Genomic DNA, 140223 nt, shown 5'->3' on the forward strand with positions numbered 1-140223 from the left:
CACACTCACAAAGTATATAGATCGTTGTTCCCCCCAGGGACAGATTGGTTCCCTGAGTGTGTGTTATGGGGGAAGGGCCCTTCTCCAAGATCTCGTGTATTGGCTTGGTTAATTTTGCATGACAGAGTTCAGACTCATAGTTATTTAAAGAAGTTGGGCTTTCAGTTTCCAAGCTGGTGTGTGCTTTGTCAAGCTGCTGAAGAAACTACTTCTCATTTATTTTGGTCATGCCCAATCCTTGTGGCCCTATTTAATAGGACGTGGAGATCCCAAGATGTAATTGTCAAAGAAGAGTCTTTTGCAATTGATCTTGTAAAACACGTGAAATTTATGAAATTCTAAATGAATAAAAGTGAGGCATTTATGTGAAATAATCAGATTTTAAGTTAGGCAGTACAATTTTTATGACTTGAGGTTTCTAGAATGAAACCGATAACAAACTCTCACAAGTGGTATTTGGATCCGGATCTTGGCAAGATCTGATGATATGACCCTACTCACAGGGCCCAATGGTAAATTCAATGGTTTCGGGATAATAGCGTGAGATCCGAAACACATTTAAGGTAAGAGAGGGAAAGCTTAGAACCAATGGGTGAAAATTCCATTGGAAAATTGAAGAAATCCACCAACAAGGAAAAATGTTCAAATATGACATAAATAGAATTTTTTTGCAAAAGTAAACACCAAGTGATGGTGTGGTGTAGTGGTAGGACGCACGGTTGTATGGAGCCACAACCCAAGTTCAAAACCTTGGAGCACCCATATAGAAATTATATATATATATATATATATATATATATATATATATATATATTGTTTTTTCATGAAATCCGGAACGAAACTGAAAGGGTTAAATATAATTTAATTCACACACCTTGCAACGAAAAGCAATGTAGCACAATTGGTGGGGCTCGTTACTCCTTATGTTGAAAACCCTAGTTCAAAACCCCATGTGCACACATTTCTCTATTTCAAAAAGAAAAATCTGTGCACATGGGGTTTTGAACTAGGGTTTTCAACATAAGGGGTAACGGGCCACACCAATTGTGCTACATTGTTTTTCGTTGTAAAGTGTGTGGATTAAATTGTATTTAACCTTTTCAGTTTTGTTCTGGATTTCATGAAAAAACAATATATATATTTTTTTTATTTTTATGTGGGCGCTCTGGAATTTTGAACTTGGGTTGTGGCCCCACACAACCATGCGTCCTACCACTACACCACACCATCACTTGGTGTTTACTTTTGCAAGAAAATTCTATTTATGTCATATTTGAACGTTTTTCCTTGTTGGTGGATTTCTTCCATTTTCCAGTGGATTTTTCACCCGTTGGTTTTAAACTTGCCCTCTCTTACCTTAAATGTGTTTCGGATCTCACGCTAATATCTCGAAACCATTAAATTTACCATTGAGCCCTGCGAGTAGGGTCGGATCAAAGTCGACAAAAAAGCTATGTGGATCAACAACGCAGAGAGCTTAGTTTCGAAGTGGGAGATGCAGTGTTTGTCAAAGTATCGCCGACCAAGAGCGTTTTCAGATTCGGAAAGAAGGGAAAGTTGAGTCCTAGATACGTCGGACCGTTCCCAATATTGGAGCGGATCAGTGAAACGGCTTATCGAGTTGAGCTACTATCTCAACTTGCCAAGATTCATAATGTATTTCACGTATCGATGTTGAGAAAATAAATTTAAGATCCGTCACACGTGATTCAGTTTGAGGACATCAGTGTGCAAGAAGATCTAACCGTAGAAGAGAGACCGATTGAAATTGTAGATCGCAGTGAGTGGGTGATACGAAATAAGATCATCCCATTTGTCAAAGTGAGATGGAGACATCATGGCTTAGAAGAATGCACGTGGGAACCGGAAGCAGCAATGAAGGACAAGTACCCTCAATTGTTTGATTGATATGTATTACAAATTTCGCGGACGAAATTTTTTTTTAAAGGGGAAGGATGTACAACCCGTGAAATTTATGAAATTCTAAATGAATAAAAGTGGGGCATTTATGTGAAATAATCATATTTTAAGTTAGGCAGTACAATTTTTATGACTTGAGCTTTCTAGAACGAAATCGATAACAAACTCTCACAAGTGGTATTTGGATCCGGATCTTGGCAAGATCTAATGAATCGACCCTACTCACAGGGCCCAATGGTAAATTCAATGGTTTCGGGATAATAGCGTGAGATCTGAAACACATTTAAGGTAAGAGACGGCAAGTTTAGAACCAACGAGTGAAAAATCCACTGAAAAATGGAAGAAATCCATCAACAAGGAAAAACGTCCAAATATGACATAAATAGAATTTTCTTGCAAAAGTAAACACCAAGTGATAGTGTGGTGTAGTGGTAGGACGCACGGTTGTGTGGAGCCACAACCCAAGTTCAAAACCCTGGAGCGCCCACATAGAAATAATATATATATATATATATATATATATATATATATATATATATATATATATATATATATATATATATATATATATATATATATTGTTTTTTCATGAAATCCGAAACGAAACTGAAAGGGTTAAATACAATTTAATTCACATACTTTGCAACGAAAAGCAATGTAGTAAATTGGTGGGGCTTGTTACCCCTTATTTTGAAAACCCTATGTGCACATATTTTTTTTTACACACCCCTAATTAAGAGGAGTTAAAGGAGGGGCTCAAGGGAAACCATGTAACTCTCTCTCTCTCTCTCTCTCTCTCTCTCTCTCTCTCTCTCTCTCTCTCTCTCTCTCTCTCTCTCTCTCTCTCTCTCTCTCTCACCGTGAGTGTAGACTCCATTGCGCGAAGAAGAAGCGTCGCCTTGTTCGCTTGAAGCTCCAACAAGAGGTAAGGAATATTTTAATTTGTATGTGCGTGCTCGATGCCCTGCAGCACAAATATGATTGTAGTGCCATCGACTTGAGTATGGATGGCACTAAATTGGGTGTGTGTCGAACTCTCTGTTCACTCACATGACGACCTAAGGAAGTTCTGCCAACAGCCTGGTTGTGGCGGCCGCAGGGGTCGTGTGATACTGTTACAAGTGTGCACACGATTTGGTATGTCGCTACAACAAAGAAAAAGCAATATATATATATAGTAACCCATTATTAAGGGGTATTGAGAAAGTAAACGTTTTATTTTGGTTGATGCTTTGAGATACAAACATATCCGGGAAGTATGGATGGTTTTATTCACTGATTTTTTTTTCTTTTGATGATGGCTTGCTTGAAAACTTGATTTCTGGGGGCAAGATGGCATACGTTATGTTGTATGGTCTGTGTATGTATGTATGTTTCTATCTATGACCTTGTGGACATTATTTCGTTTTAGCTTTCAGATTCATGTATTATGGGCATTGTTCTATTTTAGTTTTCAAAGTCATGTATATGTTATATGTATGTGTGTACGTGAAGTGTGTTTGTGCACACATGTGTATGGCATTATATTTGATTTACACTTGACAAAGAATCAGATTATCTAGTCATGAAAAGGAGAAGATTAGGACACTTATGAATTTTATACGTGCATGTTCTTATGCATATGATATGTGACAAGGGGGCTTCTTAGTATTTCTCTGGTTTTGATGAGAAGAAAGTGTTTACATGTTTGCCTTGATTAATTTTCATCAAATGAATAAGTTGAAGGTGAAAATATTTGTGTTTTAAGAAACTATAGAAAATGCATTGCTATAAGGTAATGAAAATAGGTAAGTGCATTATTATAATTGTGTTTTCTTTTAATGGAAGTTGAAAATCTGGAGTCCTTGGCTGCACATTTCTCATGAAGATAAATGAGTTAAAAAAAACGTTGCTTTGAGTTACAAAACAACTTCCAACAAATCTTCTCAAACTAGGTAGGTGGTTCCAGCAACCATGGTAAAAGAGTTTTACTAGGAAAAATTAGAAAAGGCATTTCGTATACATTTTAACCATGCAATAAATGTTGCCTCTCCTTTTTGGGTGTTTTTGAATTATTCAAATCCATCCCCACAATTGTCGTAGATCTAATGTAACAAATTTTTGGATTGGGATGTTCTTGGCAAGGAAAAAGATCTGCAATAAATAAGATGTTTCAGTGAATAATCTCAATTCTCAAGAAAGCATTCACATATATAAAATTCAAAATATATGCAGATATAAAGAGCATAAAAAAAAGAGAGAAACGTCAACAGGGGTCAATTGACCATTGCCTCACTTGGTTACCTAGGACAGTGGGTCGACCGACTCATTCGGTCAACCTGTTTCTGTCCTGCATCGGTGTGGCTCGATGCAGGATGGCCACACCAACCGGTGTTGGTATTGCTGGGTAACCCAACATTCTGTTGGGGGGCTGAGTCGATTCCAGCAGCGACTGAGATGTTGCGGACTGACAGAACCGGACCCGGATGAAACCGTCGTGAGCCACTGGGTTCGGTCAGAGTTGCAACCCTTCCGGTTGGGCGGCAGGTATCATTATGCTGCTAGATATGCTGGACCTTGGACAGTTACTATTGTAACTATAGTACAATGAGGAAGCATACCGGAGTTAGCACATTTCGTCTGGTACCGTGGGTTCCCACCAAACCAGATATGGATTTCCTTGCCACTTGCGACGACAACCTATTGTTGGGCTGACCGGGGGTACCAACACCAACGTGTGGGTTAAGCACGCTGGCCTATACCCAGTGTGAGTTGAGGAAGCTGGCGCTGCCAGCGTTTTATTGGTGCAGCAAGCAGGCTGTTGTTGTTATCGGTAGAACATCGATATTTTAAGGTTGCAAACTTGTGTGGGTTTGTCGTAGCTGTATAACCCCACGCATGGGTTCGGGCAAGAGTCGGATTGACGCCATCCTCATTCCAGTCACACCCATGACCGTGAACTGGTCACCTGTGGGTCGACCTCCTTCAGAACTGCCTTATATTTTATCATAACACCCCAGTTGAACCACGCCAATTGAGCAGCGTGTCGCAGGCTAGGAATGGCGTCACCCGGTAGTGGCAGTCACACGACCATGCCCAATGTAAAGGAGGGAGTCCATGTGACTCCCGTATGAGCACATTATATATATATATACAATTAAGGTAAGCAAAACATGACACGTGGATGGCATGGCTCGCAAAATGCAGGTACATCCACCCTCACACAAGACTTAAATATGAGTGCAGGCTCCGAGTCAAGCCATGTTCTGAGAAATGCTACCTTGATGGTGCTTACGGCACCCTGACAAAAAAAAATATACTATGTGTGTGAACCCCAAGTCAGTTTCGGGATTTTGAGAATCCTCTGTGATGCGATGACTCGCACAGGAAAATAATTGAGAAATCAAATATAGATTTATGAGACTTTGGGTATACCAGAAAGAAGGTATATGTTACCGGACCCCTAGTAGAGCGATAGCTCGCACTTGGTTATGAAGAAAATGTAAAATGAAATATAAAACCTTTGAGACTTTGGGTATACCTGAAAGACGGTATATGTTATTGGATTCTCCGGACTCTGGGTACACCTGAAAGATGGTGTATGTTGCTGAACTCATGGTCTACCTTAGAGAGGGTAGGTGGTACAAGCTTCGTGGACATTCTTGCTTTCATGAGAGCTAGGCGTCTCACCAGGTCCCCAGTCCACGAAGTTAGGGGACTAGGACTACCAGTGCATCCTAGGTGGTAGATCCAAGTCTTCTGCAGAAGTACAGGGTGCATCCTAATACTTGTTCTAGCCACTGGAGAGTTCTCTCTCGGTCACAGACATTTCCCTTTGGATATCCGTACGGCCAGTCATACGGGTTATTAAATAATAGACCATCGTATGGTCTCGGTCCGCTATGAGGTCTATGATTGTGCGTACCCACAGGGTAAGAGTAAGCTAAACATTAAATAAATTAAGTTAAATGAAATACTCATTCTTGAAGAATCATGAACTGTTGATATGACTTTCGTAAAACTTGTAGAATCTACAGCTTATGCTAATATGAATAAATGTATCATTAGTTCAACTATCTTTTGCACTGTATCATGAATTAGAAAGCATAATCTTTTTCTTAGAATGATATAAATTTCTACGCTAGATATATCTGCAATTGTTGCACATATTTGTACACAGGACACTAAGCACCACATATAAATATAATGCTTCTTACGCAGACAGGGGAGTCAGACCCTTCTGCTTTAAATTTTTTTTAGGAAGCAACTAAATCGGAACATCGTGGGCGTCGCGTATGGAAGTAGTCAAGAGATCTCAGTTTTTCAGTGTTTTTTGTTTGAACTCTTACTAGTAGATTTACATTTTTGTTATGGGATATAATTAATGACATTGATGCTTTAATTAATGAATGTTATGCTTTTAGTACTTCTCTGTTTTACCCTGTAATGCACCCGACTTGTGTTTTTCGCACTTTCGTTATTTAAAAAAAAATTTACTCCAAAATTTTTACTATAAAAAGTTGGGGCGTTACAGATCTGCTCCTGGGTCCTATTGGAATTAGACGATGCAAGCGATGGAGACTGATCTGGAAGACGTGGTTGCTTACTACTTGGTGGTTTGTTTGGATGGCTCGCAATGATGCTACTTTTCATCAAATTTCGGTCATCCTTAATAATTTGGTCCATAAAATCCCGATTGATGTATATGCGATTCTACGTCTGCATCTTAGAAACCTCGTATTCCCTCTGAACAACGTTCACTCATCGGTGGTTTCTTCTAATCCAACGGATCCTGGTTGAGCTTGGCTTTGTTGTCTGTTGTTAACTGTTTGTAGTTCCTTTTCTTTAGCTTTTTATTTTTCTATATTTTAGTTTTGGTTTCCATATTGTTTAGTTCATGGGTTCAACATTTTGTTGATCTTCATGAGTGGTAACGTTGATCTTCTTTCGTCTCTCTCTCTCTCTCTCTCTCTCTCTCTCTCTCTCTACATTTTACATATGATCCCAAGAGTTACACGTTTTTGGGGTTTCTCCAATCATAAGGAAACCCAACTACAATCAAACTCCTTATGATTACAAACATATTCAGAAACACTCTCATTTGAAGTCTTCGGCTTGGATGAAGAGTTCTTTTCTTCAGTTGCCTTGTGAGAAAGGAGCCATTGTTCAGTATAGTCACCAAGGTAGAAGTTTTAATTGGGACTTATATTTCCAACATGAGGATTCATCTCAACGTGTGGACCTGTTTGGTGAAGATCCATTTCAACATGTTCTGGATCTGGATTTTCCTTTGCACGCCCCTCAATCTAATCTCTCTAAGATTCAGCTTCTCTCTAAAATATTGAAATTTTGGCCCAGGTCGTGCCTTAGTGAAAAAGTCGACTATCTGATTTTGGGACGGTACGAAGTGGACTTCAATATCACCACGTGCAACTTTTCTCTAACAAATTGATAGTCAATCTCTATGTGTTTTCTTCCGGCATGAAACACAGGATTTCGGATGACCAAGGATCTACCTTTAATTTATTTTACTGTCAACAATATTTATTCTGAAGGTAATATCCCAAACCTCCATATTCCTATATTAGTCAGATACTGCCACCTCGGTTCTCACAGTAGAGGTAATATTAGAAACGCACTCTCAACTAGTGGACATTATTAGTCTATTGGTCTGTCAATGACAATACTGGATCCATCACCTAGTTTCAGAGCTATTCTATATTCAAATTTGTCTAAAACTTCCAACAAGCAAACCCAACCCACATCCCGGGGGAGGCTGCCCCGCTGCCAGATCAAGATCTCCATGCTGAATTTGGCTTCCAGATACATGACAGGCCTTCAATAGCATATTGTCTCTGAGCAAAAGTACCCATTATTTATCTCCTTGAACAGTTAACATCACCATTTAATCAACAAAATGTAATCCATACACACCTGAGAAGCTTTTCAAGGAATATGGAAAACATCTGAGCCAGACGCTACTCCACCCTTTCTGGTTTTGAAACTGTGAATGTAAACAGAAAGGAAAACCTGACGGGACATGTTTTATTAGAAAAAATCTGCCGGCAAGAGAAAAAATTACATTGCAAACCATGACTGGATCTTCCTACATGCTCAATCTTCCATCACCGACCAGTATAATGCCCCTGACACCCCTATATGTAGTGGCACACTCACTTTCATTGAAATACTCATCAAAGTGCATCACATAAGAAAATGTATAGGCATGCACGAAATAGAAGAATGAAAACATAGAGAGTCCAGAAAAAACATGTGTGTGTGTGTGTGTGTGAGAGAGAGAGAGAGAGAGTGGGGGGCGCACACTCGAACTGCATCTTTATAAGTATAGCTACCTAGAAACTGGTTTATAATGGCAAAAAACCATTCTATACAACTCTTTCCATCAAGCCTATTCCCAATGGCTAACTCGTTCCTGTCATTTCAATATTTTAGATGTCCTTATAACAACTTAAACAAGGCAGGATGTGCTAAATTGTAGCCAATTTGCTCGCAACTTCTTGCATCATGTGCAATACATTGTCATCGACATCATGAGGGATACTCCCCGTGGCATGCAAACCATGTTTACCACTTTAACATAGTAAGGGATTTAGGCCTCAGCTTAGAGTTGAACTATCAACAGATTGCAACTGCTTAGCAGAAATTTGTTGCCTTTTCCCAAAGAAAACTGAATCCCCCATAATTGTGGGAGCATCACTTTCCAGATATTATTTTCTACACTTCTGAAAATAATGAGAACCTTGATATGTAAGCCGGGCAAAACTTGATTCTCTAAATCGTTGAAACATGGTTCTAAAATTTTGGCTAGTGTTTTCCTTGACTTTTCCATTATTATCCCTTCAGTTATATGCTACATCATATAATGGAACATTATTATCAAAGAAACACACCATAAGTACCCTAAAGCATATGAAATTTATTTCTAGTATATAAGGTTGAATGCCGAAAAAAAAGGCATTGGTTTTGCTTACAGATTAAGAAGTACATCTCGATCTCGTTGAAGAAAAATGTTCTATTCACATCCACATGAAAATTGTCATAGCTAACAAAGAATTACTATATAGATTATACAAGCCTTAGCGAAGAGCTAAACTCGAATGGGTAGCAATCAAGAACACCAAAACGAAGTTCATCTCATTCAGGTTCATGTGGGGAAAGAGAAAAGATCCCGAATAGTTTAGAATTACCATACAGAAGCTAAAACAAGAGCTAAAATAAAGAGGGCATGAGCAAATTCGCCATGCAACAGGAATAGAAAAAAAAAAAAGCATGGTATTGTACCAGAGACTCTCATTCTGCTCTACAACGATTGGAGAACCCGTGAAATAGGGAACATCAGCACAAAACCCACCAACCATAAAAACCGAAATCGAAGAACCCAAAAAAGATCCAATTGGCATATAAGTGAAAACGACCACAGATTCAAAGAAGCGACAGCATACATTACATGACAAGAGGCGAATGCAACACCCATTAGGCTCTTGTTCGACCCGGACCAGCAGAACAGGGCTCACTTCGAAATTGAAGAACTTGAATCTGTAGCCGCAGCACAGGAACGTGTTGTCGTCGACGCTCTTGATGCGTTCGGCGTCCAAAACCGAGTACTGGCTAGCGGGCAACCTCATCTAATCATCTACACAAGAATTGGGTGGTGGATTCTTACGCTGAAAAACAACGAAAAAACCAAATAGAAGAGAATGGGGGCAAGCGGGTATTGCTCATACCGGGTGGGCATTGGAAGTTCTGGACGACGGTGGCCAATTCTGTGCGTCTGGCGACGAGCCGAGCATGGGGAGGAGAAGACGCTCGGATGAGAGGGTCTAGAGCAGCCTGAGCAAAGCCCACTCTTTGCTTGAAGTTTCTGTGTGAGATTTTGGTGGGGGAAGTAGGAGTTGAGAGGGGAGAGTTCGCGTATCATGGATGAGGATGAGGACATTGATGATGAGGGGGGTCATCATCACACCCATCATCTTCTTCTTTTCCCAACTACTCGTACGGGAAAAAAAATTGTTTCGGGATGCTTAGTTTCATCGTGCTGTGTCAGTTTATTTGTTTATAGATAAAGGCAACAAGTGAATTTTTTTTTCTCTCACACACACACACAACCTGGACCGTAAGTTCTACAACCATGGGGCCAATTTAAGAGAGGGTGGTGTATGTTCCCCCGATGATTCACTGAATTCCACTGTCTGTGTTCGGGGCTTTGAATGAGCACCACGTATACAAGCTCATGGAGCTCTCGTGTATATTGACATCACTAAGCATTGGAGTCTGGTGTGATTTCAAAGACTTCAGTACCCTTTCTTGTTATTCTTCTCATAAAGTGGTGGTTTGAGATAATGACAAAAATGCCCTTCATTCAAAAAAGAAAAAACAAACAGTTCAAAAAAAAGATAAACATGTCTTCCATCCAGAAAGTCGATGATGATGTTGACTCTTCAAAGTCTTCTTCTTCTTTCTCCGTAAAACATTGTAAAACTCTCTCTCTCTTTAGAGAAGAAATCAAGGGAGGCAAAGAGTTCTCCCTGGAGAAGGCCATGAACATCAACCCTCTCACTCTCTCTCTCTTTTCTCTGTACTTCTGTGCACATCCAACAGACGATCCTACATTCCTCCATCAAACACTGACTGACCTGCACACTGACTGTAGCATCGTTCAACTTGATGAGTTGTGGAGCTTGATTCATAGTTTTTGTCCTTACAAGAGGGGGTTTGGGGGCTCCTCCTAGCGTGGGTAACATCATTCAACTTGATGAGTTGTGGAGCCTGATTTAGAGTTTTTGCTCTTACAGGAGGGGGGTCCGGGGGCTCCCCTCCGGACAAAATTTTTTTGGGACCTTCCAACAGCGATTTGTAGTATTATCGGGCTTTCCTACAGCGATTTGTAGTATTTTCGGGTCTCCAACGAGCCTCACAACGATTTAAGTGTTATCCAGCTTTTCAACAGCGATTTGTTATGTCTTCCGCAAATTGCTATAGTGATTTATAGTGTTTTTAGATCTTACTATAGCGATTTGTAATGTCTTCCGCAAATCGCTATAGCGATTTATAATATTTTTGGATCTCACTATAGCGATTTGTAGTGTCTCCCACAAATCGCTATAGCGATTTATAGTGTTTTTGTATCTCACTATAGCGATTTGTACTGTCTTCCACAAATCGCTATAGCGATTTATAGTGTTTTTGAATCTCGCTTGACATTCACATCTTTATTCTGGCATGCTCCTGGTTGGATTTTTCATTGATTTCTTCCAACCTTGCTTGGAACAAACATATATCTTTCTCACCACGACACTTTGTGCATTTTTTAACCACGACACCCGGGACCCGTGCCGGGGGGAGCCCCCGAACCCCTCTCTTGTAAGGGCAAAAACTCTAAATCATGTTCCACAACGAATCAAGTTGAACGATGCTACCCACGCTGGGAGGAGCCCCCAAACCCTTCTCCTATAAGAGCAAAAACTCTGAATCAGGCTCCATAACGAATCAAGTTGAACGATGCTACCCACGCTGGATGGAGCCCCCAAACCCTTCTCTTGTAATGGCAAAAACTCTGAATCAGGCTCCACAACGAATCAAGTTGAACGATGTTACCCACGCTGAGAGGAGCCCTCAAACCCTTCTCCTATAAGGGCAAAAACTCTGAATCAGGCTCCACAACGAATCAAATTGAACGATGCTACTCACGCTGGGATGAGCCCTCAAACCCTTCTCCTGTAAGAGCAAAAACTCTAAATCAAGCTCCACAACTCATCAAGTTGAATGATGCTACTCACGCTGGGAGGAGCCCTCAGACCCCTCTTTCTGTAAGGGTAAAAACTTTGAATCAGACTCCACAACTCATCAAGTTGAATGATGTTACCCACGCTGGGAGGAGCCCCCAGCCCTCTCTCCTGTAAGGGTAAAAACTCTGAATCAAGATCTACAAGTCATTTAGTTGAATGATACTACCCACGCTGGGATGAGCCCTCAAACCCTCCTCCTGTAAGGGTAAAAACTTTGAATCAGGCTCCATAACAGTCAATGTGCAGGTCAGTCGGTGCTTGATGGAGCAATGTAGGATCTTTTGATGGATGTGCACAAAAGCAGAAATAGAAGGGAGAGAGAGTGTGAGAGGGTTGATGTTCATGGCCGCCTGTAGGGGAGATTTCTTTCTCGGATAATCATGTAGTGCAGAGACTGGGTCTTAAATAATCATCTTCGGGGCACTTAAGTATTTACAACTACTCATTTTCAAGAGTCGTCATTTTTTTTTGGCACCAATGGAGGAGATGGTACTTATGTCTTTGCAATCGCATCAAACTCCAACACTAATTAATGCTGCCAAACATGGGGATACGAGACGCACATGCTTACATATGTGGTGTTCTTTGAGACCCCCGAACATGAGATGTAGCTAACTCCTTTGTTCGGGGGGGGGGACATATAACCTGCTTCAACAATTTAAACCCAGCAGAGTGGGAGGTCAAAGGAGGGACCAAGTCACATCCAATCCAAGTTCGAGCATTTGGTGTACATGTTTTTTTTGGTAACAGGAAAACCACCCTTAGATGAGAGACCTAGTTGTGCTGGTTAAGCCTGCCCCTTAGATGAGAGACCTAGTCATGCTGGTTAAGCCTGGCATACTTACAGTCACTTTTCCGGTAGTGTAAACCCTTGGCGCACCCTTGACCTCAGCGAATCGATTGCTTCCGCACGAGCAACGGGCACAATGCCCTTGCCGTTCTTATATGCATGGAACTGACGCTGATGAAAATGGATCGCTTTGGTGTACGTTTGTCTCACACAAACGAGAGATGATTTTAACGTGTCTCCAATTACTCGCTTCTTAGCAAACGTAGAAATGAGAATAATTCTCATTTGTTTTGTAAATGAAAGCCCATGTTCCATTTGCAACCAGAATTGGAATCACATCTGAATTCTTATCATTGTGATTCACACAATTACAAAACACATTTGATTCCAAATCAAACGTAGGGAGCGAAACAAACGTGAGGTTCTGGAAGGATGGATGAACAAAAAGGTATGGCATCAAGTCTTTTGTCTAGAATTATGAAGTGATATGAGCTTCAATGTTTGAACAAAGTCATGGTTATGTGGTTGGAGTAATCAACTTCTTGATTCTATATGGTTTTTCAACAAGTTACCGTTGTGATGATGATTGGTTAAAACCAAATGATTGAGCCTGTACAAATATGGAATATCTACTCAGGTAGGATTTTTCCTTAGCTGTTGGAGAAAAATAAGGCAAATCCAATTAAACCATGGATACCTGCAAAAAGATACCAAGTGTTTCTCTATAATGCAAATTCATACGCAATAAATTAAATAAATCAAAAGCATACCAGCTTTTACGTATGGTTACTAACGATTAACCAAGATAATTTGAGGTAATGTTAAGGTCAAGTATGACAGCTAGGTTTACCTTCAATTTACTATTCTTTGTCTTCCCTTCCATATAGATTTTCATGTACTTAATACAAATACACGCTTGAGAGAGAAAGAGAGAGGTTGACCCGCAGTATTCAAGCAGTTTTTGTGGTTAATCCCTTTACTCTCTTCAACCTCAAAAAATCCAAAAAATAAGTAAATAAAGTTCAAAAAGATCGGAGCCGAGTGAAGCCGTTTCCCATGCAAACCCATATGGTGTTTGGGACAAAAGCTGAAAACCTGAACTACGTCTACAACCAGAAGAAACGCCAATTAGCATATATATATATATATATATATATATATATATATATATATATATATATATATATATATATATATATATATATATATATAGAGAGAGAGAGAGAGAGAGAGAGAGAGAGACTAAAGTCAACAAGATTCATTTAAACGCTATATGAACAGTTTCATTCATTCACACGGACCCCAATTCGCTATTCATCCCCAAAAGCCCAAAAGGCCACACTTCACCAATATCACCACCCAGAAAAAGAGGAAGCAGGAAACCAAAACCCCAAAAAAAAAGAAAAAAGATCGGTCCCCAGCTATTATGAAGAGCTGGTGAACTTGGTTACGGCCTTGGTGCCTTCCGATACGGCGTGCTTGGCGAGCTCACCGGGAAGAACGAGGCGGACGGAGGTCTGGATCTCGCGCGAGGTGATGGTAGGCCTCCGGTTGTAGCGGGCGAGGCGGGAGGCTTCATGCGCAAGCTTCTCGAAGATGTCGTTGATGAAGGAGTTCATGATGCTCATGGCCTTGCTGGATATCCCGATGTCGGGGTGAACCTGCTTCAGCACCCTGAATATGTATATCTTGTACGTCTCAATGCTCTTCTTCTTCATCTTCTTCTTCTTTTCCGACGACCGCTCCTTGCCGGGCAGCCTCTTCTCCGCCTTCGGTTTTTTCTCGGCCGCCGGAGCCTTCTCCGCCACCGGCTTCTTCTCCGCGGGCTTCTTTTCCCCCTTGGGCGCCATCGTGTTGCTACAGAGAGAAAGAGAGGGAGAGAGAGAGAGGGAAGTTTTTGAAAGACGACGGAGGGAAAGGAGGGAGGGAAGGGTATATATAGGGACCTGAATCTGCGTTCTGATTGGATGGCTCTCGGAGATACGGATCGAGACGGAGGGCCGTTGATTGTCGTGGTCGTTTGACGGTAGAGATTCCTTTCTCCTCCCGGTTTCTGTGGGGTCCTTATCAGGTCTTGGCCCGTAACTCGTAAGGATGCAGTTGGTTCGGAGATCCTACCCGGTTAAGAATTATATCCGACTCATATTTCTGGATCCGGATAATATATCCAAATCGGAGTGAAATTTAGACTGGTGTTTGGTCAGATCCGGTTCAGAATCAGGTATGTAAATATGTTTAGAATTGGGCCGTATATCGGTTCTAATCCACTCCCTTTTGCCTTTTTCTACATGAAGGTCAATATCTTTGATATGTTTTCAAAGGACCCAGTACCGCAAATCCAGACCTGAAAGTATTTCGGTTCCTGAAAGTGCTGTGACATAGGGGTGCCAACTGGTCGGACCCCGCTAACATGGCTGGGTCCAAACCCGGATCACACTATGTGATGCGGGTATCAGATCCGGATTCAAATCTGATTGTATTTTTCATAAAAACCATACCCGGATCCGATAAGAATTACGCAAACCAAACTTAGTCCACACCCATTAAAATAATATTTAAGTTTTTTACAAAAAAATTACAAATCTTAAATGAAACTCAGTTTGGACCCAGGCTTGGTATAAAATTTCATAAATCATACCTGATCCATTTAATGACTAACCACATGGGTCCATCCCAGGTAGTTAATCGGATCCCCTCCTTGTAAAGAAACCCTCACCCTATAGGACAGGTCGGGATCAGGTCATACCCCCGTTGACACCCCTACCCTGACCCCTTAATGGCCCACTATTTGAAATTTGGATCTAGTATCAGGACATCATGAACCAACCTCTATCTGACCCGTTTGCACACCTAGTGACTAGTGTATTGGGTCGCGCACTTGTTTGGGGTTGTGGTTTTAGATTGAGAAAGGTTCATGGGGAGCACGTGGGGCCAGGGATGGCAGTGGACCGGGGGAAAGTGGGGCCCCGCCTCACCCCGTTTGGACCGGGGATGGAGGCGGGGACGAAGGTTAAAATCCATCCCCGTCCGGGGGTGGAGGCGGGGATGGACGTGCACTTTTCCCCGCCCTGCCCCGTCCCCGCCCCGACCACTTTTCCCCGCAATATCCCAGCCCCGCCCCGCCTCATCCCCATTTGAACCGGGGATCGAGGACATGAAACGGGGATGGAGGATAAAATCCATTCCCCGCCGGGGATGGAGGCGGGGGTGGAGGATAAAATCTTGAGGCGGGGAGGGGGTGGAGACCTTGTCCCCCGCCCCTCCCCGCCCCACTGCCATCCCTACGTGGGGCGGTCAATGGATCAGGTACCCATCCCATTAGAGTACATCTGAACCCACCAAAATATCAAATCACCCAGTTCGAGTTCGAGTTCAGGTATTGTTAGGTCACCAAAATAAATCCCAAACCTGGACCCACATAATTTTAAAATTTTATTTTTTAGTAAAAATGGATATAAAATACTCGGATGGGTCAGGCACCAGAAAAAAATCATAACCCACACACAACCCACATATTGCTCGGTACGGATCAGGTTGACCCGAAAATTATTCGGGTTGGCATTTTCTTGCCCATACCTGGGAATTGGGATTCTAGTTGGATTGAGTACCCAATACTAACCTAACCCATTGACAGCCCTAGGCGCATGACACTTTGGGTTCTATTGATCTATGCGTAGACACAGGCAAGTGTTACCCGGACCCAGTACCAAGGAGTCCCATTTCTTTTCCAGAGCTAGAACTCTAACATGAGATACAAATGGATCTGGATCTAAAATGAGACTCACTCTTCAAAATATAGATCCAATGTCAAATTGAGTCGAGCCTGACCCGGCCAACTATCAATCAAGCATGGACCATTTGCAATTGCAGAGCTAAGGGTGTGTTTGATTTGAATACTGCAGTTCTGAAAACTAGTATACGTTTCGAAACCAAATATCCTTGATCTCTAGAAAAAGACATGAATGTATGTATGATCAGGTTCAAGTTCAAAATACAGTCTAATCCACCAGAACTTTTTTCACTTGAAAATCAGTAAGAGCATGTTTGGAAGTGAGAAAATGGTAGGAAAAATGCAAGTATGAAAGAAAAATGACAACTTTTTCATCCAATTTAGAAAGGAAAGTTTTTATAAAAAATGTAATTTTTTATAGAAAAAATTCCTCCACTTGAGGGGTGAAGAATTTTTTCTATCAAAATTTTCTTTTTTATTAAGGCTATCATTATCTCACAACAAATCTTACTCACCTTATTATTGTATGAGCTGCCACAAAAAAAGCTTCTTTCATCTTCCGCACACCCACCACCATTTGCATCTCTCTCTCTCTCTCTCTCTCTCTCTCTCTCTCTCTCTCTCTCTCTCTCTCTCTCTCTTTGAGATTCTTGGAGGCCACAAGCATCAAATGAAAAAAAATAAATATATAACCCTTATATTTCACATGTTGAGGGCCTCTAATGAAAAAAAAAACATAAAGAAATAAGAATATGCTTAGGGCCTCAACTTCTCTTGAGCCGCCCCAGCTCTCTCTCGAAAGCAGATACATATGAGTGTTTTTGCTCATGCCGACATCGTGGCCATTTGTTTGCATTTTGGATGAATGCCACGTGGTTTTGTTGACTTTTGAGCTTTTTAAAATGCAAATCGGATGGCCACGATGTTGGCATGAGCAAAAACGCTCATGTTCAGCATGACCTGATCTGCTTCTCTCTCTTTGTATCGCACACACATTTTTTTCATTTTTTTTTCGCATGTCATACAAATAAGAGAAAAAAAATCATTTAGAAAAGTTATAATATAAAACTCATAAACAAATTTTATTTTCTTGTGAGAATTTTTCTTTCTTTCAAATGTGTCGTAGAATCTACTCATTTTCAGTGGATCCAATGCCCCAGATTCTTATATCTTAATAGGATCTAGAAACCCACAAGATCCAATTCAATGTTGGGGTTTTCCGATTCCGGTGGTGGATTTCCGACGAAGCCTCAATCGGCACCCCTGAGCAGCGGTGGCCCTGCGTAAAAACAGAAATAACACAGAGCACGCGTACCTGATGTCGTCATTGGTGGAGCTGTTGTGCTCGTCAAAGATGGTCGTCGGAGTTTCTTTGCTCAGCCGGACTGCTGCCCTCCACGAGCCCAGGTTTTCGAATGCAGTCGGTGAGTAGACCTTCTTTTTCAATTCTGTTACTTTTTATATCAGGGTCGCTCATGATACCATGTTTATATAAGTATAGGGTGGGAACGGTTTGCGTAATCGTTCCCTCTTATCTTATGTTGATTTATCGGCAGGATCATCCCTTATCGGGGATGTATCCACATTGTGGATAACCACCACGTTAATTGTGGTGGTTAATCCAACATTCTCCCACTTGATCTGACGATAAATTTTTTTAACCAGAAAACCTTATGGAAATAACTTGATGAATAGATTGGCCTTTATAATCTATTTTAACAACAACCATAATGAGAATCAAAAACTGAAAGTGATCACTTTATTTATGTGCATATGTCAAAAAAAATTTAACAATCTCATCCTCATTACATGTTCGAAATATAATCTCGGTGCTAGCCCTTTAGTAAGAGGACCAACGATCATCTCTTTTGTACCAATATTAACAATATGCACTAAATGATTCTATGTCCTTTCTTTAACAACAAAATACTTCAATTCCATATGCTTGCATGACGTAGTACTTTTGTTGTTGTTCGAAAAGGATACTGCAGCTTCATTATCACAGTAGACCTTCAGTGGGTTCCTAATGGAATCGACCACCTTTAACTGTGATATGAAGTTCTTTGACCATATAGCCTGCGAAGTAGTCTTGTACAATGCTATGAATTTTGCTTTCATGGTGTAGGCAGCAGTGGTCGTCTGCTTTCCACTCCTCCAAGAGATTGCGCCCCCAGCAAGTAAGAAGACGTACCCAGTAATAGACTTTATACAATCAAGGCATCCTCATAAATCCGCATCTGAGTAGCCAATGACCTCGAGGTGGTCAACTTTATGATACGTTAACATATAGTCTTTTGTCCCTTGCAAGTACTGCAAGACTTTTTTGGCAGCCTTCCAATGGGGTAAACCTGCGTTAGACTGAAATTTGCCAAGCACCCCTACTGCAAAAGAAATATCTGGTCGAGAACATGTCTGCGCGTAGTACAAGCTGCCAACAACTGATGCATATGGATAAGCATTCATCTGTGCTTTGTCAATATCGTTCTGTGGACAATCCTTTAGGCTCAACTTGTCACCCTTTGATATGGGTGTAGAACTAGGAGAACAACTCTCCATCCCATGTCGCTTTAATACCTTGTCTATATAGGATCTCTGGGGGAGGCCTAGAACACCTTTTGCTCTGTCTCGACGAATCTCAATGCCAAGAACATAAGCAGCCTCACCCATATCTTTCATATCAAAATGTGATGCAAGAAACTGTTTTGTCTTTGAAAGCAACTTTATATCGTTGGTTTCAAGTAAGATATCATCCACATACAACATCAATATAATGAACTTACTCTCACTTTTCTTAAGGTATATACATTGATCAATAATGTTTTCTGTAAACCCGAAAGTCACAATGACTTGGGAAAATTTAATATACCACTGACGGGAGGCCAGTTTAACTCCATATATTGATTTGTTAAGCTTGCAAACCAAATGATCATTTTCAGAGAAACCAAAAGGTTGTACCATGTATACCTCTTCATTCAAATCCCCGTTGAGGAACGCTGTTTTCACATCCATCTTATTTAGCTCTAAGTCATAATGAGCTACGAGGGCCAAAATTATCCTCATTGACTCCTTAGTTGAGACAGGAGAAAATGTCTCATTATAATCAATGCCCTCCATCTGGGTGAATCCTTTAACAACCAATCTTGTTTTATGTCTCTCTATGTTACCTTTGGAGTTCTTCTTGGTCTTAAAGACTCATTTATACCCTACGGGCTTTACTCCTTTAGGTAACGTGACAAGATCTCATACTTGATTTTTAACCATAGAGTCTAACTCTCCTTTCATTGCTTCTATCCAGTGCAAAGATTGTTTGCTTTCAACAGCTTACATAAAAGTCAACGAGTCATCATTCATATCTATGAAATCACTTGGCTCCAGAAGGTACACCACATAATCAGGATGTATGGCAGATCTCCTAATCCTTGTGGATCTCCAAACAGGTCGTTCCTCAGGCTCAGATTGAACCGGATCATCATGTTTGTGCTCTTCCGCATTGTCCACAATAGGTTCACTTTGGATTTGTGCATTAACAATCGAATGATCAACCACATCATCATTATGATTAACAATGTGGTATCTTTCGATGTTTTCCTTAACAAGTGATGAAACTGGATCCTGTATTTCCTCAAAACCAATGCTTTGAAGTGCACTCAATCCTACTGAACCATCTTCTAGGAATTTAGTCTTATCCGTTTCAACAATCTGTGGTGAGTGAGATGGGCAATAAAACCTGTACCCTTTTGATCTTTCTGGATAACCAATGAAATATCCTTATTCAAAATATGCACAGTTGTCCTTAAGGCTTCACCCCATAACTTTATGGGAAGTGTTGAATAATTCAACATGGCCCTGACCATTTTCTTAAGCGTACGATTTCTCCTTTCAGCTACACCATTCTGATAGGCACTACCAGGCATGGTATATTGAGGCACAATGCCTTTCTCTTTGAGAAATCGCGCTAATGGTCCTTCCTTTTGCTCCATCTCAGTAAATCTATCATAATATTTGCCTCCTCTATCAGACCTGACTATCTTAATAACCTTATTGGTTTGTTTCTTTACTTCTTTCTTAAATTCCTTAAACATCTAAAAAAACATCAGATTTTTCAAAGATCAAGTAGAGATACATATACCGAGAATAGTCATCAATAAAGGTGACAAAATATTTTTTGCCTGTGTAATAAGGGGAAAACGGTCTACATACATATATATATGAACTATCTGTAATATCTCACTACTGCGTTTGACACCCTCTTTATATGTGTTTGTATGCTTAGCCTTTATGCAATCAACACATGGGTCATTGTCGGTAAAATCTAGAGATTTCAAGATCCCTTTATTTACGAGTCCCTTTATTCTCTTTTTAAAGATATGACACAACCTTCGATGCCAAAGCATGTAAGATTTATCATTTATCAAGCTACGTTTATTTCCAACCAATGTGTATTCAGAAGTCAGAGACTCCTGAGTTTGGATCTTCACATTCAATCTATATAAACCATCATAAACTGATGCAGAACCAATTTCAATTGAATTGCTGAATATGAATAATTTAGAATTTTCAAACTTAAAACAATATCCAAATTTATCTAACTTTGAAATTGAAATTAAATTTCTACTATACAATGAAATATAAAAAACATCATGAAGATCTAAAATTACGCCTATTTCCAGAGTAATTCTGCAGGTTCCAACACCCTTCACATGTGAACGCATCTTGTTTCCCGAATAGATGCTCTTCTCATGCATTGTTGGTTCCCTTCTGCTCAAAAACAGTTGTAGACAGTTGAAAATATGAACAGTAGCACCAGAATCAATCCACCAGTTGTTTTCAGAAATTTGTAATAAATTACATTCATGAGAAACAAATGACAAATTACCTCTCTTTTCCAACCACTTCTTATACTTTATGCAATATGCCTTTATGTGTCCCTTCTTCTTGCAAAAGAAGCACTTTATGGGAGCAGAGTTGGATTGATTGTCTTGTGATGACTTATCCTCAGTTGGTTTCTTTCTAGAATTTCTCTTAAATGCATTTTTCCTTGGTCCTACCTTGGATGTATAAGAAGTCATATGTGCACTCTGCACCTTCTCCCCTTTCAACCTCTCTTCTTCTTCAACACACTTGGACATAAGTTCATTGAACGTTCATTTATCATTATGTGTGTTGTAAGACATTTTGAAAGGTGTGTATTCCAAAGGTAAGGACGTTAGAAGTAAATGCACTAGGAAAGAATCAGAGATGGTGAGCCTCATGTCATTTAGCTGAGACGCTATATTCCTTATCTCCAAAATATGTTGGCGAATGTTTCTCCCTCCAGTATATTTCATAGATATGAGTTTAGACTTCAGGGTACTGACTCTGGCCTTGTTTGAACTCACAAATTGTGCATCAATGGCATTCATGAATTCTCTCATTGTTCTACATTGTGGGATAACACTGCGAATATTCTTAGCTACTTTAGATTGCAGAAGCAACAAGCTAAGCCTATTCGAGCGCTCCCACTTCTCAAAAGCAATCTTTTGATCAACAGTTCTCTGATCAGTGAGGGCAGTGGGCTCGTCTATCCTTAAGGTCAGATCTAAATCCATATACCCTAACGCAAAAAGAACAATTTCTTTTCAATCACTAAAATTAGATCCATCAAGAAAATGTATAGAGCTTGAGCCATCTAAAATCACAAAACTAGAAATTGCATGACAAAAGAAACATATCAAGAAGCATTCGTACGAGACTAAAACTTTAGTGGAAAAAGCAAAAGAATAAAGACCCTTAATATGCTTATTTCTAGGCGAGTGAAAGGGGTCATCGGAGTCCTACTTTGGTAAGAGCTCTGACACGCGAAACTACTTTGTCTACCGATCTTATTCGGTAAAACTAAGGTTCTTGTGAAGTAAACCATCAACACAATGTACCTTTGGATACACATGTGTGATGTATCTCAACACATTTACCTTATTCTACCCTACTTAAATTCCAAACACGATAAAACTACTTTTGGGTCGTTTATCGTTTCATGAATATAAGTACAACAGTAATATTGGCTAAAATATATGATAGTATAATATTTTGACAACATACGTGTATTCAATCAGTTTGGTGACATGAATACACTAAGTTATCTAACTATCCTTGATGCCAATATTATATACACATTTATACATGCATACTTACAAATAAATGCATGAGCAATAACCCAAGCCAAACTTAAATGGGTAAAACCTTGGGTCCTCTAGCAAGAACCAGTTTGAAAGCACTCTGAACCGGTCTGAAACAACCCCGAACCGGTCATGAACCGGTTCTGAACCGGGTCAAGTATGAACAAAAGTTCATAAAAACCCTATAACAGTATGCCAAAATCCCTGTATTTTATTATATTTAAGAAAACAAAGTCTTAGCATCTCGGAACCGGTGAGAACTGGAAGGAACCGGTCAAAAATGGCTCTAAATCGGTCTCGGAAAGGGGTCGAATCAGTCCCTGATCCGGTTCAGGCCAAATAGTGCCTGGACCCTACTGGATCCGGGTCAGACCCAACTGTGACCAGATCCGGGTCAGACCCAGAATCATCTGGATCTGGGTTGGACCCGGTACTAACAGGATCTGGGTCATACCCGGTAAGAACCGGATCCGATCTAGTTCCACCCGTTAAAAACACGTAATGGGCAGAAACAGAAAACCCGATTTTTTTAAAAGAGGGTTTTTTTTTCCTCTTGCAGTCGGCGACCGATGTCGCCCGTCAGCGACCAACGTCGTCTGCCGGCGACCCACGCAGAAGCCCTGACGGAGATGTACACCGGAGCTCCACCGGCGATGTACCACTGACAAAAATTGCCGCCCAACACAACTTGTTGCCCTGAAATAGGACGCTAGAGTGCCCCAGATGTCGTACATCGCTCGATTCGTCTTTGGCGCCGGTGATACATCCGTCAAAAAAGCTCTAGTTTCCCGGCGATACAACAACCTTATGGCCTCAGGTAAAGAAAAAAAAACCCGAAACCCTTATTTTTTTTTTGTTGTCTGTCGCCCGACGGCGACAGTCGCCAGAAAAGGGGTATGTCGCCCCATGGCGATTGTGGCTAGAAAACATTGTCGCCCAATGGCGACAGTTGCCGAAAACCTCACAGCGGAAGCGTGGTGGGCCCATAACCTATTGTTGGGGGTTTTCGATTCCGGTGGTGGATTTCTGGCGAAGCCTCAATCGGCACCCCTGAGCAGCGGTGGCCCGACGTAAAAACAGAAATAACACAGAGCACACGTACCTGATGCCACCATTGGTGGAGCTGTTGTGCTCGTCGGAGATGGTCTCCAGAGTTTCTCTGCTCAGCCGGACTGCTGCCCTCCACGAGCCGAGGCTTCCGAATGCAGTCGATGAGTAGACCTTCTTTTTCACTTCTGTTACTTTCCGTATCAGGGTCGCTCATGATACCCTGTTTATATAAGCATAGGGTGAGAACGGTTTGCGTAACTGTTCTCCCTTATCTTATGCTGATTTATCGAAAGGATAATCCCTTATTGGGGATGTATCCACATTGTGGATAACCACCACGTTAATTGTGGTGGTTAATCAAACATTCAAATCTTAGTTTGTTGGTGGAAGCTGCTCCCACCATTTAGGAACTGATTCAGATTCAGCGTAAGCCTTACAAGACTGTTATCCAACCCATTTACACTCCTACCATCTTTGCAAGGACCACAAGGTGAGGACTTTGGATTTCAACCTCAAAAAGTTTGGGCTTTTCTTGAAAACACGTAATTTTTTATACATTTTCAAAGATCCCACCGCTGCAACGCAAACACGAGGAGATCTTTTCTCACAAAAAAGAGACCCCCAAAACACTGCTAGACCCCCACTTTCCACAGTAATGGTTCTCGTGGAGGGGTCGGACTCATCTTCCACGGAAGATAGTTACATGGTAAAAGCTACCGTGGAGCTCTTTTCTGTGACACAAACACCCCTTAAAACAAGGAACCTGAAACTTGGACGAGGGAAAAGCAAATTCCAGAACCTGAGCAGACCCAAACATGGATTTTCAAGTTGGTTTTGAAACTGGGGTTCCTAACTTCTTACCAGCCCAACCTCATTTCCCCATTGGGTGAACTTGGCCCGATCAATCTTTAAAGCAACATTTGGGTTGGGTCAGGTTTGGATCAGACCCGACCCACTGAAGACCCCATTGAGCACTCGGTGCTTCCAGTTTCCAGGTGTTGATTTGACGTGGTTCACTGGAGGTGGGGCCCCGCTCTTCCCGCCAACTCTCTCCCGAAGGAAAACCTTGAGGGAAACACACCAAGAGGATTTGAATTTCGAGTATTAAAAATGTTTTAAAGTCGCTTCCATCTTTCTTATTTCCCTGCAAACAAGCTTCCGTCGAGATTCGAACTCGGGTTTTGGGGGAAAGACGCAATCAGGGTGTGCAGTTAATTTGATGACCAAAACTTAACAACGATGTGAAAGTAAAGGCGGTTCAGACGCAGTTTGTTTGATCGGCAACTGGTAAGCGATAAACGCCTCTAAATTTGGACCCTAGATCCCGCCAACTGCAACTCTGTATCAACTTATACAATCCTGTCAGTGGATCGGATTCATTTATTATTCACTTTCAAAGACATTGAGCCTTTTGATACAACCAAGCAAGCAGGGGCATAAACTTTTATCGGTGTGTGTGCCTAAACATAAAAAAGAAATGTATAGTATCAAGATAGGAGAGTCAAATCATGAATAAGAAATATATTGAATTGAAGATTAAATTAATATTTTCATGCTAACAAAATATTAAAAAAAATGGCAAAAACTAATTGTATTTTAATATTTCATGTTTCAACTCAATCAGTCAATGAAATGGAACTCGACACTCTTTAGTATCCTAAAAATATTTTATAATTGAATTTGTATTAAATTTAGTTGCAATTTTTCTTTCAATATATAACATCAAAGCATCTGTAAAAAAAAACTCAATTTCAATTTTTTTTTCGAAACCTAATTTTGATAATATTCATAACTAAAAATGATTGTTATGTAGTTGCAGTAGAAACAAGATGAGTAAGCACAAGTGCAATCACCAGAAAAACAAGTTGATAAATTCTTGATTTGTTGGTACTAACTAACCATTGACACAAATCAGAAAAATTTGACAATTTCTAAAATTTTAAATCTTAAAGTACATTACTTTGATAAAGGTGAAGTTCTTTCATTTTCAAAATCTATAAAATCTTATGGATAAAACTCTTTTACTTGCCGATAGATATCATCGGTTCTAAAATAGTTGTGTGCAACTCGCGAATCAAGACTCAAGATGAAAAATAACTACTTCATTCTATGCTCACCAAACCATAGATTTAATTTCCGCAATTGTGAATCTATTGCGGCACAAAAAATATTCACTTGATAATGATGGTCGATTGTAAAATTGGATTGTTGATGGCGAGCTCGACTTAGCTAGTTAATATAATGAGCATTCATACTCCGTACATCTATGTTGTATTCCTTACAAAATAACTTCATCGTGGCAAGTAATGCATCATATTTATAGTCTCTAAATTGCTAGATACCTGCTTTAGCAGATAAAACAAGATGCATGACATTTAAAATATCATGATATTTGACTTGCAATTCTTGACATATGTGATCAGTAATCTGCATAGTTTATTTCATGAGATGTAAGATGAATACAAATTCAAACAATATCATTGTCTAATAAATTAAGTTTGCTTATGCTCGTTGGGAAGAAGCAATTTCATCGTCAATGATTCTAAGAAAAACTTCACAAATTTGACTGAATAATTTAATTAAGGTAGAAAATGATCTTAATTGAGAACTTCGAGTATCTCTAGGCCGTTGTAAAGTACCAATCTGATTAAGCCATCTTCCAGTTTCAATCTCATTACTTTCAATCAAAAAAATATCTAAAAAAGCTTGATGAACTCGCAATTGCTTATAACAACTGGATGAAGTACAAATAAAATTGACATTAGACATCAATTTAATAAAAAATTGATGAACAAGAATAACCTCTTTCGATGTTGCCACTAATGGCAATTACAAACGATGTGTAAAACAATGAACATAGTAGGATAAATCTTTTGATGTTGCCACTAATGTCAATTGCAAATGATGTGCAAAATAATGAGCATAGTAGGCATATGAACAATCTTTTGAAATCAATACTTGCAACCCATTCAATCCTCCTCGCATGTTACTTGCACCATCATATCCTTGCCCTTGAATGTTTTGTATATTTAGATTATGATGAGATAATACAGAATATATCTCATTTTTTGAGGTTAATGTCATAGTATAAAAAAAATGAACAAGCCCAAAAAACCGCTATCACACAAAGCCATCTTTGTCGACAAACCTTAAAACTATAGTCATTTGCTTCTTTATTGACTCATCATGAGCTTCATCAACTTGAATGCAAAACTTTGCTCACAAATTTCTTTCTTCACTTTGGTTGAAAAGATATAAAAAAAAAATCTTTTTGTATCTTTGGGGATGTATAAGAGGCTTTTTTTTTTAGCTTTAGCAATCACTTGGGCAACCTTTTCATTATATGAAGTGACCAAAACCAATATTTCAAGAAATTTTCCTCAATGTGTTGACTCACCACTTTCATCCCGACCTCTAAAAGCAACACCTTGAAATGCAAGTAATCGAACAACATCAAATTGCCGCCAATTGTTCAAATTTGTTCATAAGTGAAATTGTTAAACACCTTCTATAAGTGTTGATATTGATTCATTAAATCTTAACAAGACTTCTCGACAATTTTGTGAAGTGAATTAGGGTCATGGTTTTAGGGGTGGATATTGTGGATCCGCCTATGGTCGCTAATAAACGGGTTGGGGCAGGGTTATTGAATTCGTTTAGATTTGAGAAACTGACTCCTCTAGCAGGTCGGACTGGACTCCTTGTGGTCCTATCCGTGGATAAATCGAAACGACTTGAAAAGTTTTTTGGGGAGATACCCTTGTTACGTTTTTAGGTTTTTTTGTTATTTTATATTTTAGAGATGTCCTGGATCCAGATGACTGATTATTGGTGAGCAGTAGCTTGGACCAGCTGGTCAAGAAAGCCTCTCGATGTGCTTTACCTGGTTTGCTTAGTCAAAAACAAACTTTGGATGTGTAATAAAGATATCTGCGAAGGGCAGATCAGGTCCAATCACATTGGGCGCATTTGTGTGTCATGAAAAGTGGGTTGTTTTCGCGAAAACGCATTGACCGGCCTGCATTTTTGCGGGGCTCACAGTGACAACACAAACACTGAAAATGTGTGTTTCTGCATAAAACCCTCGACGGGCATGCCATTTTAGACACTAGAGATGGATTTTTCACGGAAAATGGTTCTCGTCGGAGGTCTGATTCCATTTCTGAGGCAGTGAAATCCACGAAAAAGGGTGCAGCAACGCCCCATTCAGTGACATGCAAATGTCCCCTAAAAACGTGCCACTGCAGCTGGCTGCCCTCTATCTCTGGGATGCAATCTATCGGAAGCAGATCAGGTCATGCTGAACATGAGCGTTTTTGCTCATGTCGACATCGTGGCCATCCGATTTGCATTTTAAAAAGCTCAAAAGTCAACAAAACCACATGGCATTTATCCAAAATGCAAACAGACGGTCACGAAGTCGGCATGAGCAAAAACGCTCATATTCAGCATGACCTGATCTGCTTCCCAATCCATCAATAAGGGCCGCCACACTTTTTGTGTGCGACGAGATCGCACCTAATCCACTCTCATTTCCAGGGGAATTCTACAAAACACTGTATGTGTCACGGGCTCATTTTCGCTCAATAAGCCCATGCGGCGCAACGGTTCTCCTTACCGCCACAAGCCTTCTAATCGCTATCTCATAGCCACTTTTGCCACGGGCATAGAATAGCTCGCAACCTGTAACACGATAGACTAGCCAATATGGCCAGACTAACGACCACAAGCCACTCACCAACACTTTCAATGTGCTGAATCAGAATATTGGCCCTGTGCGCTACCCCGCGCACAGCTGCCTAGCGGAAGCTCTTCAAGCGCATCTTCAAATGCGTTCTATGTTATCAATGCCACTTTGTGCATAGTCGTCCCATACCAACTAAGCACTTCCGAGAAGGGCACCAACCTGCCTTAGCTTGGAATGCCATGGAGCACATCGCAGCTCCATGTGCAAGCCAGTTGAAACCTCGCCACTGAAGGATCCAAGTCTTTCGACCCCCAGTCCGAAGACCAGTTGATGATTTCATGCCATAGCGAAGAGCACCACCCAAACTCATTCGTTGGCGCATAGGCTCTCTCTTGCCTAGCCCCGAGTACCTTTACTCGGTTGGAATCACCTAGTGTGACTCCTGGGGGAATTACTCCTAACCCACACGCACCCCCGTGCGTCCAATCGCCTCGCGTGGGACTTTCGCAAGTTGAGAGGTTCTTAAGCACTCTCCAAAGGCAACACCCTCTGGTCTGCTGGCACTGCTTAGCCAAACAACGCTCCACGTCTGTGCCGCCATACAATGATGCACTAACGACGATATCGTTGCCTATCGCATGCCATGCTACCACCGCACATCACCGATCAAGCTGACGCATACCGCGCGTTCTTACGATTGATGCATTTTCCACTCAGTAGAGGTTCGCACTGCTCATGCCCCATTCCAAACTCGGCCCGGGACATGCTCCCCCACCCAAGCCATTATACGTCCTCGATAATGTTGGTGTAGGTAAGAACGCAATTAGCTTGATCTGCCAGTTTCCTTTTTGTGTTAACTTTTGACTAACTTCTTTTTCTTCCAGCTCAACTTGTTCTGGTGTCCATCCACTATCTCCACAATCTTCAATATGCCAAGTCTCATACCTTAGCGTATCTCTGATCGCTTAGACAACAGTCTTCCGCTTTCTCGCAACGAGCATTCCATGCTCGTGGAACCCCAGTGTAGTTCCAACTCAAGCAGGGCATCCTTGCCTGCACGACAAGATTGTCGTCATGAAGCTCATGGCTGGGTTGCCTTCCAACCTCAGCAAGGGCACTTTGAGCCCTTCGTGATCCTCTCAGAGAAAGATGACCAGCAATGTTTCCCGCAGAGATCTCTATCCCTTTAGGACAACATTTACGGTTTTTCAATGATCCATCTGAGTCCTCAAGTGGGGAATGCTTTGCTGGAGCATTAACCCAATGTGATCCTTCAGAGTGTCTTCGTGGCACTCGTCCTCCTCACATAGGCACCTTCGGCCCAATGCTGTTGCGTCCTCCTCACATAGGCACCTTCGGCCCAATGTTGTTGCTCCCCTCCCGAAGCCCGCATGCTGCAACTCCCTTCTAGAGTCAGCAGAGAATTTTCGCAGGGATCAACGATCCAAAAACAACAACTCTTTCCGCACACACACTTCTCAGAGAACTTTCAATTTAAGGGATCAAACCGACGAGCATCTTTGCTCAACGTGGGCACTCCGCTAACCCACAAACTTGGGAGAGAGCATAAGTTTTATCAAGTCTCCCCGACCCAAATGTGCAAATCCTTCCAGCCGAATCCAACGTGCATTCTCCGCATGCATAAGGCAAACGCTACGCTCCACTTGTGAGCCTAACGCACAACTGGTGAGAATCTTTTTTATTTATTTGCGTTCCCTTAGCCAGCAACTGAACAACAACCTTACGTTTCAGAATATCATGGTAAAGATGTCCCATACCATCCAACCACTACTTTGCTTCAACGATTCGATTCACCAATCTTCAGTTGCGCAATTTTGCATCGCAAGAATAAACCATCTTTGTTCCTTTCAGTGTCGCACATGATTAACAAGGTCTCCGTGAACCTTTTCTTTTTGAGTGTATCTTGCTCAAGATATCGATTTGCTCTGATGCCAATTGTCACGGGCTAATTTTCGCTCAATAAGCCCATGCGGCGCAACGGTTCTCCTTACCGCCACAAGCCTTCTAATTGCTATCTCATAGCCACTTTTGCCACGGGCATAGAATAACTCGCAACCTGTAACACGATAGACTAGCCAATATGGCCAGACTAACGACCACAAGTCACTCACCAACACTTTCAATGTGCTGAATCATAATATTGGCCCTGTGCGCTACCCCGTGCACAGCTGCCTAGCGGAAGCTCTTCAAGCGCATCTTCAAATGCGTTCTATGTTATCAATGCCACTTTGTGCATAGTCGTCCCATACCAACTAAGCACTTCCGAGAAGGGCACCAACCTGCCTTAGCTTGGAGTGCCATGGAGCACATCGCAGCTCCATGCGCAAGCCAGTTGAAACCTCGCCACTGAAGGATCCAAGTCTTTCGACCCCCAGTCCGAAGACCAGTTGATGATTTCATGCCATAGCGAAGAGCACCACCCAAACTCATTCGCTGGTGCATAGGCTCTCTCTTGCCTAGCCCCGAGTACCTTTACTCGGTTGGAATCACCTAGTGTGACTCCTGGGGGAATTACTCCTAACCCACACGCACCCCCGTGCGTCCAATCGCCTCGCGTGGGACTTCCGCAAGTTGAGAGGTTCTTAAGCACTCTCCAAAGGCAACACCCTCTGGTCCGCTGGCACTGCTTAGCCAAACAACGCTCCACGTCTGTGCCGCCATACAACGATGCACTAAAGACGATATCGTTGCCTATCGCATGCCATGCTACCACCGCACGTCACCGATCAAGCTGACGCATACCGCGCGTTCTTACGATCGATGCATTTTCCACTCAGTAGAGCTTCGCACTGCTCATGCCCCATTCCAAACTCGGCCCGGGACAGTATGAGGCATAATCTTTAAGAAACCAACAATTGTGATGCTACTAGTCGCTAGGGCTGGCAAACGAGTCGAACAAACAGAGCTTGAGTTGTTTAGGCTTGGCTAGTTAAGGGTGCACCCCTACTAGGGCTCTACTTGTGAGATCATCACAAGCCGAGTCGAGCCCAAGCTCGTTACAAGACAATCACGAGCTGGCTCATTTTTTAAGTACTTTTTATGGCTTGATCATTTATAAAATATATATAATACATGTGTAAAACATATATAATATTCTTGTTATGTATATAATATATGTAATTTTCATGTATAAAATATAAAATATATAAACATATAATATGTAAAACGTACAAGTCAAACCGAACTCAACGCGTCATGTTCATGCCCGGCTCATTTACCTAGATGAGGTGGCTCGTTGCTCAGCTCATTTACCTAAACGAGATGGCTCATAGCTAGGTTTGTCGAGCTGAGCCGAGCCAAGCCGAGCTTCTCACAAGTCAAACGGCAAAGCTGCTCATCTCATTCCCTAGCCCTACTAATCGCATGTGAGAATCACATATATTGTAATTGTTCATCAATTTTGGGACAGTGAAGAAAATTCTTAATTGCCATTGACCAACCATTGTAGTAAGAGAATACCAACTGTAATTTAATTGTATATTCAATGGAACTGTGGAAGTTCAACCACATGGTGAGTAGGGATGTCAATGGGATTCAAACTCAAATCTGACTTTGAGAAGTGTGGGTACCGGGTCTGATCGGATCCACCATGAGAAAAACCATACTCTGGTCCTATAAAGATTACATTAACCAAACCCAGTTCATACCTTATAAAATAATATTTTAATCTCCTTTACATTGAAAAATCACAGATCTTAATTGAAACTTGGGTCGGACCTAGGTCTGGTATGAAATTTCGCAAACCATATTTAACTCCATATATTAATCGAACCCTTCGGGTCTATCCCAGGTTCTAATTGGACCTTCTTATTTATCACCAAACCCTGACCCTATAGGGTTTGGTAAGAGTTGGGTCCAGGTCAAACCTGACCCGTTGTCACCCCTAATGGTGTGAGTCCACATAGTATCTCACAATATTTGTAATATAAAAATAATGTCTTACCTGTGATTGACCTTTGGATCGCTATATATTATATCATATAAATAAAAAAGTTAATGGAGAGGTAGGCTTGATAATTCAGTTTTGCCTTTAAAACGAGGAACCTGGATTAAGATATCATGGGAACCACTTAAGTCAACGTATATTATCATACAAAATATTGCAGCGATCAAAAGCTGACAAATTACAGCGTATACAGATTCAAGATTAGGGCTGTCAACGGGTCCAATTTGTACAGGATGCCTGACCTAATCCAAACCCAAATTCTCAATTATGAGCATGAAAAATGCCGACCCGAATAATGTTCGGGTCGATCCGAACCCAACTAAAAAATTTGTTGTCATAGTCGGTGACGAGGGGTTTTTAGTTTGCCTGGATAAAAAAATGGAACATGCATTAACATGCCTAAAATAATATTGATAGGAAATGCATACGATTAAACTGTTTTGTATATGCTGGACAGTTGAACTCGAATATTAAGGCAAGTGGTGCATGCAAAGCGCTCAAACTTAGCCCAATATTTTATGTCGAGTGATATGAGTACATGACATGTGAAGTGCTACCAAACATGTTCTTATTGAAACTACACTTTTCATGTAGGGATGGCAGTGGATCGGGAAAAGCGGAGATCCGCCCTAACCCGCTGCGTTTGGGGTAGGGATGGAGGACATGAAATGGGGATTAGACTAGGAATGGAGGTGAAAATAAAAACCCATGCGAGGATAGAGAGGTGGGGATGGACTTACACTTCTTCTCCCACCCCGATCCCCGCTAGTAAATTAACTGAAATACTCTTAGTTATTTAATAAAATTACATATAACTCACATCTATCTATCTATCTCTCTCTCTCTCTCTCTCTATATATATATATATATATATATATATATATATATACATTCCTAATACTAAATTTATAACCCTAAAGCCGAAAATGACCCTTTCGTTTTCTTCACTTATCCTTCCTCTCCATCTGCTAGTCACCGTGATTGACCTTTTCAGCTTCCTCTCAAGGCTCCACATGACAACTTGACCCTCTTGGTGGCTTGGCTTCTCTTTCTCCTCCTCCTAACCAACAGAGTTGTAGGAGATAAGGATGGTAAATTTGGTGAGATGCGAAAATGAGAACAGAACAGGGACGGACAGGGCGGGGATGTCGACCTTGGCCCCCTCACCCATCTCAAAATAGTTCAACAAATGCACTTGAGTAGAAAACTTGTGTTTTATACCAACAGGGGCTCAGCTTGTCCGGTAGAGTAGGAGCAGCTAGTGCAGGTCAACTTGTATTGGGACGTTGCAGGTTCAAAACCCAATGGTATTGTTGTATAAGTGGTAGGGGTCTGCCTAACCCCAGTTTGTCTTTCAAAAGAAAAGAAAACTTGTGTTTTATATGTTGAGAAAACATTAGCTACACTAGAGTACCATACTTTTTAGTTGAAACCCATAGGTGCAACATGGTTTTGTCAAATGTGAATTTTTAACACATTGTGAATTACTGAAATTTGAAGCATTTAAAATATCTGCTTATATAACATGATCAGATGATCTAAAACTTGTTTTTTTGCTACACAAACCATATAGACCATATCCATACGGCGTGATCCACAACGAAAATTGCAAAATTGTGAAGAAAACCTGTTGTTTCTATTAAAGGGTACGGTAGAGCCTATGGTACCTAATATTATCACTCACATGTTTTCCTATGTAATAGATTGCCGGTTCTTATGTGCTTTTCCTAACGCTTTCACACTTGAGCTTATTTGTTTGATATAATTTTCACAAGAAAGTTCTAGACCGGCATCCCTTTCCTTCCATTTATCACATAATTGAAAGAAACATCCAATCGTTATGGTGAGTAATTGACATGCTAGGACAAGTGAGATCAGCTTGCCCCAAGGGGGGTTGGGTCCGGGACCTTGGCTTCTAAACGGGCAGTCAAGGTTTGATTCTAATGGGTGTCACCTCTATGTGGAAGCCAACAAGTAACATAGGCCTAGGGGAAAGGGGGTATGACAGGCTAAGACATCATGAGGTCTTTGTGGCAGGTGTAGTTTCTTCATGTTATAAATCCAAAAAAAAAGTGAGATCTTATTTTTTAACATCAACTTCTTATTTTCATGTGACCTTCCCTTATATGAATGAACTTTAATGAGAAAGTTGAACTGGAAAGAGATTTTAGAAATTCACCTTGTCCCATGAAAAAAGCTTACTTGTCATGGGAATGAAACAAGCAAGACCTTAAGTTTTGTATGTACACACATTTTCTATTGTTGTTTGAGATAAAAATTATTTGCTTTTAAACCAAGCATGTTGGCCAAAAACCCATATGATTTTTGAGAAAGAGTTTTTTGAGAGAAATATTCACCTTATGGAATTTCTTTATTCTCGCATTGATCATTTTTTTTGGATTTATCTTGACTCGGTTCGATCTCGATCTTGGTTTTGACTTTGACTATTCTTTTTATAACTCTATCTTTTGGATTTTTTTGTACTTACGAAATAGAGTTTTTAAAAAACTCCTTAAAAGAGTTTAAATACCAAATTGATTTGAGAGTTTTACCATTAGCCAAGGGTTATGTTAGACTCAGGTTAAGTGTGCCACCTAGCCTAATATATAGCCAAGCGTTCTAGACAATAGTGGGTGCTTGCAGAGCTTTCTAAGAGTCATTATAGGTGCATACGGTTCTTTAAGAACCATTATGAGTGCATGCAAAATGTTGTGGTCAATAGACATTTGAGAGCCTTTTGACTAGGTCTATATACACCCTAGTCTACCTATGGTTTATACACTCTCTCTTGCACTGGCGGAGCCAGGGGTGGGCATGAGTGGGCCGTCGCCCACCCCAGAATTAGAAACCAGAAAAAAAAAATCTTTTGACGATGTTAAAAAAATATTATGCGTCCACGTGTGTTTTCTTCTGACGATGGTAGTGCTAATCTTTTCCCTTAATTTTTTTCACCTTATTGAATTGTGTAAAAACCGTAGAAGAGACGGGTTATTAGTTTGTGGGAGTTGGAGTTCTCCCTTGTGAACATTCAACGAAGATCTGTGTGTTTTTTCCCATCTTCTTTTGTCATTTGTTCTTTGTGAAACCGTGTAACCTACGTTTATGGGGAACCCGACTCCACTCATCCCTGTATCATCTTTTGTGGTCATAACTCCCTCTGGGATCTCATTGGTACTAAGTTGTTTTGATCAATCTGGCCCTATCGATGGGTTCAACATAGTTGATTTAATAGAAATCAATCTTTTGATCTTTAAAAAAAAAAACATGTTTTTCAATTTATTTTGTCAGTGTTCTTTAACAAAAAAAACCATGTTTTTATTAATGGTTATTGATTTTTGAATAAGCAAAAAGTCCTGCACATAAGTCGGATTTTGTCTATTCAAATACTGATCTTCACTAAATGGATGATGTAGATCACATACACAGGGTCCAATTTGATAAAAACAACAGGCATCGGTGAGGTCCTAATGACAGGAATGGTGATATGGATGACTGTAACCTAAATGTGGTTATGGGTTCCATACCAAACACTATGCTTGCTTCACTCAATGGAGGAAAAGAGGGATTGAAAGTGTGTTGTAGCCTGGCCACGGGCAGGCCGATGCCATGAAGGCTCTCAAAATGATGAAACCAGATGGTACCATCAACTTGATGGCCATTGCCTTCTCCGGTCAGGGAGGCCGCTTCTAGAAGAGCATGTCAGATCTATCACGCACAACCAAAATTTCTTTTGATGATGGGTGGGCAAAAAAATTCTGGCTCCGCCACTGGTCCGAATAAATGGATCGTCCTTCAAAACCATAGCATTGTCCCCGAGACCCGAAGTCTGCCCACCCAACGAAAAACTTCTGGCTCCGCCACTGCTCTCTTGGCTTTTGCAAATTCTCTTCTATCTCTCTCCCTTATTTGTTTTTGAAACCATTTTCTTCTTCTCTTAGAGGTTGGGTAAGTATTTGTTTCGTGGTGGGCGATTATCTTAGTGCAAAGGATGGTGAATAATACATGAGTAGGTGCAAGCTTAGTTGTATCTCAAAAGTAAAGTTGTACTTCACCTTTTAGTACCTGAGTTCTTGCTTACAAAGGCAACTATCACTTTTAAGAGAGTATCATTGTTGCACTTCTCCAAGCTATATTGGATCCAGTCATCATCAAGATTGTCATCTGGATTATGCAAAATTTCTAACAATTTAAAAGCGACATATTTGCTTGATGGTGATCACATTAAGAAGTGGTGGATTAAATGAGTTACTGAGAAGTCATGAAGAATCCTATCATAAAAAAATAAATTGATGTAAGGTACACTGAATTCCATATTTTTGTTTCATTCATTTGGCTAGACACCATTGTCTATACCTTGCAGATCGGGTGGCTGAATGTCAATGCACTCTTTAGCCTATCTATAGGAGTTCGATGGGGATTTGTTTGTCTTTTCCCTAATTTCATGAAACTCTTATTATATATATGTTTTTCATTATTAGAATGAAAATATTGATATATACTTGTTCCTTTGACTAAACCTTATTTTAGATCCGAATTTGAACATTTGGATCTTATTATAAATCTAGATTCATATATCTATCCACCTTAGTATTTTTTTACAAGATTTATATTAGTGCTCGTTTATTCACTTTTAATACCATGTGAGATGAATTTTATTTGCAGTGTTCAGGTGTGGTCATTATTAATTTTTCACATTGGGTCTATTTTACAAGTGGCATGATTGTTATGTTTTTGGATTTGGGTCCATATATATTAAAGTCATCCCTCTAGGTTGTATTGTGGTTGAGGTTTATATTGCAATTTTTCGTATTGGATTCACTTGAGGTCCTAGTGACATTTGCATTGGGTTTATTTTACTTTTGTTATGCTCTTATGTATTCATTTGTATAGATCTTATTGTTGTTGGTGTTCTTAGATTGACATATGCATATGGTATTATATTTATGTTTTTTGATGTGGTTTAGGCCCTATATAGACCATTTTTGTTTGAAACCCATTTTAGATGTTTTTGGATTTTAATCCATATTCAAAATTTGTGTTACTTAGATCCCAATATGGTTCTATATCTAAATTTGTAAATTAGATCAACCAGCTGATTTGTCATGATAATTTTTCATAATTACATAAGATGTATATTCTTTGGTCTTGATAAATGAATATCTTGTGAGACGTAGGCTATGATTCATTTGGATGTGGATATATGATTGTTTTCTTCTTTATTATGTAAAGATAGTACTTATATTATGAGTTGAATTATTTAGATGTCAAGAGTTTTTTTATGAGAATATCCGAAACCACTCTCCAGTAATGTGGAGGTTTCTTCTTGGATCCACTATGATGAATCTTATGAACTATTGTGCACTTATAAAAGAAACACTTTTGTGTTATTTTTTATGCCATGTTTGAAATCTATTATGTGATTGAATTTAATGTTTAAATTTGTATCTAAATCATGGAGACATTTTTCAAAAATAAATTATGAGTTATGAAAAAACTAAGTCAAAATTTTCATTAATTTTACTATATTTGGAGAAAGACTTTATTCTTTAAATATTCACTATGTCCATATAATGGTGAATTTGGATGTGGTTCCTACTAAGAAGTTTTTATGCCATTTTTAGAAATGAGATTTGAACAAACTCAATATATTATAAGCTTTTTGGTCTTGTAACTTTTCTAAGGTCATGTTTTGGGTAATTTGATAAAGATATATCTTGCAAATATGTGAGTGATATATTGGTCATAAAGAAGAATGTTGGTTGCAAAATCCTTTTTCACTAAATACGACTAAAAATATGGATTGTTTGTTTTTAATGTGTCATTGGATGAATTATATTTTCTATTACATTGAAAAGATTTTGGTAAAATTTGACATTTTTTTAATATGTCAAGTTCTCGTTATAAATTAAATATCCATGCATATGTATGATTATCATTGACACACTTATCTTTGCTATGATTTGCATCAAGGCAATCACAACCAAAAGCAAAATGAGGTAATGGATTGTTAATCCAGGGCAAAAAAATAAAAAATAAATGTTTTATGTTATTCTGTCCCAAAGAATTTCAAAAAGTCAAGATCATGAGATTTGTCGTAAAAGTACAATGATATGAATGAAATTTCTAACTTTAATAATGTTAAATAGATGAGTTGATGAATTTTACTCTAGTATGTTTGAAAATTCAAGATTATTTGGGCATCCAAACAAACTATGATAATCCACTCAATTATATGAATATAGTTGATGACACTACTAACTTTGGCTACTATGAAAGCCACTTGTTATATATAAGCTTGAGATAAGTTAAGCAATTGTATAAGAACGAATAATATTATCTTATACCTTTGAAATAAATATAGACCTTTAAAGTCTAAAGCATAACTATGTGAACCATTACTCAAGCAAAAAGTAATTTCAGTTGATTATAAGAGATATGCTCAGATTTGGCAAATCCATGTATGAAAGGTCTTTCTTGAAAAAATATGTTCAAAGTACATATAAGAGGATGAAATTAAAACCTATTAAAGAAATTGCCCATGATGGTAATCCAACCAAGTGACTCGAGACACTTGAGTTCTTGATTCAATAAAAAAAATAAGTCACTGGAGTAATTGGATTAACATTATAATATATATGAAGATAAAGAGTATCTTTATGTCTCATCCTAATGTAAGTGCTTGAAAACCTGTGATATAATGATGACTTTCAAGACTCTTAATAAGATCTATAAGCAAATTTTCTAACATTTTCTGCACGACTCACACAAATTAACTTTTTACATAACCATGATATGAACTAGAAACCAAATATTTTATCAGCATACTAGTATTTATATAATTAAGATAAGATGAATAAGAAAATGAGATCTTTATCATTAGTACGAAGAAACTTGCAACCAAAATAAGTTACAGTTACTAAATACAAATCATATTATAATTATAGGAAAAGGTAGGCGAATATACCCAACCAAGGGTAAATATTCGCTACAGTCGTCAATGTGTACTATCCGATAGAAAACTTCATGTTATATATATATATATATATAGAGAGAGAGAGAGAGAGAGAGATAGAGATAGAGATAGAGAGAGATAGAGATAGATAGATAGATAGATATATATAGAGAGTGAGAGAGAGAGGCACATAATGATATGAAACTATTGAGCTGAAAAACATCGGGTTTAGATTCCTTTTATAGATTAACTCCTATGGATGTGATCTGCAAATTTTGTTTAGTGGAAAATGAGTTTTGAATCATATGATTGTGACACATAAGCAGAATTTTTAATTGTACAATGCACTAAAATTTCATGACTCAAAAAAACATTTAAGATTTGATCCCATAATGAAGACATCTACATGGTCAATTTGAGTAGATTAAGTGTGAACCCATGATTTCTACCTCAATAGTTTCATATAATTTTGTGCTTTCAATAACACCAAATATTAACCATATAAACAATATATATATATATAAGGTAATACATCCATGCTAATTAGGCACAATGCTAAATGAAACATGCTATTAGATTTTCAAGGTTTTCTCTAAAGGAGCGTTTGCTTGTCACGAAAAATCAAGGTTTATGCAAAAAATGCATCAACATGCGTGTGTTTCCACATAGCCCACAATGCCAAAACAAACGTGGCATCGTGAAAATGCCTTGACAGGTGTGCTATTTTACATGCTGGACCCCCTTTTTCACGAAAACAGTTCTTGTGGAGGGGAGGGGGGGTTCAATTCAATTTCCGCGCAGAGGAATTCACATAAAGGATGTTGCGGCACCCAATTCCGTGACAAGCAAACACACCCTAAATTCTAACAGTATAAATGTGACCTATATGCATGTTTTTATTGGAATCAATTCTTGCAACATTTGATTCCAATGCATGGTTAGGTTTTTATAAAGTTTAAAAAATCAACACCCTACCATTTTCATAAATTTTTAAAAATCTAAAGACTATTTTTTTCATCCAAAATGCATGATCTATGTATCAATTTCTAGTAAATTACACATCTATGGGGTTGAAATTGCGAAAAGAGTATAAAAAATCAAATAGCATGTTTCATTTAGCACCGTGCCTATTATATATATATATATCAAACAAACCATGACGGACACATCTATGTGTTATTTGAGTGCACCTGTGATTTGTAGATCTTTAGTTCCTTACCTTTATTAGTAGCACATATTTTTCTTATATATATTACTTTAAAGATGTGATCTACCTGGTTTGTTATGTGGATAACATATTTTGGATCATGCAATTACATCATGTAATTGTGGCGGGTAAAAAATGAACGGCTCATAATGTGCTGAAATTTCCCGGACTCAACAAAACATGTTTTTCCCTCAAAATGAACGGCTCATAATGTGCTGAAATTTCCCGGACTCAACAAAACATGTTTTTCCCTCAAAATGAACGGCTCATAATGTGCTAAAATTTCTCGTCACAACACATGCTTTTACGTCAAAATGATACACTTCAGGACGCAGTTCCTAACAAATAAACTATATCGAATGTATCTATGTGGTGAGATTGGTCAGCCGTGAGGGGTGGCAATCGGGTCGGGTTGACCCGGTGGGTTGGCGGGTCAGCATACCTCAACCCAAATCCGATCCGTTTAATAAACTGGTCGGCTGTGGCAAACACGAACCCGACCCATTTATTAAACGGGTAATCCGACAGGACCCGCCAACCCGTTTAATAAACGGGTTGGGTCGGATAAACGGGTTGACGGGTCAGGTTTGGGTAAACGGGTTGACGGGTCGGGTTTGGGTAAACGGGTTGACCCACCCGCCTAACCCGTTTATTAAACCGGTCAGCAGGGTTGGCATACTCCTAACACAAACCCGACTCGTTTAATAAACGAGTTAGGCGGGTCGACCCGTTTATTAAACGGGTTAGTTTAAGCCAAACCCGCCTAAGAGGCGGGTTGGCGGGTCGTGTCAGGTTTTGCCACACCCCCGTGATTTCTAATTAGATATTACGGTACAGTGGATAGTAGAAGGTACATATATCCTCGGCAGAAGATAGTTTTACAAGAAAAAGGACCAAACGAAAATTTTGGGGCCCAAGGATCCCAGTTCAATAGTTAGAAAAGGAAGAGGAAGAAGCGCGTGAGATGGTGTTGGAGGTTGGTGCTGTGGGAATGGAGTCCCCGGACTCGTACATCTTATCGTCCCCCGAAGTCACCAACAAGAGATCACCAATCCCCCCAAACAGTACCAACCAAGGTGAGCCCTCTTTTTCATCCTCTCCCCTTTCGTATCTCACTCGTTTTCTTTGTTTTGGCACGAGGGGACCTCTTCGTTTCACTAGATCTTGTGCTCTTGATATGTATGTACATATATTTCTCTTCATCTCTCCGGGAAGAAGAAAGAAACCGGAAAATTGGGTCGTTCTTGTTTGCCTCTCTTTATTGGTCGGTGCCGTCGTGGAGAGGGCGGCGCGTTTTGTCACAATGGTGGTGATTCTGATGATTGGATGTGAACAATGGGGTGTATTACTGAAATTGGTATTGGGCGGAGTTGGATTTTGGTGAGTTGGGTTGGTGTTGCTTAGCTACGATGTGGGTTTTGTTTGCTGTTGCTCGGCTTATGGGATTTGATTGGATGTGTGTATGCGTAATGAACGATTTAAGACCTTGCCATTGTTGGTAATTGAGTAAAGATATGTATAAAATCTCCATGATCCCGATTTTCGAGTATCGGACAGAATCTCATAGAACATCAAGAAGTTGGGAAGTTGGGTTTTGCCAGATCGGTTTGAACTTGGTGTTTTTTCTGTTGTTGTGATATGCACTGATCCGTGATGGACTTGTTAAAAAATGTTGGGTTTTAACGACTTTAGTTGGTAAATCAGAATGTTATTTTTGTTGGCAAATTCGCTAGTTCTTGTTGATGCTAAGTTACTAATAATAGCTATGATGGCCTTATTGTTCAGACGGTGCGGAATATGTAAATAAACATATGTAAATCCGGACAGATCCGGACAGGAACTGTTCGTAATTATTTTGCAAAATGAAGTAATTGGTGGAACATAGAGGAAGGAGTGGGATATGGAAACAACATGGTTCATGAGTCTCATGCACTAGTTAGCATGGATATCAGGTGCCAAACTACTTAGCTCATGCATAAATTACGCTCTTGATATTTTGATTCACCCTTGTTGTGTTGGGTTTGGTTGTACTTGAATCTGAACATGGGCGGAGTTTGTCATAATTTAGTTTATGTTGCAGGAATGAAAAATCAAAAGGACCATTCCAGTGCAAAATAATTTAAGTAGGCTAAATATGAATCTGGGCCTGGTTGATCTTGTTAAAATATATGTATACCATATATATATATATATTATCACTTTTTTATCTTTTGTCTTTTGTAATGCCCATTAGGGGCAATTTAGTTTTTTCCTTCACTGTCAAATACGCATGCGCATTAGGCATTAGGATTATTTTTTTAGTTTCTTTTTTATTTTTCTGATTTTAGTTTTTTACTTTTTAGTTAATCATTGTAAGGGGCCCACATTAGAGATACCCCCCAACGACTCTATGGGAGCCACCCTAGGGTCCCATTCTTTATATAAAAAGGGATAAGTGCCCCCTTTCATTCTCAATGCTTTTTCAAGCATATTACAATACATTGTGACTTATATTTTAAGTTCTCTCTTCTCACTTTGTGTGTTTGGTATTTGCCCACATTTTATTTGGTCCATTAGTGACATCTTGCTTATGCATTTGTGCCTCCTTGTAGTCACTTTGTGATATTGGTTTTGACACTTGTATTTCATTACATGATATCAAAGCTCTTAGGTGTTTCAACACTTTTGAGATCTCTTTTTTTTTAGTGTGATTAAGCTTCACACTAGTGTTCTTCAACTCTTCCGCAATGGCCGACAAAGATGCAAAGATTGACTTCTCTTTCAAATTGAATGTGACAAACTATAGAATGTGGATGGCCATTATGGAAAACAACCTCAAAGGCAAGAAACTTTGGGGATATGTATATGGCACCGTTCTGGAACCACAATTAAAGCTCACCAAGACGGAAGAAAATGAAGAAAAAGCTTTGGGTGATGAAAAAAATGTCACAAAATGCTAATGAAGAGAAATAATGTCTCAAAGAGACTAGCAAATGCACACACAAACAAATAGCCAATAATAGACAAAATTACAACAAACCACAAAGTGGTAAATGAGCAAAAAGAGAGAAGAGCTAAAAAAGCATAGCATTCACTTAAGAATAGCTTCAAAGAAGCTTGAGAAATACATGTGGCTTTGCCCCTTATTTATACACAAATGGGGCCCAAGGAGGGGCTCCCATAGAGTCGTTGGAGGGGTCCAATGACTATGTGTGGACCCCTCTCAATGGAATGAAAAGAAAAAAAAAGTAAAAAGAAAAATACAAAAAGAAAAAGAAAAAGGAAAAAAGATGAATATGTGTGAATACAATAAAATGACTATTTTACCCCTAGTGGGTATTACGAAAATAATATATATATCTAAGTATATTTAGGTAGACACATAGACATATATATATATATGTATATGTGTCTCAATCTAAATATATGTGGATATATGTAATTTAGATGATATAATTTAACACCCCTCTCAAACACACGATGAGATCATCGAGAGTTTGCTAAGGAGAAAGTAGAAGCAAGGCGATGGCAAGGCTTTGGTGAAGAAGTCTGCTAGCTGATACTCAGAGGCAACATAGGGTAGTTGAATGGTACCCCGTAAGAATTCATCATGAACATAGTGGCAATCCATCTCTATATGCTTTGTTCGCTCATGCAAAGTGTGGTTGCTAGCAATGTAAATAACACTCTTGTTGTCACAACACAACTTCGAAGGAGTGGAGAAGAGGATGCCCAGATCTTTGAGTAAGCTTCTCAACCAGACAAGTTCAGTGGTGGTGGTAGCCATCACTCGATACTCAGCCTCTGTGGAAGAAAGAGAAACTTTTTGTTGCTTCTTACATCTCCAAGAAATTAGTGACTCTCCAAGAAACACACAATAACTTGTTGTAGAAATACGATCATCGGGGTTGCCCCCCCCAATCAGAGTCAGTGTAAGCAATGAAATTAAGAGATGAAGAGGAAGATAAGAATAATCCCTTACATCTCCAAGAAATTAGTGACTCTCCAAGAAACACACAATAACCTGTTGTAGAAATACGATCATCGGGGTTACCCCTCAATCAGAGTCAGTATAAGCAAGTAAATTAAGAGATGAAGAGGAGGATAAGAATAATCTTTTTGTTATGATGCCCTTTAAATATCAAATAATTCTCATAACTGCTGCCATGTGAATTGAAGTAGGAGAGGTCTGAAATTGACTTGCAATGTGCACAACATGAGTAATATCTGGCCTGATGATAGATAAATAAGTTAGTGAACCAATCAACTGACGATAAGGAGTGAGATTTGTTAAAGGGTTTCTATCATTGGCTCTCATCTTGGCGTTGATAACTTCTGGAGTCTTCATTTTCTTGTCATCAATTAACCCATACCAAGCAATAATGTTTGATGCAAGCTTCATCTTAGATAGAACATACCTCCTAGGAGAGTATGCAACTTCAATCCCTAAAAAATACCTTAGAAAACCAAGGTCATGTTAGAAAAAGGAGATCTCTACGTTCACCTGTGTAGGAAAGAGGGAACGAAATATTGAGAGAAGAGGCTGTAGGGAAAACTCGTTAAAGGGAAATCAACGTATCTTCATTTGTATTAGGTTTTGAGTATATAACTAATACACAGTTTTAGGGTACAAAAATGCCCTCTAACAACAAACTTAATTACAACACTTATATCATTTGGATCCAGACCCGATCCAGTACAGAAGTCTGTTCTGGTCCTGCACAGACCCAACTTGGGTCCAAGACCCAATAACGATATCTTTTCAGCCTCCCTCAAGTTGTGCATGGTCGTGGACCATGTACAATTTGCCTTTCAGAAACCAAAATCTGTCCTTTGTCAGCCCTTTGGTGAAAATATCCGCAACTTGCTCTTCAGTTCGCACAAACATAGGCTCAATCTCCTTTTCTTCAACCTTTTTTCTCACAAAATGTTGATCTATCTCAATATGCTTTGCTCGACTATGGTGGATGGGATTAAAAGACATATTGGTGGCACTTTGATTATCACACAACAGAAGTGATCGAGTAATCGGTTCTCCCATCTCTGTTAGGAGATGTCTTATCCATGTAGCCTCGGCAGTGGCAACAACTATCGATCTGTATTTAGCCTTAGTACTCGACCTAGCAACCGCCTTTTGCTTTCTACTACTCCAAGACACCATGCTCGATCCAATGAAGCTACAATAACCAGATACTGATCGTCGTTCATCTGGGTCACCCGCCCAATCAACATCAGCATAAATAATGATTTCATTGCCACTTGGATTTAATTCACTTTTCCTGTACATCAGCCCATCACCAACTGTACATAACGAAGTATTCGCTTAACTGCCTCCATGTGCAGTGTATGAGGTTAATGCATAAATTGAGATACCTGATTAACCGAATACACTATGTCGGGTCTAGTAAAGGTCAGGTATTGCAGCATGCCAACTATGCTGCGATACCTAGTGGGATCTCCATATAAATCCTCTTATTTAGAACTCAATTTCAGATGGATGATACTTGGAGTTGCCAATGACTTACAATCTTTCATGCCTGCCCTACTAAGAATATCCATCGTGTATTTGTGTTGAGTAAGAGTAAGTGTATCACATGTCTTATCAACTTCCACCCCAAGAAAGTATCGCAGCTCTCCCAGATCTTTTATTTTGAATCTCTGATTTAATAACTTCTTTACTTCCTCAATATGATTTCTACAGTTCCCTGTGATAATGATATCATCTACGTATATCAATAGAAGAGTGGTGACCTCTCGTTCATTGTGGATGAATAATGAGTGATCTAGAAGAGATCGAGAGAAACCGTGCTTCTGTATTTCTAACGAAAAACTCTCGAACTAGGACCGAGAAGCTTGTTTCAATTCATAGAGTGCTCTTTTCAGCTTGCATACATACTGATTGACATCTTGTTCTGCATACCCAATGGGTTGTTCCATATAGTCCCCATGTAAAAGGGCATTTTTTATATCTAACTGACTCAATGTCCATCCATGTTCAATGGCTAGACTCAACACAATACGAATGGTTCCCATCTTAACAACAGGATTGAAAGTTTAATCAAAGTCCTATCCTTGTTCTTGTGTGAATCCTTTTGCTACAAGTCTAGCTTTATACCTTTCAATGCTCCCATCTGGTTTATATTTTATCTTGTACACCCACTTTGACCCAACCACATTTCTATTTAGTGGTCTAGGCACAACCTCCCATGTACCACATTCATGTAAGGCTTCAATTTCTTCATTCATTGCTTCGACCCATCTTCTAGAACTTGCGTTAGAGGTTCATCCTCTTTATTTATGGACGTTAGGAACAGTTGAAAATCATAGCTTACCCACCTGTCAAGCGGATGTCGGGTCCGGGATGATCTTCTGATGTCCAACATCTGTGGAGCGGGAGTAGAAGGACCCGTATCTGCGCAAGGAATAGATGAGGGCTCTTTCTCTCGCCGGGTGTATACAACACCCTTATACCTTACTGGTTCCAAGTTTTGTGTGGTAACCTCTTCTGGTTGGGATATATTTGCTGATTCCTCACATATCTCCGTTTGACTGCAATCTGTAGGACAATCTTCCCTAGCATTGGAGAAGAGTTCAGAATTTAACCATGGATAGTACACCTCAACAATGGGACTTGAGTCAGCAACATGAAGGCTTGAGTTAGCAGGCTGATTGTCAAAATTCATTTCGTCAAAAATGACATTCCTTGATATTTTGATACGTTTGCTCAATGGATCATAGCACCTATACCCCTTATAGTCTTCAGCATATCCCACAAACCTGCACTTTAAGGCTTTGTCTTGAAACTTGTGTCTCAATGAGCTGTCAACGTGAACATAGCAAACAGATCCAAACACACATAATTCATGATAATCGGATTGTATGCCAAATAGAGAGAAAAATGGTGACTTATTTTCTAAAATGGTCATGGGCAATCAATTTTTCACATGGACTGTAGAGTGAAAAGCTTCTGTCTATAGGGTAATAGGGAGATTACTCCCGTGCATCATGCTCATCGCACTTTCAACAATATGTCGATGCTTCCTCTCAGCAATCCTATTTTGTTGAGGTGTATGTGGGCAAGACACTCTTCTCTTTATCCCATTATGTTGAAGAAAACCAACAAAATCACTAGAAGAAAATTCACCCCCTCCATCACATTGGAAATTGAGAATGCTGGTAGAGAAATGATTTCGGACAAAAGAATGCAAATTTTGAAACAATCCAAAAACTTCTGATTTGTGCTTCATGAAAAATATCCAAGTATAGCGTGAATAACTATCAACGAAGATAAGGTAATATTTACTACCAGAAACAGAAGCAATTGGGGCAGGACCCCAGACATCAGAACATATGACCTCAAAGGGCCTTGAAGCTCTCTTATTAATTGAATTGAAGGGCAAAACACGACTCTTACATAAATGACAACTAGGACACTTTATATCACTGGCTTCTGAACTCAGACTGGACTTGGGAATAAAATTATTCAAGACAAGTTTTTCAATAAAATGACGACCACAATGACCCAAATGACTATGCCAAAGAGTTGGCTTATTACATTCGGAGATGGCAAACACATATTCGGAAGAAACAAAAGATGGATGCTGATGAGGCTTCAAGGATGAATAGGCAGAATGAACAGAGGAGGGATCTTCTTAAAAGATGTACATGTTGCCTCATCTCTTTCCCTCAGCGAATGTCTCCCAAGTTTTGAGACAGAAACAATGTTCTTTTGAATATTAGTAGCATGAATAACGTTAGAAAGATTAAGAGAAGACTTGGACATGGGTATAATGGCATTTCCAATATGTGAGATGGAGTAATGAAAACCATCTCCTGTGACTATGCTATTTTTACCAACATAAGAAGTAATATTCAAGAGTTTACCCGCATCACCCGAGACGTGGGTCGTTGCTTCAGAGTCGACGTACCAAATGCCTTTATCATTTTGTTTCATATTCAAGCCTGCCAATAGCAACTCCTTTACTTCTCCATCCCTCTTAGCCTATGTTTGTGGGTTTTTTCCCTTATTTTGAGGGTTGAACCAACAATTTGCTTTAATATGCCCTTTCTTATTGCATAGGAAGCAAGTAGGAATAGGCTTTTGTCCCTGTATACTGGGCGTTGGAAGAAGACCACGACCCCCAAAAGCATTTCTTCCTTGTCCTCCCCTTCCTCGAAAGGAATTTCCTCCTCTACCTTTACCATAAGTCAGCCCTGTGGCCAGCACATCTTGAGTTCCTGAATGCACATGGGCGTCCTCAGAAAATCCTTTCAGAGTTATTTCATACTACAGTAGCTTTGCACGAAGATCTTCAAATTTTGGAAGCTCTGGGAGACACAATAAAGATGTCATCAGAACATGATAGTCTGGACCCAAACCACTCAAGGTCTGCTGCACCTTGTCTTTATCACTGACGAGACATCCCACAATAGCCAGCTGATCTGTGATGCCTTTCATTTTATTCAGGTACTCCATAATAGACATCAAATCTTTCTTTAACATTTGAAATTCTTGCTTGAGAAACACAATTCTCGCTTCGGAGATTTGCGAATATGTTTGAACTAGCTTGTCCCATAGCTCTTTGTCTGAACAATCATCGGGAATAGCTACAAGAACTTCCTGTGAGAGTGTTGAGGTGATGTATGCCACTAATGCTTGATCTCTTTTCATCCAAGCAACATAATCTGGATTTTTGAGAAGAATAATAGATTGCGCTCCTTTATCGTCCGTCTTTTCCTGCGAAGTGAGCTCTGGAGGGGTGGGGGGGGGGAGACCGATCCATCCAGATGACCAGCTCCTTATAAAAGGAACAATCTGCCTTTTTCAGGTCAAGAAGTTGGAATTATTCAGCTTTTCAGATACCAATTGGCTGAGAAAATTAGAGGAAAGACCTGACTGCGGGAAAGATGACTCCATTTGAAAATATTGTGGAAAAGGAAAGAAGAAAGAGAAATGAAGAAATGCTTGGGTCAGACAAAATCAGTCACTCGAATATTCTGTCCTTTTTTTTTTCGAGGATGGTCAGAAAAAGAAAATTGAACAAAACTAAATATCAAAATTGAATCAATGTCAGATTCAATGAAAACGTGAAACAAGGTTATGAATGTTTCAAGATAAAAGTAATGCAAACTGAAACAATACAATATTGATTTTAGAGAGTAAAATATTCAGACTGAAAACATGAAACAACACTTAATCTGAAGAAACGATTTCAGATTAAGTAAGATCGTGAAACAGAAATATGAAAGGACTGTGAAACAGAAATATGAGAAGATTCAAAATAAAGGATCGTGCAGATGGAGATCGAGTGAAGGAAACTGGTCTGCCTCTCTTCACGTCGACAAACCCAAATAAGAAGAAGAACCAAATGAAAAGCTGAAGGTCAATATTTTTGAAAATCCCTTTTGGGTAAGGAAAAGACTGATTTCGAGAGAATCAGATCTAAAACAAAAGAAGAGAAGGAGAAGACGCTGACGGAAGAGAAGGAGGAGATGTCGTTAAGAAGAAGAAGGTATTATCGATCTTACCAGAACTGAAATAGAAATAAAGGAGGAAGAAGACGCACGCAGGCGAGAGGACTGAAGGTCGATATTTCTGGAATACTATCTGAGGTCCAGCTTCAACACCGCTCTGATACCATATTAGAAAAAGGAGATCTCCACGTTCACCTGTGCAGGAAAGAGGGAACGAAATATTGAGATAAGAGGCTGCAGGGAAAACTCGTTAAAGGGAAATCAACGTATCTTCGTTTGTATTAGGTTTTGAGTATATAACTAAGACATAGTTTTAGGGTACGAAAATACCCTCTAACAACAAACTTAATTACAACACTTATATCATTTGGATCCAGACCCGATCCAGTACAGAAGTCAGGTCTGGTCCTGCACAGACCCAACTTGGGTCCAAGACCCAATAACGATATCTTTTCAGGTCAGACATATCAAAATTTTCTTTTAGAATATTTTTAATACACTCAATGCCTTTTTTATCATTACCAGTGATGATCATATCATCCACATATAACAATAATATTGTTATGTGCTCCCCTTAGTCTTAACAAACAAAGCAATATCAATATAGCAAGAAGAAAAACCATTAGTAAGAACTAATTTGCTAAATAAATCATACCAAGCTTTTGAAGCTTGTTTGAGACCATAAAGAGCTTTACTAATTTTTAGAACATTCCCTTTTCCAATCTCAAGACCCAGTGTACGATCTATAAACACTTCTTCACAAAGATTTTTATTTAAAAAGGCATTTTTAAGGTCAAGTTGATAAATAAGCCATTTTTTAATAGATGTTAACGTGATTAAAGTTCGCACACTAATCTTCCTAGCTACTGGGGCAAAGGTTTCTTCATAATCAATCCCATATTCTTGGGCGTAGCCTTTAGCAACTAACCTAGCTTTGTATCTTTGTAGAGTTCCATCGCTCTTGGTTTTGACCTTATATACCCATCTACACCCAATAACCTTTTTTCCTAAGGGTTGACTTACAATGGTCCAAGTGTTTGCTTTGTTAAGTACTTCTAACTCAAGTTTCATAGCTTCAATCCAATGTGGGTGTTCCTTGGCTTCTTTAAATGTGGAAGGTTCATAATAAGAATGTATTATCATGAGACAAGTTCTATGTGTAGGAGAAAAAAAGTCATATGACACAAATTTTTGTGGAGGTCTACTAGTTCGAGAGGATCTCCTAAGTTGGTTTTCTTCAACTTGTTCATCTAGGGAGAAATCTTGAGAATATTTTTCAAACTCCTTTTGATGTTCATTTCCCTCACACCATGCATACACATTAATATCATTAAGACTCTCATTGTGAGAATTATCAATAATATGTGACATATCATTATTGTGATGCAAAGTATCATTACAGGTATTGTCTCAAATTAAATCATTTTGCGACTTAGTTTTAGGTATTAAGTCAAATAGGAATGATTAATCAATGTCTTCTTTAGATATGTGAATTTCAAAACCACTTTGGTCTTCAAGAAAAGTTATATTTCTTGAGACATAATGCTTATTATTTCGTATATCATAAACCTATAGCCTTTTTTATTTTCACCATAGCCGATGAAAGCACATTCAAGGGCTTTTGGTGATAATTTGTCTTCTTCTTGAAAGAGAACAAAGCACTTACATCAAAAAATTCTTAGTCTTTTAAAATCCAGAGATATTTTAAATAATTTTTCAAAAGGGAAAACATTTTTTAAAGAAGAAGGCATACTATTTATAAGATAAGTATCACTAAGAATAGCTTCGGCCAAAAAAATTTTAGGAACATTTTTAGAAACAAGAAGGGTTCTAGTTGTCTCAATTAGATGCCGATGTTTCCTTTCGGCTAAACCATTTTGTTGAGGGGTTTTTGAACAAGATCTTTGGTGTATAATTCCATTTATTTCAAGGTAATTTTAAAAATCTTTTGACATGTATTCACCTTCGAAATCGGATTTAAAAATAGCTATATTGTTTTGAAATTGATTTTGAATAAAAACATGAAATTCCTTAAAATTAGAGAAGACATCAGATTTGTTTTTAATAAAATACACCCGTGTATCTAGTAAAGTCATCAATGAAAGTAACATAGTAAGAATATCCTCCTTTGGACATAACGGGTGTCGGTCCTCATACATTGGAATGCACAAGTTCAAATGGTCTTTTTGAAATGGAGTTACTACGTGAATACATAAACAAGTGTATTTTGCCAAGTATACAATCATTGCAAGTAAATGTATTTTCATTACAATTTTTTTTCAAAAATGGTAAAAGATACAACTTGTAAATACTAGGATGTCCAAGCCTTTTGTGTCAAGTCTCAATATTTTTGGATTGAACATGATTACAAAAAGATTTGGATCGCAAAGTCAAAAAATCCATATAATATAGATCTCCTCTTCTATGGCCTTGCCTAATCCGCTTCCCGGACTGGAGATCTTGCACATAGCAATGGGTAGGTGAAAAAGAGACATCCAAAATCTGTGATTTGAGAAACTGAAAAGAGATTTAAGTTAAGTTTTAAAATAATTCTTATCTTTGGAACCCAAAATTCTTTGTTTTGACTTTCAAGGTTCCCAATTCCTTCAAGATCTAAAGATGTTCCATCGATAGTGGAAATATAGGATTTAAATGTATTTAGTCTTGGTTTTGATAAAAGAGATGCATTCGGAGTCATATGAAAGGAGGCTCCTGATCCAAGAGAACATACCTGGGATAGATGAGATTGCGGCACTGAAGGTGGAAGGTGTAGATGAGTTCATCCTTATGAATTGTTGGAGAGTTTCGGTAAAATGTGTAATAGAATCTTTTATATCTCCATCTTTCTTGGAATCTTCACTTGAATTGTTTGGAGTCTCTCCTACGGAAGCCACCCTTTTCTTGAGCTTAGGGCAATCCGGCCGAATATGGCCCGATTCATTACAATGATGGCATATAATTCTTCTTCCACGTTCATTATTATTTTTCAAGAAATGAGGTGGTTTATATGGCCTAACATTATTTCCCGGTCTTGACACCGCATGAACTTCATCAACATCCATTTTTAAAGCCAAGCGAGTTTCTTCTTGGCATAAATCGGCTAATATTTCACTAAGAGGAGTAGAGGCCCTTTGAAGAAGGGACCCTCTTAGTTGTTCAAACTCGGGCTGAAGCCCATGAATAAATTGGAAAAATCTCTCTTTCCATTTGTTCTTGCCTCGTGGCAATAGCACTACCTTCCCATTGTGGTTCGAAAAGGGCAAGTTCATCCCATAATTAGGATAGGGCACTATAATAGTCCTTAATACTCATATCTCCTTAGTTTCTCTTACCTTTTCTTGTAAGAAAAGGTCTAGCAAGGTCACGTTGAGTATACATACCTTTCATGAAGAACCAAGCCTCATTGACTCTCTTGAATTTAGCAAGATTGGCTGTAAACCGAAATACCCCTTAGGGGTATTCCGGTCTTTTCACCAAATAGGCGTCACCCCTAATGAGCTGATATTTTATCTTTTGCTTTTGTATCTTTTTTGTTTTTTGCTTTTGTTTTTTTCTATGCAAAAGGGGCAGCTCATATGATTGTTGGAGCTGCCCCAACGGTCACATGTTCAGCCCCTTGTTCTCACTGTATTATAAATAGCCCCTTGGGCCATGTATATTTTTTAACTCTTTGGAGTGCCTTTTTATACAATAACAATTTGTTAAGGTTTCGTTGATTCAATCAAGTATTCTACTTGATTGAAAGTGTGTTCTTGCATGTGTATCGGATTCAATCCACTTTATTACATGGTATCAGAGCTTTGGTGATTCAAAGGCATTTTTCTAAAAGAAAGATCGTGAGGATATCAAGAGGAGGATCGTGGGCTTAGCGGATACAACAAATCAAGGATTATTGCATCATGAAGCTACTTCTCAAATAAGTCTTGTATCTCTATCTTTTTCCATTCTTCCCACTATCTCTTTCTTCTCGCATTGTAAAGAAATGGAGAATGAGAGAGAAGTTATAATCTCCATTCCCGTACGCCTAAACGATACAAACTATGTGATGTGGGCATCCATAGTAAAACACAAGATATGGGAAAAGGGGTTATGGGGTTTGGTAGATGGTACCGAAAAAGCGCCCAAGCTCATTCTTACGAAAATTGAGAATGGAAAGGAGATTGCTCTTCAAGGTGAGGAAATGGGTAAAGCCGTTTCCGATTATGAGAAAAAATGGAAAGAGTGGAGGCTGGGTCATTCCAAAATAATTGGATGGCTCATCTGTAATGAAATATGCGGAAATAAATACAATGTCCTATAATGGACATTCACAAGCAAACACAAAGAACAAGTCCACAATGGACATACACAAAACCAATAATGACTTTCAAGAGAGAAAAATCTTATAAAGCAAGAATGGGCTTGTAAAAGCCACACCTTTACAAAGGGGTTTACCCCACTATTTATAAACAATAGGAGTGAGAGAGGGAGTGAGAAAAGATGAGTGAGAGGGCATTGGGAGGGCCTAACAGGGAGTCGTTGGGCCCCCAATGGTCACATTTGTGACCGTTGGGGGTCTAACGACTCTTAGTTGGGACCCCCCATGTCACATGCATTAAATGCATATTTTAAAAAGAACAAAAAATAAAAAGAGAAAAAACTAATAAGAAAAGAAAAAAAGAAATAAAAATAAACGATTAACATGCTCCTATTGGGCAGAATTACAGAAATATCCTCAATTGGGTATGATGGAGTGTATATATATATATATACATGATTATATGTATTTTAACATCATCAATAATGTAGATATTCATAAATGCTCTAGCTTAGCAAAATTTGATTTTACTAGCGATGCTTGGAAATATCTTAAGGACATGTATAGTCTTAAAGATATTGCCCACATATGCAATGTCCAAAATAAAGTAAGAACCATGACTCAAGGAGAGATGAATATTACAATGCTCTCTCTCTCCTATGAGATGGATTGGCTCTTCTTGAGCCAAAATGACATTGCCCTCAAGATGTAGATGTCAGAAATATCCACCTGCAAGGGTTAGAGATGAGGTAAAGAGAGAAGAGAGAGAAGAGAGGAGTCGGCAGCAATAGGGTTTTCCCTCTTTTCCTTATTATTTATAAGTGTTGTACAGGGTATAACATTACACAAGTAATAAAGATAAATTACAAACATGCCACCGCCCACGCATCCCAAGATGGATCCTTGGAATGTGGTGCGGGTCAGATCCATGATCCAAAACTAACAGCCTCCCTCAAGTTGAGTATGGTCTTTGATCATGCTCAACTTGCCTTTGAGTGCCCAAAACTGATGAGTGGATAATCCCTTGGTAAAGATGTCAGCAACTTGCATATCTGACCGAACATATGCAGGTTCAATTTCTTTTTCTTCCACCTTTTGCCTAACAAAATGTTGATCAATCTCGATATGCTTCGTGCGACAATGAAGGATGGGATTGAAGGCAATATTAATAGCACTCTGATTATCGCAAAGAAGCATAGAGGACGAGATCGGTTCTTGTAATTCTTGCAGTAGATGTCTCACCCATGTAACATCGGTTGTTCCTGCTGCCATTGCACGATATTCTGCTTCAGTACTAGATCGCGCCACTGCCTTTTGCTTCTTGCTACTCCATGTTACAATATTATTTCCGATAAGAATGCAATACCCCGAAACTGATCTGCGCTCGTCAGGATCACCAGCCCAGTCCGCGTCTATGTATGTGAATAGTCGATGCCCTGACATATAAGCTGTGTCCTTGGTGTACATCAAGCCATCTCCAATCGTACCCTTTAAATACCGAAGGATCCTTTTTACTCCTTCCATATGTACATCTGTAGGAGCATGCATAAACTGTGAAGCCTGATTGACAGAGTATGCTATGTCAGGCCTAGTGAATGTTAAATATTGTAACATCCCTACAACTGGACGATACAAAGTAGGATCATGATAAGTAGTGCCTTCTTTAGCACTTATGATTTAGAAGGCAAGGTGTGCTAATTGGTTTACAATTCTCCATCCCTGTAGCAAGTAAAATATCAATGGTGTACTTATGTTGGCTCAATGTAATAGTCTCATGTCGACTATCAACTTCCACTCCCAAAAAATATCGCAAGGGACCCAAGTCTTTCATCTTGAATTTAGCCATCAGCATATACTTAACCCAAGATATGTGAACCTCATCACTCCCGGTAATAATGATGTCATCAACATATATAAGCACCCAAACAATAGCTGAATCACTTTTGAATATGAACAATGAATGATCTAGAACACTTTTAGTGAACCCATGATGCTGGATCTCCGTGGAAAAACTCTCAAACCAAGATCGAGAAGCTTGTTTCAAGCCATAAAGAGAGCGTCGAAGTTTACATACCCAATTGGATGAATCATGCATACTATAACCAGGTGGCTGCTCCATGTAAACTTCTTCCTTTAGTTCACCATGCAGAAAAGCATTTTTAACATCAAGTTGACTGAGTGACCATCCATGTTGTAACGCCAATGCAATGATAATCCTGACGGTGCCCAATTTTACTACTGGGCTGAACGTTTCATCGTAGTCCTGCCCATACTGCTGTGTGAAGCCTCGTGCGACCAGACGAGCTTTATAGCGCTCAACACTGCCATCCGGTTTGTGCTTGATCTTGTACACCCATTTGGACCCTACAACATTCTTGTTATCTGGCCTTGGTACAATTTCCCATGTATTGCATTCATGCAATGCTTCCATTTCCTCATTCATCGCCTCTACCCAGGCACGGGAATGTACATCATGAAAGGAGGAAGGTTCTGTTTCTTTGGACACTCTGGTTAGAAATGTTTGAAAATCCAAAGAGAAATTGTTATAACTTACCCAACGATCTATAGGATGTCTAATCCGAGTGAAACGTCGTAGAGGAGTCTCATCATTGACTGGATGAGCTCTACGCGAATAAACAAGACCAGAAAAACGTGAGGATGTTGTTGTAGGAGGAATGTCGCGGTTCCACATCGAAAGTATAGGGTTCATTGTCTGTCAATAAAGATGAATCCTCATAAGGCAACGAGTCATATAAAAGTGAGTCACTGAGCCAAGGATCATAACTGTCCTGTGTATCTGTGGAAGACGAACCCAGAGTGTCAAAATTTTCATCATCAAAAACAACATTTCTAGATACCCGAATTTTGCCTGTATGAGGATCATAACACCTGTATCCCTTATAGTCATCTGCATACCCAAGAAACTTGCACTGTACAACTCTGTCTTGAAACTTATTTCTCAATGAATGATCAATGTGAACATAAGATACACAACCAAAAGGATGTAGTTCTTCATATGATGGATGACAATTATAAAGAACAAAGTATGGAGAATTATCTTCAAGGATGGTCATGGGCAACCTGTTGATAACGTAAACAGCTGTATGGAAAGCCTCGGTCCAAAGAGAGAAGGGAATACCCACAGTGTGCATCATGCTCAAGGCTGTCTCAACAATATGCTTGTGTTTTCTCTCAGCTACATTTTGTTGAGGGGTATGAGGGCAAGAAATGTTACGTGTAATGCCATGCTTCTTCAAATATTCACTAAAATCATGGGATATGTATTCTCCCCCATCACAATGGAAATATACAACATTGGTATTGAATTGGTTTTGGACTAGTGCATGAAACTGTTTGAACAACTTGAAAACTTCATGTTTATTTTTCATGAAGTAAATCCAACTAAATCGAGTGTAAGAATCAAGAAAGAGTACATAGTATCTGTTAAATTATATACCTAAATCATTCAATGTAATATATATATTTTATATATATAAAGTAATACATATACATATATTAATATATATGTATATGTATCTACTTATTATATATATAAAATATATATTTTTGTTTTTGTTTAGCCGTAGGGGTAGAATAGTCTTTTCCTTCATTTTACGCACATTCAATTTATGAATGTGATTGTAATTTATTTTTGTTTTTCTTTTTCTTTTATTTTTGTTTTTGTTTTACTTTATGTAAAGTACCTTGGGGGGCCCACTAACATAGACGTTGGGCCCTCTCCAACGGTCACATTTGTGACCGTTGGAGGGGCTCCAACGGTCACATTTGTGACCGTTGGAGGGGCTCCAACGTCTATGAGTGGAGCCCCTCCAAGGCCTCTCATGTGTTCTTATAAATAGGGGGTTCACCCCTTTGTATTCTTCATGGCTTTGAGTCAAAGCCCAAGTTCTCAATAAATCGATTCCATTGTTTTTATGCCTTTGTGCATTTGTGAGTTATTTGTGAGTTGTGCCTTTGTGCACAAGTGTTCTTGTTGTGCATTTGTGGTGGGTTTATTATCAAGAATATTAAGGTCTTGATCCTAGTATCTTGGTGGAGATACTTTTACATGGTATCAGAGCCTCGTTGAAGAAGGAGGATAGAGCATCCCGCCACTTGTGAAGTACCTCGGTAATCGTGCCCTCAAGCTTGTGAAGTTTTGAAGTATATTATCTTCTTCGGGCGATATTTTAGAAGCAACTTTTGTCAAGAAAAGTTGGAAAAACTCTTAAGGTACACATTATTTTCTATCATCTTACCTCTCTAATGGGTGAAAAAGATTTCCACTTCTCTCTTGGGTTTAAACTTAGTGGTTCGAACTATCATGTTTGGGCCGGCAATATGGAAACACATATCAAAGGGAAAGGCCTTTGGGGATACGTTCAAGGTTCCATATCGGAACCCGAACCCAAACTCTCTATCATAGAGAAAAGGGATATTAAGATCCTTGAGGGTGAAGATAGACAAAAGGCCCTTGAAGAATATTCAAAAAAGCATGATGAGTGAGAAATGAAGAACTTCAAAATTTTATCTTGGATTTTTTCATCCGTGGAAACCAAGATCAATGCCAACATCATTAAGTTTAAAAGGGCTTCCGATGCGTGGTTGTACCTTGAAAAAGTGTATACTTCAAGGGACCTATCACACAAATATTATCTCCAAAAGAAAGCTTTGACTCTTCAACAAAATGATTTGTCTATTCGGGAATATTTTGCCGAATTATCATCTATTTGGGACGAGCTTGCTATGCTCGAACCAAAATGGAGCGGAGAAGCTATTGAATTAAGACACAAGCAACTAGAGGAAGATTGATTTTTTAATTTCTTAAATGGTCTTAGACCCGAATTTGAGCAAATTCGGTCCTCTCTCTTATCCGCTTTCACATCCCCATCTATTGAAGATGTCATCACCAAGTTAAGTGGTGAGGAAACACGTATGGGGATTAGTAAAAATAATCCGAGTATTCTTGCTACCTCTTCTCAAAGTGATTATGAAGGGGTTAATGCCGTGTCAAGACCCGAAAATAACTTGAAAACCTATAAACCTCCACATTTCAAGAATCAAGGGCAAGGAGGAAATGATCGATATGGGAAGAGAGACTATAGCAAATTAACTTGTCACTTTTGTAAAGAACCGGGGCATATCAAACCCCTTTGTCCTAAATGGAAGAAATTCCTTGCCGCGGCTTTAGCATCCCAATCGGAAGAACGACCTTCGTCATCAAATGAGTCTCTTTCGCTTCAACAAATTGTGGATGCTCTTCAACCTATTCTCAAAGGAGGCATTTCTGGAGCCGCTATGTCATCCTCATCCTCTCTCGGTAAGTCATCTTGGCTCCTTGATTCCGGTGCCTCATTTCATATGACTCCAAGTCCTTGTTTTCTCACTGATTATTCTAAAAATTTGCTTCCATCTTTTGTCTCAACGGCGGATGGAACACCTCTTGAAATTAAAGGAATGGGCAACTTTGAAAAACAAGACTTCTTTATCCAAAAAATTCGTCTCATACCCAAATTAAACTTAAATTTACTTTCCGTCTCTCAACTCTCAGACCATGGTTGCGATATAAGGTTTTCTTCTAACAAATGTTGGATACAAGATCGCCAGTCCGGGAGGTTGATTGGGGAAGGCTCTAGGAGAGGCAACCTCTATTATATCGATTTTCTTAAAATTCCCAAGGATCAATTTTGTAATGTTGTTCAAAACAAAGATATTCATGTATGGCATAAGAGATTGGGTCATCCCAACATTGTTAAAATCTCTTATTTGCCCTTTATTAAGCATCTTTGTAATGAAAATTTTGTTTGTAATGAATGTATTCTTGGAAAAATGAAAAGTCTCCCTTTTCCTCAAAGATCTATGTTTACAACAAGACCTTTTGAAATTGTTCACTCCGATGTATGGGGTCCGGCTCCGGTGATCTCTAAGGGAGGTTTCTCATACTATGTTATCTATGTGGACGATTTCACTAGGTTTAGTTGGATATATTTTCTTAAACATAAACATGAAGTTTTCTCAACTTTTAAAACATTTCATATGATGGTTTTAAATCAATTCAATGGAAAGTTAAAAATTCTTAGAACCGATTCGGGTGGCGAATATCTTTCCAATGAATTCAAAAATTATCTTGAAAACTATGGAATTCTCCATCAAAAGTCTTGTCCTAAAACTCCCCAACAAAATGGGTTGGCGGAACGAAAACATAGACATATTATTGAAACAACACGAACTTTGCTCATTTCGCAAAATATTCCAAAGAAACTTTGGGCAGAGGCAGCCCTTACTTCTGTCTATCTCATAAACAGACTCCCATCTAAAAACTTGAACAAAATTTCCCCATTTGAAAAATTATACGAAAAAGAGCCTGATTATAGCAGGTTAAGGGTTTTTGGATGTAAATGTTTTGTCCTTACTGATAAAAATGACAAACTCTCTCCTAAGGCCATTCCTTGTCCCTTTCTTGGTTATTCTGAAACTCATAAAGGTTTTCGCTGTTATGATGTTAAAAGTGATAAACTTTATGTTTCCAGAAATGTAAGTTTTTTGGAAAATGTTAGTGGTTTCGAAAAACTTGAAACCAACGACGAGAATATAGACTATTCCTTTCTGTTTGATTTATTAACTGAAGATGATGATACTAGTGATGATGAAACAAATCAAAATGACTTGAATAATAATGAAACTCATTCTGATCAACATATCAATGAAGAACATAGAGATCCTATAACCTACTCTCATAGAGATAGAAATACTTTTAGAAGTGCTCTCGAAAGATATGATATTGAGCCTACCCCTTCAAGTGAAGGAAACCTTCGTAGGATCGAAAGACCAAGAAGACCTCCTTCTAGGTTCATCTCATATGAGTCCTTTTCACCAAAATATAGAGCCTGTCTAAGCGCCATTCACTCATACATAGAACCTAGGGATTTCGAGGAAGCACGAAAATGCCCGGAATGGATAGTCGCTATGAATAATGAACTTGAAGCTCTAAAGAAAGCAAAAACTTGGGAGTTTCAAGACCTTCCTAAAAACAAGAAAGCAATTGGGTGTAGATGGGTCTTTAAAGTCAAAACTAAGAGTGATGGGTCTCTTGAGAGATATAAGGCCCGCTTAGTTGCAAAAGGATATGGTCAAAAATATGGGATTGATTATGAGGAGACTTTTGCCCCCGTTGCTCGGATGGTCACCGTCCGATGCCTTATAACCGTTGCTTTAATCAATAAATGGAACATCTATCAGATGGATGTTAAGAATGCTTTTTTAAACGGAGATCTAAACGAAGAAGTATATATGGATGCTCCTCCTGGAATGGAGTATCCTAAAGGAAAAGTGCTTCGTCTTCGGAAAGCACTCTATGGTTTGAAACAAGCTCCCAAGGCTTGGTATGATAGGTTTAACTCCGTTATGTTAGAAAATAATTTCTCATCCTGCTTTACTGATACTGCTTTATTTGTTAGAAAATCTAATGCAGGGATTGTTATTTTACTTCTTTATGTGGACGACATGCTTATAACTGAGAGCGATTCTAAAGGGATTAAAAGCATAAAATCCATTTTAAAGGATAAGTTTGAAATGTCTGACTTAGGCTTCTTAACTTACTTTTTGGGTATTGAGGTAACTTATTCTCATAGAGGATATTTTTTGTCTCAAACTAAGCTTGCATCTGAGATTATTGACAGGTCAGGTATTACAGATGATAAAACTTGTGAAACTCCTGCTATAGTAGGAGCTAAAATGAAGATTGATGATGGTGTTCCTCTCTCTGATCCTACTCCCTACAGGCAACTTGTAGGATCGTTGATGTATTTAAGTATCACCCGACCAGATATCTCTCATGCGGTGCATATAGCAAGTCAGTTTCAGCATGCACCAACTTCTGTTCACATGGGTGCTATCTTACGTGTCGTAAGATATCTAAAGCACACTATTAATAAGGGAGTTTTTCTGTCTTCTTCTTCTGAGTTAAGATTAATTGCTTATACTGACTCTGATTGGGGAGGTGACCCAAATAACCGTCACTCCACCACTGGTTTTTGTGTATTCTTAGGTGACTCATTAATCTCATGGAGATGTAAGAAGCAGCAAAAGGTGTCTCTATCATCAACTGAAGCGGAATATCGTGTCATGGCAACTACTACCATGGAAATTGTTTGGATTCATCAGTTGTTGGAAGACATGGGGATCACTATTGAAGGGCCTACTAAGCTTTGTTGTGACAACAAAAAGTGCGATTTATATTGCTAAGAATCACACTTTTCATGAGCGGACCAAGCACATAGAGATGGATTGTCACTACGTTCGGGAAGCATACCTTAAAGGAATCATTGACCTTCCATATGTCACGTCCGAATATCAATTGGCGGACTTCTTCACTAAAGCCTTATGTGCTCCGCGTTTCAACTTTCTTCTTAGCAAACTCTCGGGCATCCTGCCCTAGGTTTGAGGGGGGGTGTTAAATTATATACCTAAATCATTCAATGTAATATATATTTTATATATATAAAGTAATACATATACATATATTAATATATATGTATATGTATCTACTTATTATATATATAAAATATATATTTTTGTTTTTGTTTAGCCGTAGGGGTAGAATAGTCTTTTCCTTCATTTTACGCACATTCAATTTATGAATGTGATTGTAATTTATTTTTGTTTTTCTTTTTCTTTTATTTTTGTTTTTGTTTTACTTTATGTAAAGTACCTTGGGGGGCCCACTAACATAGACGTTGGGCCCTCTCCAACGTCTATGAGTGGAGCCCCTCCAAGGCCTCTCATGTGTTCTTATAAATAGGGGGTTCACCCCTTTGTATTCTTCATGGCTTTGAGTCAAAGCCCAAGTTCTCAATAAATCGATTCCATTGTTTTTATGCCTTTGTGCACAAGTGTTCTTAAGTGTTCTTATTGTGCATTCGTGGTGGGTTTATTATCAAGAATATTAAGGTCTTGATCCTAGTATCTTGGTGGAGATACTTTTACAGTATCGAGATCCAGAAAGAGAGGCAGTGGGCGCAGGACCCCAAACATCTGAGCATATAATCTCAAAAGGCTTTGTTGCTCTTTTATTGATACTATGAAAAGGAAGTACATGACTTTTGCATAAATGACAACTTGGACATTTTGACTCTAAACTGACTGCGGGTATTAGACATTTAGCAGACAACTTGTCAAGAAAAACTTGACTACAATGACCCAAACGAAGATGCCATAAGTCTGGCTTATTAAGTTTCAAGACTCTAGATGAAGAACTATGATCTGTGGATCGACTCAAAAATGTTGGAAAGGAAGGAGCTGAAGAAGCCACGGCTACGGAAGACGACGTCTTCAAAGGCACATGAGATTCTTCAAAGACGTACATGTTCCCACGCCGTTCACCTTTAGCGAGCGTCTTCTTGGTGTGAAGATCCTTAAGATAAACAGAAGGAGTAAATTCAACGGAAGAATTTGTTTCATCAACTAATTTAGACACAGATAGAATATTCTTTTGAATAGCAGGTGTGAGTAAGACATTTGACAAGGGTAATTGAGATTCAGGTAAAGAAAGGGAGACATTTCCAGTGTGAGAGATGGGGTGGTGAGATCCATCTCCTATGACTATAGTGCCATTTCCAGTGTAAGGAGTCAAGTGAGAAAATTTACCTGCATCAGAAGTAACATGTGCTGCTGCCCCTGAATCAATATACCATATACCATCATCATTTTGGCGCAAGTTCATCTGATTGAAAGTAGTCATAAGGATATTTTGTACGTCCTGAGGAAGAACCTGTCCCTGAGGAGTGCGTGTAAATGTCTGAGTTGCCCTCTGCCCTGGCCTCCCTGTTTTGTTCCGGTTCTGAGGATTGTACCAGCAATTTGCTTTAACATGTCCCCGCTTGTTGCATAGAAAACAAGTAGGAACACGTCCCCCTCGTGGTACACTGCCTGAGCCAAGGCCTCCTCCAGCTGGTGTAGGTAGTAATCCTCCTTTGTTTATAGTTGTTCCATTTGGACGAGGAGTAAATAAGGCCCCTGTTTGAATAGGCGTATGTGCCATCATCACAGGATGAGTATCATTTGACACGTGTTCCTGATTTAAACTGACCTCATATTGCAAAATCTTAGATTGAAGATCATCAAAACATGGAAGAACTGAGACAACCTGGAGTGTTGTGCAAAACATGCGATATTCAGGTCCAAGGCTACCTAATACCTGTTGTACCATGTCCTTATCTGATACAGGACTTCCAATGGCAGCTAACTGATCTGTAATAACCCTGACATCCCCCATGAACTCTGTAATAGATTTGTTTCCTTTTCGCATGGATTGGAATTGCCACTTGAGTTGCAAAGCCCGAGATTCAGAAACCTGAGAAAAGGAATGAGCTAGTCCATTCCACAACTCGGCAGCAGATTGATCATCAGAAATAGTTTGTAAAACACGATCAAAAAGTGTGGAAGTTATGTAAGCAACTAATGTCTGATCCCGCTGTACCCATATGTCATAAGCAGGATTGGTGGTTCGAAGTTGACTCACCTTCCCATCTTCACCTGTTATTTCTTGCATGATATGTGTAGGTGGGGCGGGCGATCGCCCATCTAGATGCCCATAAAGACCATGACTGCGAATAAAAGGCACAATCTGACGTTTCCAAAATAAGTAGTTATCATGAGATAACTTGTGGGTCATGAGGTGAGTAAGAAAACTAGGGTTCAACTTGGAATCCTTGGATTATATAAAGAATGAGAAGCTAAACTGTTCTAACAGTGTATTGAAGAGGAGACAACAATGCTGCGTGCTGAAAATAATATCAGCACACACATTATACAGAGAAAAAGAAAAACAACAATGCTGTTGTGTGCTGAAAATGATACCAGTACACGCGTTACGCAAAGAAAAAGGAAACAACAATGCTACTGTGTGCTGAAAATGATATCAGCACACACGTTACACAGAGAAAAGGAAGCAGCAATGCTGCTGTGTGCTGAAAATGATATCAGCACACACGTTACACAGAGAATAGTAACGTGCGAACCAGAAAAAGGGAAAGAAAAGGAAGCAGCAATGCTGCTGTGTGCTGAAAATGATATCAGCACACACGCTACACAGAGAATAGTAACGTGCGAACCAGAAAAGGGAAAGAATTAGAAATATTTTGAGGAGAAAAACAAAAACTCGGCAGACTGAAACAGGATGTTAAGACGTGCGTACCAGAAATATTGAGAATGAGAAGAACCAAAAAAGAGAAACTGAAATGACGTGAAAGAGAATTAAGAAAAAGAGGAAAGAAGCAAAAACTGATTAAGGAAGGAACAGAAATAAACCTACGTCCTTTAGCAACACGTGTTGGTCTTTAGAGGCCTTCTAGATGATTGATTTCCGCACCTGTGCTTTGATACCATGTCAGAAATATCCACCTGCAAGGGTTAGAGATGAGGTAAAGAGAGAAGAGAGAGAAGAGAGGAGTCGGCGGCAATAGGGTTTTCTCTCTTTTCCTTATTATTTATAAGCGTTGTACAGGGTATAACATTACACAAGTAATAAAGATAAATTACAAACATGCCATCGCCCACGCATCCCAAGATGGATCCTTGGAATGTGGTGCGGGTCGGATCCATGATCCAAAACTAACAGTAGAACTCCGTGAAAACCAAATTAAAACGCAACATTTCTACCAATTTGTGAATGGGCTTAGGCCCGAATTGGAGGGAACAAAATCGACTCTCTTTCATAGAGGAGGTGTGCCATCCATAGTCGAAACTCTTGAAGAATTGACTATGGAAGAGAATAAATTAAAAAAGCCATCCACTTCAAAAGATGAAGAAACTGTACTTGCTATGTCCAAGCCCGATAACCACACTAGGAGTTACAAGCCTCCTCACTTTGTGAAGAATGAGAATGAGAGAAATCCCAACAACTATGAAAGAAGCGATAAAAGAGGAGATCATGAATACAAAAAAGGTGGCAAAATCATATGCTATCATTGTTATGAACCGGGACACATCAAGCCTTTTTGTCCCAAAAGAAAGAAAAAAGATCACCATGATGATAAGAGAGTTGTTTCGGTAGAAAGAAATGATGTAGACGACTCCAAATGCATTGACCCACTGTCTTTAGCTCAATTAATGAAGGCGCTACAACCAATGTTCAAAAGTCAAGCTTCTTCCTTCTCGGGGGCGGCCGTATCCACAAGTGGTGACCATGGTAAGACTTCTTGGATCTTAGATTCCGGTGCCTCGTTTCATGACTCCAAATAAGTCAATATTATCCGAATGTCATTCTAACCCAAATAATTCTTATGTTTCAATTGCCGACGGAACATCTTTAAAAATCAAAAGTTTTGGAATTTTTCAAAAACCACCAAACTTCCACGAACCTTTTATCAACAACAACAAACAACAACAATGTGCCGTGGTGTATGCTGTTTGCTAATGATATTGTTTTGATTGATGAGTCTAGAGCTGGGGTTAATGCTAAGTTAGAATTATGGAGACAATTATGGAAACAAACATTGGAAGCAAGATGTTTTAAGTTGAGTAAGAGTAAGATAAAATATATGGAATGTTGGTTTAGTAAGCAACAAAGTAGTGATGGGAGTGTAGTGAAGCTTGGTGAGCAAGAAATACCGGTGGATGACTGTTTCAAATATTTGGGATCTATCATTCAAAAGTATAGAGAAATTGATGGAGATATAAATCATAGGATAAAGGTTGGGTGGATGAAATGGAAAAGTGCAACTGGGGTTAATGCTAAGTTAGAATTATGGAGACAATTATGGAGACAAACATTGGAAGCAAGATGTTTTAAGTTGAGTAAGAGTAAGATAAAATATATGGAATGTTGGTTTAGTAAGCAACAAAGTAGTGATGGGAGTGTAGTGAAGCTTGGTGAGCAAGAAATACCGGTGGATGACTGTTTCAAATATTTGGGATCTATCATTCAAAAGTATAGAGAAATTGATGGAGATATAAATCATAGGATAAAGGTTGGGTGGATGAAATGGAAAAGTGCAACTGGAGTGTTGTGCGATCGTAGAATGCCATTGCTGTTGAAGGGAAAGTTTTATAGGATGACAATTAGGCCCGCTTTACTATATGGTACGGAATGTTGGGCTGCCAAGAGACATCATATTTAAAAAATGAGTGTAGCTGAGATGCGTATGCTTAGATGGATGTGTGAAAATACAATAAAAGATAAGATTCGAAACGAGAAGATACGTAAGAAGGTAGGCGTCTATCCATTGAAAATAAGATGAGAGAGAATCATTGACGGTGGTTTGGACATATTTGGCGAAGGCCTAATGATGCTCTAGTTAGAAGGATGGAGAAATGAGAAAATATATTAGTTAAAAGAGGTCGGGGTAGGCCTAAGAAGACTTGGATGGAGATGATAGGAAAGGATATGAATGCTTTGAACCTCACCGAGGACATGGCATTGGATAAAAATGATTGGAGGAGAAGGATTCATGTGGAAGACCCAGAATGATTTTCTTTTTTGGTTCATATCGCCGACCCCAATTGTTTTGGGATGAAGGCGTAGTTGTAACCTTTTATCAGTTTCACAAATTACGGATTATGGTTGCAAAATTTTATTTTCTTCTAATGGTTGTTTAATACAGGATCTCCAGTCCGGGAAGCCGATTGGGCAAGGCCATAGAAGAGGAAATCTCTATGTAATGGATAATCTTGAGTTATCAAAACAATCTTTTTGTAATTTTGTGGAAAAGAAAGATAGAAAATTGGCACAAAAGACTAGGACATCCTAGTGTGACCAAATTACACTTGTTTCCATTTCTTACTAGTTATAAAAAAAAGAATTTGGTTTGTGAAGATTGCATTCTTGGCAAAATGAAAGCTTTGCCCTTTGAACAAAGACATTTTATACCAAAAAATCCTTTTTAGTTAATACATTCAGATGTGTGGGGACCAACTCCTGTTATATCCAAAAGTGGGGTATCATACTATGTTGTGTTTGTAGATGACTATAATAGACATTCTTGGATATTTTTTCTTAAACAAAATTCAGAAGTATTTGAATGCTTTAAATTTTTTTTTTCTATGTAAAGACTCAATTCAAAACCAACATTCAAATTTTTAGATCTGATTCCGGGGAGGAATTTGTATCAAAAGAATTCAAAAAATTTCTTGACCTAAATGAGATTATTCATAAAAAATCTTGCCCATACACTCCTCAACAAAATGGTCTAGCTGAAAGAAAGCATAGACATATTGTTGAAACCACTAGAACACTTCTTATATCAAGAAATGTTCCAAAAATGTTTTGGGCTCAAGCCGCTCTTACGACAATTTATTTGATAAATAGAATGCCTTAAAAAACTATTGAAAATATATCTCCCATTGAAAAATTGTTTAAAATCTCCTCCGATTATAAAAGGTTGAGAGTCTTTGGATGTAAATGTTTTATTTTTACTCATAGAAATGACAAACTTTCCCCAAAAGCAATCTCTTATGTTTTTTTAGGCTATGCTGAAAATCAAAAGGGATATCTATGCAATGACATGGAAAGAAACAAGTTATATGTTTCACGAAATGTTACATTTCTGGAAAATGAAGATGGTTTTAGCAAAGAAAAAATCCAAGAGAACTATGATTATTCGTTTCTTTTTTATCTTATCAATGAACGTGATAGGTGTGAAAACATTCATAATGAGCATGAGAGTGAAAATGAAGACACTCATGATGTAAGTGAAAATGTTGACAATGGTCTTGATAATATTGACCCACCATGTGCCTTACAAAAATACTCACAAAATCAAGATGTAGACTCTGCTAGTATTAAAAAATCAATAAGAATTTCCAAGGCCCCTAGTAGATTTGTATCTTATGATTCCTTTAAACCAAGGCCCCTAGTAGCTTGGTATGATCTTTTTAGCAAAGTAGTTCTCGAGAATGGTTTTTTTTCATGTTATACTGATACTGCTTTGTTTGTTAAAACTTTTAATGAGTACATCACAATTTTGTTGTTATATGTTGATGACATGATTATCACAGGTAATGATAAAAAAGGTATTGACCTTATTAAAAATATTCTCAAAGAAAATTTTGATATGTCTGACCTTGGTTTTCTAAGGTAAATTTTAGGAATTGAAGTTGCATACTCCCCCAAAGGGTATGCTCTATCTCAGATGAAGCTTGCCTCCGACATTATTGCCCGGTCTGGGCTGACAGATGACAAGAAGGTGGAGACTCCAGAAGTGATCAACGCCAAGATGAGAGCCAATGATGACACTCCTTTAGCAGATCCCATGCCTTATCGTTAGTTGATTGGGTCACTAACATATTTATCTATCACCAGGCCCGATATTTCTCATGCGGTTCATAGTGCAAGCCAATTTCAGACTGCTCCTTCTACCATTCACATGGCCGCAGTCATGAGGATTATCAGATATTTGAAAAGCACCATAACTAAAGGATTATTCTTACCCTTTTCTTCACCTCTTACTTTACTTGCTTATACTGACTCTGATTGGGGGGTAACCCTGTTGATCGTATTTCCACCGCAGGTTATTGTGTGTTTCTTGGAGAGTCACTTATTTCATGGAGGTGTAAGATGCAACAAAAAGTTTTTCTCTCTTCTACCGAAGCAGAGTATCGTGCGATAGTCACTACCACCACTGAGATTGTATGGTTAAGAAGCTTGCTTAAAGATATGGGTGTCTCATTCTTAACTCCTTCGAAGCTGTGCTGCGACAACAAGAGCTCTATCTACGTTGCCAACAATCACACCTTTCATGAACGAACAAAGCATATTGAGATGGACTGTCATTATGTTCGTGATGAGTTCTTACGGGGCACCATTCAACTGCCATATGTTCCTACCGAGTATCAGTTGGCGGACTTCTTCACCAAAGCTTTGCCATCGCCTCGTTTGTACATTCTCCTTAGCAAACTCTCGGTGATCTCACCATGTGTTTGAGGGGGGGTGTTAAAATATGTTATACATATATATATATATATATATATATATATATATAGATTATGACACATACACACATATATATATATATGTCTATGTGTCTATCTACATATATAAATATATATATTTCTTTTGTAATACCCAATAGGGGCAAATTAGTCTTTTCACATTGTTCATGCATATCCTAAAAGATATACTCTTTTTCCTTTTTTCTTTTCTTTCTTTATTGGTTGAGAGGGGTCCACATAGAGTCATTGGATCCCTCCAATGACTCTATGGGAGCCTCTCCTCGGGTCCCTTAGTGTGTATAAATAAGGGGCTTGGCCCCATGTATTCTTTAAGCTTCTTGTGAAGCCTCATGTGAGTAGAATATATTTTTTCACCTTATTTTGTGTGTTTTACCACTTTTGTGGTTTGTTGCAACATGCCCATTAGTGGCTTCTTGTGTATGTGCGTGCTTTTGTGCTTGCTCTTGGAGATATCGCCTCTCTCATTTGGCACTTCATTACATTCACTAGATACACTTGGGTTTACTTTACTAAAAACAAATCCGATGTTTTTTCTATCTTTAAAGAATTTCGTACCCTTATTCAAAATCAATTTCAAAGTCGAATGTTCAAACAAAGTAACAATAATTTTTAGAAAAATTAGATAATCATTAAGAAAGATAAGATGAGTATTCCTCTTGGATAATTTTTTATGAAATCAAATCATAAACCCAAAATCAAGAAAACATAAATATTGATCATACGAAAATTTGATCACTAAAGGACACATAAATCATCAAGAAGAGATAAACAATTATGCATAAATAATATCCTAAGGTTTTTTTATTTTTAGAAAAACATTTCAAATAACAAATCATCAATAACATGTATATAAAATAGAACAATTCAAAAAGAGCCCTCAAGAAAAGAGGAGCTAAATGTGAACAAGATAATCATTATGAAACCCACACATATATCTAACATGCTATTAAAGCATATTTAATGCACATGAGACTACAATAACAAAATGACTATTTTTATCATAAAATGCATGAATTACCTTAAACAAAATGATATTATTCATCAAAGATCTTGTCCTAAAACTCATCAACAAAATGGTCTTGTCAAAAGGAAACATAGGCATCTTATTGAAACAATAAGAACTCTTCTTATTTCTAAAAATTTTCTAAAGAACTTTTGGGCTGAAGCCGCTATTTTAAAAATTTATCTTATAAATAAGATGCCATCCGCATCCTTAAAAAATGTTTCTCCCTTTGAAAAATTGTTCACCATATCTTCGAATTTTAAAAGATTAAGAATTTTTTGTTGTAAATGCTTTGTTATTTTTCAAGAACAAGATAAACTTTCACCAAAAGCTCTTGAATGTGCTTTTATTGGCTATTGTGAAAATCAAAAGGGATATAGGTGTTATGATGTTAAAAATAACATACTTTATATTTCAAGAAATGTGACTTTTCTTGAAGAACAAAATGGATTTAAATCTCAAAAACCCAAGGAAGATGTTGATTATTTGTTTCTCTTTGACTTATTACCTAGAAATGAGTCTAAAAATTCTAATGGTACTATTTGTGATAATGTTTGTGATGACAATTCTCATTAAAATGATGAATTGCTTCATCAAAATGATAATTCTCTTAATGAAAATCCTAATGATATCCATGTGTATGAGGCGAGAGGGAAATGAACATCAAAATGCTTTTGACATGTATTCACAAAACATTTCCTTAGAAGATCAAGTAGAAGAATCCATACCTAGGCGTTCTTTTAAGAGTAGTAGACCTCTTCAAAAAATTGTCATATAATTTCTTTTTCCCAAATTATAGAACTTGTCTAATGATGATCCACTCCTATCACGAGCCTTCCAATTTTAAAGAAGCCAAACAACATACATATTGGATTGATGCTATGAAACTTGAATTAGAAGTACTCAACAAAGCTAATACTTGGACAATTGTAAGTCTCCACTTAGGAAAAATGGCTATTGGATGTAGATGAGTTTATAAAATTAAAATTAAGAGTGATGAGTCATTGAAAAAATACAAAGCTAGGTTAATTGCTAAAAGGTATGTACAAGAATATGAAATTGATTATGAGGAAACCTTTGTTCCGGTTGCTAGGATGACTAGTGTAAGAACCTTAATAACTTTAACATCCATTAAACAATTGCTACCAATTAGACGTCAAAAATATTTTTTTAAATGGGAACCTTTGTGAAGAAGTCTACATGGATCCTCCACTGGGTCTTGAGATTGGAAAAGGAAAAATTCTTAAACTTAATAAAGCTCTTTATAGTTTTAAACAAGCTCCAAAAGCTAGGTATGATCGCTTTAGTAAAGTTGTTATTGCTAGTCGTTTTACTTTTTATTATACTGATAATGTTTTTTTGTCAAGAATGCAGGTGATCACATAACTATTTTATTGTTATATATTGATGATATGATCATCACTGAGAATGATAAAAAGGGCATTAAGTTTATTAAAAATATTCTTAAAAACAATTTTGATATATTTGACTTTGGATTTGTAAGGTATTTTTTAGGGATTAAAGTTGCATATTCTCCTTGGTGATATGTTCTGTCTCAAATGAAGCTTGCATTATATATTATTGCTAAATTTGGTTTGACTGACGAAAAAAAGTGGAGACTCCAAAAATAATTAATGCTAAGATAAGAGTCAATGATAGACTTCCTTTAGAAGACCCCACTACCTATCGTTAATTAATCGAATCTTTAACATATTTGTCTATTACTAGATCAGACATTGCTCATGCTGTACACAACGCAAGTCAGTTCCAGAATACTCCTACTACTATTCACATTGCAGTTGTCATATGAATTATCAGATATCTGAATAAAAGGACTGTTCTTATCTTCTTCATCTCCAAATTTAATTGCATATACTGACTCCGATTGGGGTGAAAACCCCAATGATCATATTTCTACCACAGGTTATTGTGTTTTTCTGGAAGAATCGTTAATTTCTTGGAGATGTAAGAAGCAACCGAAGGTTTCTATGTCTTTCCACATAAGCCGAATATAGGGCAATTACCAAGGTTTTAAAACCCGTGACTCGGAACTCGACTCGTTCTTTATTGACTCGTGACTCGGCGGGTCAACTCGGTGACTCGGACCGGGTTTTGTTAACTTTTGATTTTAAAAGAAAAACAATATATAATTTGTCTGAAACCATGTTTTTGAGTAAACATAGTCTCCAAACGTCTGTAAGAATATAAAAACAACTGCAAAGAGCTATAGAGGTTTGCTTGAATAATTGAATTTGATATATATACAAGCACTTTGACTAATTCATGACTTGAATTAGAGGATTTGGTCACCATGAGTTCAGTCTACTACTACCTAAGGTTCCTAAAATGGCCAATCATATATGCTAGCTTGTTTTAAAAGTTTTAATTCCCTCTCTAACAAATCCATAAATGTAAAACAGGGATATATGTGCATATTGAAAGTTTACTGCCCAATATCAACATAAATAAGCAATTTTCTCATGTATAAAACTATGCAGGAAATATATTAATGGCACAACTATAAAAAGACTACTAATATTTGAATATGTACAATGCTTGTTCACATAACAAATTGATGATGAAACCTAAATGTGACTTCCCATAGGCACAGTTGACTCGCCATATATAGTGAGAATCATTTCTTTAAAATATTTTGCTAGAATAAGTTGATAACACAGGGTGAACAGTAGTTCGAACAACATGGCGATTTTATTCTATGGATTTAAATGCTTTTTTATCTTTAAATGATTTTTATTTTCTTTTTTATACAAAATCTGGGGGTAACCCTTGTTAAAATATATGTACTTATATATTTCAAAACTGTAATTTGAAACTCAAAAAACAAATTTCAAACATCCCAAAACTCGCCCGAGTCAAGCCGAGTCAAGACCGAGTTTTGGCAAACCGAGTTTGCCTTGCCGGGTTGACTCGCTGGAGGGGCGAGCCGAGCAGAGTCAGCCGAGTCAACGAGTTGACTCAACGAGTTTTAAAACACTGGCAATTACTACCACTACAACTGAACTTGTTTTGTTAAGAAGTTTGCTCAAAGATATGGGAGTTGTCATTTCTACTCCTTCGAAGCTATGCTGCGACAACAAAAGTGTCATCTACATTACTAGCAATCATATATTTCATGAACGGACAAAGCACGTTGAGATGAACTGTCATTATGTTAGAGATGAGTTTTTACGAGGCACTATTGAACTTCCATACATCACTTTAGTGTATTAACTTGCGGATTTCTTTACCAAAGCCTTACCATCCCCTAGGTTCTCCTTTCTTCTAAGCAAACTTTTGGTGATCTCATCGTCAGTTTGAGGGGGGGGGGGTGTTAATATATATATATATATAATCTCTTTTTTATCTTTTGTCTTTTGTAATGCCCACTAAGGGCAATTTAGTCTTTTTCTTCACTGTCAAATACATATGTGCATTAGGATTATTTTTTTAGTTTCTTTTTTATTTTTCTTATTTTTGTTTTTTACTTTTTAGTTAATCATTGTAAGGGGCCCACATTAGAGCTGTTGGGATACCCCCAACGACTCTATGGGATTCCCCCTAGCGTCTCATTCTTTGTATAAAAAGGGGTGAGTCCCCCTTTCATTCTCAATGCTTTTTCAAGCATATTACAATACATTGTGACATTTTAAGTTCTCTCTTCTCACTTTGTGTGTGTTTGGTGTTTGCCCATTGTGGCACATTGTATTTGGTCGGTTAGTAATGTAATGAGATATTGCGGAAATATAAAGAGTGCATACAAGCACTTACAACAATGAATAAAAGAGACAATATCACAAGTCCACAGAGGGACAATACAAGCACAAGCCTTTAAGAAGGCAACAATATAAAAAGCCTCTTATTGAGAAGAGAGAAAGCTCTCTAGAATGAAAAAATATATAAGGGGTTTACCCCTATTTATACAAGAGGGAGAGGAGAGAAGGAGAGGCCAAAGGCCTAAAAAGGAGAGCCCAAAAGGGGGCTCCCATAGAGTCGTTGGGAGCCCCCAACGGTCACATTTGTGACCGTTGGGGGCTCCAACGACTCTATAGTTGGAGCCCCTTTTGGTCCTCAAAAATAACAAAAAAGAATTGTAAAAAATAAAAAAGAAAAAATACATTTTATCAAAAATCGAAAATAGTTGTTTTCTAAAACAACTATGTGAAATTATAAAAATACCCCTATCGGGTATTGATGTATATATATATATATATATATATATATATATATATATATATATATATATATATATATATATATAAGATATACATTTTAACACCCTTCTCAAACTTTACGGGGAAATGACGGAAAGTTTGCCAAGAAGAAACATGAAGCGAGGAGCCGGAAGAGCTTTAGTGAAGAAGTCCGCCAACTGATATTCTGAAGTGACATATGGTAGAGCAATAGTTCCTCGTAAGAATTCGTCATGAACATAGTGGCAGTCCATTTCGATATGCTTTGTACGCTCATGCAAGGTATGATTGCTCGCAATGTAGATGGCACTCTTGTTGTCGCAACATAATTTTGAGGCTTCGGTAATATCAACCCCCATGTCTTTAAGCAGACTGCGAAGCCATACAAGTTCCATTGTCGTGGTTGCCATAGCCCGATACTCAGCTTCAGTGGATGATAGTGAAACTTTCTGCTGCTTTTTGCATCGCCAGACAATCAAAGAGTCCCCTAAAAAGACACAAAACCAGTAGTTGAGACTCAATAATTGGGATTACCTCCCCAATCGGCATCAGTATAAGCAAGAAGATTCAAGGAAGAAGAGGAGGATAGAAAAAGCCCTTTATTGATGGTATTCCGATAGGGGTATTGATATTCTAGAACAATGTCTAACTTGTGGTTCCTCAGTGGATTCAGAAATTTGAGAGTATTTTTCGAGGGCACTAATAGGATTTTCTTGATTTCTTCTTGAGTAAACATTTATATTGGTATCACTATCATAAACATTTATATTTGAATCACTATCATTTGAGGGTGTTATGTCAAGATGGGATACCTCACGTGTATCGTCTATGTTTTCAAGAAAATCTTCTTGTATGTCATCAATAAGATCATATAAGAATATATAATCAATTTCATTTGTTTCTTCTATTTTATCAAAACCGTTCTCTTCTTCTAGAAATGTTACATCTTTTGAAACATATAGTTTATCATTCTTAAAATCATAACATCTATACCCTTTTTTATTTTCACCATATCCTAGAAAAACACATTCAATTGCTTTTGGAGATAACTTATCCCTTTTATGTAATAGGACAAAACATTTGCAACCAAAAATACGAAGACGATTGAAATTGGGTGAAAAATTAAAGAGTTTTTCATAGGGAGAAGCATTTTTTAACTTAGAAGAGGGCATTCTATTGATTAGATAAGTTGAGGTTAGAACGACTTCGGCCCAAAACTTCTTTGGAATATTCCTAGAAACAAGTAATGTTCTAGCGGTTTCTATAATGTGCCTATGTTTCCTTTCCGCTAGGCCATTTTGTTGGGGAGTCCTAGGACATGACTTTTGATGGCAAATGCCATTTTGTGTTAAATAGTTTTGGAATTCGTGAGATAAGTATTCGCCACCGGAATCGGATCTTAACATAGATATGTTATTTTGAAATTGATTTTGAACCTTTTTATGAAAATCTTTAAAGAAAGTAAATACTTCTGATTTATGACTAAGAAAATAAATCCAAACATACCGAGTAAAGTCATCAATAAACGTAACATAATATGAATAGCCCCCTTTAGACATAACCGGAGAAGGCCCCCAAACATCCGAATGCACCAATTCAAAAGGTCTTGATGAAAGAAAAGTTCTAGTTGGAAATGGAATAGACTTCATTTTTTCAAAAATGCATTCTTTGCAATTAATTTCTTTTTCCTTACAAAATTTGTTTCCAAAAGGAAAGAGATACATTTTGGAATAACTTGGATGACCAAGTCTTTTATGCCAAGTTTCCATGGTTTTTTCTTGGACATAAGAACAAAAATAATTTGTAGGGAGATCGAGATGGTCCATATAATAGAGGTCTCCCTTTCTATGGCCTTGCCCAATCCGCTTCCCGGACCGGAGATCCTGCACAAAGCAACCATTAGATGAGAAAGATATTTCACATCCACGGTCGGCAATTTGAGAAACCGAAAAGAGGTTTAAATTTAGTTTGGGAACAACTCTTACTTTTGGAACACAAAAATTTTGAGAATCTTTAAAAGAGCCAATACTTGAAATTTTTAAAAAGGTTCCATTGGCCGTAGAGACACAAGAGTCCTTTGAATTGGTGCAAACATCAATAAGTGCATTTTCATGGGGGGTCATATGAAAAGAAGTTCCGGAGTCAAGGATCCAAGAATACGTACTGGGTGATGATGTCGAGGCAATAGCCGCACCCGATGTGGAGGAAGAAACTTTTAGTATTTGTTGGAGAGCCATAGATATTTGCCCAAGAGTTTCTTTGATGTCATTGTTCTTGCCTTCATCTTTTTTGGTGGTAGTTTCTTCAAGAGAGGCCACCTTAGGCTTGAAGGTTCCAATAAGCTTTGGGCAAGTGGGTTTAATGTGACCCGACTCATTGCAATAATGATAAACAATCATTTTTCTTCCTCCATTGTAGTTTCTTTGTTTTCCAAAATGAGGAGGTTTATAGGTTCTAACATTGTTACCCGGTTTTGATACGGCAAGGACTTCATCAACATGTTTACTCATGCCAAGCCTTGTCTCCTCTTGAGTGATTTCGGCAATAGCATCCTCAATAGGAGGAAAAATAGATCTATGGAGAAGTGAGGATCTCACTTGCTCAAATTCGGGACGTAGCCCAAAAAAGAATTGAAACAGTCGCTCTTGTTCCATTTGTTTTTGACTTAAATCAATATCTTCCATAGAAACCCATTTTGGCTCCAAAAGAGCCAATTCATCCCATAGTGGGTTTAGGGCACTATAATAGTCTTGAATGCTAGAATCACCTTGCTTGGTGGTTCTAATCTTTTCTTGCAAGAAGTATGCTCTTGCAAGATCCTTTTGGGTATACATACCCTTCATAAAGGACCAAGCCTCATTGGCTCTACAAAATTTAGCTATATTAGCACATACCTTAAGCTCAACATTATTCATAAACCACGCAAGGATTTTTGCGTGATTGTTTTCCCAATCTTCCACTTCTTTTTGATGATTTTCAATGGCCTTGAGGCGAGCATCTCCTTCAAGAGCCTTTTCTTGACTTTCTTCGTCCTTTGTGAGCATAAGCTTAGGTTCCGGAACGGTACCCATGACAAAACCCCAAAGCTTCTTTCCTTTGAGATTATTTTCCATTGCCGATGCCCACATCATATAATTCTTTCCATTGAGCTTGAAAGATAGGTCAATCTTTGCCTCCATGAAGTTGCCAAGAAGTGAGAAGATATCCACTAAATATGAGATACACGAACCACACCTTTCCTTCAAGAATCGAGTGGCTCTGATACCATGTAATGAGATATTGCGGAAATATAAAGAGTGCATACAAGCACTTACAACAATAAATAAAAGAGACAATATCACAAGTCCACAAAGGGACAATACAAGCACAAGCCTTTAAGAAGGCAACAATATAAAAAGCCTCTTATTGAGAAGAGAGAAAGCTCTCTAAAATGAAAAAATATACAAGGGGTTCACCCCTATTTATACAAGAGGGAGCGAAGAGAAGGAGAGCCCAAAAGGGGGCTCCCATAGAGTCGTTGGGAGCCCCCAACGGTCACATTTGTGACCGTTGGGGGCTCCAATGACTCTATAGTTGGAGCCCCTTTTGGTCCTCAAAAATAACAAAAAAGAATTGTAAAAAATAAAAAAGAAAAAATACATTTTATCAAAAATCGAAAATAGTTGTTTTCTAAAACAACTATGTGAAATTACAAAAATACCCCTATTGGGTATTGATGTAATATATATATATATATATATATATATATATATATATATATATATATATATATATATAAGATATACATTTTAACAAGTAACATCTTGCTTGTGCATTTGTGCCTCCTTGTAGTCACTTTGTAACATTGTTTTTGACACTTGTATTTCATTACAGATCTTATGATTGATGTTTCTAAAAAAGCTGTGCAATCAAGCTGCTTAAATCTGGTGTTCACTGAAAAATGGTATTGAACATGTATACCAATTTGAAGACCTCAAGTCATAAACGTCTAGTTAGAGGTTCTTATCATTGACACATAAACTGAGCTAGGCCATAATCATTCATATGGTTAAGGATATATGATGTTGCTTGATTTAATTTTTTTTCTAGCCAAGCTTCATTGTTTGGATAAAAAATTCTTGAAGTGTTTCTTTTGAATTGTGTCGTCTACTAGTTTATAGATGTCAGAGGTATGCACACTTGTTAGTAGCCATTGAATTTATAAAGGAACATCCTTTCGGGAACTGGGATAGCTATTTGCTATAATCTTAAGTAGTGATACTCTTTTTTCAGAAACAGTGCTTATCTTATACAACTGTTTAAGCCTACCGAAATAAATTGGCAGTTGCAAAAATTCCTTTATCCTGTGACATTTATCTGAATTATGTATTTCAGGTCGGATGCTCAAGTTTTAATAAAATGTTTGCTAGTCAGTCTTCTCACTTTAGGTTCTTGCACAACCAATATTGGGGTTTTCTGATTCATTGGTATAGTTATGACAATCCTTTTGTTTATAATTTTTTTGTGCAATAGATTTTTCTGTGATTTTTTTTCTTGCTTCTAGTGCATCTCTTCTCAAAATACTTGAATCATTAAATTTATTTCAGAGTTCTTTTATTTATTTTTCATGGCTTTCTTCTTCCTTTGCTCTTTTCAAGTGATCACTTGCATTTTCTTGTCTGAATAATTGTACTGATGCATGGAACATTGTTAGACGAAAAAGAGAAGCCGACGAGCATCAGGTTTCTCGTGTCAAATGCAGCAGCTGGGTCTGTCATTGGGAAGGGTGGTTCAACTATCACTGAATTGCAATCACAATCTGGAACTCGCATCCAATTGTCTCGCAATCATGAATATTTTCCTGGAACAACAGATAGAATCATTATGGTAACTGGAAATATTGATGACATACTTACTGCAATGGAGCTTATACTTTCAAAACTGCAGAGTGAGGTATTGTAGTTTCAGTTTTTTCTGTCATTTCTGACATGGTTATGTAACAATCATGAAATTCCACCATTAAATGTGTTTTTTTTATGAATTATTTTATTCAGTCACATGTTGAAGATGGTGATGACGGGGATTCTGCATCAAAATTGAGGCTTATTGTTCCTAACAGTGCATGTGGTGGCATAATTGGCAAGGGAGGCTCTACAATAAAGTATGCATTTTACTGTCACATCATTTATCATGAACGAAAGACAGTCTCTTTAGGAGGCCCAATCAAATAGAAAAACTAGATACCATTATTTGTACTCAATTATTTGACAAAATGCATTGATGGGTAAAGATCTTGCAGCCAATAGAAATTATTGAAGAAATTTTTACTGTAGATGCAGAAAATCTCAGTATTAATATCAAGAGTAAAAATCTGCATGTTGCATTTGAAGTATGGGCAAAGATATCTTGCAACCAAGAGAAAATTATCTATACATGCAAAAAAAAATCTCAGCAATTTTCATCTTTTATATCAAGAATAAAAAACCGCCTGTGTTATTTGAAGTATTTGGCTCTGTATAGAGAAAATGCGGGGTGTCTCTGATTTATTTTTTTAATTAAATTGAACAGAAAAGCAGTTGAATCTCTAGCCTAAAAATGATCTCTAAGAAAAGATTCTTAAAATGGGTATGCTTAATCCTTATCCATATCTAACAGCTACTGGATCTTATCAGATCTAATTGCCTATGCCAAGGAATAGGTGCACTGTGTGTGTGTTTCGAATTCTGATGTGTATAAATCTGAATTGATTGATGATGTAATTCAGTTCTGAATTTTTGGTTCGACACAAACAGGTCATTCATAGAAGATTCTCAAGCTGGCATCAAGATTTCCCCACAAGATCATAGCTTTGCTGGTGTGAATGATAGAGTTGTCACAGTGACAGGGTCTCCAGAGGAGCAGATGCGAGCATTATACTTGATTGTAAACAAACTTGTAGAAGATCCCCACTACTCACAATATGCGAACTCTCCTCTCTCATACACAGGTTTTCTTTCTTTAGTTTTTAGTACTTCAACTCAATTGTACAATGTTTCACATATAATTTTTGTTGGACAAGGTCCTAAGACCCTGGGTTTTGGGTCAGTATGGCCAGACATGGACCAAAAACCCAATAACTTGTGACTCAACTTGTCTGGGTCAATTTGGTGACTGGGCTGCATCATGCTACTCAAGAACACACATATGTAAGTATGCATGAATGAGTGACTTTAGCAGAGGGTGGGTGGGTGGTGGGGTTTGACTTATGTCTCAGCCATGTCAACTCGGGCTAGTGACTGGGTTGATCCAACTGTGTTTTCAAAAATGCTTTCCAACGATGAATTGGATGGTAATTTGCTGTCAGTCTTCCTGGATGTTGCAAAGAGAAAGGTATAAGAATGGCCTGTTCCTTGGAGAGGCAATTCAGGAAGCTGCTTGTTCTAAAGTTGACTTTAGATGTGGATCAGTTGGTCTTCTCTCTAATTGGTGATAGCTTCTTGCTATGGGATTATTTTGGACTCTCTAGATAGTGTAAAAATCTTCTTGCCATGGGATTATTTTTGACTCTCTAGATAGTGTAAAAATCTACTTATTGAGCCTTGAGTGTGATTTCATGCCTCACTTGAAGCCTCAAGGCCTATTTTGCCCACTTTTTTACTCTTTTGATAATTGTTGACCTGAATATTGTTCAGGTCGACATGAAACTGACCCGAGTGATATGTGGGTTGGGTTTGAGACCTTTCTTACTACTTCTTAAAGATGGATGAGGGGTATTGGTGCACAAAAATGCTTTGCTTTAGAAACTTTTTCTAAATGACATTCTTTTTTAGAAATGTTTAAAAATTCTCTTGTAATGCCCTCATCACGCACTTTTGAGAGAGAGAGAGAGAGAGAGAGAGAGAGAGAGAGAGAGAGAGAGAGAGAGAGAGAGAGCAAAATAGGAAATTTGTTTTTCATAAATTAATAAACTCCTTAAAGTTAGGAGAGAGAGAGAGAGGGAGATTGATCTAAGCCATCCATTAGGAGGGTGGTTTTGTCTAGTGGTTGTGATTCTTATCAGATATCCCACCAGACCCGGCTTGACCCTAGTATTGTATATTGATTTTTAGTGAATATAAACTCTTTAAATTATATAGACCCAGGTTTGGGATTTCATTTTTTTGACCGGACAAAATCGAACCTGAACCTGATAAGGCAACTGGTTATTTGAACAGGTTTGGATACATCCTCATGGGTTGGATACCCAACCCGTTGACAGCCCTTCTTGTCATTGTATTATGCCAAGAAATCAAAGAACTGCTATTATGGTATTATGCCAGCAGTTTATATTTTTTGGAAACATATCACGAGAAATTGCACAATTTTCTAAAATATCATGAAAATGATAAAATATAGAATTTCAATATTTTTTTGATTGACCTCTTTTTAGCTATGACATTATTTTCCTGAGAAAACCTTTTTCTGTTTTTGGCACTTTCATGAGAAATTATGCTTCTTGCTATTGTAATGGTATGGATATTGGTGATTATGCTTATGACTGGATGGAAACTACAATTGATATTCAGCCTTCCGAACTATTTCTTGATGCAGTTTTAGTGTTATATGCTATTGGTTTTCAATATTAATTCCTTCATTATACTGAAATTGAAGGGTACTCTTCAAGCTTGTTCACTCACCATTCCTTAGTTATTTTTCTGTATTTGCTGGGACTCTGTTGTGCGAAATGGACTTACAGAGTGTGTTCGGTGACATCTAGGATCTCTATTTGACCCTTTTACAAGAACAGCTACTAGGCTGTTGCAAAATTGTATTGTTTTAAGTTACAGGAAAAATAAATAACTGTAATGTCCTCTTTGACAGCATTATCCTTCATCTCACTGTTTATTTTGTTTGCTTATTAGTTCTGAATATATGGAAAACTAACCATTAATGTACCTGATCCTGATTTGAATGTTCTGATTGTTAAAAGTTTTTCCAGGTAGGATAAATCTTATATCGTCTTAATGTGATGTAGCTATGGAAGGGTTATAATCTTCCAGAATAAATGCCGGTTCGGTGTTTCTTGTTTGCCAAAAACCCAGTTGCAGGGAATGAGGTTTTGTGGAATATGTTTTCTGAACTTGTGGTTATCTTCTGTCATCCATCTGTCTTCTTTAAGGAATTACTAGCTTGTTGCTAAATCGTGACACTTTTATTTTCGAGTTCTAGAAAAAAGTTGCCTTCTGCACTAAGAAGGAATGTTAGTGTGATGACAATTGCTAGCTTGTTCGATGGTGGTTGCTGATGGTGTTGGAGTCTATAATGTACTAGGTTAAGCATGTGGAATTTTGATGCATATGCTAACTCTCTTTGTTCCGGGTTCTTAGGTGCTAACTTCTCCGGACTTCATGGACTTCCGGTTAACTATGTGCTTCCTTCCATTGGTCCAGCTGCCTACAATGTGATTAATTATGGATCTAATGGTGCTACTGGGAAATTTCATAATAATAAGGTAAGCTTCTTGTTCTTTTCAATTTAGTTACTGTAATGCTTCCTTTGGTTACTGTGTTGCAAGCCAGTCAAAGTGAACCACCATGACAAGTATATTTTCTTGGCTTCTGCCTTCAATGGCAAGGCACAAATTACTGTTCACCCTGAAAATGCTGACTTTGACCAAGAAAGCAGTAGAACTTGCAGTTCACTTTGAACCAGAATGCATTAGAATTTGCAGTTATGGGAAGCATCCGTTTTTTGTACAGCAGATTGCAATTGATTTTGCATCATGCAGGGTGGGCGCAAGTGGGTCAGATAGAATTGCCCCAATATAAGGAATTGATTTGTTCAAGCCTGAACTGACCTAATTTTGTGTACCCAGGGGATGGGTTGTGTTGAAAAGTTAGACCCGATTAAAGGATGTGTCAGTCCTTCAGTGTGCAATTTTGCCATCAAATCAATTTGTGCCTGAACTATTCTTGAACCCAATCCAATTGGTTCTTTGTAGTATGTACCTGAACTTACCTGGACACGAACTCCTTTATGTCCAATTGCATTTTGTACCTGAATCTTTTCGACTTCCAACCCAAACAGTTATTTATAACATGTAACATGGATTGTCTAGTTCATGTCTAGAATTGAACTTATTGCATATCCTGTTTTGTAAACCCATTTACGCCTACTTGCATATATTCATATTCCTAATTTTATGAGGTAACTTTGCCAAGGCCTTCTCAAAATATCCTTTTTTGAAAGTGAAGTGTATTATTTCATTATTGACGCATATTATTAATAAGAGCAGTAAAATTAACAAGAGTAAAATCGGACCAAGTGACCAGATATCACCAGAGAAAATATCTCACAAACAGCATAATAAACCTAATCTCATGGTACCAGGAAAAGATGTCATTTCTTGGCCATTTAATGAGGGCCCATTCTAAGATCTCTTTCCAATGCCAACATTTTGGCCTATATCTCTACTCTAACAAGTATGCCCACCATCATTCTCTATTGTATAGAAGCCACAACCATTTGGATAAGAGGACCTAACTCGTGTTCCTCAGGTGACAAATGCTTGAACTACAATAATAGCAACAGTTTCTCACACCCATAAATGCCATACTAAATTTCAATAGAAAAACATGCATTGAAACTTTTTACATTAATGTTCAAGATGCAAGAGTTCAGTTTGAAGGTTAGCATGCAAACACCTGCGAGCATAATGATCCAACTCTAAAGTCTGCTTAGGTTTTCTTTGATTTTCCATCAGTAATGGTGCAACTGCTTATGGTCTATGTCACCTGGGTATGGGTGTGGGTACGGGTACAGAGGGTATGACACAGCAAGTTCGAAAAATGTGGCTACGGGGACACGGCTATATATATATATATTTTAAATAAAATAAAAAATAATAACATTTTAAATGTAAAAGAGAAAGTAGGGGTAAAATGAAAAGGAAGAAGGGGTGAACTGATTTTTTTTTTAAATAAAAGCTGTTTTAAAAATATGGGTGTTTGAAAAAATATAAAAGGGAATCTTTTGGTTGTTTTCAAATAAAAGAGGAAGAAGATGATATTATGAATACAAAAAGGAGTAAAAAGTTTTTTTTTAAGAATATGAAGATTGGTAGGGGGCTCAATGAAAATTTTAATGAATTAAAAATTTCATTGAAGAAAAGGGGGTGGGAAGGGCGCTGACTCTCTCTCTCTCTCTCTTTTCCCCCTCCCCAAACTCCTCTGGTTTACTCCCTCTCTCTTGTTTTCCCCTCCCCCAACCCCTCTGGTTTTACTCCTCTCTCTCTCTTTCCCCCTCCCCCACCCCCCTTATGGTTTACCTCTCTCTCTCAAGTGACCTTGCAGTCATCAAGAGAGAGAGAAAGTCGAGGGTTTGGGGGGGGGGTGATTTTGCTTTTTTTTCCTGAGGTTCGGGTTTGCATTAGACCCGACCCGACCCGACCTGGCACAATGTGGCGTACCCACACTGCACCCGTACATTCGAACTGCTGAGTCACGGTATCATAGCTTATAGTTTTTGCGGATGAACCCAATCTAAGTTTGGCGATCAGTAAATCGGGATGACCAAACTAACTTGACTTATCATTTTTGTGAGAACAATGTGAAGTTCTCAACTTTTCTCCTTTTACATTAAAGTTATATATTGTGTGCAATGGGCATAAAAGAGTTTTCATTCAAAATAGTTTTGCAATATGATGTCACAGATTGCCCAAAGCTTGACTCGCGAATCAGTGGGTTGACTCAGTGACTCAGACAAGTCATGACTCTATATTTTATAGTGTAAGCACATGAATAAGACATGGAAATAATTGAACTTCAAGATGCAATATGTCAACAGTTAAGTTACAAAAACATATAACTATACATGATCATTAACATTTTTCATTGAACAGTATTAGATTATTCATAAGTCATAACAAGTGCCTTTATATAAGAATTGTGCATTAAAATCATAAAATGCATGATAAAACGTTTATAATCGGCATTAGGATCAGTAACTTGAATCGGTGACCCATTTGGGGTCCGATCCGAGTTGACTCGGGTGATTCCCGAGTTGACTAGCTGGGTTTGCCAATTATGTGGCATACACACCAGCACCCAGACACAAATTGCCGTTTTTTTAATGCTTCATAAGGCTTTTATTTGAAAACTATGACAAAAAAGGAAATGAAAATTACATGATAATATTGCAATATTATCCACAAGATTTCTTGAGAAATTTATGTTTATTTGCAGTTATTATTATTGTTTTTCAAATATTCCCCATGAATCCACCCTCCCCTCTTCCCCCCAAACACGCACACGAGCACTTAAAATTTATGCCTTCACTAAGATAGTATTGTGAAGATTAGTATATAAGAGGACAAGGTACACCTTTTTCTCCTTTTCTTGATAGGCAAACTGGGGGACAGTCTCCATTCTCTGAACCTATGTCCTCTTGGAGACGGGGGGATAATCCATGGTCTCTGAACCTATGTCCTCTTGGATAAGATAGTGTGGCTTTTACTAATCCAGCTGGCCTAGGCCTACACACTTTGATAATTCAGTAATATGGAAATTGTGCAAGTGGACTCTGTACATGATGGAATGGAATAACCTGGTTTAGACTTTAGAGAACCTCTTTCTGTTGTGACATATAGCCTCGTACCTCTGAGTCAGATGAGCTTGCAAGCATGCAAATTAGAGTTGAATAGGTCACTGTTGTAGTTTCAATTTCTTATGCAAGATATGCATTTCATTAGGGTTTAATGACACCAGTCATAGCACTGAGGCCATCCAGTGCATCACGTGAAGCACAGAACAGTCCACCTGCTAAGCCAGTGACGCTTGGAGTTGCAGACGAGCATATTGGCTTAGTCGTTGGTCGTGGTGGAAGGAATATAACAGAGATCATGCAGGTTGGTCTTGTTTAATCATTTCTTTTCTTTCAATATATCATGTGGTTTCATGCTTATTGATGATCCTCACTCGACAGGCTAGTGGAGCAAGAATAAAGATTTCAGATCGTGGTGATTTTATATCTGGTACATCTAACAGGTGCGAGTCGATCTTCTCATTGATTAACACGGATATCATTGAAGGAATGCCTAACCCAAGTCTTTTTGGCAGGAAAGTAACAATCTCAGGTACAGAGGAAGCCATAGGGGCAGCACAAACAATGATTAACCAGAGGATTGCTTCTTATTCTGAAAGATGAGCCAACAACTAATGTGATCATTCTATGCTTTCACACTTCTGCATTCAGTCTTTTTTGTGTGTGCTTGTTGGGTCTTCTCTCATTTTTTTTTTGAAACAGGTGAGCAATGGGAAATTTGCAGAGGCTAATCAAGACATTATTAACATCTTTAAGTGGTCAAGTAACAGAAAATCATGGCAAACATTCTGCCCATCATCTCAATGGTGGTGCCTTGCACTCTTCATATAGGGCAGCCTCTTAAAACTGACTAGAAAGTTTTCAGAAGCTACTCAGAAGCTTAGGCGGGCCAGGAAGATGTCATAACTGCTTTATTAACTAAATATAGGATTTGTTGTATTGTTTTCTTATGGTACTGTGTGTACATGTGTTTGCAAATGTATACTCTTGTTTCTTGCATTGGATTTCAAAAACTGTTACTATCTGATGTGTCACCTGATGAACCCCAGTTTAATTTCACAAGCTTATAACCTCGATATCAACTGAGCAACTGATCGTATGATCCGACCGTGTGCGTGCACATGTCCTTGTGTTACTGTTGATACAACGCAGCCCACTCAATTCTAATGGGAGAAGCACCTGCAGTAGATCGCCTAAGCTCAATACTATATATTTACCATCTTTCTAATAGGGGTGGACATCGGGCTGAGCTGGGTCAGCTTGAATAGAGCCTACTTGAACCTGAGCTTTACATAAGCTCGGGCCAATTATTATCTGGTTGGAGCTGGAATCAGGCTGGGCTTGCGCTACCAGACTTGTTGTGCTGGACCCAGTTAGTAATCAGGCCAAGTCTGCAATCTGCAGCTCAGGCTCAATCCATATCTGGCTGGGTACCCGATTGCAATTGGGTACCAGGCCCAATGTCCACCCCTACTCTCTATTACATCTAGGGACGTCAAAAATTCAAGTGTCTAAAAACTGAAGCAGATTGAAATAATAGAAAAGGAAAGAAGATGACTTGTTCCTTCTTCTATCACTTGGGAGGATGGGGGGATAAACTTCATCGTTGAGAGTGGGGGTTGGGCTGGGTGATTGTTAAGTATGAATATGTCAGAAACCTTTCATAGACCCACTTTACATGGATGGATACATGGGATCGGTTGGATATTGCATTGGGTGGGGAGAAAAATGTCCCTATTTATCTCATTTGTGTAGATACGTAAGTGCATGATGATTTAACAAATTACTTAGGCAAATACATGATTAGCAGCATTAATATGAGTGGAAAAGCATGCGGCACATACTTGGGAATGGGGTTCCAAGTTCCAACATACAAACTTGACAGAATTATCAGGATGGTTCCATGAAAACTGTGATAGTCTCGCATGACATTTGCACAATCAATGCCATCTGTGAGGAATCTTGATTAATTACATAGCTCATGGGGTTGGCAGCTTGGATGAGTATCATGATCTGAAAATTGATGTACCATGTGTAGTGGACAAGCTAAACATCACGTTATTACTGCACTCATGAATGCTAAGAAATTATGGAAGTTTAAATTTTTTCTAGAACAAAAGCCAACAAGCAACCAAAACTCTTGACGAATGATACAAAGAAGGCATTGAAACAATACAACTAAGTGATGAACTGCTGCGCCACAGTATCCTTTACAGGAGACTTTTGTAATAAGAACATCTAGTCAAAACTTAGAGATATTCTTTCCTTCGTTATGTACATTAACGATCTTTGTCGGCGAAAAATGTATAATGAAAAGAATAAGCTCCAAAATGCATAAAAAATTACAATTGGGATGTAGTCATGGATGAGAGCCCATAATTACATGAGAGCTAATTTCCATTTCTGAGGGACCTTACAGTCATGACAAGTTCCTCGCGTTGCGCTTCTACTTCAGCAAAACTGAGGCTCATATGAAAATACCTCTCGCGCATGTCTTTGAGCTCTGCTTCAAGAGAAGATGTTTTTTGTTTATATTCCTGCAAGTCCTTCAGCCTCTCTTCGAAGGTTCCAAGGTTCTCAAGTGTTGATGCACAAATATTTGGTGGCTCGCACAAAAAACTGCAGAATCAAACACTATATCTTGAAAAGGCTACAACTTGATAGTATTAAAATATTTTTGGAAATTTGGAGAGTAAAATACACACACACACACACACACACACACACACACACACACACACACACTATTTGCCTCTTTGAAGAACTAATATTGCATGATGAAGTGCTAAGTATCTCTATTTGCCTCTTGAAAAATTATATTTCTTATGCATTAGATTTGATAATATCGAAAAGAGGTTATATCGGAGTAAAAGGATTTGTTTGTGACCATTCTTTTTCTCTGATACAAAGTGGCCAAATTCCTGTCAACCCTACTTTTACAGGCAATGACATTGCCTCAGATGGGATTCAATGAGCAAATACAAAGTCATAAAAGCTGAATTCAGAGATTTTTGAAAATTCTCAACAGCCTGCTTAAACATATATATTTGCATATCATTATCTTGCAAATGTTTTCGACAATTTCATTAGTTGATTCATCAAAATAGATGGGATAAAACATGATGATGCAGCTGATCATGAAAGGTGGACATGATGAAGGCCATGACAATGAAGATATCACAAACCATCTAATCTATGTGAGATACTTCAATGAATTAAAATTATCACATGCAAGAAATTTCTGATCAAAGCTCAAGCATAAGAAAATTGGAAGCATGGCCAGCCTTAAAAAGAGCAAGAGGCTAAGGAAATTCATATGAGAATCTAACTGCTAAGGCAGTATTAGATCCTTAACAGCTGGAAAAGATGTCCAGCAATGGCCTCACAAGTTCATGGACATTATTGAGTGCTCAAATCTCCACTAGTTAAAAATATGGTTGAACTTAGATCTGAAAGTCTGTCTCCTCATATTAGGCATAACAGCATTCAGATTCACAAGGAAATGTGGGACATCTTTCTGAGAAATGTTAAATTTCATGAGCCCAGTGCCATCTTAGAACCTGATCCACATTGAGCAGAACCAGTATCAACTGATAATTTATATGCAGCTGACATAATGAAACTACATGCTTGGTAAAACACTGATAATATGTTGTAAGCAATATTATAAGTTCCATTAAGTACTGCAAAGGGATTCATTAGCAAATAGAACATAAAGTGATACAAAGAAAAGGTAAAAATGGAGATTCTACCCTTGGGAAGAGAAAACCTTGCAATAAATTAAAAAATATTGTGGACGAAAAATCACAGGAAAATTATTGGTGTAATTAAATTTACAAATTAAAATATACAAATGATGTAAAAAATGAGAAATATGAAAAAAAACAAGTATATAAACAGCATGATAATATTACAATATCTATTACTGTGTTTTGGGTCAAATATGATAGCTAGACTGGTACAGTTGCACTGTCTCAACTTAGGGTTCTCAGTTTTTTTTTTATGAAGTAAAACCCTCATCGAGAACTGGGTCACTTAATGGGCCCACCTCCCTGCAAGGTAAAACTCCGGGTTGAGGACAGGACCACCCAGCCTTACATGACCCAACCGTGATAAAGCAAAGGCAGCTCCCACGTGCCAGCAGGATTTGATCCTAGGCCCTCAGCTCGACACAGGACCCCGCTGACCACATGGGTCACCACCGCGGTGGTAGGATTCTCAGATTCAAATCCTGGTGGTTAGGACTTACAACTTAGTCCCTCTGCTTGCCCAGTGGAGAGAAAAAGAAAAAAAAAGTGTTAAAACATTACCTCTTTAACTGTACTTTGTACAACTTATTTGCCTCCAAAGCTTCAGCCAGTTCAGTTTCTAGAGATTGCATCTTCGAGATATGATGATTGCATCCTGTGCTTTCCTCATGCAACATTTTTGTTCTCTGAGATTCGTTGTCCACCTGCGATGGACAAATATTAAGAAACAAAATCTACTGCATTTTTTAGCATTCAGAAATTCTAAGATGCATACACATTTTATCAAGAAGTACATATCTATGTGAAATGTGTTTGTGCATGTGTGGGTGCATGTTCTGCTTGGTCAGCAATGTTCTACATCTCAATCAATGGAACAGATGATATGTTTCATTAGGTGCTAGAGCTTCATGGTCAATTTCTTATGGTAAAAGAAGTATCCAGTTGGCATACTCAGTAACACAATGTGAGAGAAGCTTAAACACTTGCAGAAATTAATGTAATATTCTTGAACAATTGTTTTGGCTCAATGAGACTTGTAAAACCGAATGTGTTTAATCAATAAATATTTTGTAGCTGAGATCGACAACCAATTGCACAGTCAGGTACTGGTTTAAAATATCAGATCCACTAGTTAGAATCAAAGGTGTTTGGAAGGAAAAGAGCTTCATTATTGATAGTGAAAATATGGTGCTATTACAGAGAGAAACACTCTGCTTCCATACATAAATATGAATCATCAGCATCAACTGAGTATACCAAAGGAAAACAGAAGAATCATTATGGAAAACAAATGCCATAATGTAGGAACAAAACATTTAGATGGTATAGATGCAATATGGCGCAAGAGAATAGCTCAACACTTTTGTGTGCTCATGGAAAATGAATTTCAACGAGATAACATGAAGCAAACAAGTGACTGGGAAAGACAACTCAATTGTTGGGTGATGGAGTGAAATTGACAGCCTCCTACAAATAACTATCCATCATCATGTATATCAGAAAGAGAGTTTTATGGACAAAAAATGATAACAATATGTGAATCAAAATCTCACATGCAGGCCATACAATTATGCAGCAGCATAGTGCTGCAACTAGAATCAGGAAAAAGTGGTTATGGATGACACAAATGCTCCAAGCTGAAAAAAATAATTAGTACATCATTTCACAATGAATGAGGGGATTATTAGAACAAAAACAATTGATATAATGGAAACCGAAAAAAATTCAATTCCACTTTGATGAAAAAGAAACAATACAGAAAATAGAATAGATAACCTTCGTTCCACTTCTGTAATCATCAAAATTTTGTTTTCCCAGTGAAAGTTGTTGTGGCCGGTCAAGATTTGTGGATGGTGTTCTTTCATCATTCTCGTTGAGCTTTTCAATTTCATCCTGGTCAATTCATGTAACCAGAAATTTGAGTAGATACAAAAAACACCATTGTATGGTAATAAAGTAAATCTGAAACCAATTTCACCTCAACAGTATGTATCTTCTCGCAGAGAATATCAACATCCTTTACTCCATTTTCCAGAATATGCAATTGTTCACCATTTGACCCGCTAAGGACTTCCTTCTCCTCCCACAGAGGCCCTTCAGTTTTCATTATGAGCTCCTGCTCAAGGGCATGGATTCTCTTCTGTGCATCATCTTTCTCCTTCTCAAGCAACTGCATCTTACGCTGCAATTGGCTATTTGCTCGCTTAAGACGGATAAGCTCATTTCTAAGTTCTGCCTCCTGAGTGGATAATGCTTCCTTTGCAACTAGATCACCCTCTAAACGCAGAATCTTTTCTTCCAAAGCATCCCTACTGCGTTTTGCATTTTCTCCCTTGGTTATAGCTTTCTGCATGCTTGAAATTTTTTCAGTTAGTGTTAGCCTCTCTGCCTTCAATTCATCATATCCAGCAGAAACTGATTTCAGAGATGCTTCTAGTTTACCCTTTTCAAATGTAATCTCATCAAGTGAGCTCCTAAGTGCCAAATTTTCATCTTTAAGACGCACTGCCTTCTGTAGCTGGTCACTCAAACCATCTATTTCTTCCATTAGTTTTTGCCTCTCATATTCCAAAGTCCTAACCTTTAACTCCAGTTCATTTGACATCTTTTTCGACTTGGCATCACTAGATTTTACATCCTCTAGCACTTTCTGCATATGTTCAAGGTCAGTTTTCAGGCTTTGCTCATTTTGCTTAGAAGCAGCAAGTAAACCCATCAACTCTTCTACCTTATTCTTGGACTGCTGTCTGGTGGTACACAGCTCAGTTTCACATCGTTTAACCTTATCATACACTTCTTGCAGAACACATTCAAGCCTTTTTCTCTCAGTTTGCAAGCGTGATATTTCAACCACTGCATTTGAAGCTGATACCTCCCTCTGATCATCAGTCATGGACAATTGTGCTTTAAGGCATTCTACCTCACCTTGAAGGCTCTGAATTTCAACATTCATATCTAAACTCATCTGGTTAAGTAGATTATCCGATTCATAGAGTTTCGCCTCAAGCTCCTTACACTGTATAGTGAGAGCCTCAGCTTCAAGAGAAAATGATTTCTCTCTCACAGAGACATCATTTTGAATGGAGTCAAGTTTCCTCTCCAAGTGTTCAACATTCTCCAGGAAAATAGAAAACTTATCTTGCATTGCACAAAATTTTCCCTCTAGGACTTCACAATTGTCATGCAGGTCAAGTCTTTGTCTCCTAAGCTCTACATTCATTTTCTGAAGGGAGTCGCGTTCTTTTTCAAGAAATTCAACTTTATCTTGCAATCTGGACTGAGCACGTCTTGAAAATTCAGCTGCTTCTTGAGCCTCAGAAAATCTTGTTTGCACCTCTATTAGTTTTAACTCTAGCTGCACCTTTTCTTTTTCAACATCAGTTTCCAATCTTTCTCGCTCATTTTGAAGGTTTAAGATGTGAGATCTATAATTTTCAAGTGCCAATCTACTGGATTCTCTCTCTTCTGTCAAGTACCTTAATTGAGCTTCCAAGCCTGATATGCGCTCTGATAACTGTATATTTTCCCCTTCCAGTTCAGATAATTGGGCTTCTACTTCTTCTTTTACATTTTCTAGCTCCACTGACTTATTTTCAAAGGACCTCCTGGCAGAAATATGAGAATCCATACTGCTAGCAAGCATCCTCAAATCCTGACGTGCATCATCCAAGCATTTAGAAGCAAGACCACTTTCCCTGACCACATCTTTTAAATTCTCATCCAAGCAATCTTTTTCCTTTTGTAACTTTTCAAGATGGGATGTTAGATCTCCCTTTTCAAGCCTCAGAGCCTCCATCTCTTCATTTTTCAAGGACAGTCCAGTCTCCAAGTCGAGTATTCTGCACCTGTTTGCAGCCTGCTCTTTATTTAGTTCCCCAATTTCGGATTGCAGTTCCATTTTCACACATTCAAGTAGTTTAATTGAATTAGCAAGATCATTGGTCCTCGCACTGTGATCTTCCAGCAACTGGCGCGTCTCTGAGACATTTGTATCGTGCTCCATCCCTGAATCAATTTTTGAAAACTTAAATCTGCACTCACAAATCTTTGCCTCCAAACTTTTGTTAAATTCATGGAAATGGTTGAATAAATCCTCAGTCTCCTCTACCAAATAAGCATCATCCAGAATATAACTATGGAATAGTTCCATCCCGTTGTCAGCTTCTAAATTGTTTACAATATGATACCATGGACTATTTACAAGCTGAGAAGATATTTTTAGTTGCTTCTTAATCTTGGACATTATCTTTAGAAATTCTTCTTCCGAACTATGTTGGTCAACTTTTTCAGGATTTGTGACTGCATTAACAAGCTTCCCCTCTCCAACAATTTCAGTCCCTGGGTTATGAGTCTCATTAGAATTGCCAGTTGGCAGCTCATGTACAGGTTTTACCATTGCCTTGTTTGCTTCCTTCATCTTTAATATAAGCTCCAAGTTTTCATCAGTGAGTTCACTACAGTCTCTTTCTAGTTCTTGGACTTTAGTTTTTAATGCCTCAATTTCTTCTAATAGTTCAGAATTATTGCTGCTTGATTGTACCAAATTCTGCACAGAATGATTGTTAAGCAAGTCCGTGACTTGCACCTCCAGTTTGATAATCTGTTCTTCCTTTGCAGATAATTTATGTTTCCATTCTGCTTCGACATTTAACACAGCTTGGTCCTTAAGATCCCTTTCATGCTCGATCTCCTTGTTCTTGCCATCAATGTCTTTCTGTAGTGACAGAACAACTGATTGCATTTCTTTTTGTGATTCTAGGAGTTCCTGCAACTGGATAACTAGGTCATCATTTTCCCTATCCTTTATCTTGTCTTGAAAATTTACAGCTGTTTCTTCATCATCTCCTAAATCCTTCTCTTGTTTCCCTTCATGTGGTGCATGCAATTTGGCTCCATCCTCAACTTCCAGTTCTTCATTCGGTAATATTAGAGGTCCTCCATTATGCATTGAAATCCTGTCTATCTCCTGCCTCTGCTTCTCAATGATCTCTTCAAGTTCCTGTATAGCAGAAATAAGGTCCAAATTTGATTCCTGAGTCTTTGTTAGCTGTAAAGCCAAGTTGGCATTGCACTCTTTTTGAAATTCAATTTCTTCTTTCAGTTCTGTCAATTTGTTCTGTATGTCTTCATCATTAATCATTGAATTGTCTCTAAAAGAAGGCTTTTCTTTAGATGTCTGCAAGTTGTGTAACTCCAGCTTCAAACAGTCACGTTCAGCACATGCTTCAGAAACTTCAAGTCCAAGATTTTTGTTAAGTTCTGTTTGGTCAGAAAGCTCCTTCCTGAGGCTGACAACTTCACGCTTTAACTTTTCGGCAGTCCTTTCCCACATCGTAGCTTCTGATCGGAGCTCCTTAGTTGTCAATTCTGCAGCTTCCAGAAAGCCTTTAGGGTCAGCTGTCCTTGTGTAGGATGCTGAAAGTGCCTGTGGAGAACTCTGATCTATAACATCCAAATTCTCAATGTTACCCACTGATCCCATTTCACTTGAATTGAAGGATGAAGAACTTGATTTGTACCGGCTTTCAACAAAACCAGCTCTGAATGTGTTATTTCTGGAGTCATCTAAATCTTGCCATGTTGTCATGTCACCGCTGAAACTGTCTCTAGACGGCATACCTGTAACTGAGCTTTCTCTTGATAAAGAACTATTTTGTAATGGCACTGCCAAAGAACTCGTATCCTGCTGCAAATGGAGAGAGAACATAGTTAGAGGGGAAGGGAATATCAAATGGTACACATGCATGCATATCTAGATGGATGAACCCTCCTATGTGTTAAGATGTGCATATATGTATCTTGGTATATATATATATGTATATATAGTTATATCATATATATGTATGTATATATTATATATAATGTATACATAAATTATGTAGATATACTCTTTATCATTGTAATAGGTAAATACCCATTAGGGGTATTTTAGTCTTTTAATGTAATGTAATAGGATGTGCCCAGTAGGGGCACAACCAGAGTTACCGGAAGCGCCTAGGTAAAAGGGGAAGCGCGAAACGTCGCGCTTCCGAAGTGTGAGGGGAAACATCCCCTTTTTTGGGAAGCGTGCTTCCCTTTTATGGGAAGCGCGTTTCCCCCACGCTTCCCCATTTTTTTTCATTTTTTTCGCTTCCCCCTCAATTCCGGTTCGCTTTTGAGACGGTTCGTAATTTTCTTCTAAGTGATCCCATGCTTCCCCGCTTCCTAAATGTTTGAAAGTGCCTCGCTTCCCGCTCCCGCTTCTCATATCGCTTCCCGCTCCCGCTTCTCATATCGCTTCCCGCTCCCGCTTCCTCGACTGGTAACTCTAGGCACAACAGTCCTTTTAGATTTTTATTTTTGTTTATTGAAATTTAGTTTTAGGTTGTGGGCATTATAGTAAAAAGCCCAAAGAGTCGTTGGGATCTCCCCAACGTCTCTTTGAGTCTTCTAGTGTGTATATATCAAGGTTGTTTGTATTATGTATCATTACTTTTGGCCTTTATGATACGATACACACTCGTATCACAATATGAGTGTGTATCATACCCGTATCGGGTGTATCGTACGATACACTCCTATATCGTGTCGTATCGTATGATATGAATCTATCACACTTAAAAATGGCCCGAAAGTCGATTTTTTGTTTTGGGTTTAAAAGGCCTTTTGATGGCCGAGTTCTTCATATATTTAGAGGTTGTTGCAAGGAAACCCACACACCCTAGGTTCTGTGAGATCAATTTGGGGGCCGATTCGTGCACAAGGTAAACGGCTTTTGTGATTTTCTCAAGAGTGCATTTTCACCCATTTTTATGTGCAACATATGCAAAGAACTACTATACTGAAAGAGATATTCATCTCAAGATATAAGTAATATCGTAAGCAGTACAAATCTCATTAATCTACAACTATTGTGAAAATGATATTCTTTAAGTTCTGATATTAACTGGCCTGTGGGTACGCAATGACGCAAAACGTAGAAACAATCGAGACCGATCCGGGGTTTATTATGTCAAGTATTTGTCATTAGCCCGGGTGGTTGACTGAATCCGCTCCTAAGAGGACGGTTAGTGACCAAGAGAGTAAATCCCTAAAGGCATTCGTGGCCCATGGATACATCCAACTTCTGCAGAAGTACCAGGGAGCTACCACCTAGGATCATTTATGGTAGTCTCATTTCTCCTAACTCCGATGACTGGAGAAGCCGAGTCTTTTGCCCGTGAGGTGGTTGTTAACAACCTGTCTATCATAATTTTTGTACCATGCATCCTCTCCCTTGATAAACCGTGAGAGTCGAATAGGCAAGACAAGGGTTTCTTAACCATCGCCCCATTCTACATGCTCTGGTCTGCTAGACCCACTCGAGCATCTTGCCTGTGAAAGCGAGTTGTCAACATTTATGTGATCTCAACATTGTGCTATATGTACGCTTAGAGGTTGCCACCACCTCATCACCCAAACATCATAACACTAGTGTGATATTCTTGTCCAAAAGTACAGTCGTACCTATCTAAAGGTATGACTACGATGAGAGGGAAACATTTAATATATTGCATTTCATTTGATTCAAACTTGACATGCATTGCTCTTCGAGCATTTGGCCTATGGAGGCGAACATCATTATCTTTATTTATCTCAACGGAGTGCTCATTGCACAATTCGAGGTGCTCAACGACCTCTCATACTACCCATCGTAGTATGCATACCGTACCTGTCAAAAGGTCTAGCCATGATGGTAGATCACGGGTTTCTCAAAGGATAATCCTACACTGTGTTCCGTAGGATATAGTATAAGTGATTTCAGTTAGCAAGCTTAGTTTCTACGAAACAAGAACACAAGTCTCAGGATCGCCTTGGATCCGAGTATTTCTCCCGAGTAACTGACTTGAGGTGCAGATGATTGCATCTAGCAACTCACAGAGAGAACACTAGCTTTAAAAGCAGGCTTTCGTGCTCAAGAAGTCGAGCCTTGCATAAGGAAGACACTCTTCTCGCCACTATAGGGTTTGTACTCAACTTCGCACCTTTTTGAAAGATGCAAAATGTTGTACGCGCACCTGCACACCCTGCGAGGCTTGCCTGAGGGCGACAACAAGAACAAACATGTACTAGCAAAACTAAGCACCTACGGTGCGACAACAGAACGCAAGTTCAGGAAAGCAGTAATAGGAATTTACTATAAGCCTATGCATGTAGAATACAGGAAAGCATGTAAACTTCAGGAAAATAAAGACAAGCAATCACAAGTCATATTTATCTATATGTACGCATGCATGAAATATCAATTATTCTATCTCAGAATCCTAATACTTTATTTAATTCATCAAAAGTCCTCGTGTAACTTTCCCCTACCTCGGGAGGTTGCGTCACTGCGAGTGCCTACGAGCGTAGGTGATGTAGAACTCGGGTCGCGGGGCACGAGCAGGATCCGTCGTGCGAACTGCAAAGTGTGGACACTTAGTATGCTATAGCCAAAGTAAAGAACAGAAACGGGCAGGGGTACAACCCTTGCTCGCCCATCAATAAATAGCGAAGGGGCAGGGGCGCAGCTCCTGCCCGCCACTCTACTGGCAACCATAAGGAAGGGTGCAGTGGTAGAGGCTTGGCCCTTGCCGACTTATGCAAGGAAATGGCAAGGGCTCGGCACCTGCAGGAAAAGTTTAACGAGTGGCAGGGGCTCAGCCCTTGTAGAAAAAAAAAGTGGTAGGGGCTAGGCCCCTGTCGCGAAAACCAAGTGCTGGCAGGGGCTCAGCCCCTTTCCGAAAAATCGAGTAAGTGGCAGGGGTCGGAGCCCCCAGTCTGCCTATTGAAAAAAACACAGAGGTAGGGGGCGGAGCCCCCCCCCCCCCCTCTGTCTGTCGAAAATCTACAGAGGCAGGGGGCAGAGCCCCCTTGCTTGATGTAAATTTACAAAGGCAGGGGGGCTCTGCCCCCTGCCGGTCGGAAGATCGAGAGGATCAGGGGACGGAGCCCCCTTGACCGTTGAAAACTTCCAAAGGCAGGTCGGAAGAAGAAGAAGAAGAAGAAGAAGAAGAAGAAGAAGAAGAAGAAGAATACCTGAGAGGGTCGACGTCGTCGGCGCTGTCGCACGCAGGGAGCGAGAGGAGGAGGGAGGTGCAGGCGATGGGAGCCCTCCCTCCCCTCAGCGTGGTTTTAAAGGGGGATCGGGGGAGCCCAACAGGGAAACCCCAAAGGGGTTTCCTGTTTTGCAAGAGGAAGGGGGGGGGGGGGAGAGGATTTAAACGAACCCTTGCCCCCGTGGGTTAACGGGTCCAGGTCGGATCTGGATCCGACCCGGGTCCAAAACTTTTTTTTATCGTGGGTTTTACAAGGATACTGTCATAGACATTTGGTAGATCTAGACCTTATGGTAATTGAGGAAATTCATCGGCCAACAAATTACAATCTCAGAATATACAAATTATTAGGTACCGAACCAACATGCCGAAAACCCTAGTACGATGAAGGTTTGTAAAGCTACGATGTCAAACCTTTATGATGGTAGGAGATGACTATGCTCTATGGAACGCCATATGAAACCTGGTTTGGGACTATACCTGTTCTTTTTCTACCGTCAACTCCACATAACCTAAAAAACCCTCTAATATATCGTTTTCCACTTCCATGACAGCTCTCACTCTAGTTGAGGTAGTTGTTTCCCCATGCTGCCTTGTTGAACTGGCACATGGACGATGGTGTTGATACTAGAGCACCAAGCAGTGGACATTGCATAGGATGCCTTTCCCCATTGGGTAGATAAGGAACAAATGATGGAGGTGATTAGCAAAAAGGATTAGGTAGGGAAGAAAACTGACATGGGGACGAAGATAATAGCAAAAAGTACTCAAAACTGAAAAAGAACTATTATAAACATCTTCACCTAGAAAAGAAGCTTCTTTTATGTGGCTAAGCAGAAAACATTGTTATATATATATATATATGTTTTATCCAAAATACCCGATAGGGGTATTTTGGTCTTTTCACAATGGAATATAAGTTGTATACAACTTATTTAGGTTTTTTATTTTCCTAATTTTTTGATTTCTTTTTTTTTATTTTTCCCTTTATTGGGACCATTGGGGGCCCCACTTGTATAGACGTTGGGGTCCTCGGTCCCCAACCATCATTAATATGACCGTTGGGCCCCCCCAACATCTATCTATTGGGAGCCCCAATGACCCCCTCTTACTCTCTCTTTTATTATGTATATAAAGAGGTTTCCCCCCCTCATTCATGAAGTTCTCTTACACACTCTTAATAAAATTATTTCTTTTTGCCTTTTTGCATTACCCCTTTGTGGGTTTATGTGTTTGCCCTTAACGTGCTTGTGATTTCCCCTTAGTGGGTTTACGTATTTGCACTTTATGTGCTTGTGATTTTTTGTCCATTATTGGATCTTCAAGTGTTATCACTTGTTATTTGTATTTTCGCCTATTTCCTTACATGGTATCAAAGCAAGGTTGTGATCAAACTATTATTTTCGGTGCATCAATAAGCATGCCATTCAAAATTTGAGAAGAAGGTGAAGTTCTCAATCAAGCTCTTGTGAGATTGTAATCGCATAAAAGATCGGTGGTGAAGTATTCATTACCTCTCCTTTCTTCTCTTCTACTTGGATTTACTCAGTATATATTCTACATTTCTTAAGTATTCCTTGTGTTATTTAACTCATGCATTACGCATGAGAAAAACATTTATTTTCTTTATTATTATACACATATATATATATATATATAACTATTTTTTTATCGTTATATATATATATATATATATATATTTCTATGTTGTTTTAAATTAAAATTAAAAACAAAATGTATGCTTTGAAATTTTTAAAATGATATTTTGATCATCGTTGAACTTGTTTTCTTATCATTTTTTACTTATTTTAAGAAAACTAGATATATGTATCATGTTTGAATCTTAAATTTTTTTAAAACTTGCTTTAATATATATATATATATATAAACATGCATTATAGACCTTAGATGGTTCGTCAATCATGTTAATATCTTAAAATAATTTGATAATGATGTTGTATTTCACAAAGTATAATCTTACTTGAACTTGTGCGTGTAACAATAGTAATGACATTAGGTGTTTGGAACTTATGATTATGTTGTTGACCTCATGCCTTGCATATGATTTAAATATTGTGTTGCATTTTTGATGGACATGCATGTTCATGTTTAAAACTCTTGACTCATTGTATAATTAAAATATATATAAAGACTTTAGTGCTTTAAATCTACCACTTGCATATATGCTTAAATTTGTTTGTAAGCATGTCTTTTGTACGAGATATGTGGATTTAATTATTGCATATACATGAGTCTTTTTAATCTTTTTATGAGAATGTATGCACTTGGTTTTTCGTATGAGAATCTCTACATATGCTTTGGTTCTCTTTAATGGCATTGATTGTCTGATAATAAACTTGTGAGTTAAATCTAAATAGCTTCTTTCAAGATCATATATATATATATTGTTTTTTATCTTTTCTTTAATAGTCATTGGATTCTTTCCTTGTAATATGCCTTAGTGCACTTATCTCTTAATTGATGTATTCATGAATCATTTTTTTGTTAAAATTGCTTATAATAAGCATGATTCTTATTTGCTTATTAAAGATTGTAAAAATTGTCATGAGACATATTGTTGGACATATGATTGCACTACATACATTCTAAGATTTCATCTTAGTTATTGGAGTGTTAAATTTGAAACTTTATATGTTCAAATTGGTTCCTTTTATGGACTAGATCAAGTTAACTCTTTATATAACTTGCTTATATTAACAATGCTTATAGTTATATAAGCATGTTGGGCTGCCAAGAGACATCATATTCAAAAAATGAGTGTAGCTGAGATGCGGATGCTTAGATGGATGTGTGGAAATACAATAAAAGATAAGATTCGGAACGAAGAGATACGTAAGAAGGTAGGTGTTGCACCCATTGAAAATAAGATGCGAGAGAATCGTTTACGGTGGTTTGGACATATTCGGCGAAGGCCTAATGATGCTCCAGTTAGAAGGTTGGAGAAATGGGAAAATATATTAGTTAAAAGAGGTCGGGGTAGGCCTAGGAAGACTTGGATGGAGATGATAGGAAAGGATATGAATGCTTTGAACCTCACCGAGGACATGGCGTTGGATAGAAATGATTGGAGGAAAAGGATTCATGTGGAAGACCCAAAATGAATTTCTTTTTTGGTTCATATCGCTGACCCCAATTGTTTTGGGATGAAGGCGTAGTTGTTGTTGTTGTTGTTGTATAGTTATATAAGCATATGAGTGTCCAAGTTTTCCATTATTGAAGTTGATTTGAAAATTTTGTTTTTAAAATCAATATTTTATTTGAAAAATGATTTTCATGAGTATTTATTGCCTTCTTATGGCATTGTGTTGTCCATCACAGATTTTTATATGATACATCAAATCTTCTTGACCTTGTTATTTTTTAATCAGAGATGTTTGTTGGGGTGAGTTATGTGCACCTCGTGTTATAACATTTTAGATTGCCAACTTGTAGTTTGACTCTAACTGACAATTATGTGATCTCTGATTGTTATTGTGTTGTATCATTCATTTGCTCTTTGACCATTAACTTTATTACGGATGATTTTAATTATGTGTATCTCTGATGAATATTTATTTTTTGAAACCATGGTGTTTTGAAATATGGTTAAAATTGATATTGATTACATTAGTGTGTTTCTATTACAAGCCTTCTTACCTTGATTGTCTTCTCCTTTTATGCCTCTTATCTAAGTGTCATTATATGTAGACAAAAGATGTTTATTCACATATTCGTGTGTGATTTTTTGGCCCATTGTTAGCTTTGTACTCTTATTTTAGTCGTTGATACACTTGTTTTTTAAGTGTTATTATATATAGACAAGAGATGTTTATTCACACCTTCGTATGCGATTTTTAGCCCATTGTTGGCTTTATACTCTTATTCTAGTCGCTGATATACTTATCTTAAGTGTCATTATATGTAGACAAGAAATATTTATTTACATATTCGTGTGTGATTTTTTGCCCTTTATTGGCATTATGCTCTTGTTCTAGTCACTGATACACTCGTTTCAAGTATCATTATAAGTGTTGTTACACACCTTCGTGTGTGTCTTTGGCCCTTTAGTGACATGTTGTTTATGCTTTTAGTTTAGTCATTGATAAACTTGATATTTGAGGTTTGGAGGACTAGGAGGTGATTGCTAGTGATGGTTAAACCAATGATCTAATTTGAAAAATTCATTAAGATGTTTGAGATTTTTTTTCGTAAATTGACTAAACTTATCTTCTCTTCTATTAAAAATGTTTGTTAAAAATACTTTCATGCATCTTGCATTGTATTATTGAAGTTTGCAAAAGAACACTTCTTGATATTTGTGAGAATGTAATTTTTCGCAAATTGGTGTTGATTTGCAAATATCATTTTATAAGATTTTTAAAATCTCTCTTTGAAATTTATAAACTTTTACTGCTTGTTTTAATGAAAGATGTTTATAGATAAAGCTTTTTCGCATACTCTTATTATGAGTCTTCTTGTGTACCCCCTTGAGGTTTTTGTGAGTATGTCCCTTAAGTAAATACTTGAGTATTGTTATAATAGAGACGTTGGTTCATTGTAATGAAGAATGCGGAAATACAAATTACAAGAGAACTCTTAGAAGAGTTTAACAAAGAGCCAAGTAGCCCAAGCACATAATTAATGTGCACAATACACAAACCCACTAAGGGGCAAATGCCAAAAGGCAAAGAAAATATTATTAATGAGTAAAAAAGAGAGAGAACATAACTACTTTACACGAGGGAGAGACCCTCTATTTATAAGGAAAAAAGGAGATCATAGAGGGGGGCCATTGGGGCTCCCATTATAGTCGTTAGAGAGCCCCAACGGTCATATTAATGACCGTTGGGGACCCCAACAACTATAAGTGTGGCCCCCCCAATGATCCCAGCATATTTAAATATAAAAAAATAAAAATAAAAATAAAAATAAAAAGAATAAAATAAAAAATAAGAAATAACAAATCTTAAGAAAAATAAAATATACAGTAAAATGACCAAAATACCACCATCAGGTATTTTGATATAAACACATGAAGAATATATATATATATATATATATATATATATATATATATATATATATATATATATATATATATATATATATATATATATATATATATAACACCCCTCCTCGAACTTTACGAGGAGAAAACCGAAAGTTTGTTAAGGAGAAACAAAAAGCGAAGAGTTGGAAGCACCTTGGTGAAGAAGTCAGTCAACTGATATTCTGATGTGACATAAGGTAACGTAATAGTTTCCTTAAGGTATTCATCTCGAACATAGTGACAGTCCATTTCAATATGCTTGGTGCGCTCATGGAAAGTATGGTTACTTGCAATGTAGATCACACTCTTGTTGTCACAACACATCTTCGAGGGAGTTGAGATAAAAATCCCCATATCACAGAGAAGACTTCTAAGCCATACAATTTCCATGGTTGTAGTTGTCATGACACGATATTCAACTTCTGTGGATGACAAATAAACTTTTTGCTGCTTCTTGCACATCCAAGAAATAAGCGAATCTCCTAAGAAAATGCATAATCTAGTAGTTGAGATTCGATCACTGGGATTACCTCTCCAATCTGCATTAATATAAGCAGTTAAGTCAAAAGATGAAGAAGAGGATAAGAAAAACCCTTTTGAGATGGTGTTCTTGATGTAGCGCACAATTCTCATGACAACGGCCATATGAACTATAGTAAGTGCATGTTGAAACTGGCTTGTTGCATGAATCACATGAGCAATGTCCGGTCGGGTGATGGATAAGTAAATAAGAGATCAAATTAATTGATGATAAGGACTAGGATCATCAATTAGAACACCATCCTCAAGTCTTAATTTAGCATTTATAACTTCGGGAGTATCTACTTTCTTTTCATCTGAAATCTTCGACTTAGTGCAGATGTTCGCGGTCAGCTTCATTTGGGATAAAATGTATCCCCGAGATGAATAAGCCACCTCAATACCTAAAAAATATCTCAGAAAACCCAAGTCAGACATATCAAAAGTTTTATTTAGTATAGACTTAATGTCATTTACTCACTTTTGGTCACTTCCCGTGATGATCATATCATCAACATAAAGAAGAAGAATTACAATAGAATCACATGTTTTCTTAACAATGAGAGCAATGTCAGTATAACAAGAGACAAAACCCAAATTAATTAATAGATTGCTAAATTTATCATACCAAGATTTTAGGGCTTGTTTAAGACCATATAATGCCTTTTTTAATTTCAAATTTTTTTCATTTAAATTTATGCTAGGAAGATGATCCATATAGATCTCCATTCAAAAATGCATTTTTAACATCAAGTTGATAAATAGGCAATTTCTTAATAGATGCTATTGCAATGAGGACTCAAACACTAGTCATTCGAGCAACTGGGGCAAAAGTCTCATCATAATCTAGCCCATACTCTTGAGCATTTCCTTTGGCTACCAATCTAGCCTTATATCTTTCTAAAGAACCATCACTTTTGGTTTTTACGTTAAAACCCCATCTACATCCTATGAGTTTCTTTCTTTGTAGAGGATCAACTATTTCCCAAGTTTGAGCTTTCTTAAGTGCATTAAGTTCATGTTTCATTGCTTCATTCCAATGGGCATATTGTTTGACATCATTATAATGAGATGGTTCATAAAAGGAGCGAAGAGCTATTAAACAAGCTCTAAAATTTGGTGAAAAGGAATCATAAGATATAAATTTATTTGAAACTTTAGAAATACGATTTGATCTTCTTTGTGAAGATTCTTCTAAAGAGGCATTTTGAGAAAATTTGTTAAGGGCACATGGATGATTATTTTTATTTCTTCTAGTATAAACTTGTGTATTACTTGTTACATCTTCATTTATGTTTTCATGTAAATAATTTCCTTCATTATTAAAAGATTTCACATTATGATCATCATTGAGAAACTCAAGAGTCTCAATAGAGTTTGATTTATTTTCTCGAGGTAACAAGTCAACAGAAAGGAATAATCAACACTCTCTTTTGGATTATTTATAAAACCATTTTCTTCTTCAAGAAAAGTAACATCTTTTGAAATATAAAGTTTGTTATTCAATAAGTCAAAACATCATTAACACTTTTTCTCACCATATCCTAAGAAGACACATTCAATATCCCGTGAAGAAAGTTTATCGTTCTTGTGAGTAAGAACAAAACATTTGCAACCAAAAATTCTTAGCTTTTTGTAGTCGGGAGACATATTCTAAAGTTTTTCAAAAGGAGAGAGATTTTTTAAAGATGATGAAGGTGTTCTATTAATTAGGTATGTTGAAGTTAAAACGGCTTCGACCCAAAATGATTTTGGGATGTTTTTGGAAATTAAGAGAGTTCTAGTTGTCTTTATTATATGTCTATGTTTTCTTTCCGCAAGCCCATTTTGTTGCGGAATGTTGGGACAAGACCATTGATGGCAAATCTCATTTTTTCGTAAATAAGTTTGAAATTCATTAAACATAAATTCTCCTCCCGAATTCGATCTAAGAATAGATAAATTACTTAAAAATTGATTCTTAACCATTGCATGCAAATCTTTAAAGAAAGAGAACACTTCGGATTTTCGATTTAAAAAATAGATCCATGTGAATCTAGTGAAATCATCAACAAAAATTACGTAGCATGAAAAACCTCTCTTAGATATGCCGGGTGAAGGACCCCATATATTGGAATGTACTAATTCAAATGGTTGTGTGAGAACAAAATTTCTTTGAGAAAATGGAATAGCCCTTGATTTACCAAATATGCAATCTTTACAAGTCATGGTTTTTTCTTTACAAGTCATGGTTTTTTCTTTACAAGTATTACCCAAAAAAGAGAAAAGAGACATTTTTGAAAAATTCGGGTAACCAAGTCTCTTATGCCAAACTTTAATACTTTTGATATTTACAAAATTTCAAAATGACTTGGATGGTATAGTAAAAAAGTCCATAAAATATAGATTGCCCCTTCTATGGCCTTGCTCAATCAATTTCCCTGACTGGAGATCCTGCACAGTGCAATCTTTAGGTGAGAAAGAGACTTGGTAACCATGATTGATAATTTGAGAGACCAAAAATAAGTTTAAGTTGATTTTTGGAACAACCCTTACTTTTGGAACAAAAAAATCTTTAGAAAGTTTTAAATTAAGTGTTCCAATGCTTTCAATTTTTAAAGAAGTCTCGTCGGCCATTGAAACATAAGATGATGTAGAGTTGGAATATATATTAGAGAGGGTGTTTTTATGTGGTGTCATATGGAAAGAAGCACCAGAGTCTAATATCCACATACCTAGAGGAGATGACGAAGATGCGATGGTGGCACCCGAAGTAGAAGAAATAGATTAAGAGTTTCTTTAATGTCTCCTTCATTATTGTTTTATTCTTCTTTCTTTAGAATACTTTCACCAACCGAAGCCACCTTTCCTTCAAGCTTAGGACAAACCGATTTAATATATCCCGGTTAATTACAATCCGGCCTAGTAAGAGTTAAAATTTCATCACTTTTATGAGTCATGCCAAGACGAGTTTCTTCTTGGCATACTTCGGCAAGGGCATCTTCAATAGGTAAGGCCTTGCTTCTATGAAGAAGGGATGCCATTACTTGCTCAAATTCCGGCCTAAAGCTGTGAAGAAATTGAAAGAAATGTTCCTTTTCAATTTGTTTTCTTCTCATTTCAATGTCTTTCGGAGCCACCCATTTAGGCTCAAGAAGAGCAAGTTCATCTCAAAGGGGAGACAAGACACTAAAATAATCTCGCATACTCATGTCCCCTTGTTTAGTAGATCAAATTTTTTCTTGACAAAAAAATTGTCTAACTAGATATTTTTGGTTATACATACCCTTAAGGAAGAACTAACCTTCATTGGCTATTCTAAACTTAGCAATGTTGGCACAAATCTTAATGTCAACATTGTACATGAACCACGCCAAATTTTTGGCATGGTTACTTTCCTAATCTTCTACCTTAGATTGATGCTCATTAATAGCTTTAATACTGTCCTCTCTATCAAGAGTTTTTTCAATACCACCTTCGATTTTGGTGAGCTTCAAGGTTGGTTCAAGACTTGTCCCCATCACGAAGCCCCATAGTTTCTTTCCATGAAGATGATTCTCCACAGTCGATGTCCACATTAGACAGTTCGATCCGTTGAGCTTGAAGGAGAGCTTCACTCTTGCTTCATGCTCCATGGCGAAGAGTAAGGTAAATATAGAGAGCTTAAATATCTTTCAAGATCGAACCCAAATGACTTTGATACCATGTAATGAAGAATATGAAAATACAAATTACAAGAGAACTCTTAGAAGAGTTTAACAAAGAACCAAGTAGCACAAGCACATAATGTGCATAATACACAAACCCACTAAGGGGCAAATGCCAAAAGGCAAAGAAAATATTATTAATGAGTAAAAAAGAGAGAGAACATAGCTACTTTACATAAGGGAGAGACCCTCTATTTATAAGGGAAAAAGGAGCTCATAGAGGGGGGCCATTGGGGCTCTCATTATAGTCATTGGGGAACCCAATGACTATAAGTGTGGGGCCCCCAATGGTACCATTATATATATATATATTCTTCTTCATGTATTTATATCAAAATACCTGATAGGGGTATTTTGGTTATTTTTCAAGAAACCATAACATACCTGATGTATATATATTCTTCTTCATGTATTTATATCAAAATACCTAATAGGGGTATTTTGGTCATTTTACTGTATATTTTATTTTTCTTAGGATTTTCTATTTCTTATTTTTTGTTTTATTCTTTTTATTTTTATTTTTTATATTTAAATGTAATGGTACCATTGGGGACCCCAACGCGTGTGGGGACCCCAATGGTACCATTACATTTAAATATAAAAAATAAAAATAAAAATAAAAAGAATAAAACAAAAAATAAGAAATAGAAAATCCTAAGAAAAATAAAATGTATAGTAAAATAACCAAAATACCCCTATCAGGTATTTTGATATAAATACATGAAGAATATATATATATATCAGGTATGTTATGGTTTCTTGAAAAATAACCAAAATACCCCTATCAAGTATTTTGATATAAATACATGAAGAATATATATATATATATATTAACAGTTCATAACTAAAGGTACTTGATTTTTTAGATTAGATTCATGCTTGTTATATGCATTTTATTGATAAAAACGATTATCTTTTTATTATTGTTTCATGTGCATTAAAAATGCTTTAATTGCATGATGCATATATGTGTTCACATAATTGTATGCATGAAGTTAATTAGCTCTTTCTAAATCTTTTGTAATGCTTATTCTCTTTCAGTAAATAACTTCTTTTATGCCTTTGTGCATGTTTGCTCCTTTGTAAACAATTTTTTGTGCCTTTGTGCACATATCTTTCTTTAAGAATATAGTAAGTTTATCAAGTTGTCTTTGAGCTTGATCCTCTTAACGATATTTTCACATGGTGCTTGATTGAAATGCGTAGAATAGTTTTTATACATCATTGTTTTATCTCTTTTTTGAATTATATGTTTTATGCATGATCAATGTTATGGTTTCTTGAAAAATGAGTTGACTCAATATATCTTGTTTGAAATATTATATTCTTGTTTTTAAAATATATTCGGCAAAGATATTTTTCTTGTATACTTGGAGCTCTCTGGTTCGTTCCACAAGTTCTTAAAGATGAAATGGAAGAATACTTTTGATATATCATGGGGATAGTCAATGAAGGGGCTTTGGGATAATCACCATTAAAGACAGTTGAAGACTATGTCACATGGGTGCGGCGCAATTTCAAAAATTTTGGACACGGGGACTCGGCTATAGCCCATTAGGGGACACAGCTAAGACCATGCGTCTTGATGTTGATAACATTCCAAGTGAGTACCAAATATCTTGCTGTATACGTTAACAGTTGCACAGACTGTGCAATGCAGTGACTGTGCAATTGTAGTTGCACAGTCTGGTTATATATATTTTTTAAATATATATATATATATATATATTTTGTTTTTCGCCCTAAAAATGAACATTTTTGGACTCAGTCAACGTTGACCGAGTCCAAAACAAGGACGGCCTCGACTCGTTGACCGAGTCCGACTCGGCGTTGACCGAGTCCGGGCCGTGTCTGAAGCTGCATCCGTGTCGGGGCGTGTCGACTCGGGTGCGGCGCCTCCCTAGCCGAGTCTGTGTGACATAGGTTGAAGGTTGACATTCGCAAAATTCTCTAATATGCTATAGAGATGGCGATTTATTTTGGTCTTTTCATAGTGTTATATAAGTTGTGTACACCTTATTTATTTTTTTAATTTTTTTAATTTTTTGATTTCTTCTGTTTTTATTTTTTCCTTTATTGGGACCATTGGGGGACCCACTTGTATAGACGTTGGGGCTCCCCAATGTCTATCTATTAGGAGCCCCAATGGCTCCCTATTACTCTCTCTTTCATTATGTATATAAAGAGGTTTTCCCCTCTTATTCATGAAGTTCTCTTACACTCTCTTAATAAAATTATTTCTTTTTGCATTTTGGCATTACCCTTCATTGGGTTTATGCGTTTGGACTTAATGTACTTGTGATTTCCCCTTAGTGGGTTTGTGTATTTGCACTTTCTGTGCTTATGATTTCTTGTCCATTATTGGATCTTTAAGTGTTATCACTTGTTATTTGTATTTCCGCCTATTTACTTACAAACATCAAGGAGACTTTGGAGTTTCCCTACCATGTAAAAAAGGGTAACAATATAAACTTTGATAAAATTATCTTTGATGAATTGAACACATACAAGCCATTGTAAGTTATTAGTTTCAAGAGAAGGCTTAACACAAAAAGTGCATTCTTTATCTTCTACCAACTAGGTAATGAATGACTAGGTCACAAAGTTATATCTAGTCTGGCCTTTAAAATCTTGGGTACAAAGTGTACTAGACAAGGTGACTGCTGTTAAGGTGCTTCCCCATATGTGTCATTTCTATGATCCACAATCAAACTGCATCACAATCTATGTCACAGGGATTCGGCTAGCAGGGTGCCGCACTCGCGTCGATGCGACTCGACGCGGGTGCGGCACCGGGTGCAGTCAACCCGACCCTGGGTGTGTTGACCGCACCCAAGGTCATTTTGGTCCATTTTTTGGATTTAAAAAAAATGCCCTATGAAATTGGACCCGCGTCGGGGGGAACCCCCGGACCCCCCTTCTCTCTCTATATATTTACATTTTTGCCCCTGCCGCACCCCCACACCCAAGGTTTTTGAATGTGCCGCACCCCCGCACCCGCACCCATGTGACATAGATCACAATTCATCGTTCAGATATAAAATTAATGGCCAGGACAGGAGATGTAGCCATTGCCTTTGGCGTTCAACCTCCTACTCCTAAAATGTCATCTAACACCATCCTTAACAACTCGTATGGATGTTTATCAACTCATTCAACAAGATGACATTAGGAATGAAAAATGGTTCTTGCTCAAAGGCCAAAGCAGAGGAAGGACTACCTACTGCTATGCTAACATTCCAGCAGCCAGCTACTGCCTCAGTTTCTCATCGATTTGAGAATCCTAGCTGGTTTACTGCTGGCCCGTTGCTTTTTAGTCTTACACAAGTTTACCACTGATCGGTTTCAATAAGATGTACAAATCTCAACTTTTCTCGTAATTTTGATGCTCAGGCTATATGGTTTTAGGTACTTCTTGACAATATGGGCTTCTATTCCCTTTCTCTCTTTTTCATTTGAGAAGAATGCAAAATGAAACCTATACTAAATGAACTCTATTGTTTTTTTCCATCGACTGAAAACAATGTGTATGTGTCTAATGTTTTGCCTTTTATTAAAACAACTCCAAGATTTACTGTTTAACAGTTCAAACAATCATTTGCTGCAATATTTGATTTGCTTGACTTTCTCTTATATGCCAGATCACAAAGGGAAGACAGCCAGGCTTATGTTGAGATATACTTCTGAGACTGCATAGTGAATTCAAGCAATAACAGACTGATGGTAGAATAGGGGGATCATGTCTCAGATTAACACAATTAGGTACAAGGCAGGCAAGAGACAAGGAACTACGACTAGTCGACTACACAATTAGTCTACCTAAAATTGGAAGAATAATATATTCAACAGAAAGCATATGAATAGCAGAAAAAAACTATCACACATCAATTCAGACATAGAAGATCACAGTTGGACAAGTCAAATAAAAAGTTAAGGCTAGCATCTTGACTTGAGCTACAATAAATATGTTATTGTTATGGAACAAACCCTTCTTCCTGAGTTAACAAGTGGACTAGTGCCACCCAGATTCTTGTTAGAGGAAGTTCCAGTGCCTCCAGAAAGAATATTGTCAGGTTGAGCATATTCATGTCTATCATCATAGTCAACATTGAGACTATCAGCGTCTGAAGATTGTTGACTCCTATGTTTTCTGCCCCTGCAAAATATTAAAAAAGTATACTTGATGAAACTTCATACTGGAATAATTTCCACAAAGTAGCTTGACCCAGAAATGATGAGTAACCTTGATCTCATTTTTGGAGTAAGGCATTGAATGTTCACCTGTAAAACATTATTAAGAAAAAAGAAAACAGATTAACATTCATTTCATAGAAAAATAGAAATTACAATGATTATCAGGGGCAAATGAATGATGTAGATCATGGTTATTCATCATCAGCAGACAAACTTGCAATGCAGGAAGTAGATATACAAACTAGAAACTACAGCAGTTAATTGGTCTCATATAGGGCACATGATCAAAGAAATGAATTATAGCATATGAACTCTTGGTCAATGGTCTGCCATGTTGTTTGTATGGGTCTGGTGTTCCTTTTTTTGGTTATGACTTGGGAGCTAGAGTTAAAAGGAAAGCTAGCCATATAAAAAAAGAAGCTTAAATCCGTATATGCTCACTTGTAGAACTGTCCCATGACTGCATTTATCTAGCGGCAATGAAATTGGATGAGGATGTTTTGAACTGATATAGTCTGTCAAGTTAATAACAACCTCTCCAAGAATACTCGGCCTAACTGATCCCTGCATATATTATAGGAGTCCGTTAAATGAAATTGGATGATAAATTGTTGAACAAAAAGAACATGAAAGTGGCCACATCAAATGTAGTTATGAAGCAGTAAAAATAATGTGCTCAATCATATATTTTGGCAGCATACAGGCATCTGACCATGGCAACAACAAGTTTAAAAATCCGTTCTTCCATATCTTTTGGTGTGTCATCTTGGGAAACCCATATCGACTCAGAGAAAGTCTCCATCCATTGACAAGTTCCATCTCGTACCAATGATTTGTTGGACTTGGCAATTGTTTTCCCTGTTTCAACTGAAGTAATTGACACAATGAGCTTATCCCATCCTCTAGGAACCTGTTACAAGTTACAACTAAACCAAATTCAGTAGCAGAAGAAAACTTTAACCAATAACATTCTAGAGAAACAAATCCAAGAAACAAGCTTCTTATACTATGCTCTAAGGTGCACTGACAAATGGACTTTCAGCTGTACAAATAACAGACAATGCCATGTTAAATAATATGCAATATTTGTTCTTTTAAGGCAAGAAAACGGCGAATGTGAACAAATTTAAAAGCATCGATTAGACAATACTATTGAGTAATGCGCATGCCAATTTGGAAGTGGAAGTTCTTAGCGAGCAGTTTGACACAAAAAAGCAAGTAGTAGTAAGCACTAGACTGGCGCTCAGAAATAACAAATACGGTAATAGGTTGCAAAAAGAAAATTTTCTCATATGCAACTAATAAAATAATTGAAAGCATCCGATTGAATCATGATAATAATTTTAGGAGTCAACGTGAGATTGTAGTGAGAATAGATCAACACATTTCAAGGATTACACTATCAAATGCATCTTATTTCACATCATGCTTGATGGCAGTTTCGTATTGCATGAATTACAATGTGCATTCTTGTATTACATGAGATCTTCAACAACTCTACCAAATATTTCGCATCATGCTTGATTGATTCATCCACATCTAAAAATGCCATTAAATAAAAATCTGGTCTACATCTCCTCACTCGTTTATCCTCACAATCTACTCATCCTGCTCTTTTTCTTCTGGGTTTTGCAACTAATTATCTTTCTTTGGCACACACAAATTTCATTGTATTATGGCTATATCATATCATATCGAAAAAAAAGAAAAACAAAAAACCACTTCATCTTAGTAACAAAACCAACAATAGAAAGGGGGAAACGAAACACCCACAACCCAAAATGACCACCAACCCACTTCATCTCAAGAACCCAACTGAAGACCAAAACTGGGGAGTAAAATAAACACCAACAAAAAAGCTAATGCTTCCAAAGAAATCCTGACCTGATTTAATTGAATTTGAGAGAATTTGACCTCGATTCTCTCCCCCGACTTCTCCGACTTGTATCTCTGCAATCTGCCGAACATTTTCCCCTCCACTTCCCTTCCCAAGCCTCCTCCCCCTTCCCTCACGCCAGGATGAAGACGACCATGTTACTGTTTCCGCTCCAACTTCACAAAATCATCAAGAATTCAGTAACTTGATGAGGAGGGGAGTCGAGCAAAAGGCAGCAAAATCCTCTAATAGGTGGTTGGTTGGTTGCCTTTTGGACGTTTCACTCATGTGGGGCGCGTTATAATTTAATAAATTATGCTGGTAGAGGGAGGCATCATTGGTGCGGTTGTGATGTGGCCCGTAAGAAGCAAGGATCACCACACTCTTTGTTGTGGCTGTTTCCCTGTTAAAAAAACCCCATTCTCTTTTCTGTGCATGGTTTTGCTCCTTTTTTGGATTATTTAAGTCTAATATGAAAAAATAATGTAAGGGAAGATTCTAAATTTTGCAGATTTCTTTGGTGGGTATCGTTGATATCATCAGCACGAGCAAGAAAGAAAACAAGGGGAGGATTTAATTGACGTACATACACCCTTGTATACCGTGGATCACGGGGTTCTTGATTGCTTACCGCCGAATGTTTGAGTGAATGGTTGCCGTTTTCTTTAACGCAACAAAACAAAAGTGCAAAGAAACAATAAAAGAGCGATCGGGTGGTCAAGTGGAAAATGTAAAAATCAAGCCCCTATTGCTACCCCTGCAGCGTTTACAAGAACAGGGTACCGTTTGTAATTAAAAAAATACTGTGGAGTTTTTGGACGCACGTTGTCTGTCAGGTTGGTAAAACCCTTAGGGGTTGTTTGATGGCTTGTTCAATGTTGGCAAAATGAACACAACATTTTGGTTCTGTTAGTTTTGTTCTTTTTATTTAAGTCCAACAAATGTCCGTTGTTTGATGGAAAAAGAATGAAGAAGAAGAATAAATCCTAATAATCAATAAAAAAAACTAATCAAGAAAAAGAAACCCTAATCAATAAAATTAAAGAAAAACCTAAAAACCCTTAATCCAAGAAAACCCTCACACATGAAAACCAAAAAATGTCTTAAAAAGAAATTTGATTCAAACCAAAATAAAAAAAAGAAGGAACCTCGACGGTGGCCTCACCGAGTTCGTGTCACCTCGACGACGGCCTCGCATCACCTCGCCGGCCTTGCGTCTCCTCGACAGCAGCCTCATCCTCGGTGTCGGTAACCCCGACACCGGTGACCTTCTAACTGCCAAGGAGAGAGAAAGAGTCGGGGGACCTTTACCTCGATTTCTTTTTTTTTTTAAACGTGTTCTTCACATTTTTTTTTTAACAAAGGAGGGGTGTTACAAAAAGAACATCTTTTTAAGGATGCGGAGGACGCCATTCCGAGCATTCAACGTTTCTTGAAATCACTGTCATCGTGTTCATTTCGGGCAAGAGACAATGATTCAAACATACCCTTAAAGTCTCCTCTGCGCACTTGGGAGTACAGTCAGTGAGTTTCGAACTTGTGACATCATAGGTCGGTAGGAAATCATCTTTAAATCAAGGCTGTTTGATAAAAAAAAAAGTTTTTTTTCCCGAGTAGACAAAAGATGAATCAGGGAGAAATGTGGGATGTAACTGCAACGTGGCAGCAGATGACATCAGGGCCTTATTTTTCTCAAGCACCTGAGATTGATAAATTTGGTCTTCCACGATCAGACACAAGAATTAATTAAAAAGCAACGTAATTCATGAGTCTGTCTTGTGATTTGTGATCCTCACAATGACTCATAATTGAGGATGATTGGGGACTGTATCACGAGATGGGATCAGGTCGGACTGTATTCTGTCAGAACACTTCCAGATGCCATTAATCTCGAGATGGATGGCATTCAAAACCTGTAGGAATGAGTTGTCCATCAATTGGATATGCCCTATTTTTTTTTATGTCCCTTGTATTTCAGATGAACGGCATCGGAAAGGTTTAAAATGAACGGCTCACAATGAACCTATACACTGTTTTGATGGGTGCCGTTCATTTTTAAGATGAACGACATACAAGGCACCTCTGCCATGATCCTTCTCTTTAATCATATCTTCAGGTTCCAAATTTACCCATATTGAAACCCTGACATTTTTATTACAGGTTTGTGTCGGTGGGCTGCATAACGGCCCTCTTGAGGTCAACTTCAATCTTTCTCTTCTTTGAATTGTCTTTATCAGATTATTTATTTAGTTAGGGTCCATTCCTTAGTTTTTTTTTTAAAGGCAAGCTGAGGTTGACCAGACCCCACCAGTTACTATTCAACATACCACTGGGGTTTGAACCTGTAACGTCTGACCACAAAGAGACTGGAACTGACAGCTCCTAACCCCCCCCCCCCCCCCCCCCCACCCCCCCACCACCACCACCACCACCACCACCTTGGTAGGGTCCATTCCTTAGTTGACATAACTATTGGACTATTATGCTTTGCAGGAAATCACTTCTCCTATAGTTTTCTCTTTTATAATTGAAGAATAAAGCAAGAGAATATTTGCACTATTATATGAAAGAATAGCTTTTTAAACTTTATATGTTGTATTATGAAAGCCAATGTATCAAGCTGGCGTATAATTTAAGGGTGTTAACGTTTTACAGTTAGAGGGGGTCAACAGGTCGGATCTTGTTTGGACCCAGGTAACTCCGACTTGGGTCAGTCTTTGAGGTACTGATACCGGGTTCGGACCTGGGTCTTATCGTGTTCGCTATAAGAAAAATCATACCCGGATCCTACAAACATAAAACAGACCCGGTCCATACCAGGTAAAATATTTTTTATTGAAAAATCATTAGTCTTAATAGGAACTCAGGTCTGGTATAAAATTTCACAAATCATACTCGGCTTCATATATTAATTGGACCATTAGAGTCTGACCCAGTATCTAAACAGATTTCCTTTATTTATCACCAAACCTTGACCCTATAAGGTTTGGTATGGTTTGGGTCCAGGTCAAACCCGACCCATTGACACACCTAATTTGTAGTTAACGTTGAAAATCAAGTAAATAGAGGGTGGTCCGCATGTTTTTGAATCTAAGTCGGACCAATTATAAGCTGTCTAAAGGTCATTTCAGTATCAGTTTCCACATGATTTTTGACACCAATGCCTGACTAGTTTTTAGTGAGCAGTGTTTGGAATAATCCACAGTGCCAAAACTTGTGAGTGGTTGTTTCCAAACATTGACTTGACCAGATTTTAGGGTATGGTCTGGACCCAAGTCTACTATAACAAAAACCATATTCTGATCCGATAAGAGCTATAAGACCTGATAAAATAATATTTTTTTATCATTTTTATATTAAAATAATTGTGGGTCTTAATCGAAACTCGGGTCAGGCCCGGGTGTGGTATAAAATTTCACAAACTATACTTGGGTTCATGTATTAATCGGACCTTTGGGTCCGGACCCCGGTCTTAATCAGGTCTTCTTATTTGTCACCATACCTCGATCCTATCTGGTTTGGTCCGAGTCGGGTATGGGTAAACCCAACCCGTTGACACCCCTAATTGACAGCATAGTGGGCAAAAGTTTTTGCATGCTGTCTTAGTATTAATGCTGCCCATGACCATGAGCAGCAACCAGGCAAAAAACATTGTCCTTGATGAGTGTCCTCTTGTAGGAGAAGTTTGTGTTTGAAACCAATGGACACCATCCTCAAGGCAAGCACAGTAAGCGGATGCCAAAGAGAAAATCCCATTTTTACTTGGTGTCCAAATGACACCTGGATCATAACTAGCCGTTTTGAGGAACTGCTTAAAGAATTTGAATACTGATGCAAACCCCTTCCCCCAATCAGCACAAGGCTGTCAAGAGTCGACGTTCTTGTGCACTTGATATTTTTCTTTGATGAAGTTGGTCATTGGTGAAGATTCAGTTATGAACCTCCACCACCATCCACACAATAGAGCACAATTTGTTGTTCCCAAATTCCAAATCCTCATATCCCCACCATCTCTCTCTTCTGTATAAAGAAAGGCATGGTAACTAAGGTGCTTTCTCTCATTTGGGTTCAAGGGTCCTGCTCACCTTTCGGCCCCATGGCCTGGGCTTATCGTGGGCGTCGATAGGCTAAGAAAAACGCCGAGCACTCGCTCTACTCTAGCTTCGCTCCGATCGACTATGACGGTTTCTGGTATGTTTTCGTGATCTCCATACTAGTTTCTGCCAACAGAAAAGCCTTGCAACATATGAAAAGTTTTGCAGGTCTGACAAGTTGAGGTCCTCGATGAATCCAATGGATATAGCCTTCAGGAACAACGCATTGAGAGATTCTCCGATGATGTTGAAGAGGAGGGAGGATCAAAGTCAACCTTGTCGAGCTGAGATTAACTCAAAGACCCATCCTATGAATCTTTCTCTGAACCCCATTCACTCCATACATGATCAGAGAAAAGGCCAACTTATTGTGTCAAAAGCTTCATGGAAGTCTATTTTATTTTTAGATAAAAGTTGGTCTACCACTTCTGTTCAAGAAATCCACAATTTCATTTGTTAGGAGCCTGCAATCATGGGTGGTGCATTTTAGGTAGGAATGCACGTTAGAGAGAGGAATCTATGGTGTTGAGCTAATCTTTCGATTGCCAAACTAAGAAGCAGAAGCAAGAAATGATACATGATGCAAAAGCAAAGAAGTGAGGCATTTAAAAATTATAGGAAGGGAGAAGTGAAGTATCAATTTGAAAGTGAAATAAGAATAAAAAATAAAGCAATATAGAAACTAAATAGGAATCGAATAAGAAGCAAATAAAAACTAAAATAAAACTAAATATTCTTATATTTCATGGTTTTTAAATAAAAAGAGTCAAAATTTTATTAAAATTTAACAATGATTGTTACCAATATAGAAAAAATACATAGAAAGTGAGTGAAAGTATGAAAGAAAATACATGAAAAGAGATGTGAAAAAAATATATAAGAAGCATAAACCATGCGTGGGGATTAGAGATTCCCATGAAGTTTCAGAAGCAACTTCTTAAGTGAGTTTTCCAGAAGCGTGCTTCTCACCTACCTATGAAGCTTATGGTAACTCTGCTCAAGACCAAGATTTTGACAAGTAATTTGAAAGGCCTAAATCAAGAGATATCCAGGTATGAGTATGAAGTCAATTTTGTTAAGGTTTTGCAATAGAGAGAAATTGGAGTGAAAATAGTAGGCTAGCTCGCGAAGCACTTTCTTACAACAACACCCCAAGGATTCAAAGAAGTGAGATGGGAATCCATCTAGACCCGGGAAGATGCTAAAGAACGTATCTGGATGAATGAGATCAAATTCAACCGCCTTCATATGAAAATTTTTTGGGGTTTTGGTCACCCCAATCTAACCATTGCAATAACACCCTTAAATTATTTTTTTGATGGATTGTAGTGTGGCAGGCTGAGCCAGCATGGCTACGTCTATGGGCTTGGGGCGATTTCTCCAAGTAAACTAAAAAAAATAGATTAAGGCTGACCAACCAACAGGGCTCGGCTTGTCTAATAGGAGTCTATTGCACAGAAGGATGGCAGGGTGGGGGACAAGGTCTCCACTCCTGCCCTGTCTCAAAATTCTGCCCTCCATCCCCGCTTCCATCCTCGTATGGGTTTTGATTTTAACCTCCATCCTTGTTTCATGTTCCCCATCCCTGGTCCAAACGGGGGCGAGGCGGGGTGGGGCCCTCTTTCTCCCTAGTCCACTGCCATCCCTAAAGGCATTTTAGTTATTTTGCTAACGGGGATCGAGGACGGGGTGGGGGCATGGCGGAGAAAAGCATAAGTTCATCCCCGCCTCCATCCTTGCATGGGTTTTGATTTTAACCTTCATCCTCAACTCGATCCCCGTTTCATGTCCTTCATCTCCTGTCCAAACTAGGTGAGGCCCCGTTTTCTCCCAGTCCACTGCCATCCCTAATTGCAGGTCACCTTGTGTTGGAACATTGCAAGTAGGAATCCCAATGATATCGTTGTACAATACCCCAGCTTGCTTTAAAAAATAAAGATTAATAATCTTTAATAGGTTGTGCTAAAGTCTATCTTCCATGTTGCTACACCTAGGGGTGGCAATAGGGTCGGGTTGGCGGGTCAGCATACCTCAACCCGAACCCGACCCGTTTATTAAACGGGTCGGCTGTGGCAAACACGAACCTGACCCGTTTAATAAACGGGTAACCCGACACAACCCGCCAACCCATTTAATAAATGGGTTGGGTCGGGTAAACGGGTTTTCAGGTTCGCGGGTCGGGTTGACGGATCGGGTTGGCAGGTAGGCAGGTTGGCGGGTCGGGTTGACGGGTCGGGTTGGCAGGTCAGGTTGACGGGTCGGGCAGACGGGTTGGTGGGTTGGCGGGTTGACCCACCCGCCTAACCCGTTTATTAAACGGGTCAGACGGGTTGGCATACCCCCAACCCGAACCCGACCTGTTTAATAAACGGGTTACACGGGTCGACCCGTTTATTAAATGGGTTGGCTTAAGCCCAACCCGAACCCGCCTAAGAGGCGGGTTGGCAGGTCGGGTTGGAGGGTCGTGTCAGAAATTGCCACCCCTAGCTACACCATGTTTTTTTTTTCTTAAAAGCATCGATTTTTCATGATCGTATAGAGGAATTTGACTTTGCCACCTTCTTTTCAGGATTTTCTGGTGTAAAGCCATGGGAGTAAGGGGGGGAGGGCGGTCAATGAGTCGGATTTGACTCAGACCTGACCCGTACCAAACCCCATAGGGTCAGGGTTTGGTGATAAATAAGGTCCGATTAGGATCTGATCTGATCCAAAGGGTCCGATTAATATTTTTAGCTGGTTTGTAAAATTTCATACCACACCCGAACCCAACCCCAACCCGATTTCTGACAAAGATCTGCAAAATTTCAATGTAAAAAAAATTAAAAAATATTATTTTAACGGATGATCGTAGTCCGGTTCATGTAATCTTTATAGAACCTGGGTATGGTTTCTCTTACAGTGAGTTTGATTGGACCCAGGTATGGACTCGGTACCGGCATCTCAAACTAGGTTTGGGTCTGGTTTCACTTGAGTCAGGACCAAACCCGACCCGTTGACACCCCTACATGTGCATGTAGTGAACCCCACCCCAAAACTCCTTGACCACTACATAGGTCTCCCCTACCCAAGTGAGCCATCCTTGCAGGTTTACCCACAAAATACTAAAAACAAAAGGCCAAACGGGATCAGTACTGCCAGACAAGTTCATTAATTCCAAAGTTTCAACAGAAACACCAACAGCCAAGCTCATCAATTCCAACGTGTAGTGCAGACATTGAAGTTAATGATCTTGAACTGGAAATAGAACAACTTGAAATCGGGAACTTGATCACGCTAAATCCGTAACATACACCAAGTTTGATAGTAATTTTATGCTTAGGCTTAAACCCCACTAAGTAGGGCTGCAAACGGATTAGATACGGTTGGATGTTCGATCTGAGTCCAATATATCATTTCTCCATATATATCCTTTAAGTAAAATCCGAATGTGCATTCGGATCTGTTCAATCTGATTACTTTCAGATTTGGGTCAGATTCAAATAAGCATTTTAAATCGGATTTGGAGTTGATTCGAATTAAATTCTGACCTGATTGCATTTTTTACATGTAAATAGCTTGTTTATTTTCTATTGATTGAGGCCCAGGGTTCAACCTTACCTCCTCAGATCTGATTCGGACCCAAATCTGCTATTAAAATTTCATATTCGGACTCAGATCTGGTAAGATCCGAACCGAATCCGACCCATTTGCACACCTACCACTAGGGCTATCCACAGTTTTCCTGTAGAAAAAAGAAAAAGAAAAAGATAAAGAAAAAACAGGGATAAAGAGGGAAAAGTTGTATGCTTATGCTTAGGCCACACCTTGTTTGACAAAAAAAAATGCATTGGGCAAATCTTGGAGGTTGCCCAAAGTTCACCCCTTGTCAGTAGGGGAGTCAACTCGTCAGGTTTATCCGGACCCAACCCGGACCAAACCCTATAGGGTTCGGGTATGGTGACAAATAAAAAGACCTGATTAAGAACCGGGTCCAGACCTGAAGGTCCAATTAACACATGGAGCCGGGTATGGTTTGTGAAATTTTATACCTGACCCGAGTTCCGATTAAGACCCATAATTTTTCAATATAAAAATAACAACAAACAACAACAACTACGCCTTCATCCCAAAACAATTGGGGTCAGCGATATGAACCAAAAAAGAAATTCATTTTGGGTCTTCCACATGAATCCTTTTCCTCCAATCATTTCTATCCAACGCCATGTCCTCGGTGAGGTTCAAAGCATTCATATCCTTTCCTATCATCTCCATCCAAGTCTTCCTAGGCCTACCCCGACCTCTTTTAACTAATATATTTTCCCATTTCTCCAACCTTCTAACTGGAGCATCATTAGGCCTTCGCCGAATATGTCCAAACCACCGTAAACGATTCTCTCACATCTTATTTTCAATGGGTGCAACACCTACCTTCTTACGTATCTCTTCGTTCCGAATCTTATCTTTTATTGTATTTCCACACATCCATCTAAGCATCCGCATCTCAGCTACACTCATTTTTTGAATATGATGTCTCTTGGCAGCCCAACATTCCGTACCATATAGTAAAGCGGGTCTAATAGTCGTCCTATAAAACTTTCCCTTCAACCGCAATGGCATTCTACGATCGCACAGCACTCCAGTAACACTTTTCCATTTCATCCACCCAACCTTTATCCTATGATTTACATCTCCATCAATTTCTCCATACTTTTGAATGATGGATCCCAAATATTTGAAATAATCATTCACCGGTATATCTTGCTCACCAAGTTTCACTACACTCCCATCACTACTTCGTTGCTTACTAAACCGACATTCCATATATTCAGTCTTACTCTTACTCAACTTAAAACCTCTAGCTTCCAATGTCTGTCTCCATAATTCTAACTTAGCATTAACCCCAGCTCTAGACTCATCAATCAAAACAATATCATCAGCAAACAACATACACCACGGTACATTTTCTTGAATTGATCTCGTAAGCTCATCCATCACTATCGCAAATAGGAAAGGGCTTAAACCAGATCCTTGATGTAACCCAACCGTTATCGGAAAATTGGTTGTCACCCCTCCACAAGTGCGGACATTGGTTACTACTCCTTCATACATATCTTTAATTATACTAATGTACTTGAGAGAAACACCTTTCTTCATCATTGTCCACCAGAGAACGTCCCTAGGTACTCTATCGTATGCCTTCTCTAAATCAATAAAAACCATATGCAAATCTTTGTTCTTCTCTCTATATCTTTCAATAAGTTGTCTAAGAAGATGTATAGCTTCCATAGTTGATCTTCCAGGCATAAAACCAAATTGATTCTCCGATATCATGACAACCTTCCTCAACCTAGACTCAATCACCCTCTCCCAAAGTTTCATAGTATGACTCATGAGTTTTATACCACGATAGTTTGTGCAATCTTGTATATCACCCTTATTCTTATATAAAGGCACCAAAGTACTCTTCCTCCACTCATTAGGCATCTTATTTGTTCGCCAAATCAAGTTAAAAAGATTTGTCAACCATTCTAAACCTTTCTCTCCCAAGCATTTCCAAGCCTCGATAGGTATACCATCTGGGCCAACTGCCCTTCTTGATTTCATTTTCTTCAAAGCCTCTGCAATTTCTTTCTTTTGAATCTTGCGCATGAAGTCACGATTTATCTCATGAAAAGGAATGGAGAAGTCTCCAAGATCTTGAGCATGACTATCATTAAATAGCTTATCAAAATAATCTTTCCATCTCTCCTTAATCTCCTCATCTTTGACTAAGTCTAGGTTGAGGAAGATCAACTATGAAATTGCAGAATATAAAAATGATAAAAAAAAATATTATTTTACCGGGTATGGTCTGAGTCTGGTTCATGTAGTTCTCATCGGGTCCAGTTATGATTTTTTTATTTATAGTAGACCTGATTAGACTCGGGTCCGCTCCCATACCATACCTGAAAATCTAGTCTAAGTCTGATTCTACCTGAGTCCGAACCAAACCCAACCTGTTGACCCCGCTACTTGTCAACGTGCAGTTTAATATATTTATATAAACATCATCCAAAAATAAAAAAGAGAATGACAAGATGCTAAAACCATTATAAATGAAGGGTCCAAGGGTGTCCATAGCATCTTTCCTTGGAACTGGTTCAGGGCTAATATTTTTTAAATAAGTGGCTTGCTCCAAGATGTAGGTCCCAAGTTTATTCATAATGGTAGATCGAAGGGGTTTGGCATAGTGGGATGAGGCCTAGACCATTTGACAAGCAGTCTAGGTTCAAATCCCATGGGTGTCACCCCTTGGGTAAGCCGAAGCTTGGCGACTCCTTGGAGTTGAGCTCGGAGTTTTATGCTGACATGAACAGAGACCGTAAGTAAGTCCGGCTGAGCCAGCGCGGTTAGGTCTCTGCACCTGGAGCCGTTTCTCCAAGTAAAAAAAAAAAAATTATACACAATGGTAGGTTAATTTACATGCAAAGATTGACTTAAAAGGTAGACCTCAAGCTGCAGATGCTTGGGGAATGTACAAGAATGGAGAGGAGAAACTGCCATGTTTTGTTATGTATGAGTTATAGAAAAACACCAAACTAACTAGAATGGTGTTAGGTGAATCAAGTTGGACCAAATGCACAAGACTTGCTTGACTTTCACTTTGAACAGCTTAAACCCAGTTACCCTCCAAAAACTAAGTGAGCATTCAAACCATTTTCACAGTATTAGGTATTCCTTTATTTCTTTATAAGAAACTTTTTCCTAATACGCCTTGAAAAATAAGGGGGATAGCTATTTGCTGCCGTTCTTAAAGTCCATAATCTTTTTTTTTTTCTAAGTCAATAAAGCAGGCTTGATTTTTAGGTTCTGCATCACCACTATGTTTTATTTGTGAGAAAAAAAGTGGGGTTTTAATGGTATCAAGATTTAATGTAGTACTCCAATATGATCTCCACAAATACAGAATTTAGGTATCCCATGGGTGTTCCACGATTCACCTGGAGGCAGTAGTGTCAGGGGCACCTGGGAAAAATAAAAAAGAAACTTCAAAAAATAGAGAGAGAGAGAGAGAATAATGGAATACTTGAGACAAAAACTCAACTTGTTTTGGACACCTCTGTTTCTGGCCGGTAGTGTCCAGACAAGCTTGTTCTGCACAATCCTGTCCCCACGTCATACTTGTTCAAGGGTCTTCCCTACCTTGACCAAGAAAACAATATTAGGGAACAATGCTTGGACATATTGATGGCTCGAAGAAAACAAGCACCAAAAAAAACAAAAGAAGAAAAATAGTCATACACCAAAACAAGGATTTTAAGTGGTTTGACAAAAATGGTCTACGTCCATAGCCTTCTTTATTGATTGAAATACACAATATTCAGTATTCTAGTGTTATTGAATACAACAAGGAGTCTAGAGTAAAATTAGAGAACTACCTTTCAAAAACTTTTGCCTTTAAGCTAACGCCCCCAAACCCCATCTTACGGGCAGGAGGGTCATGTCAACTTACCACCAAGTTAGATCCACAGAAACTATAGATTTATGTCTATGTATGAAACAAGTTCCACACACTCCTCCAACAAACAAGTTGTCATTTGTCTACTTTGTATATATGATTAGAATAAACTATTAATAAAGACTAAAAATGCATGCCTTTTTCTTTCTTGAAGTTATTTGCATGGTCTAGATTTAAAAGAGATAAAGTTACCCTTCACAGCAATCCTTCCTAGCAAACTAATTTTGTGTTTTTCTTTTTAAACTGGCAAAACTAATTTTTCTTAATTTTAAACCAAAATGATCCTACTATGAATAAAACCGATGAAGATAATACAGGAGTTGCCATTGTCTTTCATATTTTTTTCATGTAATTGCAAGGTAAAAGGTTGCCACAGTGACACGCCCTTTTGGGTGTGTTCCTGGTGACACCAACGGACATGCTCAGATATGCTTAGGGATGACAGTGGATCGGTGTGTGTGTGTGTGTGTGTGTGTGTGTGTGTGTGTGTGGCAATGGGGCCCCGCCCTCGCCTCTCCCAGTTTGGACCAGGGATGGAGGACATGAAACGAGGATGGAGGTCGGGATGAAGGTTAAAATCAAAACCCATGCGGATTTCCGTGGAGTGGCTGGGTTACTATTTGGGATTGAATTGGTCCTAGTTACTTTTCGGGATGGAGTGGAATAAAGGAGGATAAGTTGTCTTCTGGTTTAGGTTTAGACAAGCACATAGTCATTATAATTAATTAGAATTGAAAAGGTTTAAGACTAATTGATCGCGGTAACTTTTCTTAGGGTGGCCAGGTAACTTTTCGGGATTGAATTGGTCTTAGTTACTTTCCGGGATGGAGTGGAATAAAGGAGGATAAGTTGTCTTCTGGTTTAGGTTTAGACAAGCACATAGTCATTATAATTAATTAGAATTGAAAAGCTTTAAGACTAATTTATCGCGGTAACTTTTCGTAGGGTGGCCAGGTAACTTTTCGGGATTGAATTGGTCTTAGTTACTTTTTGGGATGGAATGGAAGAAAGGAGGATAAACTGTCTTCTTGTTTAGGTTTACACAAGCACATAGTCATTGTCATTATAATTAATTGGAATTGAAAAGGTTTAAGACTAATTTATCGCGGTAACTTTTCGTAGGGTGGCCAGGTAACTTTTCGGGATTGAATTGGTCTTAGTTACTTTTCGGGATGGGGTGAAAGAAAGGAGGATAAGCTGTCTTCTTGTTTAGGTTTAGTCTAGCACATAAGCATTGCCATTATAATTAATTAGAATTGAAAAGAACTAAGACTAATTTATCATGTACCCCTTTAATTTTTTTTTTTATAACCCAAAGAAATTGCACCAGACACGAAGACCTGGCTGCACTGGCTTAGCCGGCCATACCTACCGTCGTTATAATACTCTTTTGTGCCATATGCATCATTTGCAATTGGTTAAATAGGGTTCCATATCTTGTCTACAAAGGAAGTTAGGCCATTTAACTGACTATAATCCAAATGGGTCAGGAGCTAACCTTGACAATTTGCAGAAACTATGCTCAAAGAAAAACAAGAAGGAAATGACAAGCAGCTTTGATGGACTTGGTGGAGTCAGTGCATGTGCTTTCAGCCAATTGCAGCTGTCAAGGGCCATCCTCAGCCACACACATTCTTGTTGCAAAATTGCAAAGGGCATAAGACAACAGTTTGAACCATTGTTATCAGTGTCTGTGCGGTGCGTATCGTCCGATAGACATCGTATCGGCAGAAATTTGATACGATGCAGGCCTGAATTGGATATTTTTTTAATAATTGTAAGGAATACCAAAAATACTTTTCAATATTATATTAAATTTATTTTAATGGTTTTAACATTGTCATGTTATGATTGACACATTATAATTTTTATTATTTTTGGGCCGATACAGCTGAATCGGTGGCCGAACGATTCGGGGTCGATACCGATACTGACAACATTGGTTTGAACCTTATGGTCCCACATGGCTGGGATGCATATTGCATGGCAGAAACTTGCATAGTCCAGTTTCTTTCTTTGTTTATTTAGAGTCTAAGATCTCTCGACCAGGATGACCCAGCCTCACCATGCAATTGCAAACCTCACATTCAATCCCCACATGGCTTCAGTCTGCTAATTGCTAGATTGCCAAATTTGACCCAGTTTTTTTGGAAAATAAAAATTTGACAAAGACATGGATGACACTCATTTTTGGCACCATTTTCTGTTTTTGCTGAGACCAAAATATGATAAACATCGCCAATTTCATGACTCAAAATATGACACATTTGTCTAATTGATTTTTTTATATGGTTTTATCTTTTGTTTCTTTAAAAATTAGTCACTTTGGTCAAACCACTTGTTTAAGTTGCCGTCTGAAAAATCAGGCTGTGAATATATATATATATATATATATATATATATATATATATATATATATATATATATATATATATATATATATATATATATATATATATATATATATATATATATATATATCAGTTATCACCTAAAAAATCAGGTGCCATGATTTTGACTAAACAAAAGAGTAACTGTCAAAAAAACAATAAACTGGACATGTTTGTTATATTTTTTAGTTCAAGATCCGTTCGTGTCATGTCATTGTCTAAAAAAAATTTATGAAAGACATGGATGGCACTTACTTTTGGCACCATTTTGTGTTTTGGCTGTCTGGGACACTTCGGTTAAACAGTACATATAGGATACACCGCTGCTAAAACCTTTTTTCAAGATATCTTTCAAATTGTTGGGATCGTTGTTCTGGATGTTGTTCCCCCTTCATTGGTGTGAAATCAGTTGGTTTAGTTGTTTGAGAATTCTTCTCATCTCAAGTACTCTATCTCCTGCACAGGAGAATATAAAAACTAAAAAGAAGAAACCATAATCAGAAGAATTGTGTGAAATAAGTGAATTTATCCAGCTGAGGCATGTTGGATTTAGAAAAAGAGATTCCCTTAGTAGTTAGTGCATATCATCTTGTGTTGGGAAGTTGCAAGTTCGAACCCCAAACGGTATGGTTGTATAACTGGTAGGGGTCTGCCTAACCCCAGCTTTCTCTGTCAAAAAAGAAAGAGTGAGAGGAGAGGCTGTAGCATGATAGTGTGTAGCTGTCTACACCTCTTTGGTTGGCGCCGGTTTGGCCTATATGAGCTTTCTGCAAGATCATATTTGGAAGGATAAACCACCTGATTGGTTCCCAAATCTGAATCAATTGTAATGCCGAAGCTAAATATATTTGTACTCTAGTCATGGTTTGCCTAACCCCAGCTAGACAATAAAAAAAAGTGTAACTATTGTTTGAAAGAAAAAAAAAACCAAGTTAATTCATTAAAAATTCAAAAATGGAGTAAAACAAGGGATTCACAAAAATGTGATTGTTGAGCTCATTTTTTTCATTAAGTTAAAAATTTGGTCTTGTAACTGACCAATTTGATTTGAGTTTTGGTCCAGGTACTAGGTCTTACAGAAATTGCAGATCCATATAGGTTAACAGGTTCAGGTATAAATCAGGTTGATATATATATATATATATATATATATATATATATATATATATATATATATATATATATATAATGAATCAGATCATAAATAGTGTTGTGCTTTACTCGGGTTTAAAAAGTAGACCCAAACCCATCCCAATTTGATTCAGGTCCGGGCCTGATCGACTGAATTTGTGAGCATGTATGGGTTAAGGGGTTCGGCTATAGATTGGGTGGGTATTAATTCAACAGACTAGTTTTAGAGATTAGATTGTATAAATCGGGTCGGTTATAGATGGTTCCCATCCAACTTGATTTTTGGTTCGGTTCAAGTCTGGGTATAACGGTTCCTATATAAGTATAGGTTAATGGAGAGTGTCACTTACAACCACATGCACAACTGATTATAATACGGTTGATGAGTCAGGTCCAAATCAGGTTTCAGTTTGGGTTTGGGTTCAGGTCTGTTTGGATGCATACTCTATATAACCATTTGGGCCGACGATGAAAGTGGGTTGGGTAAGAAACTGGCTTTGGTACAAACCAGATTTGGTTCCTGTTTGGTTCAAGTATAAATTTCATAGAACCATTTTGGTTGGGTATAAAAAATGGATCAGGTACGAACAAGCACAGTTCCATATATTTTTGTATCCAACAACCCCGACCATTTTTAAACAAATTCAGATTTAAGACTCAACCCAAACCCATAAGTCAATCAAGACCTAGTCTAGTTGGGTCCAGTCAGTTCAGGACATCAGTATGAGTCAGTATACCCGACCCAAATACATCCACAATAATGGCAGACCAAACTAGGAAGTTGGGAAAGAAATGAGTCAAGATCTAGAACTGGCTATTCCAAGCCTCTTCTTATGAAACTACAACCATGAACTAGGATTTATTGGATTTGGTTCGCTGGTGTCTCCTATGAAGTTTATTCAAAAAATGAGCGTATTGTATGCCAAAAATGTTGTGTTTCCCAAAATGCTCTGCAATTTGAAATCAGCCTAATGTCCAAATTCACAAATTTCTTGTTATAAAAGGATATTTTTACCTTTTGTACAAGCGAATTTTCTCCCGCTATGCGAACTTCCTCTCAAATACCCAAATATATGAATTTTCTCCCAAATATGCATTTTTTTTAATGGTTTTAATAATATTTTTTAAAGCATCGCTAAAGGCTTTAACAACACTTTTGAAAATACAAGCATACGGCTCTTTCTATGACATGTCATGACATTCATAAATACAGTACGACATTCACAATCATGAGTTGCAAAAGTTCTCCTTTTAATAAAATCACATAAAGGGCACAAGCAAGAGGACATTCGTGTGGAAGGATATTAGCATATTTAGGAGAAAATTTGCATATTTGAGAGGAAACTCACATATTTGGATATTTGGGAAAAAGTTCACATATATGAAGGAAATTCACTTGTGTGAAAGGTAAAAATGTCCTTTTATAACTAAAAATTTATGAATTTGGGCACCAGGCAGATTTAGAAAGTTATAAGTCATTTCAGAGAACATGTTATTTTTGTTGCATAGTACAATCATTTTTTGATGTTTATTTGTGTTGGCTTGATTCTTTTGGTGTTGTGGAAATTGTTGTCAGTATCGGTATCGGCCCTGAATCGATTTTTAAAACAATTAATTAGGAAAGTAGACGATTTTGATTTTGACTTGAAACAATCTAAATCTGCGCGTAAGTAAAAATATTAAAACTACCTTTACAAAATTTTAAGCAATTTTGAGAAAAAGCCGAATCAGCCCTCTCTCTTATCTATTTTGGGCCAATACGATACAAATCAATCAATTGACAACAGTACTGAAAACATCAGGTGGGATAACTGTAACATCTAACATTTTTTTTCTCTAAAATAAAAGTGAATAAAGATGAATTTTTGCACCATCATGGCTTGAATGCAATTTTTGAATTTCTTGGAATCCTTGATTTTTTTGACTTTCTTGATATTCTTGATTTGCTTGAATTAATAATGAATTCACTCTTAATTGATGTTGAATTGTATTCAATATTCTTGTTTAATATAATGTTCAATTGTGGTGAAAGTGAAAATAAACAATATGTTGGTTAGAGAATAAATACAAAGTAAATGATAATTTACTGATGATGTGAAATTAAATACGGTTTTAATTATACATCTTTGATATTTTTAAATTAGATCCATTTGGATCTATAATATAGCCTATAACACACTTGGGGTGGGACGCGCCTATGTGGGCTCCACTTGGATCCAATTTGCCACTTGGCAATTGGATGGTTATGATGAACTCTAGAACCCAAGAGGGTGGGACGTCTTTGCCTCTCTTTGTTAATAACAAAAATAAAATAAAATAAAAAGGGGTGATTATAAAATGATATAAGTTAAATTGAGACTCTTTAAAAATTGAAACATAGATTAATAAAAGTTTTTTTTTCAAAAGAGGCTTCAGAAGGTTTTTAAAACTTTAAATTTATTTTTAAAAAAAGGTTAGTATTTCTAACCCTAATAGAAAACACACATAGAATAGGAGAGAAGCCTTTAAGAAGGCCTCTCCCATCACACGCCCCACTTCTCTCTTTTATTTTTGAGAAAACGTTTTAGGTTTTCTTTTTTTTCTTCCTCCTTTCAGGTTCACACTCCCCCTAGAAGCCCTCTTGCTATGGAGGTTCAGCCATTGGCGATGCACCTGGGTAGAGGATATCGTCACCTTCAAAGCATCTTCTTCTCCTTCAATCTGGGTTTTTTAGGTAGGGTTTTACATAGCCTATTTGTGTGCATGACCTCAAGGATGCCATGCATATGAGATGTTCCAGATTTGATGATGATTTGAACATCAACCATGGAGCCACTATGAACATGCGTGATTAGTTTTTGAAAGAATTTTTAGGACTTGTAATGTTTCTCAAAAACTATTTTGGAGGAAAAACTTTAAAAACTCACTATTTCTTATGTATTGATTTTTGTATGATTTCAGCATGATTTGTTATGTTTTTTGCATGTTAAATCAGTGTTTTATCTGAATGATATGAATCTATAATGATTTTGTAGTGTTTGGATAGATCGACATGGACTTTGAGAAAAACATTTTTGAAGAACCCTTAAAAAAATACAAGATTTTGATTTATGGGCAAAATATGATGATTTTGGTTTTGGGTTTAATCACAAAGGTTCATATTTATTTTAGAAAGCATGTGAAACAATTTATTTGTGCGAAAACCAAAATAAAATGGTTCGTAATGGTATTCAATTAAATAAAAATGCCCTATGAAAAATATTTTTCATGTTTGATCCTTATTTTGGGAACAACTTGATATGTATTGCATAATTCATTCAAAAGTTTGATTTATAAGCATATTTAACAAGATCTATAATTTATTTAGGTCCATTTAATGTGTTTATACATGTCTAAAATATGAACATGTAAATAAGGGGGTATAAGCTTTTAGATTAGGGTATATAGGAGCCTTTTTCGAAAATACGGGTTTACATGACTCTTATTTAGGAATTTGTTTTTTTAATACAAACGATCCACTTATGTGGCTTGGATACATGCTTCATCACTATGTTTGGTATGCATGTATATGCTTTTCTTTAATTTTTATAGAGACAAATTTGTTTAGATGACTTTCTTGATTTGGTTCTTAATTTCAAGAAATCCTGATTTTTGTTTGTCTTATTTGGGATCCGACCATGGTCAATGTTAAATTTGTTGCTCCCAAACCAAGAACTCAAAATTTGCCAAAATTTAGTATGTTATTCTAAACAAAATTATAAAGACTAAAAGACAAATCGGGTCAAATTGACTTATGGTTGGGGAGATATGATCTTTACAATATCGGCCTATTTGTCTACCCTGACAGGAAAAGAAAATGACCTATCAGACTTTGTTAGAATTGTTTCTCTTAATCTGTTCTTGATTCATGATCTTGATTTTTATGGTCGTTAGTATTATTATACACGAGTACAAACAAAAGTTCTTGTGTACTGATTCAATACGGATTAAAAATAAAAAACACGAGAAGTTGGCTCCAGAACCAAAAGTTTTCTTTAACTGTTTTACAAATTTGTAAAAATGGCTTATTGAAATATATTTTTAAAATTATGTAAGAATCCATTTTAGACCAGTTTTTTGTGAATTATTTTTAGTCTTGTAAATCTTATCATTGTAAAAATATGAAAATTTGCCTATGTTGGAATAATTTCTGAGTAATTTATTATTGAAAAACTTGTTATGAACATGTCTATTTTTGTGAAGGAAAATAGGCATGGGTTAGGAATTTTAATTTTCTCATTCAAAGTCTAAATGAGGCAATTTTTTTTTCTTTATTTTTATAACATCTTCACAGATCTTCAGTAAAATTGTGATGATTTAAACTATTCTGTAAAATGCGTGGGTGATTTTACACTGACGTATTAATTTCTGCAGTTACAGTTTTTAGGACTAAATTGTTCGGGTGATATGATTGAGATGCTATGCCTGAGATATGATAAAGTTTAATTTATGCATGTTGTTATGATATGATGTTCAATATGTATGAATGTTATAATTTGTTTGTCCATGATGATTAGCATGATGTGAATGTTATGCATATTGTGTGATACATTATACAATGTTCAGACACATGACATTTTGCCTGTGATGCATATGAGGTTATAAGTAGATGCATTTGTTAATTGTAATATGCATTGGGTTGTGTTCCCTTGAATGTACATTACTGCACTGACCTATAGTCTTAAAAAAATGATAACCCCATAATTATTTCTGGATATGCTTTAATGTAAAAAGGGTGTAAAGAAAATCTTTGGTTTTGCTACCCCAATTGAAAAAAGATACAGTAACAATCAACACAAGCTACTTGGAGAGGGTAGGGGTACACTCATTGACCAATACTTTTTAAGGGTGTGGCGTCTCACTGATTTTTGTGGTCTTGGAGTTAGGAAACCTAAACTACTGGTGCGGTTTGTCCTTGAATCGATCCCTAGTTGTCACCACTCATAGAATCTCTCTCAATCATAGACCGCCATGGTGAGAACTTTCCTCCGTGACCACTCAGTTAAAATTTTGTCATAATAAACACCACAATCGACCGAATTGAGAAGGTAGACTATCTTTCATGTACACGAGAGGTATTAATCTTGTATGAAACAATTTGTTACGTGAGTTAGAAATGGTCTTTGATATCGTAAGTGTGATTATGCAATGATATCTGTTTTTAAACTTGTTATGGTTACCATTGTGATCATGTTATTCTTAATTAAACTGTTGTAATTATTCAAATGATGCATGTTGTTGTGAACCTGCATAATTGTTTGATACATGTGTATATATTTGATGTTGTGTATACACTCATTATCATTGTATTATCTTACTAGGACTAGTTTTGTCTAACAAATTTTTTTCTAATAACCTACAAGTGATCAGGAACGAGCATAGAAGTGGTTACGAGAATGGTGTGAAAGGGTGCCATGTGATCCACTTGACGGTACGGTATATATGGACTGAACACGTCCTGGTGAACTTTTGAGTAAGCAGTTGGCCTGTTAGGGAGACGGTTGCCATGCTACAAAAGTCTTGCACTCACAAAGATACGGGGACACAGATTTTTCTTTGTTTTCCAATCAATAAAAACTATTTTAGGACAGTTTAATATATAAAAATGCATTTCTATTAGAACATCATTAAAAATATTAAAATAATGTTTGTACGTGTCAGAGTCATGTGGGTGTCTCGTAGTGTGTCCAGCTTGTGTCTACCATGACACAATCTAAATGGCGTGTGCACTGCAACATTGTTGAGAACTGTGTAGGAGTTCCATATGCTCTGCAACTACATACTTTTGCAATGTAGTAAAAGCAACTGAACCCCTATCTCTCTCATTGTTGAGATTTGTGTAGGAGTTCCATATGCTCTGCAACTGGAACCTCTCTCTCTCTCTCTCTCTCTGCATCATGTAGTAAAAGCAACTGAAACCTCTCTCTCTGTGAATTCCTATAATGTCACATACAACACCACAGCGGTGGTTACATCTACAATGGATGCCCTCAAAGGATAATTGTATCAGCAGCCTCATCTTAGGACTCCTTTGTTATTCCAACCTTGTGAAAATGGATTTCAGAAAAGAGAATTCAAGCCTAGAGGCACGTTCTTAAGATCACTATCTTTAGAACTTCAATCGCCCCACTCCGGAAATTCCGAAGATGCGAAAAAGGGTTTTGTTACGACTGAGTTCCCAGGATACAACTAGGCTTGAACCTTAAGAGAGTCACTGTTTCGCAAGAACAGATGACCTCTCCCACACATGAACTCAGCAAGCCAAACCGAGAAGAAAGAAAGGAGAAAACTGGAGAGTCAGAAATTTTGATGATATTCAAAAAGACGAAAATAGAAGAATTTATAGACTTTTAGAGAGGCCAAAACGTTTTGCGATAAATGAGATTAAAGGCCATAAATCTGACAGTTTGAAAATAGGACAAAAGGTACCTGAACGGTCACCCACCTTTGACTGTCAATCAAAGGCCTCCAAAACCGTCCAACAATCACAAAGCGCCTTAAACTCAATATAAATGCTATTAAACCTTTCAAACGGCCAGATGTCTCAAAATTGAAAAATCAAAATGGATATTTGCGCCTCATATGCACCTCGCACCGCTGCGAGCGTGCGAAGTGCGCCATCAAAACGCCACATTGCGCCTCAAGCGCCCTTGCGCACGCACGCGCGCGCGCGCGCGTGTGCGCGAACGGCGCGTCCGTTGCTGCACGATGCGCAGCAACGTCCGCAATCCACCTAAATACTCAAGGCTTACCAAATTAAAGAATAGATTACAAACTCTCTATTTAAACCTCTTGAAAAACTTTTCTCTCTTAGATATGGGACTAAACTTTTTTCAAAACACTTGGTAGTAACCATTAATAATTTAAAACTTTCCTAACAATCCCCCACTAGTTTTAAAATATATTTGGCTTGCATAGAAACTTATGCATTAGTGAGAGTGTCTGCATGACTTGAACCCCCACTATATGAAAGAAAACCTAAATTAACCAAGGTGCTAAGTGGACTTACCTTGAACTTAGCCCCTTATATTGTTAACGGAGTTTTCAATCATACATCGGTTTCCAAAAGTTTGATTGTGTGGATTTCATGTTGGCACATTTAGAGCCTTGTGCTTTCCTGGATTCATGAGTGCTCTAGAGAATTGCCAATTCTCATAAGAAACGGCTCACATTTCTACACTCATATAGGTGAGTTTGTCTAGGTGTACTGTAACACACACCTTAGCCTTAAGGCCTACAAACTCATTAAGAGCTATTAGCTCAACCCTCATATTAGTTACAGCTCATGAGCACACATCAGTAATGGGCTTACATAAATATGCTCAATATCTGTCATTCACCAATTCGTTTCCCATTGAACCTATGCATGTGGGATCTCCAACGCTCTAGGTTGGGTATCCTTAGGTGATGACTTAATTGGCTTAATTCCCATTCCCCTCGATGTTTTATTGATGACATCTCTCGAAAGGCCTTTCGTAAATGGGTCTGCCAAATTTTGACATGACTTCACATATTTCAATGAAATAATATTGTCATCAATCATTTGTCTTATAAAACTGTGTCTTAGACTAATATGTCTAGACTTCCCATTGTATTTCATATTACCTGCTTTACATATAGCTGATTGGCTATCACAAAACATTGAAATAGCAGGTATAGGCTTCTCACCTAGTGGAATATCCACTAGCATATTCTTAAGCCATTCAGCTTCTCTACAAGCATATGCCAAAGCAATAAACTCAGATTCCATTGTAGAATGAGTTATACAGGTCTGTTTCTTAGACCCCCATGCAATTGCTCCTCCTCCAAGGGTAAAAACCCAACCACTCGTAGACTTGGAATCTTCAAAGTCAGTATTCCAACTTGCATCACTATACCCTTCAATAATAGCAGGAAACTCGGTATAGTGAATTCCATAGTCTAAAGTATGCTTTAGATATCTAAGAATCCCGTTCACTGCATTCCAGTGTTGATGACCAGGATTATTAGTGTATCTACACACTTTACTCATTGCATAGGCAATGTCAGGCCTTGTGCAGTTCATTGCATACATAAGGCTACCTATAACACTGGCATATTTTAATTGTTGAACACTAGCACCATCATTAGGAGTCAATTTCATATTTGGATCATATGGGGTGCATGCTGGTGAACTATTAAGATATCCATACTTTGTAAGAATTTTCTCAATATAGTGTGATTGACATAATATAATGCCATTTTTATTTTTTATTATTTTGATTCCTAAAATAACATCTGCAACACCCAAGTCTTTCATACAAAACAAGGAAGATAAAAATATTTTTGTTTGATTTATGCATTCACTATTGTTACCCAAAATAAGCATATCATCAACATATAAACAAATAATAATAATTGAGTCACTATCTACTTTACTGTAGACACATTTGTCCGCATCATGAATTTTAAAACCATTATGCACCAGAGAACTATCAAATTTTTCATGTCATTGCTTAGGGGCTTGCTTTAATCCATATAAGGATTTCTCAAGTTTGCAAACTTTGCGCTCTTGCCCTAGCACTACAAAACCTTCAGGTTGCTCCATATATATCTCTTCATCTAATTCTCCATTCAAAAAGGTCGTTTTCACGTCCATTTGATGGATTTGAAGCTTATATATGGCATCCATGGCAATCAGAATTCTAATAGTAGATATTCTGGTTACAGGAGCAAAAGTATCAAAATAATCAATACCTTTTTTTTGTTTAAAGCCTTTTGCAACCAAACGTGCTTTAAATTTATCGATTGTACCATCAGCTTTTAATTTCTTTTTGAAAATCCATTTGCAGCCAATAGTTTTGCAACCAACAGGTAAATCTACTAATTTCCAAACATTATTAGACATAATTGATTCTATTTCATCATTAATAGCTTCTCTCCAAAAGGCAGCATCTTGAGAAGACATAGCCTCTTGAAAAGACACAGGATCATTCTCAATTAGAAATGTATAAAAGTCAGAACCAAAATTAGTTGGTTTTCTAATGCGTTTACTGAGTCTAACTTCAGTTTCTGGTTCATCAACACATTCATTAGAATATTCAATCATGTCATTTACAGGAAGTTCATCTACTATAATCCGGCTGCCATCAAGAAGAGAATCAAATGCATTTTTATGTTCTATGAAAGATGCATCTCTAGATTCTACAATAACATCATTAACAATGTCCAAAAATCTATATGCTTTACTATGTTCAGCATACCCAACAAATGCACATTTAAATGCTTTAGGTCCAACCTTCTTCCTTTTATTTTCTGGAATTTTAACATATGCTAAACAACCCCAAACACGAAAATAACTAAGATTAGGTTTCTTTCCAAAACACAATTCATAAGGTGATTTATCAGATTTGGAATAAGGAACTCGATTAAGAATATAACAAGCAGAAAGTATAGCTTCTCCCCATAAGTTGGAATGCAAACCCGTATTAAGAAGCATAGCATTCATCATTTCTACAAGTGTCCTGTTTTTCCTTTCTGCTACTCCATTCTGTTCAGGAGTTCTAGGAGCTGACGTTTGATGGATAATACCATTATCTTCACAGAATTTATCAAATTCTCCACCTAAGTATTCACCTCCTCTATCTGTTCTTAAATGTACAATCTTTGTTTTAAACCTATTTTGTACTTCAGCTAGATAAAGAAGAAATTTGGAAAATGCTTAAGATTTATGTTTCAACAAATAAACATAACAAAATTTTGAGTAATCATCTATAAAGGTAATAAAGTACCTATTGCCACCACGACTCAAAACATTATCCATCGTACACACATCAGAATGCACTAATTCAAGCAATTTATAATTCTTTTCTACACTAGGAAACGGGAGTCTAGTTAGCTTAGTTTGAATACATGTCTCACACTTATGTTTATGTTCTATTTTCACATGACACGGAAGAAGACCAAAGTTATTCATATTATGAATGCAACGAGAATTTATATGTCCTAATCTTGAATGCCAAAGAAAATAAGAGTCAACCATATAAACAGAAGTAGTAGCTTCATTTATGCTCATCTTGAACATACCACCAGTGGCAAACCCTTTTCCTACAAAGATTTTCCCTTTGGTCACAGTTACAATCCCAGACTCAATAACAATCTTAAAACCATTTCGTGACTGGAGATCTGCAGAGATTAAATTTTTCCGAACTTCTGGAGCATAGTGGACATTCTCAAGTGTTAGGACTTTCCCGGAGGTGAACTTAATTTTCACACTCCCTTTTCCCAGCACTTTAGTTGAGGAAGAGTTTCCCATAAAGAGATTGCATCACTCCCCCACTACTTCATACGACT

The 140223-nt window shown here is 37.9% G+C and overlaps 3 protein-coding genes across 5 annotated transcripts; 1 reads left to right on the plus strand and 2 right to left on the minus strand.

Annotated features, from left to right (window-relative positions):
- Nucleotides 1-13919: 13919 nt before the first annotated feature.
- LOC149821750 (histone H2B.4-like) lies at nucleotides 13920-14345 on the minus strand. Its single transcript, XM_089981427.1, has one exon. The coding sequence runs from the start codon at nucleotides 14343-14345 to the stop codon at nucleotides 13920-13922; it is 426 nt and encodes a 141-aa protein (XP_089837553.1).
- A 26774-nt stretch (nucleotides 14346-41119) lies between these two features.
- LOC149821751 (protein BTR1-like) lies at nucleotides 41120-87748 on the plus strand. Its single transcript, XM_089980521.1, has 9 exons — nucleotides 41120-41319; nucleotides 79828-80066; nucleotides 80168-80274; nucleotides 80906-81099; nucleotides 83459-83583; nucleotides 86821-86976; nucleotides 87054-87115; nucleotides 87188-87288; nucleotides 87375-87748. The coding sequence occupies exons 1-8, from the start codon at nucleotides 41208-41210 to the stop codon at nucleotides 87273-87275; spliced, it is 1083 nt and encodes a 360-aa protein (XP_089836647.1). The 5' UTR covers nucleotides 41120-41207; the 3' UTR covers nucleotides 87276-87288; nucleotides 87375-87748.
- A 1051-nt stretch (nucleotides 87749-88799) lies between these two features.
- LOC149821752 (uncharacterized) lies at nucleotides 88800-115082 on the minus strand. Of its 3 annotated transcripts, none has more exons than XM_089980524.1 (9): nucleotides 114811-115082; nucleotides 113628-113836; nucleotides 113368-113490; nucleotides 112976-113013; nucleotides 112720-112888; nucleotides 92400-96107; nucleotides 92198-92314; nucleotides 90983-91125; nucleotides 88800-89291 (listed from the first exon to the last, which is right to left on the minus strand). In XM_089980524.1, the coding sequence occupies exons 2-9, from the start codon at nucleotides 113631-113633 to the stop codon at nucleotides 89063-89065; spliced, it is 4533 nt and encodes a 1510-aa protein (XP_089836650.1). In that variant the 5' UTR covers nucleotides 113634-113836; nucleotides 114811-115082; the 3' UTR covers nucleotides 88800-89062. The 3 variants fall into 3 exon arrangements, with proteins under 3 accessions (XP_089836650.1, XP_089836649.1, XP_089836648.1); XM_089980523.1 differs by having other exon boundaries at nucleotides 92400-96104; nucleotides 113639-113836; nucleotides 114811-115079; XM_089980522.1 differs by having other exon boundaries at nucleotides 113639-113836; nucleotides 114811-115079.
- Between the last annotated feature and the right edge of the window lie 25141 nt (nucleotides 115083-140223).

The sequence above is a fragment of the Nuphar pumila genome, chromosome 11 (assembly GCF_984573655.1).
Source record: "Nuphar pumila chromosome 11, dmNupPumi1.hap1.1, whole genome shotgun sequence".
Lineage (NCBI taxonomy): Eukaryota > Viridiplantae > Streptophyta > Magnoliopsida > Nymphaeales > Nymphaeaceae > Nuphar > Nuphar pumila.

Bases quoted from the DNA above. Each gene is read 5' to 3' on its own strand.
- LOC149821750 (XM_089981427.1), bottom strand. From the start codon at position 14,345: ATGGCGCCCAAGGGGGAAAAGAAGCCCGCGGAGAAGAAGCCGGTGGCG.
- LOC149821751 (XM_089980521.1), top strand. From the start codon at position 41,208: ATGGTGTTGGAGGTTGGTGCTGTGGGAATGGAGTCCCCGGACTCGTAC. The intron at 80,067-80,167 runs GTATTGTAGTTT...TATTTTATTCAG, and splicing joins TTTCAAAACTGCAGAGTGAG to TCACATGTTGAAGATGGTGA. The intron at 86,977-87,053 runs GTTGGTCTTGTT...CTCACTCGACAG, and splicing joins ATATAACAGAGATCATGCAG to GCTAGTGGAGCAAGAATAAA.
- LOC149821752 (XM_089980522.1), bottom strand. From the start codon at position 114,894: ATGTTCGGCAGATTGCAGAGATACAAGTCGGAGAAGTCGGGGGAGAGA. The intron at 113,491-113,638 runs GTCAGATGCCTG...TAATATATGCAG, and splicing joins TTAAACTTGTTGTTGCCATG to GGATCAGTTAGGCCGAGTAT. The intron at 92,315-92,399 runs GTGAAATTGGTT...TGAATTGACCAG, and splicing joins AGAAGATACATACTGTTGAG to GATGAAATTGAAAAGCTCAA.